General features: G+C 42.3%; 2 protein-coding genes across 2 annotated transcripts; one reads left to right on the top strand and one right to left on the bottom strand.

Annotated features, from left to right (window-relative positions):
* Window positions 1-58,443: 58,443 nt before the first annotated feature.
* Window positions 58,444-89,166, bottom strand: HSF2BP (heat shock transcription factor 2 binding protein). The gene is made up of 7 exons (XM_063126573.1): window positions 89,018-89,166; window positions 87,800-87,903; window positions 86,217-86,366; window positions 83,944-84,082; window positions 78,678-78,795; window positions 63,836-63,939; window positions 58,444-59,174 (listed from the first exon to the last, which is right to left on the bottom strand). The coding sequence occupies exons 1-7, from the start codon at window positions 89,097-89,099 to the stop codon at window positions 58,966-58,968; spliced, it is 906 nt and encodes a 301-aa protein (XP_062982643.1). The 5' UTR covers window positions 89,100-89,166; the 3' UTR covers window positions 58,444-58,965.
* Window positions 89,167-93,222: 4,056 nt separating this feature from the next.
* On the top strand, window positions 93,223-117,359 carry RRP1B (ribosomal RNA processing 1B). Its single transcript, XM_063126568.1, has 16 exons — window positions 93,223-93,388; window positions 93,864-93,946; window positions 95,995-96,052; window positions 97,951-98,036; window positions 99,896-99,957; window positions 104,240-104,369; window positions 105,507-105,571; window positions 106,039-106,202; window positions 107,477-107,568; window positions 109,361-109,458; window positions 109,630-109,649; window positions 110,435-110,560; window positions 111,584-112,314; window positions 113,507-113,647; window positions 114,962-115,028; window positions 116,171-117,359. The coding sequence occupies exons 1-16, from the start codon at window positions 93,244-93,246 to the stop codon at window positions 116,359-116,361; spliced, it is 2,259 nt and encodes a 752-aa protein (XP_062982638.1). The 5' UTR covers window positions 93,223-93,243; the 3' UTR covers window positions 116,362-117,359.
* Window positions 117,360-144,179: the final 26,820 nt, after the last annotated feature.

The raw sequence follows: 144,179 nt of genomic DNA, 5'->3' as shown, positions 1-144,179 counted from the left end.
ACGCTGGTAGTATTTGCCTTTGGCCTGGTCCACTACTGGAATACAGCAACTTCTCGGCAACTTCTCTGAAATGGCTGAAAGAAGTTCAACACCCCTGATTTAGATAAATACAAATAGTTTGGAATCATTTGATCCTAAACATTTGACCTAGCTCTTGGAAGCCCAGTGAGGAAAAACACAACTGAAAAGTCACTGTTGATTCCTAAGACTGCGAGCGTCATCACATGGGGGGAAATCGTGTTTGCTTACCGTCACTTCTCCTGTGCATTTGTCCCTCATTACTTCCTCTTTTGAAAGAGGAAGTAAACAATGTGCACGTGGCCCATTCAGTGGGCCGCTTTAATCACACTGCTTCTCCTGCACACAGTAGGAGATAGCGGCAACGTCCGTCTTTAAAAAATAAGTTGGTGGTTTTTTGTTGTGCGAAGGAGGCTAAAAGGGGCAGGAGGCGTGCAGGAGGCAGACAACATCATGAGGGGGACCCGTGAAAATCTGTGAGTGCCCAGCAACAAGCGTGCAATAAAACGCTCATCTGATGGAGCTCTGTGGATGAGATAATGAATTGTGGAAGAAGAACACTATTTATATCCTTTGATGAACAGCAGCCACCACTTGTGGTTTGAATCTCCTGAATTTCAGGAGACATCAGGCAGAATCACAAGGTTCCTTTCTCTGTTTGTGGTGCAGGAACAGCTGTTTACAGGGGTGAGACTGAAAGGGAATCTGCAAGCTGTATAAGCCATCCCCACCTATTCTGGATTTTTGGACACTTCACCATCCCTTCTTTCTGCAGCTGCCCGGATAATAAAGTTTCTCTCCCCTTTCCCTCTTAGTTTTCTCCCCACGCATTCACACACTCCTCAGCCTTAACCCTTATTAGTAGTTCCCAGAGGGATCACCTTGTTAATCTGCTGTACAAGAAACAACAACAAAGACTCCTTTTGTTAGTCTACTAACACATTTAGAATAAGCTTTTGTGGGCTAGAGTCAACTTCATCAGATGCACAAAGTGTTATCCTAAGTTGGCAGGCAGGCACGAAGTTTCGAGGGGGATTTCATTTCCCCCTGACCTCATTGCTTACAATTCCCACTCCTTGGCCTTGTGTGTATATTTACATACACAAGCCTTTCACTCTCAGATACCATTTGGAAGAGCACAGGAAAGCAGATAGCTGGAGTAGGGAGAGCAGGGGAGAGGAAGAGACAGCATTTGCCGCTCCCCTGCCTCATAATGGTGTTGGTGGCTTCAGGCAGAGGCAAGGAGGGTCTTTCTCAAATGCCGCTGGGTTGGATGGCTGGAAGAAGCAGCCAGAAGGAGGGGTGGTGGGTCATTACCCCTTAGCATGCCTTGTGTGTCTCTCTCAAGCGCTATTGGGGTGAACGTCTTGGTAGCCAGGAGGGGGAAATGTCATGTACAGAGGTGTACACCCCTCACATTATGGTTCTTGCTTCTGTTTCTTTCCTCCCCCATTTCCCAGCTCCAAAATATTTAGGCAAGTAGGGAGAGCGAGAGCAGCAAACTGCTTTACTTGCTTCCTGAGTGGCTTCTGGTTGCTTGCTGGAGAGAGAGAAGCCAGTTTTATGGTGGTGCCCTTAGGGGATTGCAGCTAAACTCAGAAGGCACAGGGAGTTCTGAAGTGGATTGGCAGATGAGGGCAGCGACCCTGCTACTAAAAAAGTGCCAGTGCTGCGTTCCTGAAGGCCTGCCTCCACTTCACCACTGAGGGCAATATTTGCCACTTCCCATATTGCTCTTCCCATATGGGAATACAGATATGTACAAGAGAGGTATGATGCTGTATAACTTTCCTGAGTATCACCGCTGTAATCAAATTTGGAATCCCCCACAGTGGTATTAAAGTAAAAACAATGGTATTGGGAGATCCATTCACAGATATCCCCATGTAAAATATAGTTTTGATAGCTCTGGTATTCCCATCTCTGAGGCCAACTGGAGTTGCTTATAAAATTGCAAAATATGCCTTGCTGCTCCAAAGGTTTATATTATTTATAAGTACATGTGGAAACCTGCCAAAATACATGGTGGGCCAGCCCGATATAGAAGAGATCAAAGACCTTTTGAGGTTTGAGTCTCTCTGGGTAATTCTAGATGTAAAGCTCCTAAAGCTACCAATCCAATGATATTGTGCAGCTATTCCACCTTTTCCTCCTTCATGGATTTGTGGAGGGGTGGCAAGAAAGAAAAAGACAGAAGAAGCCATTGCAAAACACAGGAGGGTTAGAAATGGAAGGTTATGTCTGGACCCACTGTAAAATTCCATGAATAAGGCAGAGCAATAACAGCCTTATCTGGACACACCCACCCCAATTTTTTTACGTGCTTCGGAAATCTGCTGAAACCAGAGCCACAGCTGACAGCGGCTAAACAAAACAAAAGACGTAGTATAGTGCACTGATGAGCGTTGGGTTTGGAAGTTAGGAACCCCAAGCTCAAATCCCTGTTGAAGTTCACTAAGGAGGGGGGTGTCTTTATGATGGCATGTTGGTTCCCTCAAAACCATGCATCGACGCAACTGCATGGTGGAAATGGCAAACCTTGACAGCAGGAGGGAGCATAAGTTTTCCAGCCGAAAAAGCCGTAGCGCCAGCAGCCATTCAGCTCATCGAGCCCGCCTCCTGCCCTCTGCCTAGCCTTCCTGCAACTTACCCTGGGCCTTAATCCACCTCTGGGATGCCCCCAGCCTCAATCCAAAGCCACCGACAGATGGAGGAGGAGTGTGGTAACCTTGGAGCAAAGGGAAAAGTCACAGTAAGTCAGCAACTTTTCAAAAACGCAGTTTCTGGGGGAAAGCCCATAGCAGCTGCGAGTTGATGGCTGCATCATATAAACAATGCAGCGCCAACTCTCAGCCGCCACGGGCTAAACATATAGACAACCCCTAGGTAGCCTCTCTTGTGCTAGTCACTAAGTTCCCGTTTGATCTGCCTCAGAGGATTACTATGAAGTTAAAATGCTCCTCTAAATCCCTTAGAGGAAAGATGGGATACAAATGCAAAAAAGCACCCGCTAATTCTGCTCAAGTCCACAGAGTCTGCACCTTAATTTGACACCTCTACCAAATGTATGCATCTCAGGCTAGTACTCTCCTGCTGTGTCCATACAGAAAAGGGAAGCTTCTTCTTCTTAGTCTATAGATCAACTGATTGATAAAAGTAAGAAACAACTGAAAACAATAATAAAATTAAATCCGCGGGAACTTTATTCTTTAAATCTGTGGGAATAAAGCCTAAACCCTAAATCCATGGGAATAATCACATCATCAGTGTAGTTCAGACAGTGATCAGAGAAGGGTTAAATGCAGCAGTCTGGAAACTTTGGCCAGATGACTTCCTGATAAAGTTTATACAAGCAGGGCTTTGTAAAAGGGTGTGTGTGTACACGAGTGCAAGGATGCTTGTGCCTACGTGCCACATATCCTGATTCAAGCACAGTGGACGAGGGAGGGGGCGGAGTACTGGGAGATGGAATTCCAGATGCGTTCATCCTGAAACAGCTGCTGGCAAATGTCCAGGGTCATCATCATATCCCTCTCACAGCAAACCCCCGTGGACAAATCAAAACAACGTGTTCACCACCACCGGAGCGATTAGTTTACACCGACAGGCCCAGATGGGAGGACCTCCGGGAGAGTTTACAGCTCTTGAAACCAGAGGCAGGCCAGCGTCACACTCCCAGCAATTGTCAAAGTTGTGCATTGAGACATCTTTCTTGTGAAGAACCCAATTGCATCACAAGCTGGCTATAACTGCTTTTATGTGATGCCTTACCCTCCATTTCTCTCTCGCGTGCGCAATTGATGTCAGCATACTTCAGCAATTTTTCAGATGTCAAGCAGTGCAATTCTGCCTTCTATTTACTGAGGTCTCCTCGGTTCTTGATTTCTAGGAAAATGGGATGCCAGAGCCTGTCTGCAAATGACCCTCTCTGATTTGGAAGCTTTTCTTCCTACTTCGGATGTGTGGTGTGTCTTGCAGTTACGCAGGGTAGACTCAAATATTAACCAGAACCAACACATGCTGCCAAATGTGTGTTGGCCAAGTAATGATAACGGGGAAAGGGCATCAGCAGGAATTAATTCCAGGGGGAGGGTTCCCTAACCCTTTCCCAATGGTGCAGCTAGGAAATTTTAGATCCTGAGCTTACTGGTTGTGTGTGGAGGGGAGCTTTAGTCAGCTACATGTACTACTACTAACATTTCTTTTTCCCCCCTCTGTCATTCCATGCTTCCCAACTGCTTTTGCATTCCTCATATGGTAGAACAAACTGTTTGACAACCTTGATTTAAAAGAAATGCTCTGAGTACGTGCACTTTGGCATTTTAAGCTGCTTTAAATCATAGCACTGTCACTACAGGGATAAGACAGAGGCCACAGCTAGACCTAAGGTTTATCCTGGGATCATCCAGGGTTCGCCCCTGCCTGAGCACTGGATCCCCTGTGTGTCGCCTGGACGATCCAGGGATAAATCTTAGGTCTAGCTATGGCCTGAGTTTGCTTCTGCTGCCATCATCATCATCATCATCATCATCATCATCATCATCTTATTTCTTGCCCGCCTCTCCATTGTGATCGAGGTGGGGAACAACAATCACCTATCACTCTCTGGTTCATCATTTGGGGGCCTTCTGGGCTATTGGGCCTGAACAAGGCTCAGTCCTAGCTACACCTAGCTGTTTGCCCTTCCCCTCAAAATACAGTTATCCCTCAAAATCCACCCCCTTCAAACATTTCCCCCACCAGTTGGGCTTGTTTCCAGACTTGACACTGGCTGAGGGAGGGGGGATAGGGAAATGGGGGAGAAACAGCAGGGGTGGTGGAGATGTTGCAGAAAAGAATTGAGGAGGGCAGATGAAGGGTTAAGCAACGCCCTCTCCTTTGCCAATTCTCACCCACAATTCCTCTCCTCCACCTGCGTTGGCTTTATAAGAGGAACACAGGGTTGAGGATCCGATCTCTCATAAAATGTAGTTCTGCACTCCATTGTGAGAAGCAATGCACTCTCTGCATCTGTTCAGGAGCAATACCTGCTATGTTTGCCATCATTGAAGCCAGATGCCTTGGCTATACCCCAGCACAAATTCACCTTGGCCTTCTTAGTTGTCAGTTTAATTACTATGAGACACCCCCTCTTTTAAAAAAATAAAAAATAAAAAATTCTGAGGTTTGTTCAGGTCCTGGCAGAACTTAAATCACAGAAAGTTATAATCTGAAGAAATGGTTCAAGTCTGAATACACCAACAGCCAGATCCAAGTGGTAGTGTCCCACCTTGCCCTAGTGCTGCTGTTGCTGTGCTGTCAACAGACTCCTTGCCCTCTGTCTTGTCTGGAGGAACCATATGAGGATATCTATGTGATACTACTGGAGGGGCAGGAGCAAGGAAGAGATATTCACAACTACCTCTGGGTTGTCCCTCTGAACCCACTTTTGAGGTAAATGCTGATGATAGACATAAGAACATAAGAAGAGCCATGCTGGATCAGACCAAGGGTCCATCTAGTCCAGCACTCTGTTCATACAGTGGCCCACAAGCAGGACACGGTGCAACAGTACCCTCCCATCCATGTTCCCCAGCAACTGGTGTATACAGGCTTACTGCCTCTGATCCCAGAGGTAGTACGTAGCCATCAGGAACAGTAGCCATTGATAGCCTTCTCCAGGAATTTATCTAACCCCCTTTTAAAGCCATCCAAATTGGTGGCCATCACCACATCTTGTGGTAGTGAATCCCAGAGTTTAACCATGCACAGTGTGAAGAAGTACTTCCTTTTATCGGTCCTGTATCTCCCACCAATCAGTTTCATGGGATGACCCTGTGTTCTAGTATTATGGGAGAGGGAGAAAAAGGTCTTATCCACATTCTCCACATCATGCATAATTTTGTACACCTCTGTCATGTCTCCCCTTAGCTTCCTTTTTTCCAAGCTGAACAAACCCAGCTGTTTTAACCTTCCCTCATAGGGGAGATGCTCCCCTATTAGTTGCCATTTTCTGCACTTTTTCCAGCTGTACAATACCATTTTTTTAGACCTGATAGCACCAACCAAAAAAAGTCTGATCAATGGGTAGGTTCAAGAAGATCTGCTTGCAGTGCCGGCTGCAAGTTTTTGAGGGCCCTTGGGCAAGACACCCTCAATGGGCCCCTTCCCCTAGTGAACCTCCTTTTCCACCATCATTGTCACCAGCTGCTATTGCTTCTCACCCTTTTTCTCATCATTGCAACCCATTCTTGCTTGACAGTAGGAGCCAGTCTAGGGGGTTGTTGTCAGTGGGCCCCTTGGGTGACCATATGACCGGATTTGCCCGGATTCGTCCGGGGTTTTGTGGCAAATCCGGGAGGGGAGGGGAAATCCGGATATTTTTTTTCAAAGAGCAGCTCTAATGGGAATTACCAAAAATGCTTATAACTCTATCATTTTTTAAGATAAAGACATGAAACTTGGCACAATAGTAGCTCTTAAGAAGGGCTTTAGTCATACCAAATTTGAAACAGATCCGTTCATCCATTGATTTTTTAGGAATTTTTTAAAAATTGAGGTTTTAAAATTATTATTTTTAAAATTGTCATTTTTAAAGATAAAGAGATAAAACTTTGCACCATGAAAGGATTTAGGTAGAGCTTTAGCCACACCAAATTTGAAACAGGTCTGTTCATCCATTGATTTTTTAGGATTTTTTTTTAAATTGAGGTTTTAAAATTATTATTTTTAAAATCGTCATTTTTAAAGATAAAAAGATGAAACTTTGTACCATGATAGGATTTAGGTAGAGCTTTAGCCACACCAAATTTGAAACAGATCTGGGGCCAGTAGCAAACCCTGTTAACAACAACCGCAGCTTGCAATGAGTGAAGATACAGTCAGAAAAGATATTTGAGGGAAGGGGAGAATGTAACACACAGAGTATAGCAAAAGCTTCAAAGTACAGCAAAACCTACAAAAGTAGGAGTGAGTGAAGTTAATTTCAGATACATTGAATCTCTCACTTGTTCTTTATTTCAGTGATTTTAACATTAAGATGTTATGTAGAACAGAATTGTCTTAAATGTGTGCTGTAAAATCAGACATGTGACCAAGGCTATGTTCGGGTGGGCACGACCCCTTGGTACTAGACACGCCCCCTTGGGGGTGACCATGTTGTCCTCCTTTTTGGTTTCCAAAATATGGTCACCCTACCCTTGTCAGATGCCCCACCATGCCTACCCTTGATGCCAGTCCTGCATGCAAGCCCACTCTTGCATGTTTATGCCTTTGGATCATAGCCAGAAGTGATTTCAGCTTACCGTGAACATTTCACTCTGAATTTTTTTTAACATGCTCCGTTTGAATTGACGTTTCAGAGGCCACAGCTGTTCACCTTGATTGCAGTCATTTTCGTTCAGCCCATAGCCCACATCTGCCTACAATTAGCAGCTGCCCTTACCTGGATCCTAGCCTGAAGCCTGCCATATATGCACGTCACGCAGCTCAGTTTCCCAGCTTGAATTATAGCCTAAAATAAATTTCTACTGATATGGAGAGGATAACCAAAAAATAAATTAAAAATAGGCAGATTCTTTCTTTATTACTTCATAGAATTAGATCACTCTAAGCATAAACTAGGTATTTAAAAATATATTAAAAGAATGAAGTCCCCCAGCCTCACTGAAATCAAGGGGGGGGGGGAATTCAATGGAATTGTAATGGGATCCTAAACATTTTCACTACACTTTGTTAGGTGGCCAAGTGGTGCCTTGGTTTTGAATGTTGTTGGAACAGCAACCCTGAAGAAATTCATACCATATTAACATTCAGGCCTTCCATTCATTTTGAGTAGATGCAATTAAGGAATTCCCATTTATGTGGCTTGTAGTATATGAGTCTGAAAAGAAAGCTGAACCAATCAAGAAACAAAGGTGCACAAATCATCACCATCATCATCATCCATAGAAAATAGTTTATCTGAAATGAATGCCCACATTTTATTTACGAAAACAGGGCATTAATTCCATCCCATCCTGCATTGGTTGTTTGTAAGATATCGGGCAGTTTTTATTGTTGATGACATTAATCAAAATAAGACATATGGGAGTTATATTATGCAATTTCTTATACTCATTGAGGTTATCATTCCCAACCCTATCAATATATGGGTTCATTTAGACATACTCTTTTTGATGTTTTTTGATTGGAGTTAGATTAAGAAGGATTTTGCTTCCATTAATGGTATTCCTATTTTGTTTGTTGAAGGAAAATACCTTCACTGGAGGTATTTATTTAGAGGCTGGATGGCAGACTGCTGGAGTTGCCTCCTGCACTGGGCAGCAGTTTGGAGTAGAAGAATGCTAAGATCCCTTACAGCTCTAGAATAACATAAAACGGCTTTAAACCAGTTTGGCTGCCATATCCTCCCACAGCTTTCTCTGGGAGATATATCTTTGTGAAGGTTTTGAAACTCTGTGAACTAGAATTCGGGAGGCTTGGAGGGTGGCAACAAGGGAGAGGGCCTTCTTGGTGGCACCCCCCTCCCAAATTCTAGAATGTTCTCCCTGACAAGGCTCACCTGCTGCCAACACTGGCACCTTTTTGGCACCAGGTTAAAACTGCCCTCTTCTCTCAGGCATTTGGCAGCATATAATGAGTTTTTAAACAGGTCCTTGATTATCTTTGGTTGATTGCTTAAACATTGTTTTTAGATATATGTTGTTGGGGTGTGTGCAAGCTTTTTATATGCCTTTATGTATATGGTATAATGTATTTATAACGTGTGTGTTTTTTACAAAAATTGTGAACCACCCAGAGAGCTTCTACTATGGGGCAGTATAGAAATATAATAAATGAACTGAACTGAAATGAAATAACCAATATTCTTTGGAAGAGGGGAGCCATAATAATTCACCTGGTTTACATTTGTAATGTACCTGTGCTCCCAATTATTCTGCTAAACTGTAATATTTCTTTATTAGAGAGTTTATTAGAGAAGTGAAAAGTGAAAAAGCAACAAGATGTACACAGACTGAAATTTTGCGTAATCACGCCGTGCACACACACACACACACACACACACACACTTCTTTTGCTAACTTCTGTCTGCACCATCAGTGCAATTTCTTCTTGCATTTCCTTGTTGCTTTCCTTTTGTGTCATTTCAGTTTGCCCCTCACATCCTGGTGCTAATCTTAGAACATCCACACACACACATACAAACACTCATGCTTTCTCATTTCGGGATTGTAGGGCTTGGTTGTTGTTTTATCTAAAATAACTCCACCTTTGCATAATTGCACCCATTTCACACACTCACACACACACACACACACACACACACACAGAGGGAAAGAGGAAACATGCAATGGTATTCTGAAGTAACTGGGATCGTGCAAGATCAGGAACAGTCCCAACACCACACACACACACACACACACACACACACACACACACACACGAAATCAACATAAGAAATGAGAAAATTCTCTGTGGTGGTTGGGTACTTTTGCACAAAGTCAGAGTTTTTGTTTTATTTTTTTAAGGACACAAGTGCTAACAAAGACAAGCTAATGGCTAAGAAGGGGTTTTCTGCTCCATAAGGTGTTTTTTTAAAAAAACTCTTCAATGAGGTAGTAACTTATCCCACCTCCCTACTGGGGGAGGGGGAGAGAGAAAAGAACAGGAAATGCTTCTGATCCTAATCAGAGGCAATTAGGTGACAGGATGAGATACAGACAGTACTACTTCTTTATGCAATTATCCACGACCAGAGCGGAAAAGATTTTCGGCTGGGGAAATGGGCATCCCCGCAGTGATTTGTTTCAGTTTCACTGATTTCCTGTAAGGGACATGTATGACTGTAAATGGAGGGTGATGTAAATCTAAAGCACTGATTGGTCAAGAGAGTTCCGTGAAGAAGTGAATGTATAAGCAACATAAAAACGTCTAAGGCAGACTTCTCGCACCTAGTGCCCTCCAGATGTTTGGGACCACAACTCCCCACATTCCTGAACATTGGCCATGCTGGCAGGGATCTGTGGGAGTTGGTCTAAACATCTGGAAGGCCCCAGGTGGGGGAAGGCTGGTTTCAGGAAACAGCTAAGGCACATTCTGTTCACTTGCTTCTTGGAACGATAAAGGAAACAGTATTACAAAAATGAGGGGTATATCTCTGTGACATATTGTAGAAGCAGTATACTTGAATAGACTTCATATTGTTTACTTTGAGGACGGGAACAGAGGTCACATCATTTTCACTAGTGACCAAGCAAACTAACTGGGTACAAGTGAAAAGACCCTTACGTGAAGGGTGGATTGGACACAAACCTCTCCACAGGTTGAAGGAGGGAGCTAAGGGGTTGTGCGGGCTAGCCCCACCCAATTGGCAGAACCGCATGCCACCTCTCTCGACCCCTTATGCACATCTGGTGAACATTTGTAAGAATGACTTCTCCATGCACACATCTGAACACACGTAGAACTCATTCTCCCAAATGTCCAGCGGATGTGCATCAGGGGAGGCGGAAGGCAGCACACAGTTCCCATGGTGGGTGGAGCTATCTGTGAATCCCCCTCCATGTGCTCTCACACAACAAAGAGAACATGGAAAGGAAAGTGCTTAATATTTTAGAACTTCTTTACACACAGAAAAAAAACAGGAAAAAATCCTACAGCCTTACTGTGGCTTTCATCCTCACAGTATTTCCACCATCGCAACGCACTCCTTCACACATGACCATGTGATTTAGAATTGAAAACTTCCCTTCCCTTCTCATTAGACATCACCATCTAGTGGCAAACAGATCCCATGATCTCAGATAATACCACATTATCTCTATTTTAAAAAAATGTGCAGTTTCCAAGGAATAGCATGGAAGATGTCCTGGCTATTGATGACATCATGTAATGAACTCACAAAACTTCCGTTAGTAGCCAATTATGAACATGCAATAAATCACTCATTTAGATAAGCTCTAATTTGCTTTGCCCTTCTCTTTTGGGTCAGTTTCTTTTTATAAGCTGGCATGTTGACCAGCAGTTAAGCAGTTACATGACCGGCCCTGACATGTGGAAGAGTGGAGCAACCTGCTCAGATGGCGCCATGAGGGGGGAATAGATCAGGGATGCACAGTCTGTGACCCATGTGCCACAGGTGCCCCCCCAAGCCCTCTTGTGTGCCCTCCCAAGACCCCAGCCACCACTATAAGGCAAGACACTCTCTTAGCCTCAGCTATCTACTATATGGTAATAATGTTACTAACCTACCTCACAGAGGTGTTGTAAGAATTTCAGAAATCATGTATGTGAAATATATTGAACACTTGAAAAGTAGTATATCAATACTATTTTTAAAGCCACCTTGAGTACCCTATAGAAAGGCAGGGTAGAAATTTTGGAAAGAAACAAATTAAATAATCACCAATAGAAAAATACTGTTTTCCATTCTCAAGATTTGGATCTACCGTTTCTCCTAGGTGTCCAAAGCAGGATATACTGGGTTATCCATTTTATTCTCACAACCACCCTGTGAAGCAGATTAGACTGATAGACAATGACCAGCCCAAACATCAAGGTTGATTAGGGTTTCAAGGCTAGAGTTCCCTGGAGGCTGTCTTGATGTCTTCTTTGCCCCCAGATGGCACCGAATCTGTGTGGCATCAGTTAGATGATGCAGCTGCAGATTCGAAGCCGCCCCGGGGCAAAGAGCCAAAAATACGCAGCTGAAAAGTCAGGGACTTTCCCCAACTTTTCCAGCCAGAGTGAGGGCAGCCTGCTCTTCTGCTGGTCTGTTCTCACTCAGAAGCTGCTCTGGAGTTGCCCAGGAGGCGTTCCCAGTGGATGGCAAACCCTAATTGGTTGCCATCTGCCCAGGCAGAGGGAGGGGAGTTGGCCAGTGAGCAAAATGGGCGCCAGAATGCCTCATGGGGAGAAGAGTTTATTTTCTTCCCCAGAGCTGCCACCGCCACCTTCTCCTGCTATATATATATATATATATATATATCCCCCGCCAGCTGCCTCCTGCAATATTTTCTCCTTCCCTTGAGCAGCTGCTGCCACCGCCATTGCCACTGCCTCCTCTTCCTCCTCCTATCTCAAGGAGGGAGGGGGCGGATGACAGCCATAGACCCCACGCTTGCTCCGTGGCATGGGGATTATCAGGCGCAACCCCGCAGGAGCAAAAGCGTGGGGTTTGGGGAAAATGCAGCTCCAGCTTGACGCTATGAAGTCACCTCCCTGGTTTAACTCTTAACACCCTCAAGTGTGTGTGTGTGTGTGTGTGTGTGTGTGTGATTGGTGTTGAAATGGTCAGATCAAAAATAAGCTTCAAAAGGGTGTGGAGGCTAAAGCAAAAAAAAAACACCCCACAAACCCTTAAGAACTCTGCTTTCACCTGGCACTAAGAGTAAAAGCATGGGGTTGTGGCTGACAATGGAGGTGGGGATTGAGATTTGATTTTCTCTTGCTAGAATAATAATGTCATCTGATACGAGTTTCACAATGGGCTTTAAGCAGGATGTGTCTTACGCTTTTGGCTCTTCCCGTTCAATCCTTCTGTCAGTCGTAACTATCACATGCCAAGTTTTGGGCCCTGCTGAGACACTTGGAATGGTTTATGGGACGCTGTTGATCAGGCAGATGACGTGTGAGCCAGATGGCCTCCCTGTCATGTAAGGCGGCTGTTGCCATTTGCTGGCGTCATGTAATTTTTCGGTGGAAAGGTGATTCTGCCCACCCCCACCCCCTGCTTGCTTGCTGAATTCTTTCCAAGCTAAGCAGTCTTTAATGTATAGAATGAGAGTGGCGGTAAGATGAAGAACTGCAGCTCAGTGGGCAGAGCAGCATATGCTCAGACAAGTACCTTGGGGGCAGAAAGGGAGAGGTCAGGCAGGTGGCAGACAGGCGGAAGATCATTAGTCGGAGTGGGGGGCGGGGTTCAAAAGGAGAACCTGGCTGTTTTCCTCAGCAATATGTTGCCTGGACCAAGGGAAGGCAGCGGACAGCTCTTTTTTCCTCTTCTTTTTTCCTTTCTTCCGTTTGAACTCAAGGATACAACTCACCAAAGTCAATACAGAATACACATTGTAATATATTACAATCACAGTCATACAAAGGAAGACAAGGAGAATGACCAGTTTACAAAGACAATGCTATCTCTCAAGACTAAAACAACAACTGATTTCCACTGACAAGAGACATCATTAATTTATAGGAACAGCGCTCACTCTGAATTTCTGTTCCTGTTCAGGAACAACAGCCAAGCGGGACTTCACTGCATACATTTAGATGACAAGTTAAGACCTTCCTCTTTCAGGAAGCATTTAAACTTTAATCTGTTGCTTTGATTATTCACTTTACTGCTGACTTTTAGTATTTAAATAAATTTAATATATTTTAAATATTTTATTATGCTGTTATTTTCACAGTTTTATTTATTGTTTTAGTTGTTATTGTGTTGTTGTTTTTTGGCTTTACATTATTGTAAACCTACCTGAGGCTTCATTTTTCAATTAAAAAATTATCTACCTGTCTTCCTTCGTAGACTCTTGCTGTATTTAGTCATATATGCAATGTCCCATAGTCTGAATAGCCATTTATTAATGGAAGGAAGGGTCGTTTGTTTGTTTTTTCCATTTATAACTCATGGCAATCCAACCAGCTGGTAATAAATGAACAATCATTTATGAGTTCTCGGATAGAACTATAGATTTAATATACACAGCAGACAAGGGCATGAGATTAGCTCACTGGTATCATTTGATTGGATGGAACAACCTCTGCCCAATCCCTTGAAAAATAATTATTAGAGAAGACACAAATGAGACCTGCAACAAAATATTGCCGTGTATTCACACTTCTTAATAGGTGTTCAGGGTTCCAGCCAGCCATGTCCTCCTCCAGGATAGTGTAAGGTACAAAGAGTTCAAACAGGGCCTCCCATCCTGAACCCAGTTTTATGATTTATTTTCCAACTGACCATCAACATTCCATGGTTACTGAGCATGCGCCAGGTTCATTGGGCCGTTTGGGTGAGTTCAGGTGGGGGCAGGGTGCCCTCCTAACGTGTTGTTGTTGTTGTTTTGTAAAAATATTTTTAAAAATGCAAACTTCTGCAAATATCTCCTGTTTCATTTCTCACTGAGCTTGTTTTGGCTCCAGCCCTGTCAGCACACAAAACCCCAGCTTGCTATTAGAAGGACTGATTACTGCAAGGGACCCCTGACCTTTTTGAACTCGAGGGCACATTTGGGAATTTCACAAACCACTCTGGGCACCACAAAATTCCTAATCAGTGGATCGCTGCTTTGGCATCTACCTGTCACAACTATGGATCTTAGGCTGCATCTTATTCAGCAAAAACCTTTGTTTCATGTCTATTGGACACCACAGCGTCTCTTTAATAAGTGATTGTCCAATTCAACTAATTGCTCGCAGTGCAATACAGCTAATACTTCTTTTAAACTTTTTGGGGGCAATGTCCAGTAGTGCTTCTTTGGGGAGAAGCACCAGGGCCTGCCTAACTCTGCCCTCCAAGGGTTTGTTTGTTTTGTTTTGTTTTGCAAACGTTGAAAGTGACTGTTTGCAAAAGGCTCAAGGCTTTGTAGTTTTTAGATTTGAAGGTTCACGAAGATTCAGCTCCATTGGAAATAGAAGGTTGTATATCTCTAGCTGAGCATATGCAGGGGCTCACTCACTTAATTGACACTGCATAGGTGGCTATTTGCAGGATAGAGGATTTGCTTAGCCACAACTAAGCTACTGCTGCTTCAGATTAATGGTGTAGGTTTTATCTTTTATGCTAAGATCTGTACTTGTGACTACAAATCCTCCATTTAAAATTACAGCAAGCACATCTTGTGCCAGTCAGCAGGTCCTCATAAGAGCTGAGCAGAAACAGTTTTACAATTAAGGCGGGATTCAAGAAAGAATATTTCAACACTGACCTCTTCTCCAGTTCTTGGTCCTAGTGCTTATATACAGATCAAGGGCATTAATTCTGTCTAAATAGCAGTCTGTATTGTCTTCAGGCTGTTCTGAAGAACTAATCACATAGCCTTCCAATTTGAGGAAATATAAAACGGTCTACAAATTATTATAATGTTGATTTGTTGGCAGCCCCAAATGTGGCATATGGCTGTTCAGTATGGCATCTCACTGAACAAGCAGAAGAGTGTAACTCCTTGAGCAAGGCAATGTCGTAAATAACAGTCAGATGCTACTTATAGAAATATATTTTGGGTACTTTCCCTGTTAGGTTGCATAAGAACTAGGGTGCTGCATGCAGACTTCTTTCCTAAAAACGAGGGTCACTGTGCTCTGAAAGTGAATTCATCCATTGTTGTCAGATTTACTACCAATTATTGTTTGGGGCTGAACTCAAGGGAAACCAGTTATTCAAGTTGGAAGGGTGCTGTCAACTGGTTGTGGGGGCAGGGGGCTTTATGTCATTTTCCCACTCTTCCCAGAACAGTTTTGCATCTTCTTCTTCTTCTTTTTTTAAAAAAAGAACCATAATGTTTTTAAAAAATCACATTTATTTATTTATTTATTTTATTAAAACATTTATATCTCACCCTATATCACAAAGAAGGGTGGCGTACAGATAAAATCATATAGATGAAATAGAACAATAAAGATACAATTTCAAAACAAATTAAACCATTAATACGTTAAAACCAGTATGAAATTTTAAAATAGTAAAATTCAATTAAAACAAGGCAGTGTGCAGACTGGTGGATTCTGTGTGAATTTTTAATCTTACAAATATACAAGTGCTTAATTATTATTATTATTTAAAAGTGGACAGCTTGCCCCATGCAGAGGGAGGGAAACACAATTCACAGTTCAAAGTGGAAGCAAATATGTCTGTCAGTTGCAGTGCAAAGACACCAGGAAGCTGGGCTGGGGAGGGGGGGAATGCACCCGTTCCTGGTTTTTTGTTGTTGTTGTTTTGTACATCTGTATACACCCATAATAACCTCTATGTGTCACTAGTTCCTTAAATACACCTCCTTTGCTCATATCCAGGAAGTGTTTCTGCATATACATTAAGCTGTGAGTAAGTTGTTTTGGCATAGAAGGAGCCTTAATGTTTTCTTACACACTTAGAACAACATAGTTCAAAGATGTGATGAGGACAGAGCCAGTGCTGGGCATTGGGGTTGAGCCGAAACTGGTCCTGTGACCCTCTTCCCATACCGGGAAGAAAATCCTTTCCCTCTCTACACAGGCTGCTGTTTCTCCTAGGCCATGATGCAACCGTGATCTTCTCCTGGCCTACACAGAATGGCTGAAGACTGAGGCACCATTTCAGTTTTCAGTAGGGAGGGCACAGAGGTCTGAAGGCATGTAGTTATCAGCAGAGTTCAAAGGCCAGCACTTGAATTTGCAAAATTGCAGGCTCCCTTCAAAGCCCAGTGGATTCTAAAAGCATGTGTTGAGGTTACATTTATATATCATAATAACCAATGATATACATGCTCCTGAAAAATAATGTCCTATCCTGACCACTAGGGATTCCAGGGTATGTTGGATGCTGGAGGGTGGCAGTCAGTCAACAGCAAATGGGGTCAGGCTGGAGTTGCAGTACCTTGGATAGCTCCAAGAGGCCAACTTGCTCCAACAAGGTGTGGAGCTCAGCAGAATCCTTTTCTGCTGCTTGGGCCAGACTATCAAGACCAGGATCCACCCCTTCCTGAAAAGTGGAGAGGCTTAAAGGTCTGTCTGCCCAGAATCTCGCGCTCCCATCACCTCTCAGTCCATTCCTGCCTTGTGCATTGTCTGCACTGGTAATGGGCAGTGTGAAGTCCCTTGCGTAAAGACGGCTAGTTCCTCATGTGAATCTGTCTCAGGGTGCTGTCTCGGGGTGGCCCAGTCTCTAGCTCAAGGCACTCTTGGCTGATAGGCTCCAGCTCAGGCTTTGTGTCTTGGCCTGGATCTGGTCATCCCGATCTATCTGGTTGCTTTTGCTCTGGGTCAAGACCCTGGCTGCTGGCCATGGTCATGACATGTAGTCTAAATCACAGTGGGGCCCAACACCTCCCCTTCCCTAAATGTCACCCCTGACTGAAGATGAAATAGGCAGCCATCTATTCAATACAATGATGCCCACAGACGCAGTACCATACAAACAAAGCTAAGTATAAATAGTGGCTCATACAGGAGGCTAATTACATGCTGCTCATGAAGGCAGCCATGTTGTTCATCCCATTTCAGTGGACATAAACACAGAAGCTGCTCCAGCTATGACAGGATGTTTAGATGAACATCCTGGAAAGGCAGACAGCATCCTTGATGACAATTCAGTGTGATCACAATTCAGACCTCAGTCTGAATTCAGTACGTTTTGAAAGTGCCTCAGGTATGTGTAAGCTCTGCTATATATAACCATTGTCATTCCATTCAAAGCAATTGCGTGATATTGGTATCGGACCTCCAATGGACCCTTGCATTTGCTGAGCAGAGCACACATATGGGAAACTGCTTTACATATTTGTACAGTGAAAGAAAAATGGGACTTGAATTCCAAACCAAGCCATCTGAAACTATCTGCTCCAGTGAAACTTTTTCTGTGCACATTGCCAGCTACAGTGGCTAATTAAGGGTGGGGATGGGGTCTGAGCTATCAAGAATGCATGAATCCTTTGGCAGAGAGAGCAATTTCCCAGTGTCAGCTTCAGTCCCTTGATGTCTGGTGGTTGACAGGTAGAAAGAAGGTCCTGTGTTCAGACAGGGAATAAGACTTCCTAATCTTCTATCTGGCCCTCTGAGAATTATAGCCATTTCCTAGCTTGGCTTTCCTGGGCACTTTCTTTCGGGTCTGGCCCAGATTATTTGGACTATAGCTCCTACTGTCCCTTACCATGGGTCATGCTGGCTGGGGCTGGTGGGCACTGTTGTCCAAAACATTTATAGGGCACCACATTGCCTGCCCCTGCTCTAGGTCAGCCAGTGGCATAGCAAGATGACGTAACTCTTCTCTTAGAAATTCAGCTTCTAGGAAAGAGGAAACAATGTATGACTGACACACACTGTGTGTGCTGAAGGTGACTGAGTGCATGGTGCCCAAGAAAGGGTGATCTGCTCTTCCTCTCCCCGCTCTGCTGCCCCTGCTCCCAGTCCTTCCTATGCCCTTCACAGTACAAGGGTTGGTGTTGACTCAAAAGCATGCTGTTTGCGCAACCTTACCAGTTGGACGTATGAGTACTATGTTGCTTAAACAGCAAGGAGTGTACTGGGAGAAAGTGTAAAAGAAGTATATGTCAACATGCTATTAAGCAGAGCGGTAAGTCCGACGGTGGCCACAGCTGCTTGCACACAGCTCATACCATCGTTTTACCCTTACATCTTTCTGCAAGGTGATGTTTGGGTAATAGCAAGTGAGGGAATGTGTAACCGTGAAAGGGAGAAGCAATGTGATACTCAAGGCAACATGACTTCTTGCTGCACTGCCAGCATCTACTGGCAGAGAGACCACAGAGAGGAAACTCCCAACTGGAATCAAATGTGTCTGCTGCAGACACTTTGAGGCCTGATGCTGGCTGACAAAACCGCACACAATCTGAAGGGGGCTAGCTATAGATAAGCGTCTCGAGGACATGCCAGCATGCAGACCTACCCAGGAGTGGAGGAACTGGGGGCGGGGGGAAGGGATTCAGCCTGATTCTCAAATGTCAAGGAGGCTTTCATTGCCAAGATCTCAACACTGGCCTGGTGGTGAATTGGGATGGACAAAGCTATTGGTTTCTCTCAGTTTCTCAGTTTCCCAATCTTAAATTCAGTTCATCCTGAACTTTGAAATTTTTTCTATTATGCTTTTCTGTTCGCACTTTCCCTGTATACACATTCTGTTTGCATTCATTTTGACTGGAGAACTCCATTTCAAAGTTCAGAGAAGTGTGAATTTTGAAGAAAACTCACAGTTCACATATTAGTTCAAACATGTGAGATGAGGTAAGTTCACATTAAAATGCTAATGGAATGAATTTCTCCCTCATTCCTAGTAGTAAACATGTATTTAGTATCCATAATGAATGAGTCCATCTTTCCAGATATGGTCATTAGCTCATCTGTCCTTTTGGTCAACCTGAAGCTTTTGATATAGGGCCTTCGGTGCATCCCAATCTTGACAGTAGCTTTGACCCAACTGTAAATCCATCCCCACTGTATTGCTTTTCTGCAGACTCTCTTGCTCTCACTCGCTCTCTCTCGCTCTCCCCCAGTGCAGGCAGCTCAGTCCGCTGTTGAAGCAGGTTGATAGGCTTGCAAGAACCTGATGCTCCCAGTCAGCAGGGGATGAAAAGCCCATTGGATCGTGTGTGGTGGAACCATCTGGGCCCAGATACCTCCCCTTCTATACTTGCAGTGTTAAAGAAGTGGGTGATTTATTTATTTATTATTTTATTTTTATTTTATTTATTACATTTTTATACCGCCCAATAGCCGAAGCTCTCTGGGCCATACTGTCATTTCTTGACAGTACAGAGACCCCAAAAGTTCCAGCAGACATGAGATCTATACACCTGCTCATATGAGCTTCACGACCAGTGCTAAGAACCAAAAGATTGGCCCATTGAAGAAGATCCTTTTCTAATGTTTCTCAATACTGTCATTGTCATCAGCAGCTTCTTACACTTCGTGTCCAATTTGTGATCCTATGCATTCTGATTCAAGGCATCATTTTATCTTCTCCTTTGGGAAAGCTGTTCGTGGACACTGATTTATCCATGTCCTGGGTCTTCTCCTTATGCCCGATTGGAGCACTGGAATTTAAACCTGGCTGGGGCAGATCAATTCTGGTCATAAATAATTTCCTCCCAGGTGCAAAGAGTGGTTTAAATGGCAAACCCTGCACCTGTGGGTTTGAGCAGAAGAAGCACGGAACCCCTGCTAGCAATATTTCTACTTGAAATAATAAGGGGTTAACAAAATTCTGTTATAAAACACAGAACTCTGAATGTACATTTAAATACATATGACTCAGAAAAAGTTTTTAAAAATTGTTTCAGATCAGGTTGGACACATTTCTGTTTATATCTCTAAGCTTCCTTCAAAATTAAATAACTGCTATCCTCCTCCACAATAATCTGCCTTTCCAGAAAACTCCAGCTCATGATAAATGCTTCCATCACCAGTGAATTACAGGATCAAAAAAAAAATGTCAAAAACAAGCATGTCCTTTCCAAGTCCTGCATAAGATATGGATTTTCCTTCTATTCACATCTGTTGTTATTTCACCCCTAGGATATGCATGTCCATGGAAAAGTGTTCTGCGTTACACTTAATCCGAACTTTTATTCAACCCAAACATTTGACGGTTCAAAGAGGGGGGAGGGCGTTAAAAATAAAGGTATCTGAAAGATTTGTATTTGGTCCTTAGATACTCTCTCTCCAATCAGGCAGATGAAATCCAATTATAGAAACAGGTTTCCACATGTAGATAGGAAGCACAGTGTGCATAGAGGTCTATTGCATGTGCAGAGGACAGAATGACATCACAGGCACTGTCCAATAGGTTCCACTATTGCCATACACACATCTATACTTTGCAATTGGTCACAATGCTAGGAGTAAGTGTCAGCATTTTCCAGGTGCTATCTGAAGTGCTAGAGACGCCTACAAAATAGTTTTCACAAGAAGCTAAAGATGGATAGAAAACATGAACCTCTGAATGCCAGGCAATGATTGCTCTCTCCATATTTCAGAACAAAGCCTCAGTAAAGCATCTGTCATACCATGCTATACCCTATAACATAATCCAGCCCAAAGACTTCATAAACACTATGGACCTGTCCAGACAACATGCCAATCCATGGTTAGGTCACTAACCGTTTTGCAGTAAATGGTTACTGAGCAAGTTTAAACCGTGGTTATGTAGCCACCGTGGTTAGGAATGGTTCACACGACATGCTAAGCCATAATGTTTTGCTCAAAATGCTTAAGCACCATGGATTGTTGTGTTTTCTGAACAGGGTCTATATAACTGAGTGAATTCGACCTAGTTCATGGTTTAATTGTCTTAAGAAAACAGGTGTGTGGCTCTTATGTGGAAGTCAACCCTAAACTCTCCCCTGCCATGATCAATCTCTACTCGAGATAGCTAAATTGAGTAAATACATACAAGCCATATAATAGACTAATGTTATGAAACCTGGTACAATATCTGATTGGCTAGCTTCTTTAATCATCTACCGCAAGGTTTCTGAAATTCTAATGGATGGTAAATATTTACCTTTTTCAAAAACCCATTACAATGAGAGCTTCCAAAGTGTTGTGAAAGAGCACTCCCCATCCTTTGGAAGGAAAAAAAACTTTAATATTGCTCATAACGTAAGGAAGTATAGAAGCCATGCCTTCCAGAGCATCAAGGTCTGTATTAGCTAAGGTTTCTAGTTCCTTTCTTGTCCCTGGGTTATCTGATGTTGCTTTATTACTAGGAAGGCCCAAATATGCGGCAGGGTCTTGCTATTTACTGTTTTACTCTGTACAGCACCATGTACATTGATGGTGCTATATAAATAAATAATAATAATAATAATAATGGATTCTGATCTCCTGCCCTGAGCAATTGGGAACACTGAACAGGCAAGCAGGGCTTAATTTATATCACTAGGGCTCATCTGCTCCCAGTGCCATGCCTCAGTCCTCCAGCATAAAATCAATGGGACTTTTCTCCAAGTAAACATGGCTAGGACTGGGCTGTGTGCCATCTGGCTATGTACACTCATGGCTTCCAGTCATGCCACTTCAAGGCCATTTTGCATGTCCTAGGCTGTCTCTGCTGATGTCAGCTGGAAGGTTTTCTTGGGAAGTCTCCTTGCTGGTGTTTCTCCAGCCCTGTCCCTGCTCCATCTCCCTTTTACTTCCAGTTGAGAATGCCTCTCCTTAGCCTGTCTTTCTTTCACACTGCTGGGATTCCTTAAGCGTTGGCTCCCTGCCACTTTTTCTACATCTCAAAACTTCCACTTCAAAGCTTTCTGCCTGACTTGTCATGTTCCTCGTTTCCCTTTGCATCCCTCCTCCCTCCCTCTCTTCCATGACAGCTTCTCTGTTATTCATTTAGAACAGAAGAAGAGCCCTGCTGGATCAGACCAAGGCTCCATCTAGTCCAGCACTCTGTTCACAGAGTAACCAGCCAGCTGTTGAGCAGGGACCCACAAGCAAGACAGGGGGTGGAACAGCACCCTCTTGCCCATGTTCCCCAGCAACTGGTGCACACAGGCTTACTGCCTCTGCTACTGGAGGTAGCACATAGCCATCAGGACTAGTAGCCATTGAGAGTCTTTTCCTCCAGGACTTTCACTTTTCCTCGCTATCCTCTCCTCACTATCTTCCTGACCCTTCTATTGCATTGTTCATTATCCCTCGAATGGTCTCCTCCATCTCCTCTTCTTACGCCTCTTCAGCCATTAAACCATTGCCTTGACACTCACTTCTTCAATAAAGCTTTTCCTAGGCCATCACTCCATTGGTGTCCCTGCAGCTCCATTGCCAGCTAACTCACCCTTGTCTCAGGACCTTTCTACACCTGTCTTTTCCCCCAGGTTCATCCCTGGATTGTCTCTTTACGTCCAAATGATACACAGGGGATCCCGGGACCAGGCAAGGATGATCCCTCCATTTTCCTGGGATAACCGAGACCTCAGTTATCCCAGTTTTACCCACAGTCCCAGGATGATCCCGATGACCGTGGGCAGTGTGGGTGCCTGTCCCGGCTTCTTCTCTCCTCCCCGCAAGTAGCAGGGGTCAGCAGAGGGAAGGAGCTGGGCTGGGGGGAGTCCAGAGACATTGGGGAGAGGGATGCGTTTTGTTTTTGTTTTCATTTACTTTTTGCTGGAGCACAAGTGCACTCCAGCTCCTTTTTTTTTTTTTTAATAGCGGACGTGACAGGTGTGACATCTCTCTTCCCTTCTGGGACGTCGCACTTCTGTTTAGATGCCCAAGGACGATCCTGAAAGCAGGATAAAGGGTGGATCATAAGGCACAATGACCTGCCAGTATCCATACCCCCTTCTCCTCCAAAGTCCAATTACCATTATGTATTCATCCACAGATAGTGTCAGTTTGGGGATTTTATGAAAGAGTGCATGTTTGGCCGGCTACACTAAAAGTGCTCTGCTCTGCTAATAGTGGCTGCCCATATATGGCCAGAAATGGTCATAGCTAAGAAGTAACCAAAGAACTCAGCTCAATGCACCTTTGCACACAGTATTTCATGTGCAGTTTTATTAAGCACATAAATCATAGAATTGATTGGCTTTTAATACGCATAAGCTAGTGAGAGCATAGGCTATTATCTGATGTCTCTGAGTGCATTCTTATATCATTCTTAGGATCACAACAGGAGGCCCAGCGGACAGGACCAGCACAGGGAGCAACAGAGTTTCGTGTAATGATTACCTGTCAACAGAAGGAGGCTGGGAATAATAACTAGGACAATTCAATTTGGACAAGGCTAAGTGAATGAAGGGGGCAATAACAGAGTTGTTTAAGCGCTCATGGAATGAACAAGGTTTGACTGATAGAAGCTGCAAGTGAATTGACTTCTCCAAGAATGAGAACTGTACGTGGACTGTCTCTGGGTAACTCAGCTGGGCAAACTAAAGTAAGACCTCTTTCCCAACCCAGCTTTGTGAGCGCATCCAGAGATTTGGATCTGACTCTCACAGCGGCTTCACACATTACACAGTGGAAAATGTGTTTGCCACTGTATACACGCAACTCATGGCCAGGAACAGTTCCTTGCTGTGGCTGCAGTGTGTGTGCATGTGTGTACGTGTGTGTGTGTGTGTGTGTGCCTATGTCAGGGCTAGGGGACGTGTTTCAGCCTGTGGGTCAAATTGGCCCCAAGCCAGGATGTTGTCGGCCATGGGCCAGCAATGGGCAGGGCCACTGCCCCAAATTGGTGGGATTAACGCTGCCATGTAACCCTCACATTTCTCTCTCTCTCTCTCTCTCTCCATTTCTACACCTGCCTATCCCCCCAGGATCGTTCCTGTGCATCCAAATGATGCATAGGGGATACCGGGAACAGGCAGGGGGGATCCCTCCATTTTCATGGGATAATGCTTAGGTATAGAAATGGGGGGGGGGGCTCTCTCTGTCTCTCTCTCTCTCTGTGTGTCTCTGTGTGTGTGTGTGTGTCTCTCTCTCACACACACACACATTACAGACTCACACACTCTCCTTCACTGATCCATGAATATCAGCTGGGATGGGATGGGGGTGTCATTTTTTCATTGCCATGTGGCACACTGAATGGAAAATCTGTCCCGCACCCGTGCTTTTGTTCCAGCAATGGCTTCTCCCCAGCTGGCATTGCATGGCCCAGATGGCGATCTTCCACTCCTATATATCCATGTGGCTCTCATTTAAACCCACCAGTAAAAAAAGGACTATTGTGACTGCCCCCACCCATGGCTGCACAATATCTCCGGATTAAGTTCTCTACCGATTAACACAACAGTGCCAGGCGTGTCACTGCAGTCCCAAAAGCCCTACTTCTTACTCTCAGGTTTTCCAGGAAGCATCTGATACCCCAGTTCTTTTTGCTTGTTGTATTATTATAGATTTGGATGAAATACAGATGCATACATATTTTGGTCAAGCTTATTGACGCCTGATTGCATACCTTCCAGTGTTTCACAGGTGAAAAAGGGACACACTTGAATTCTTATCAAACCTCTATCCCAGGTGTAGGCAAGGAGTCATTGAGAAATGGTCCTTATCAGTGGAGGCTAGTGGATCTGATATCAGTGGGGCTGTGAATCCACTCCAGGTTTCAGTCAGAACCAGTCAGAATTCTGACTGAAAGCCGGAGCAGATTCACCACCCTGCTGACATCAGACAGATCACCCTTTACTGGTGCTGGTCCATTCAGTACAGCCCTATCTGTTTCGTGGGGTTTCCACCTCACCCACTTTGGAGTTTCCCCCCCCCCCTGGAAAAGCTCCCCCAAGCATGCTGGTACCTCCCTCTTGTGAATGGATGATGCCATTTTGGTTACATAAGAATCAGTTTGGTAATACAGGAAAGAGTCTCTCTCTACACTAAGGGAAATTACATTGTTTACCTGGGGCTGTTGCTAGTTCTTGGTGCAATTGCTATGAGCTGATTACACCGGAGGAGAGGAGTGACAAGGCGGAAGATCCTGCTGTTTCCTGAGGCTCCTTTAAAGGTTTGAACTGAGGGAGCCCCTCCCTCCCCCACCCCAGGCATGGGTGCCAACTTGGAGGGGAAGCCTGATGTACTGTTTCCTTGCAGCCTCCGAGAAAGCCAGGACTTGTTTCTGAGAACATAAGTCCCTCAGCACACTTACTTGGGAATAAACCCCATTGAACACAATGGGACTTACTTCTGAGTAGGCATAAGTCCCTCAGCACACTTACTTGGGAGTAAGCCCCACTGAACAAAATGGGACTTCTGAGTAGGCATAAGTCCCTCAGCACACTTACTTGGGAGTAAGCCCCATTGAACCTAAAGGGATGCTCTTGGTGGAGTGAGGGACCAGATCTGCCTCCCTCTATTGCAGGGAGGCATTTTACCCTCTTCTCCCTTGATTGCAGACACGGAAAGTCCTTCCTCAGCAAGTTCATAGCACAACCCCAGCTTTCACGCCATTAGGGTTTATTCCAGCTTTTCTTTTATCTATTTTATAATGGAATAAGGGAGGGCAGAGCTGTGGGAAATGTCCTGGCTGATGCTGGTGTCGTCAAAAGGACGTGCAAACTTTCAGGAGTGGCCAGCCATGAGCATGCTTTATTTTGCTCACTTGAAGAAGCCCGAAGTTTACTCTCCCTATGGATCTGGTTGTACTTACTCTAAAATAGCTGCAACTAAAAAAATATTCAGCAACATTGACTACCTGGATAAGAAGGTATGAGATGGAATAGGTAGCCAATACACTTGTGTTGGGTGTTAGGATGACCAGGTGCCCTCTTTTACAGAGGACATTCCTCTATTTGTAGGGAAAAGCTGCCAAGGACTGACCTCTATTTTGAAAGCCCTCTCTAGCTGAAAGGCTGTCCAGGACTTGACTGGTTTAAATGTAAAGAACTAACAAAAGGAAGAGCTGGACCTTGAAGATGCCCACCAGCAGCAGCACCTGGATGGCAGACTGAGCAAGGCACACAAGTCACTTGACCCCAGCCTTCCACATTACGATGAGATGGACTGTACTTCTACTTAAATTATAACAATCATTTCTTAAATTTGCTTCAATGCATATAAATTAGCACATGCAAATTTTATGCAACAAGTCCTCTTTTTTGGTGATGAATGTCTTTTTGGCAATTCCCAAGTGGCCACTCATGTGTGTCTATGCATAACCTTATCCCAAAATTTGATGAGAAAGTCACATTGACTCCCGAATTCAAGTTATTTTCCTGATTACCTGTCTTACTTTTGCAATACAGAAAACATGTACCAAGAAAAACTTGGCTTGGGGGAGACTCTAACTTTGATTTGCATCTGTTTCCTAACTGCATGTTATATAAGAACCAAACACAAGCTAATCGTTTTGGACCAGGAATGTCCCTACCCCCCCACCCCTGCTTCAAATTCTTTGAATCATTGGGAGGGGGAGCTTCCACGGAAAGTACGTGCATATCAGGCTGCCGTTGCGAAAGATGTGTTCCCTTGGTTTTTCTTCTCTTGGCTCAGCAGGAAATGAGGGCCTTTCACTTCCTGTAAGCTGCAGATGCCTTATTCTTCATATTCCTCAAATAGGAAGTGCTGGAGTCCTTCTGCCAAGTATATGGGAACTGAGTTTCAGAGCAAGATTAATATCTCAGAGGTTATACTGTTGCTCTGAAGAGCGGCTCAGACAGTTGCTTGGAACACTAATAGGTTTCTTGAACAGGATTGCACAGTCATATCTCCTACCTCTCCTCTTCTAAATCCTCATTTCCAGGGCCAGATCTACACCAAGCGAGATATAACACTTTGCAAGCAGTTTAAAAACAGTATATCAAATGTATCATGGGTCCCAACAGTTGTCAGTGCACTTCAATCCCGTTATAAAGCAGTAGTGAAGATTCTTCCCAAATAAGAGCCTCCTTCTCTGTGAATGACAGGCTGTCTTCATATAGGTCACTATAGATATGTCAGGAGGGCAGTCAGTGATGGGCAGTTAGCTTGATGGTTGAAAGAGGACAACCTATTACTGGAATCAAACTTACAGCGAGTGGCCCTATTTGTGGCATTTCCACATCCCAAATGGCTTCTCTTGAACCAAAATTAGCTTGGACAGGTCACGAGTTGGAATGGAGGAACAGTAGACAGATGCTATCTGGTGGTTTTTCCAGCTCAAAATCAGCCTCTCCAAGTTGCTTTTTCATGCTTTCAGGTGGGAGGGAGAGATACAGAGCCCTCAGATTGTCCCCTTATGTGAAAAGGCAGTTTACTTCCATGCCTGGAGAGGAAAGGGTGAAGCAGCTTCTCCCCACCTATCCTTCCATTGCTCCAACTAAAACCAGCCCAAACCAATCATAGTTTTAAACAAATGTGCAGTGCAGGGCAGGGCGGGGTGGGGGAGACACATAGAGCTCTACACAATGTGTGGTCTAAGCAACAGACACCAGAATCCACCCCCCACCCACCCCTGAGTAGGGGTTGAAGGAGAGGAAGGCTAAAGTTTAACATTCCTGTACTTTTATTCTTGCTATTGGAGGGAGGCTTTTAAATTTACGTAAATATTTGCCTGGGAGATATAAGCATAACAAAACTTAACATTTATATGGCAGCTTTATCGCATTTGAAACCCTTCCCATGAATACTGACTCTAATCCTTACAAACTAGAGGTGATGGTGTAGCCACGGCTGCTTCCAGATGAGGCTTTGATTGGGCAATTGCCCCGCCTCATTCACAACATTGGAGGGGTGGGGGAGTTCCAGACATCATCGCCTTCCATTTGTAACCCTCCTGTGTTTCCCCACTGCTTCTTCCGTCTTTTTTCTTCTTCTTTTTTGTCTTCTTTTTCTTTCCGGAGAAAATCCATTATGGCTGGAAAGATGGAGTGGCTGCTCAATGCCCACTGATTGGTAGCGTTCAGGTGCTCTGTCTGGAATCACCCTCTGTGTCTGCCCTATAAGGTGAGGGGTGGGTGGTTTTTTTATTTATTTGAGTTGGGTACGGAGATAAGATCCTCCCCAGCTCCTCTGCTTGACCTCATTGTGCTCCATTGCTTCATACATTTCGATAGTGGAAGCAAGCCAGGCTGCAGAGAGAACTGTCCACAGAAATGGGGAGAGAAGGCAAAATATTTGCTTCCTAGGCATCCCGTTTCATGGTTGGTTGGTTGGTTGGTTGGCTTTCTAAAGTCCTGTTCCCTGTTTTATCTGTACATGAATATGATGTGCTGGTTAGAATAGCCTTTCCCAACTGGTGCCTCCCCCAGTCCAGATGTGTTGGGCTGCAAAGGGAATGATGGGAGTTGCAATCCAACACATCTGAAAGGCAACATGTTGGTGAAGTCTGGGTTAGAGTGTTGGATTAGGACTGGGAAGACCAAGGTTCAAATCCCCACCCAGCCGTGAAACCCACTGGGTGATCTTGGGTCCGTCACTATCTCTCAACTTAACTGACCTCACAGAGTTGTTATGTGAGGACAAAAAGGGGTGGGAAGGGGACAATGTACACAGCCTTGAGCTCCTTGAAAGAAAGACAGGTTAGAAAGGTAATAAATAAACAAACAGAGCAGACAGATGAATAAATCGTACATGGCTAGTTTGTCTGATCAAGGCGGGCTGTTCAATTTTGGCAGACAAGGGACTGACACTAAGAGCTTCTCTAAATGAGCGATTTATTTCACGCTCGTGATTGGCCACTCACAGAATGTGGTGGGTCCATTTCATGACATTGTCAACATCCAGAATGTCTCCCATGCTATCCCCTGGAAATCTTGCTTTTTAAAAAAAACAGAGATACTGTGTATTATTTGGGAAATCGCGGGATTTCAATGTGTGTAAACTCAGCATTGAGCTGTAATTCTGCCAGTAGATGGTGCTTCTTCATTAAACTCAATGGAGCCTTTCCTAGAAGGGAAGTTTTCAATTCAAAATCACCTGATATTGTGGTAAAGGACTGCTTCATCATGGTGGGAAGACTACAAAGGATGAAAAACCCAATAAGTCTGCAGGATTATTCCTGTGTGTAGAGAAGCTCTTGGTGGAGCTTTCCAGCATACACTCATAGCTACTCCTCCACTCAACTCTACCAATGGTGCAGCTAGGACTGGACCTCAAGGCTGAGAGCCAGGGCCCTGCAGCCCTGGGATGGGGGTGGGGGTGGGAATGACCACCCAAAGAGAGGCAAGTGATGGGGTAGCAGTAGCAAACATCTGGTAGAACCTGGGCTGATGTGGGCATATAGAGGCCCACCAGTACTGACACTGCTCCCCACAGCCTCATTTCTTTCTTATTTTTTTTAAAAAATATTATAATCAGGGAGGGATGGACAGCCAGCCACACATATTTGGTTACAGATACTCATTTTATTTTTGCTTTTACCGCAAATATTTATTTATTCATATTTATTTTAAAAAATCTATACCACTTTTCACTATTAAAAAAATCATCCCCAAATGGTTTACAATATAAAGTTATGATAAAATACATTAAAACCTATAATTAACTATTTAAAAATAATAAAATAATAACATTAAAATAACTAGAGGTAGTTGACAATACTAGTGGTCAGGGAAATATCTGAGCAAACGAGTGCATCTTCAGTTGTCAGAAGAAACACTCCACACTAGGATCCTGCCTGATCTCAGTGGAGAGATCATTCCACATGGTGGGTGCCACAGTTGAAAAGGCCCTCCTCTGCAGCATGGCCAAATGATATTCAGTAGGCCGTGGTATGGTCAGCAAGCCCAACCCTTCAGAATGTAAAGACCAGGGCGGAAGGAGACAGTCTCACAGATACATCCTTTTCTAGAACAAAATGGTACTTATTTCCAGACAAATGGGGATAGCATTAGTTCAGCAGATGCAAACTCCATTTTATTCTTGTAGTTATGGGCTAAAAATACATGTTGAGGGTAGCGCGTTGTCCTTTCGATTTACTGGAAGAACCGGACTTTCCCCGTGCCAAAAAATAGCACTAAGAGGGTGGGGGGAATCAAGATCAAGGCAGGACATGGGCAACGTCATGTGAGCCCTCAGGAAACAAAACACGGTGAGAGTGGGCTATAACGCTGGTGTGATGGAGCTCATGATTTACGTGAGTTTAACATGTGAAACTGTACATGCTCAGAGTTTTTCATTATTTTAAATTCAGGGTTGAAAAACAAGTATTGTTTTTTGCTCCTAACATATAGGGAACATAGAAGCAGTGGTAAAACATGAAATGGGGCAATAAGAGAAGATTGTGTACTTCACAACATGGCCACCTAAAGCCATCCCCCTTCCCCCTTCAAGCTGACTAGGGCCTACAATTATTTAGCATCATCACTGAACTCCACTAGCTCTTCTAGCATTGTGAGCCAGAAAATCCTGAATCAAATCCTTGCTCACTAGCTGGTATTAGCTGCCACTATCTCTCAGTCTGAGTGCCCCCTCCCCCAGCCCTGCCTTTCCAATTTTATAATCTCCTCATGATAATACTGGATTATTTTACAGGATTGTTTTAAATCTTATTTGAGGTAATGTATGTAAAGAGAGTAAATGTGCTATATAAATAAGTAACATTTTCAAAATCATTTAAGGGAGTTGCCCACAAGAACACAGATTATGTTTTCCCTCAGGCTGAATTCACGTGAATGAAGGCAAATAGTGAAGGAAAACATCTGGAAGTGCTATTCAAGAGGGAGTGTCCATACTGTTTACGCACACTTTGTGGTGCAAGAACATACAAGGGTCATGATTAGTGAATTTACATGAAGATAATTATCCAAGAGAGAGTCAATCTCTTTGTCTTGAAGTCTGCAATGGCACCATTAAAAATAGAGTGCAGGCATACAGATTAAATTGGGGAGAGGGGGTGCACACAAGCCCCCACCCCCCAACATCCCGATGTGCCCAGCTACTCTGAGAGATCTTTGCACAGTTAGCACGAAGATCCAAAAGGAATTTGAGCTCAAAAGAGGAAACTCTGGTGAGGGGAAACAGAAAGAAAGGGCACTGTGCTCAAAACTGTCCCATCCTCATAACACCAATGAGAAGTTGCGCACATTGCTTCCTAACATTTTGTGTCTAGAACACTACCTCAGGACACCAGACACAAACGCCCATCCCTACTCCAACAACTAGGGGCCCTAAGTTAAAGCAGGCCTCACAAAGCATGCCACACAGGTAAGAAAAAAAGGGGGGGACACGTGGCAACATACAACTGAAACTGTCTCCCCCACTTTCCCTTTGCCTTGTCTGAACTCCGGAGAACCTTGTTCTAATACTCTTCTCACCTGCCCAACAGAGTCCACACAGGGGAGGTATGCAGCCCCCCCCCCCCATACACACTCACACCATTTCCACAACTGTGGTTCCAGGACAGAGCAATCCACACAGGTAAGCAAGGGAATGACACAACTGTGTGAAGAAGGGTGACGTACTTTATTAAGACATAAACAAACAACAGGCCTGCATGCTGCCCCTTTGGTGCTTCTATGGCTTCTTCTTTAACCACTTTCCCATTTTGTCCAAAATGGGGAATTGAATTGTGGCTTAATATCAGTTTACTAATCAGGTTCTGAAACTACAGTTTGATTCTTGATGGTTTATTAAGCCAGGATCATTTTGTCCAAATAGGCCAGCTGAGAGGGAGAGGGAGAGGGAGAAATGAGCATAATAAAGATGATGTTCTGAGTTTAGACGCTGGATTGGTGACATTTGGCTACTTTTTGCCACAGACAGCTGAGGAGTGAGTAGGCATAAAGTACCTACACTCTAGAGTTTATTGTGCCTTCACAGCCGTCCCAAGACATTTTGCTGACTGAAATGGAGCACCAAATGGTCGCCCCAGCCAAGTCAAGGCGAATAGTACCCATGCTCAGTCAAGTTATTTGGCACCAGTTGTAATGTGTATAAGCAGCCACTAGGGGAGTCTTTACTTTGCAATAATAATAATAATAATAATAATAATAATAATAATAATAATAATAATTTATTTCTTACCCGCCTCTCCCTCTGGATCGAGGCAGAGAACAACATAGAATACAAAAATATTATAAAATACATAAAAGTGATTAAAACATATAAAACTAATACATTATTAAAATAACAGCCAAACATCTTAAAATTCAACTGGGTAGGCCTACAGAAAGAGATCAGTCTTTATTGCTTTTTTTATATTCAGAAAGACTGTTGAGTTGGAAGATCTCTCCTGGCAGGCTATTCCACAGTCTGGGAACGGCGGAAGAGAAGGTCCTCTGGGTAACAGTTGTTAATCTAGTCTTTGCTGGCTGAAGTAAATTCTTCCCAGAGGACCTGAGTGTGCAGGGTGGATTGTACGGGAGAAGATGATCCCACAGGTAACCTGGACCCAAACCATGTAGGGCTTTAAAGGTAATAACCAACACTTTATACTTCACCCGGAAACTAATTGGCAGCCAGTGTAGTGATTTTAAAGCTGGTTTATCCCTGGTTTATCTAGTTTATCCCTCCTGAGATTCTGTAGAGTCCTGCTTGATCAGGATAGAACATGGTAGTTTTAGCTTATTGAAGCCCCATTCACACATGTGAGGAGGGGAAGTGGTTAGAGTAATTACAGAGAGGGGAGGGTTATCAGAACCACTGCAAATAAGCTCACCACATGGCCCAGAACCACATGGTGCAATGTGGTTTCGCTACCCACCCTCTGTAATTTGTAGACATACCTTCACGCTATTTAACCATATGTCCCGGCCACCATGGCGCAAATGGGCTCCCAACAGCCACTCTGTAGGTAAAAGACAAAAAATGGCCATGACAACAAAGAGAAAGTCTGCGATGACAAGAGTGTTGTTAGAAATTGTGGTTGTACTTGCTGGAGGACTCCGTGGTCATGGTCTACAAACCACCTGGAGCCCATTTTAACCCCCAGGGAGCCTGCCACAAGTAATGGTAAGGCACCCAGGGGCCCCTTAACCTTTTTGCACCAGGATGGTCACCCTGGGTGGATCGGTAATCATCATTGTGGCCCCACACAACAAGCTAAGCCAGCATAGTTAGCCCAAAAATGCTTAACTATCATGGCTTAGTGTGGTGTCTGAACAGGCCCTGAGGCTCTTCTGAATAACGTGTTCTTAAACAAAAAAATCTTTGTTTAAGATATTATAAGCATCTGAAGAAAACAATTCCCAGAAATGTCTCTCTGCCTCCCTAGAAATAAAAACACAATCATAATAAATTAAATACTTAACGATTTACCGCCCTTTCAGAACACCCCAAATCACCTGCCTGAGGCAACTGCCTCATTCTGCAAAATGGTAGGGCTGCATGGCCCTGTGCGGCTTTTAAGGTTGACCTTGAGTGCCTTCACACTAAAAGAGCAGTGAGGGGAAAAAACTTTCCATTGACTTTCCATCCTCACTTTATGGAGTGATTTATAGAGCTTTTCCTTTCTGTCTTGACATTCACAGCCTTGGCTTGGAAAAGTGCAACACTTTCGTGATGTGGAGTTCTTCAGAAAGGAGACGTTTCCTCTGAACAAAGCATCATCTTCAAAAATCCTTTCAACAGCTGAGTTCCTGCCCGTAGTTCCCTTTGTTAATATCACGGCTCTACTCAGCGTCCAAAAAATACATTGCCAGCTTCCAAAAATGATAGGTTTGCTGCAAAAAAAGAGAAATGCCTCTCTGATCATTCACATCCTGCCATCCTGAACATGACGTAACACCCCCTTTTTATTACTTACAACCATTACACTCTGAAACCACCTTCAAGTGCAGAAGGAACACCTCCAATGTCTTCAGAGTTGTACTAGAGCTTTCATAAATTAGTCCTTTCCTGTACATTAGTACCTTGGCCTCTTGCCATAGGGTTTTATTCCAAGCACATACAGCCAAGAGTTCAGTTTTTTTGTTTATCTGTGATAGAGCTCAAGAGGTGGAAAGAATTCCCTCTCTTCCTATTCCCCACCACCGCCGTCCCCCTCTTTGACAGTTTTGAAAAATGAACGTGATGCACAACTAAGAAAATTATCTTATAATACCTATACGAATGAGAGTGCTAACCAGTGCCTGTTCAGGAGTATTTGAATTTAACCCACCCCGGACTGCAAAGACCGAAAGCTTGAATCATACCTTAACAATGCAACATGGGATCAACTTTTGCATAGCCCAATACTACACTCTGTTGGTAGTATTCGTTAAGAGGAGCCAAGTGGCTCAGGCTGGCAAATGGGGTGATTTCATCCTGTCTTTGTCAGCATTGTCTGGAAGCTCAGGGGTGAGCAGAAAGTAGATCTCTGGATGTTTTGGACTTCAACTCCCAGCATTCCTGACCATTGGCCAAACTGGCAGGGGCTTCTGGGAGTTGAAATCCCAAACATCTGGACATCTTCTGCCCACCCATGATGTAGTCTAGGCCTGGATTGTGCAGAGGTGGCGTAGAAACTGCAGTGATAATGTTAAAGCGTAGTGTAGACTCCCTACTATTGATTTATGTCAACTATATCAACTATCTTGAGATTAAAAAAATACTTGCTTTGGCAAATGACCAATATTCTGGGGGAAATCTAAAAGCACAAAACACTGTGCACAACCAATTAAATCATTAATTAGGGACGGAATTCAAAAGTGGAGGCCTGATGCAACCAAATTTAGCAGATTCTATTTAATGCAAAGTATTGTATGTGAACTCACATCCACCTCTGGTCTATTTATACCTTCAAGAGATATCAGATAAGGCAGGTTCACATGACTCCCCCTCACAAGTTCACAAATATGTAGGGGAAGAGTGAGATCACGTCCACTAGGCATGCCACCTGTATACCAACGTGTCCCACCAACTCCATGATTACTATCAGTGTGAAGGAGCTGTACATCTGTACATTTGTATGGCTTTTTCACACTGTCAACAAACATCTGGCCAGTGGGATGTGTGGCCTTACTCCCATGTTATCTGTCTTTACCCTTACTCCCGTGGTTGAACTCAAGATGTTAGGCCACAATCCTAAGCATGCTTACATGGAAATGTCTGAGATCTGTGGGATTTATTTCCACATCAATATTGGTGAGTTAGGGCCAAATCAGACATACCATTTGTCAACTGGTTTGGCCTTGCATGGCTGTTTTTAAAAAAACAAATGAACCAATAAATGATGCGGTAGTCCTGAGATAGAGAGGTGCCATCTTGTTCTTTGCCACAGGCAGCAAAATGTACTTTTTGACCATGGTATGGGGAAGCTTCCCTCCCATTGTGAATAACCGGGGGGAGGGGATTTTGATTGGTGGGGGTAAAGGGTTAAAGCCACATGCCACAGTCCCAGTGTGATTTAGGGTGCCTCAGACTTTCTATTTGTTTTTTGTTTTGTTTTTAAACCAGTCAGGCCAAATCCATGTGACAAATGTCATGTCTAGTGAGGCCCTTAGTTGCTTGTATGTACATAGCATACCGTATTGTAGAAAATTTCCAATCCATTAATGTTATTTCCCAATATGATTCCACTTTCCAAATCACATTCTACAAACCTATTCCAGAATAAAACCAAAAAAATAAAGTTAGACAAGTCTGGCTCCTGAAATGAGTTATTATAAAAAACAAAAACTATTTGTCCAAAAGTTCTGTTTCCGTATTTATAGGTTGAGAAACACACTAATTTCCCAACGTCACCCCAGCACCTCATGGGAGCAGAGACTGAACAAAACAACGTGTAACCAAAACTTCACCACAATCAATCAAACTCAGGGGGAGTACTTTGCATTTCCCTGTATGCAACATGGGGCAGTGTAGGGTGGGATGCTTAAGAGCACATGTGCTGCTTTTGAGTAAACTGGGTTATCTGTGACTAAGGGCAGCGATGAATCATGCAGGAACCAGACTCAGCAGTTTGTGTATCCATGGCATCAGGGCCAGCCCTACCATTAGGCAGAGTGAGGCAGTCACTTCAGACAGCAGATGGTGGAAAGCGGCAGCAAGGTGCTGGAGGAGAGAGCTGTGGGCCATGCTGCCTGCCCTGTGCCTCCTAAGCTAGTCGGCTGCCTTCAAGTGAGGTAGAGGATGTTCTGCCATCACCAGTGTTGGAAGAAAGATTCAACCAGTCGACTTTTGTACATAGAATGGGGCAGGGGCGCCATCTTGTCCTTTGTCTCAGGCAGCAAAATGTCTTGGGCATGCCCTGCAAGGTATCTACAGTTCATGTACCCAGACTTTGTAACATAAAAAGGAAGCAACTGGCATAAATGTCTATAGACAACTAAGGGATGGCATGTTTACCATGTTAGCTGGACCAAAGAAAGCTAATGTAGGTATGGACTGAAACAATGCAGAACATCTCCATTGTACACACAGAAAACAGGAATGAATTGGGGTGTGAAACCAACATGAGAGAACAACAGACTACTTGTGAGCGTCATCAGACAGGGGGAGGGAATTGTGTTCAGTGGCAGCAGGGGCTTTGAAGGTGCCCCTCAGCTGGTAATACCTAGACTACAGACTGAGCCGGAAACTATGGTGAGATGTATTGTATTTCAATTTCAATTATAGTCATTCTTTCTAAATTTGCATATATACATATAAATTAGCATATGCAAATGTAATGCAAATCTGCACCCTCTTTTGTCCTCTTTATTTGGTGGTTCATTTCCTCCGTTTTGGCAATGCATAAGTGGTCACCTGGCCTCTGTTGGGATTTGGACTTTTGCTTTCCTCGTCAGTATTTCTCTGTACACAAATGACTCAAGTAATCGTGTCTATATGATAAATATCCTATTTTCTGTATCAGCTCCTGTAACTCCAAACTTGGAAGAGCATGCATTTATTTTCATGACTGCCATTGGTGATTCAAAGAGGAATTCAAAAAGGAATCCAAATGTGAGTGCATGCTAGAAAAGGAGCTCATCTCGCTGCACTACTGAAAACAAGTTCTCAATAAGAGCTTGGCAAAATTACCAGCATGGGTGGCTGGGGAATGCCGAGAGTTGTAGGACATTTTTCTGTCTGAACATTCCAAGGATTGCGCCCTAAAACCAGGAATAAAAATAAAAGAAATTCTAGTAAGGTCAATCTCTCTGATAATAATTTGTGCATTAATATGTGATTTCCAAGACGAACAAAGCATTAATATGTGATTTCCAAGATGAACTTTGCAAAACGAAGGCAACATTTGCAGACAAGAGAAAACATCTAAAATATGTGCTCATCATTCTTGCATGCACAGAAATACCAAGGGGCAAAAATCTGTCTTTCCACATTATGGAATGACTCATTTCCCCCTCCCAAAATTGCAACTGGTGTGGAAGATATGTATTTAGCAGAATGAATCATTCCAAATGGCCACTGGGTTGCTAGCTGGGGTGGAAATAAGGGGATGAAAACTGACGTAAAGGCCAGGGGACTTGGAATGCACCAGCTATTTGGAGACCAACTATGGCAGACATTAACACTCAGTTGTCACGCATAAATCTTCAATTGCTTTGACAGGCGGCAGATTGGGAGATTTGAATACCTATAGTTTTCTGTGAGAACCGGATTGCTTGGAAAGTGGGCCAAGGCGAAAGCAACTGTCTATATTTTATTTATAAGTTGATTGGCGGAAGGGGGGGATGGCGTAGGAGCCGGATATACTTTTGATGGGGAAGTTCTCTCATTTTGAACTAGGGATTTGTCAAAGCACTTGATTACTCATGACAATGCTTTTATCTCTTCCCACCTACAAAAGAAGTTGCAGTCAGTAATCCAATATGTAGGTTAAAAAGTGATGCATTTATTTTGATTTATAAACCCGCCCCCTCCAAAAGGATCAAAAGGGTGACAATTTGAAAGACATGAAGAAAAAAAATGAAGCAGAACAAATAGAGTAAAATACTCACCTAAGTGTTATATTACATTAAATTACCCCGTGACAACTTAACCCCACCAGCCACTTAAATCCAACCCAGAAAAGATGGATTTGCAATGCTTCCATTTAAAAATCCTCAGGCTGGTCTTGACTGAGTCTCTAGGGGGAGTGAGATCTACAATAGAGGCTCAGCCACTGAGGACGTTTTTTCTGGGTGCCTTTGTCGAGAGGAGTTGTGCTTTGAAGGTTAGGGAGAAGGAGCTGTTCTTGGATTGTCTGAAGATCATGATGGCACATACGCTGGATAAGCAAATTGGTTTGCCAGGGGAGCATCTATAAAGCTGCTTTGCAACCGGATTCCCCCAAAACAACACAGCATCACTGCTGTGAAGAGGAATCAATACAGCTGCACATCAGGAGTGAGCATGGGCTTGTGGGCAGAAAAAAATTGCAGCGCCGTTGTCAGATGGAGGGGAACGGGGAGCAAATATCAAGGGACCAAAAAAACCCGTGAACTTCTTTTTTCCCCTGGCAACTCTGCACAACTTTGAAAGCCTGCTACAGTTCATTTCATTTCTGCGTTACGTATCTTAATTGCCCTTACTTGCATTTCCCAGAGTTTAACATTGACATGGTGGCCATTCCTAATGATAATAATTTATTATTTATTTATTACCCACCTCTCCCTCTGGATTGAGGTGGGGAACAATACTAAATAAAATATATTACATAAAATTAGTTTTAAAAGCAAATAAAACAATACAATATTAAAAGAATAATCACAACATCTTAAAATTCTTAGGTTTAAAATCCATCTGGGTAGGCCTGCCGGAAAAGACTAGTCTTTTACAGCTATCTTAAACTCAGAAAAAGCATTAAGCTGACAATTCTCCTCCGGCAGGCCGTTCCACAGTCTGGGGGCAGCAGAAGAAAAGGTCCTCTGGGTAACAGGTGCCGGCCTAGTTGTGGCTGACTGGAGCAAACCCTTCCCAGGGGACCTGAGTGTGTGGGGCGGATTGTACAGGAGAAGGCGATCCCGCAGGTAACCTGGACCCAAACCATGTAGGGCTTTAAATGTAATAACCAACACTTTGTACTTCGCCTGGAAACTAATTGGCAGCCAGTGAAGTGATTTTAAAGCTGGTGTAATATGGTCACCTTTAGGTGTACCGGTGACCAACCTGGCTGCCATATTTTGAACTAGTTGAAGTTTCCGGACTAGGCACAAAGGTAGCCCTATGGAGAGCGCATTGCAGAAGTCGAGACACGAAGTTACCAGCGCGTGCACTACTGTCTTTAGGTCTTCCAACTCTAGGAAGGGGTGCAGCTGGCGTATCAGCCTAGGCTTGTCAAACACTCCCCCCCGCCCCGCCCCTGCTCTGCATCTCCATGCTTACCCTGCACTGGAATCCGCCACTAGCTACGTCCACTTTCTTAACCCGAACTGAAGCTACTACTGACAGATTAAGAAACGACGTTGATGACATTGGAGCAATTGAAAAAGTCACAGTAAAACAACACTTCGGAAAAATGCAGTTTCACCGGGGAAAGGCCTGATATGGCTGTATCATTTAAAAAAACTGGGAATATATGGCGTATTGACAAGCCCCAAGATATGAGTTCCCCCAGCTGATTTTGATGACTGTCTGCATTTGCTGTTTGCCCGTGATAACTAGCTAGCTCTGCATCACGCATAGGCACAGGAAGAGAGAACAAGCAGTGTTTGATTGTGCCTTGAAATTATTGACCCATGTTTGAGGCCTGTTATTTGATCAGTATGGGCAAAAGATGCTCTGCTCAAATGATTTATTTTTGCAGTGAAGAGACTTAGCAAGCAAAGCATCTTGGTTAGTCATCCCAAAAAATGGTTAGTAGTTTCTTGATTAAGGTTGAAAATACTTGAGATCCTTCTTCTGTTAGTCTGGCCACGGGCAATAAAGATCAGGTCTTGCCATTTTTAACAGTATGGTAGAAGAGCAAATGTTGGCAGAGGCAGCCTGCCATCTCTGGTGCCACAAGAAACAGGGCGCCTACCTGCCAGCTGCCCCCCCCCTCCAAATGCTGCACAGGGGTTGGGCCCTAGTGAATGGGGTGAGTTGTGGTGCGGGGAGAGATGGATCACCCATAATGGAGTGAAGGCACTTTCCACCAGGACAGCCTTTCCTTTAACAGAAGGCAGATCCTGGATCCATTATGTGCAGCAAGTAACCCTTTTCCGTGCTCCTTTGTCGAAGAGGTAAATTTGCAGGGCAAGTGGAACATTTCTTGATTCATATAGATGACTTATTTTTAGAATCCTGGGCAACACCCTTGATTGCATTGGGGAAGGACTGCAGTTCCAGTTAGCACAATAGCGCAATGCCAAAGCTGAGATCGACAAAACCAAAAGCTCTTTAAAGAGCAAACAATGGAGGATCTCCTCATTTGGGTCAAGCTGACAATTACACCCAGAGAAAATTGCATGAGTGTACCTGCCTCCTTAGGCAAGGAAAGTTCATTAATCATGTTATAGGAGAAGCAAACTTTGGAAGGTTAATCCCAAGTGCTCAATATTTTAATGCCAAATAAAAAGCCAGAGGCAGTTTGCTAAACCCCATATATCATATCTGTATAAATTGGCCAAATGTATCGAGGATACTGGCAGAGCAATCCTATATACCAGGGGTATTGAACCTTTTTCAGCCCAACGTCCAAATTCAATTTTGGAGACACTCTTGGGAGCCACGTCCCACTGGAAAGGCATTAGGGGGCAGGGGCAAAATACCAACATTATCAGTTAATTTTAGCTTAAAGCTCTTACTTAGGGTGACCATATCAAAAGGAAGACAGGGCTCCTGTATCTTTAACAGTTGCATTGAAAAGGGAATTTCAGCAGGTGTTATTTGTATGCATGCAGCACCTGGTGAAATTCCCTCTTCATCACAACAGTTAAAGTTGCATGAGCTATATTAGAGTGACCAGATACAAGAGAGGGCAAGGCTCCTGCAGCTTTAACTATTGCGATGAAGATGGAATTTCACCAGGTGCTGCATGCATACAAATTACACCTGCCAAAATTCCCGTTTCTATGCAACTGTTAAAGATAAAGGAACCCTGGTCCTCTTTTCCATATGGCCATCCTATCTCACTGCCAGTAACTAAGCCTTAGGAGAGGCATTTCAACCTTCTAGAAGGGTGAGAAACTATACAAAAGCTGGGAAAGCACCAACCAATCAGCAGTCAGGAGAAAGGGGTGGGTTCAGTGGAAGGGGCATGGCCATCTGGTAAATGTTGGGAAACCAGATTGGTGGCCTGGATTTGGCCCACAGGCCTAAGGTTTAATGCCCCTGCTATATACCAATTACACCAGTAAAGGCAGATATGCCACTGCTGCGCTGATGGAAAGGCTGCCCTAGCCTATACTGACCCAAATCCAGCTCAGAAAATCCCCAAGTGGTGTCAAAGTAGCAAATATACTCCTCTGCATCTGCTTTGATCTAAAAAACTAAACAACCCAAACAGGAGATCTTATTCATGCCTCTTCCACAGCATACTCTTAAGTATCCTTGAATGCTTTAAGTCTCTAAGGACGCAATCCTATGCATGTTTAGACAGAAACGGTCCTACAGCTCCCAGCATGCCTCAGATAGTCATGCTGGGAGTTGTAAGACTTTTTTCTGCCTAAACATGCATAGGATTGCACCCTTCAAAAAAATTATTATATTACACAGTATATAAGTATTATAAATAAATAAATTCCATGAAATGCTAGGACTGCCTGCACAGAACCTGAAAATTAGGAGTAAACTCAGTTTCTAAATGTTAGTACAGTTCTGAAAATAGTCCTAAACATGATAGTGCCAATTTATACTGGACTTCATTTTATATTTGTGCATTTTCCTGGAATGGATCATTAGGGTCTACTCTATATGTGGGTGTCCAAAACACCGTTAGATGGGGGTGAGAGGGTGCATACAATCACTTTTGCATAATCTCTTTATGGGAATATATCCACCATCCATCCCACAATAACAGAAGTACTGATGCCCCAGGTCTACGTTTGATCTTGTGTATCTCTCTGTGTGTTTTGAAAATAAATGAAGGGAAGTGGTCAGAAATCATAGTCAGAGATGCACATCCTTGTAGTAAGAAAAGAATCAGAAGTGAGTACAACATTTGCATTTTGCAAAGCTCTGGGACTATTCTCACATGCTTACACATCTCAAATTTGGGTCTGCATTGTGCTGTAATACAGCCACTAGGTGGTGGTATGTAATGAAAAATATAGACCATTGCTGAGAAAGGAAGTTTTTAATTCAAATCACATGTCTGCTGCGTAAAAAGGCCCACCATAGTCCTGCAGCAGAAAACCCCTGGTAAGGATGTGGGATTTCAGCCTAGTGTGGTGAAGCTCTCTGACTCACCCATCCAACCCTAACATAGCCAGTACAGCTGCTTGAAAAGAACACCACCCTTGGCAGTTACTTAGGTATGCCTAGCGTAGGGCAATCCCTGGAACTGCTGTGTTGGAGTCAATAACACCCAGCTTCACAGGGAGCTGTATAAATATAGCTGGCAACTATACTAAACATTTGGAGAATTCTTCATCGCTCTGTAGGGGGTGGGGAGATATATATATATATATATATATATATGTGTGTGTGTGTGTGTGTGTGTGTGTGTGTGTGTGTGTGTGTGTGTGCATGCGTGTGTGTATCCTTACTAGATTAAAAACAAATTTAAAAAGCCTCAATACAGTTGTTACCTCTTCACACTACCAGATAACTCTAAATCATCCTCTTCTAGATTAGATGATTCAGTTCCTGCAGCTGTTGCATGAATGCATCTCTCTCTTGGTGTTGATATTTTTATTTTACTCCTGCTGAATGGTTAGCTGATACTGCATTACTGTCAAGGTAAGAATAGAAATGGGTGTTTTCTGGCTGAGCAGCTGTCGATGCTCCATTTGCTTAGGATTCCTTCACCCTGAGTATGCAAAGGTCACCAGCTTCTTTCTGGCAAGGCTCCTGGACCTTTCATGGCTTATAACTGGCTAAAATTCAACAGGTGTAGTTTTTCCTGACGTAAGAATACTAAAATTTTGAAAATGTCACCTGTAAAAGCAGGGCTAGGGAACCTGTGGCCCTTTAGATGTTAATGGACTACTACTCCCATCATACCTCACTATTTACCAGGCTGGCTGGGGATGATGGTAATGGGACTCCAACCACATCTGGACAGGTTTCCACAGCCTTGTGTTAAAGGCATGGGAGCCCTGATAGAAGAAAAGCTTGCGCTACGCCCTAACAGTTATCTAGGCACTCTTTCCCAACATGATGCCCTCCAGAAGTTATGGACTACCACCCCCATTATCCATGAGCATTGGTCATGCTGGCTGGAGCTGATGGGAGTTGTGGTCTAAAACTCCTGGAGGGCACCAGGTTGGGGGAGGCTGCCTTAGAGTATGCCCTAAACGGATGCAGTTGGGTTTTAGAGAGCTGGAAAGTCTTCCATCGAGTTGTAAAGCAAATCACCTACTGGAGGACTTAGTGCTTTGACTCAAGGTAAGAATGAACCACCTGCTGATTCCTGCTCAAGTTACATGCAAAGGCAGTTAGGATACTTTCCCATTCAGGTCAGCGCAGTAAAGGGGTGAATGAGAGCGCACCATGCTTGGAATGCAGTTTGCCAGAGAATGCCAGTTAAACATTCCCCGGTATATTAGCAGTGCAGAAAATGTGACGCCAGGTCAACAAGTACACATAGTCAAAAAAGCGAAGGAGAGAAGCAGAGGCAGGATGAAGATAAATTAACTTGAAAGGTCACGCTGCTAAAATGCATAAACACACTTTCCCAACTGCTGTCAGCCTCCTGTTTAATGCATGTAACATATTGACTTCTTAAATAACGACCTCTGAGCTCTTCACAAACATTGTGTCAGCCCCACCAATGCAGATAATTGTTTTTTAAAAAACAGCAACCGACTGCATGCTCTAAAAATGTTCACTTGTTTGGCTCTTACAGCATCTCACAAATCTAGAAGATCGTCAGACCCAAACTCTACATTTCAGTTTAGGTCAAATCTCACAAATCAGTAAGACAATTTAACACTCCAGGGAAACCAGGAAACCAAATCCAAATCAAATAAAAGTGCGCCCCAGTGCATATGTAGCACCAACCTATTTTGCACTGTTGTATTTGCCCGTGTTGGTTATTATGCCCTAGCCGAAATATCTGTTTGCTCCTGCAAAAAAACCTTAGCAATGGGCCATCTGTATTATTTGTAATACTGTATCACAGTATAAAGGGAACCCTGGACAAAGGTCATTGAGGTGTCACACGATCACACACATTTGACCTGGACATTTGCCTGAAAACAGCAAGCTGGCTTATTGTGCTTCTAGCGAACCCTCCCATGCGTTAATAATCTCTGCCTCTGACAGAAGGGAACACGTCAGCCTGCCCTTCTTGCTTTTCCAAGGATGCTACAATTCTTGTCCACTGCAGAAAGCCGTGGACAAGTCCAGTGACCACCCTTTCTTGATTAGTCTTTGTGGTGGGTTCTCCACCACATGCTCTTGCCTCGTTCAGCAATGCTATCCAGTTAGTAACTGGCCCCAAAGCCCTTCCTCAATGTTTCATGTGGGTTGAGGAGGAGGGGGGCATCCTTCCAGAGGTCAGGCAGCATCACTGCTGCTGGTGGAGGCTGGCAGCTCCAGTTTTCATGGGACTGTGATTCCATTCTAGATTTCAGGCAGAACCAGCCAGAACTCTTTAAAAAAAAGAAAAAACGCTATCCAAGGTGCTGAACCCATTTTGGGGTTAGTGTTCAGCACCTTGGATTGCTCCTTTAGAGTTCTGGCTGCTTCTGATTAAAACCCAGAATGAAATCACAGCCCCACCAAAAACAGAGCCACCAACTTCCACTGACTGCTGCTGGTTTACCCAAACTGCTTTAGATACCTTGGATTGATTGGGCTACTTTTGGTAGTAAGTTCAGTTTCTTCCCATTTCACCCTGTGACATCCCCCTGCCCCCATCCCTGCATACCCTTTTTTGCTCTCTCAGCAGTAGATGTTTCAAAGAAGAAAGGAGTGTGGCAGAGTTGTAGAAGGGTGTTTCCACACTCGGGAAGCAGATGAGAATGAATGCAAAGCAGAACATGGGTCGGGGCTGTGCATTGGCAGATACTGGATTGGGAGACAGCTGCTCCACCATACACGGGGTTCGGGTGCAGTTGCCTGTATAGCAGGGATTGGAAACCTGTGGTCCTCCAGATGTTTTGGACTACAACTCCCAGCAGCCCTAGCCAGCATCACCAATGGTGAGGGATCATGGGAGTTGTATGCTAAAACATCTGGAGGGCCACATGTTACCTCCCCTGCTGTAGAGCATACAGAGGGCAAGGATATAAGAGGAAGTGAATTTAAAAACAAAAACCACAACTTTTACATATATTTCAAATTCTCTCTCTGTGTGTAGCCATTCCTCCCACCCCACCCTCCACCTTAGTTTATCAGTTCATCCTTTGGGATTAATCCTGATTTTAGAATAATCATTATACTTCACCTTTGGCATACCATTGGGAGAGAACATAGCAACAGTTAAGTATTTGTAGACTCTGGACTTAATAGTCTTATTGGGGAGGGAGTGCTCTTTAGATGATAATGTAATAATTTGCATATTTCAAGATGTGGAAAAGCAAACCCTGGTGTGTTCGAGGGCAATTTTCAATGCTGGACCAAAATATTTTGCTCCCTGGGGCAAAAGACAAAAAGGCACCCATCCCCACACCCATTCCACATACAGACGCCATCTAGACCAGTGGCTGAATCTTAGTTCAGCACTGGTGATGGGAAAACAACCTTCACTGCACCTGAAGTAGGGATGGGCAAATTGGTCAGTTTTGCTTTCTCCTACATTTTTTTTTAATCTCAAGTTCTTTCTCTCCTGAATATGAAGGACTTTGTGGATTTCAGTAAAGTCGAATCAAAAACGAACTGAACCAAAATTCCCACCCATCTGAACCAGCCAAATTCAATAGCTACAGCTATTCCCATCATGGAGAGGACCATGATGTACCAGCTTGCCTTGTAGCACTTAAAGACGAGGTGCCTGTTAAAGGTGAGATTTAGCACGAATTCAGCAGTGACATGATTGAATACACAGGGATACAGATACTTAAGAGCAAATCACTCAAAGTCCTAAGCCTGGATAGAGAAATCTGTTGTTTCAGTTTTTCCCACATTCGCAAATTTTAAATCTCAACTTCTTTTTGTCCCAAATACGAAGAACTTTGCAGAATTCTCATCAAAACTGAACTGTAATGAAATTTTCACCCATCCCTAACTGGAAGGCAACAGGGTAGTTTAGGGATAGGGTAGGTAACCCTAGTGCTCCCCAGATATTTGAGACTACAGCTCCCAACATTTTTATGATTGGTCATGCTGGCTGGGTCCAATGGAGGCTGTAGTCCAAAACAACTGAAAGGCCCCAAGTTGTGGGCACAGGGCAAATACATGACACACACAGCTGTTTCCCAACACCTTCCAGCTGCTCTCAGCCCCCAGGTGGCTGCCTCACTCTGCCTAATGGGGGGGGGACGACCCTCCTGCTCATTCTGTGAACGTCTGTCCCAAAGTTCTCCCCTGACAGCATCACTGAATAAATCACAGTAACATTAAATGCTTTAGTATCACAGTAATGCCCAGGTTGAAATATATTTGTCGTGTGTGAGAGAAAGAGGGGGTGGGGGGGGGGAGAGAGAGATGCTCCCATCTTTGCCATCACTCTCTAGGCTCACTAGAATTATCTCCTAGACATCTCAGAACTAACTACTAGAAAGTCTACCCATAAATCAAACTCAGCAGAATTTCCCCCAGGGGAACGATACTGCTTACTCATGCAGGGTTTTTTTTTTTTTTTTAGGCTAAGCCCTGATCTAAAAGGCTCTACAACACATGCATGACTTTACTAAGATAAGCAAGGCCTCTGAAGCAAATCCCACGTTAGCGATATTGAGCCAGCATGGTTGTAAAGATGTGCTGTTACAGGGAACAGTATGTGATAGTTCTGTTCTGTCCTTACCTTTTTAGGGGAGCATCTTCCCTCCTTGTCTCTATGTATGCATTGCACACCCACCAGCTGACATCAGATGAGCTCTTGCAGCAGCCTGGCCCTGTCAAAGAGACTGGATGTGCTCTAACATGCACACATCCCATATTTCTCAAGAGTTCCCTTTCCCACCTCTCCTTTCCCCTTGACTATTAGCTAAGCCATAATAGCCAGTGGAGGAGGCTATTTCCTGTAGTCTTTACTTTTAAGCCCATAACTCAGCCAGTCATTAATGCCAGGAAATGGCCTTCTCATTGGCTTATTAATGGTATAATCAACTTGAAATTGACTCATTGTTTTTTTGTTCTGTAAACTTGATAAGATACTTGAAGTTGATAGGGTTTCCTTTCCTTTATTGATCTATTTTCATTAAGGGATTGGTACTGTTATGAGTTTGGCTGTGTTGATTACTGTGAATGGGCCCATTACTGGGCAAAAAATGAGTAGTCACATTGGCAAAAGAACACTAATGTTCCTTAATAACTAAGGATGTTTTCCTTAATAGCCTAGACTAGACACTCTCTACAGCCTATAGAATAAAACAGGGAAACAGCCTGAAGCAACTTTGAATTTGTAAACAATCAGACAGAAACAGAAATAGTAGTAGCTGGGAGTTTTTGATATCGAGTTCAGTTGGTCCAAACTAGAAGTGTGCAGATCCACGCTGTTGCTTTGCAAATTGGAGACACATTCAATGAGTTATGCATTGATGTTGTTTTTCTTGCTGTATGCTTACGGTGGCCACTTAGGAATCGCCAAAAAGAGGAAATACATCACACATAAAAAAGACAGAAAACAGTACAGATATGTATACAGTGTGTATGTATGTGCGTATGAGTATTTCCTTCATTTCACTTCACTTCTATACTGCTCAATAGCCAAACCTCTCTGATGGTTCACAAAAGTTACTCTGTGTGTGTGTGTGTGTGTGTGTAATATTTTACAAAATTTAAAAACAATTTACAATAACTAAAAAAAACCAGTTACTATAATATACTAGGACTTGTTAAAACAATGGACATTAAAACCCCATCATGTGCTGTCAAATGCCTTGGGAGTAGGTGACAGTCTTAACTTGGTGCCGAAAAGATGACAATTGGCACCATGCAGACCTCAGTGAGGAGAGCATTCCTTCTTGGGGACTACCACCAAGAAAGCCCTCTTTCCTGTTGCCATTGTACAAGCCTCCTTCAGAGGAGGCACTTGGAGGAGTGCCTCAGATGTTTTTCATAGTGTCTAGGTAGGTTCATATCAGGAGAGGTGCTGTCAGGTATTGCAGTCCTAAGCCATGTAAGGCTTTATAGTTCAAAACAGCCCCTTGATCCCACTCAATGGTTTCATGCAGCTATTAAACAACACAGTTTAGTCACCTGCAGAACCCATATTGGAGAATTCACAAGGCTGAGCTATATCCCCCAAGCACTAACTTCTAAAGCTGACCATCCAAGTAGGAACAGAACCACTGCAATGCAGTACCTCCCATGCCCAACTCAGACATTGCCCCAGAACGATTCCATGGTCAATAGTATTGGAAATCAATGAGAATCAACAGGTCATATCTCCACCTCTCTACTGACATAGGTCATCATACAGGGTGACTAAAGCTGTTCCCATGCCAATACTCAGCCTGAACCCCAACTGAAATGGATCCTCAAGGATCCTTCTCTGTGAGCCCCTGCCAAAGGAAGTGAGGCAGGTGGCTACCAGGAGGGCCTTGTCTGCTGTGGCACCCCAGCTGTGGAATGAGCTCCCTAAGGAGGTTCGCTTGGCACCTACATTATATGTCTTTAGACGCCAGGTGAAGACCTTTTTATTCTCCCAGCATTTTAACAGTGTATAAATAAATTTTAACTGGTGTTTTAAATTTGTAATTTTGCATTGCTGCTGTTTTTATCTGGATGAGCTTTTATATTGTATTTTGTGTTATGGTTTTATACTGTTGTTTTATACTTTGAATGTTTTTTAATTTTTGTGAACCGCCCAGAGAGCTCTGGCTATTGGGCGGTATAGAAATGCAATAAATAAATAAATCCGGATAATCGGTCTCTTCCAAGAGTCTCTGGAATTGTTTTGCAATCCCACACTCAAGGACCTTGCCCAGGAAAGGAATGTTTTTGCCACTGGCCTAAACTTGCTAAGATCTTCGAGGTACAGGGAGGATTTCTACAGAAGTGGTCTCACCACCTTTCAGGCGGCTTGAGATCACTCCTTCTCACAAGGAGGCATTAATTAGCCCCCTGGCCCAGCCAGCTGTTCCCTCCCTGCAAGTTTTTAGAAGCCAAGAGGAGCAAGGATCTAACATGGAAGTGGTTGCTCAAACCTGTCCAAGCACCTTGTCAACATCCTCAAGCTGTACCAACTAAAATTCCATCTATGCTCAAGATGTCTTCTATTTTGATACATCATCTCAGCTCTGGGTATACCATGGAGCCATATGAGAAGGAGCAATGGTGTCAAATGCGTGAATCATTCCTGCATTCCACAGATTGACCCAGTATAAGCCAGCTTACAACATCAGATGGCAAGATTTGATTCTACGCTCTCAAGGAATAGAAATACCAGGGAAAGAGCTGTGAGATGGTTCTTTAGCAGAATATGTCCTTACACATTCTCTCTCTAAAAACAGGATCTGGGGCAGGAGCATGGTGCACACTTAACTCAGGAAGCAGGCAAACCATACTGTGACAGAGGAGGCTGTGACACCCCTGCCTGCAAAGATTTACAATAGCAAGAGAGATCAAACAAATGACTGAAAGACAGGACAAGCACAGGGCTCAGGTCCAAGGAGGCAATTACAAGAATGAGGCCATCAGACAAGCAAAGGTAGATCAGGACTTTTGAGGGTTATTTTTCAACAGTTTTATTTTAATTTTTTGTTAGTTGTCCTGAGTGTTGTGACTCAGAACAGAAGGGTGGATATAAATCTATATAAATAAAGGGTTTGTTTAAAGCAAAGGTGTTTGTTTTACCATTACAGATAAGCATGTCACACTGGATGTGCAATTTGTGGAGACTGTCAACAATCACAAGGGATTGAAATACCAAACAAAGGGGGTGGGGAATAGATCAGGAAATAAATTAGGAGACATGAGGAAATCCCTAACGGTCACTGTCAACTTTCAGTCATGCAGCTTCTTCATTTTAGAAAGGAGAGAAATATACATTGGCCTGGTTGACATGATCACAGAAGTAAACTACAGTGGTTTGTGCAAGCCACCCAGAATCTAAAAATAGCCTATGGTTTCTATATGGCAAAACAACCCCTAGTGCATGGCTAGTTACTCATTGTGGGTTAGCATGTCATGCAAACACCCCCAGAGTGTGCAGACTGTCATGGATCAGTTGTTTCAGTTTTAAATGACCAGCTGCACTTGAGTAAAATGTTAGTTCTCCAGGGGCCTGTCTTGTCAGCACTGCTTCACTGCTACTCCCCCCTGAAACCCCGCAGTATTGCTGCTGCAAGGTGGCGATGGGTAATCCAGATTGCAGGAGGGAGTGCGGGGTTTTCTAGCAGTCATCTGGGTACCAGGGTCCACCCACCCCCACCCTCTTCCTGGCTTCCGCAACCAATCAGCGGAAGGGCCGTGGTGAACTGAAGAAAAAAGTTAGGGTAAGCCCTCAACTTTTCTAATGCACAGCTTCGTGTATTTGCCCCACAGGGGCTGCGAGTCAGAGGCTGCCTCTTACAACTGACACAGCACCGATTCGCAGCCACTGTGGGACTTTGAAAACGTATAGCCAGCCCCCAGGTCCTCTGAATGCTCACATCAATGCAAAAATTCATTCGAGTCATATGTTCCAAACCTGTGTGAACTAGAGGGTATTTAGAGGGCGTTATTACATTTATTTTACATTTATTACATTTATTTTTATCCTTGAAATAGCTCAGGGTAGCATATACGTCTCCCCTCCCACTGCTTTTAATCCTTTCAATGACTTTGTGAAGTAGAGTTGGCCCAAAGTAGGGCTGGGGCAAGATAATGACTGGCCCAAAGTCATCCAAAAAACTTTTGTGACTCAACAGGGACATGAACCTAGGTTTCCAGAGTAAGTTCAACATTCTAGACACTATACCACACTGTCTCTTAATATATTGCCACATCTTTTACAAACATTCCTGCAAAATGTCATTGAAATACCTTTAACTGTGTTTTCATTACAAACATTTATGTGAAATATGCTGAATACTAAGCAGACATAAACATTTCAACAAAAGATGTAATTAGAACACTGATGGTCATCACTTCCTGATGAATGTTATCAGTGAACCTGCTCCATCAGGTAGAAGCCGAACTTTAGGCAGAGCCTAAAATGTCATTTGACAAAGCTTTTTGACAGAACCTCACACAGGATTGCCCCTGTAACAGCTCTTTATGCTGTTGAATCAGTTTTCAGTACTGACTTCCCTGGTGAACTACATTTTATTCCCAATGTTGCATAAACTCCCAGTTCTCCTAGCTTTTCCCCAAGGAGTCAGCATTGATTTCTTATTTGCTGTCATGGAGAAACGTCTGTTAACAGGGCTTACTTGAAGGCAAATTCTAAACGATTAAATGTGGCCATCAGCAATGTCTTCATGCACTGTTAAGTAAAGGTCATTTGGGAATACGTCAAGCTGCCCTATGCATGAAAAGCATGGCATAGAAAGATGGGAGCAGGCCAGCATTTTAAATTTTCATTCTTACTCTTAATAAGGAGTATAGCTACTTGGTGCTTTTTAAAAAAACAAAAACAAAACAGGATCTGTTTGTTTCTCATGTCTTGGGGTAAGGACCAAGTTATCCAGAATATATCCTTCATAATGGCATTAGCATACTAGAAATTATAAAGGTGTTTATCATCTCTTTAAAAAAAAGGAATAAAGCTTTGTTCAGTCTTTTATTATTAATTAGTTCATCCTTTCCTTTTTCTTTAAACATTTTTATTCTTCAATTTCACAGTTAGATTTTGTGGTGGGGTGACACTTCGAAAAAATTGTGGTCTGTTGACAATATCCAATGGAGTAATTCCACATATTCAAACAGCACTAGCAAAGCTCCACTGAATCTTTCTGTTGTGTATCATCATCATCATCATCATCATCATCATTTCTATACTCACCCATAGCTGAAGCTCTCTGGACAGTTTGCAACAGTTGCACACTGCTTGCACAAGCATGCTTGCTTGAGCAAACGTAACCTTAGTTGGATTCTCCTCTTATACATAGTTCAGGACAGTTTCCACTAGCGTAACATCATTTAATAATAATAAAAATGATGGCCTCATTTGTGCAAACTTCTGGGGCCAAAAAATTTTATTTTAAAAGGGGTTGATGAATAAGTGACAGCCCACCCACCCCAAGTGCCACTTGGACATCGTTGGAGGGGCAGTCATTGGCAAGGGAGGATTGACAGCACGAGCAGGTGTGATCAGCAAGAGCAGCAAGGAGTTTTGCCACTCTTGCCAAGTGGCTCTGTGCCCAAACACCACAATCCACAATAAAATTGCTCTGCTGGATTCAAACGACACCCATTGTGAGTTAAATAACCTCTACAAGCCATGGGTTGTCAGGGTCACTTGTTCCAGTCTGGGTTCAGACATGACAACCCATCATGGCTTGTCGTGTCATGCAAACCCAGTCACTGGCTCTGCTGTATGTATAGACTAATCCTGGGCGCCTTTTGCCACTGGCACACAGGTTAGCAATGCAGGCGCAAAGAGGGCACTGTACTTTGGATGGTGTAGAATGAACCTTAAACAACCTGTTATAAGTACAGATAACTCATTAACACTATGCGGGAGACTTGCCTGAACAGCTCTAGAAGGGTTGGAACATTAGCCTGGAATCCAAGGAATGAGTGAACTGAGTTGAAGCAGTAATCCCCAATTCTGGTTGATTTACTATATTTTATATTTGCTGACAGAAAAGTTTTGCCCAATGAAGCAGACTACTCCCAAGCACTTCAAAGCATACAGGGGATGAATCACCAGGGCTACAGAAATCCCTCCTATAATGGGGTGTCTACTTTAAAACTTCAAGCTCTCTAGCCTTTTATTTGCATCTGACTGACACTGAATGGATCTCCTGTACAAGCAATTTCTTTTGTACTAAAAGTAGCTCAAGTCAAACTAATATATATAGGACAGTATTATAACTTGCAGGAGTGTAGAGAACATAAATCCATCCACATTCAAATCTGAGCAAATTGTAGCCTGCTGAACAGCTATTGAAGTTTTAATTCCAGTTCCCATTAATTCAGTTCATTGATTTTGAGAACCAGCTGTACCACAATAATCCAGTGGTTGGGAACTGAATGCATGAAGGGGGGATTCCAGCTAGCCCCACCCTGATATTGCCATTCTTATTCTTTAGTATTACTCCTAAAATCACTTTAGAATAGGAGGGACCTCTACAATCACTTGCCTTCTACATTAAACACAAAATAATACTCCCCTTAATTATTCATCCACATCTAGATATTTCTAGTTTGGATTGATACCTAGCAAGTGATCCTTTCCGCCTGCTGAAGTAATTTTGCATTGTGTCTCCCTATGCAGCCTTCTTCCTTTGGTGTTCTCTTTCTCTTGAAGGTACAGATATTGCTTCCACAGCTCTGCTTTTGCTAAAGACCTTTAGACTGCAAACCTCTAGATGTGACCTCATACATGGAATCAGGGCAGTGGTTGTTCCTTTTGAAATGTCTGTTCTTTTTGGTCTTCTGCCATTCAGTTATAGCATCAACACTACTAAGGGGGCACCTCCTTTCCTGCTGCTTACTAGAACTGAGATAGGTCAGATGAGAGGCCTGGAAAAGAAAGCCTCCAGCTGCGTTGAACTGTTAGTCTCTTATACGTTCCAAGCTAGCATTACATCTTCTCAACACTGTTAGATTTAAAACAAGAATCCAGCACAAAGCATTGCTATTACAGATTCTTCTTAGACACTTTGCATATCAAAAAGAGTCTGATTCTCTACCCCATCTATCTCATAGGGAAGGGGAATAGTATAGGCCCAGGTACCTCCTCAATGACTCTCTATGTAGTGTCAAAACAGTGTGCACTAACAGACAGGTAGTTGTTCTCAACATCTGGAATGACACCTACCCCTATCCCTACTGCTACTCCTGGGTGAAGGCTGAAAGAAAATGGTCTGCGAGACCATCTAGGGTCAAAACACACCTTTATCTCGAAGTTTTGCCCTTAAAAGCAATTAGTTCTCACGAATAGTCAGCACACAGGGGGGAGGGGTGTAATCTAGATTGGGCCTTTGGCATGGTGGTAGGGGGGCAGTCCCTGCTGCAAACCTAGTTGGGCCTTTTGTGCTGCCTGGCATCTGGGAATTCCCATTGGCTCCTATGGGAACCCTTTCCCCCATGCAAATCTGTATCAGGACCACAGAAGGGGGCAAGAGTTTAAAGCCCCTGTATCCATCATAACAGAGTCTCAGTTCAGCTGGGGAAGGGGGCAAATGGAAAGAACTATTTATGAGACCAAGCCTCTGCACATAAGGACAAACTGCATGATTAATGTCATGGGTGTTTTAGCAGTTAGCAAGTATATGCAAGGGGAGCTGAAAGCAGCTATTTGGATTTGGTTGGGGAAATGGTTTAAGGTTTGGGGAATTAGACTGATGTTTTGCAGATCCTGCACTGCATTGTGTGATTCTTTCTACCTCCTTTTAATTCCTGCTCAACCTGTACACTGGTAACCCAACATAAAATTATAAAGAAACCATTAAGTCTCTAGTATTCTTCCCAAGCTTATTGAAGAAAGGCTGACGAACTCCCCAATAAATCAGTGGGGAGGAGGAAACAGTTTAATGGGGAGAGAAGCTAATGAAAGGCTGGAACTGTGGGGAAAAAACCTCACAAGTCTCAAGATAGGAGAGATTATATACTAGTAGCAGGAATGGTGGAGGTGGAAAGGAGATAAGCAAGGAGGAGGCAGGAAGACTGTCTGAAAGTCAGGATGGTTACAGGAAATGAGTTAACACAGGAAGAGGGAATACACACTGAAAAACAGTTTTGGACAATCCGTGGGTAGCTGAGCGGTTGAAGAAAGGGGTGACCAAGGACAACGGCTTTCTTATAGGGTGGATCGCACATCACCCTAAGCCACCCTGAAGATAAGCCACCATGGGTTGGCTGTTTGCTCAATAGCCCATGTTACTCCCGACAATCGGGCACACTTGTAACTTGCCGTGGGTTGTTTCCCCCTTAGTCCTCCCATCTGCTCCAAGCACGTATCTTAGACACCTTTGCAGATATCCTCGTTCACTCATTCCCTGAGCACCCTTTCTGCAATTGGTCTGCTGGGGTTTCCGGCTTATGAGGGAAATTCCTCACCACCACATCAGATCGCCACATTTCCTGAGACCTTATGAACCCAGTAACGCATTGGCAAACTTTTTTTTTTTTAATTCAGGGTCTTGTACAAGTGCATAAGACTGTCTGTCTGCTATTTGGCCCAGCATATCAATATCCCCACTCTTTGCAATGTCCTTGGACACATCTACACGCCCACTTTACACCACAGTAAATGCGCAGATTCGTGTTTTAGGTCACACGATGCAGCCGTCCATTCGCCGCCACCGCAGCTTTTACCCACGATAATATGCATATTCGCATTTCCGATTTACCACGACTTTTAGGTTAATGTCCTACTTTCCATTGCATTATGACTATGAGTCCTTGAGGGAGTTAAATCACATTTTGACATGTGGGCATAGCTTTGATGTGTTTGGCCGATTTCCCGCCTTCCCACCTATCAGCTGCCTCGTTCCTTCCTGCCATTTTCACTTTCAATTTTACAACAAAGATGGCGAACGGGCAGTGAGCGAGCAGTTCCCAGCTCAGTTCCTCGTCTCATCTTCTCATGTCTCAGTGACAATTATTTTTAAAAAAATTTGCATAAGCAAGGTGGCTCTCCTGTTCCCATTGATAACATCAAGACTTGACCTGCAGCCAGTGGGAGAAGGGGGCAGGGGGAGAGACCCTTAGGGGGTAGTTCAGGTGCTGGGCTGAAACCCAGGGCATGACCCTGCAGGGCAACACCATATTGGCCTCTCCTTTCACTGATACAAATACGCGGATCTCCGCATATACAATTTATTGTTTTGCTCGCCCCTCCTTCCTTGCGGATGTGCGAATGTGTGCAGCATCAAGTACACTAAAAAAATTATAAATCTCTGTTGCTGCTGCAGTGTGACGCTCATTGACTAATTTGAATCAGCTAAAAATCGGGTTAAAATTTAATGAGAAGCAATTCTGTTGTCGTATAGACGAGGGCCTTGTCAATTTTATCCTCCGCTTTGGTACTTGCCTTGCTAGCGAATCCCTTTTTTAAAAGGATGCTTCATGTAATACAGAAGTAATTACACCCATCCAAAAAGCTCCTTCTCCTGCAGCCGTCAGCCACTTTCAACTCCCCACCACCTCCCTTCATGCTTGTCTCTTCCCACCACTAGTCTCCATTGTTAGCTGTCAGATATAGATGTAGACAAGTAAAGATACACAAATTTCAAGGCAAAACTGTGTTGCGGATCTGTAAAGATACGCAAATTTCATGACAAAGCAGTAAATCGGAGGGGGAAATTATGCAAATTTCATAGCAGCAGACTTTCAGATTTGTCCCTTACTGTGTCTCTTGACCATCATTACCCTTTGGCTTATCTTTGAACATACATGTACAGCAAACACATAAGAAAAAAAAGAGTGTCAATGAGAGACAAAGGGCAAATACAAATAAAAAGGTAACAAAATGTAAAAAAACTGGGACATTCTAGTGTCAATTATGACATTTCCAGCATAAAGGATTTAATGAACACCACATTTCAATCATCTGAAAGATTAAGAAACAAATGGAGCTTACATGTAACCAGTTACAGTTTCATTCCCCACATTACATCTTTAGCTTCTAATAGTTTTAAGTAGAAATGACAACTCATTATGGCTCGGCAGGGGTGGTGGTGGGTGGATTAAAACTTCTGGAATAACAACATGCAAATAGTAACAGCAGCACATTTTCATAAATCAAGAGCGATACATCCCCCACCCCATAAAAACACACTTAAGAATCCATTTTTCCTCTTCAGGATATAACTGCATCGTCACCAAATTTGCAACTTTCATAATTCTTGAGATTCAGAAGCTGCAAACAATCTCACAAGAAAACTGACGCTTATTAAAATAACCATTTCAAATGTTTAAAGACCAACAAGACTTCCTCAAAACAAGTGAAAAACTGGCAGGGTTGAAATGCAAAAGGGCATGTCTCCTAGGAAATTTACTGCCATAAAGCACTTTACAAGAAGTTTCCCATCATGGAAACTGTAGCTGGGCAATGAAGAGAGAGCATGCTCTGGTACCCATCCTTTATCCCCATTGCTGTTAATTCTGGAGCGTCTTCTGCCCTCTGCACATGTGTGTTCTCATTCAAAAAGACAAGCACACAAAGAGGAGTGGCATTAGTTGAATGGAGTGATCATCTTAATTAACCCTGCCCATCAATTAATATCTTCAATATCCATTCCTCTCATCACTAAAGTTCAAATTTCAAATGTTGTGAAATAGTGAAGAAAAGAGCAGCATTTCCACACCACACTAACAAAAGTAGGTTTACAGCCTAAGAAGGTGGGTGCTCTCCGTGCAAAGATAACTGTGGGGAGGAGATAGAGGAAGTTACTCATGGCAAGATGCTTCCCATTAAGAGCACATGGTCCCAGGAACGGCTGCACTTTACACATAACTTTACACAAAATACTATCACGGAGCACAGGAAAGTGAACAAAACCAATAGATTTAGGTGGAAGGCCAGCAGCTGTCTGCTCATTCTAGCAAACCATAGTCAAAAGCTATAGAAAATGTCATTGACAGACCCTGATGTAGATGAAATCTCTTCTACCCTGCCTATAATCAGGTCCAACGTCAGCATCCGCATGGTTAGGCACATAGTGAGATCCATTGGCCCTGCATGACTGACGCCAGCCTCTCTTTAAAATGTTTTAAATCTCCAAGCACTGTAAAGAAGCACAAGGTGAGGCAGCTCCAGAGAGCTGCTGTGGCCAGCCTCTTCCTTCTCCTCAATGCCTCTGGACACTGACACCAAAGTGTACATCATGGGTAGGTCCCAGGGGCACTGAAGAGGGTGTTAGTGTAGTGACAGTGCAATACATGCCAGGCCAGGTCAGTAACGGACTGGAAATGCTTCCATCTGTGCTACCCTGGGTGGAGGGTGATGGCAGAAGTGAGCCCAGAGTAGTGCAAGTGGCAGTGCTTCTCCACCAATGCTAAGCACTGGGCGCCACCACTTCTGACATCCGTGTCTGCCCAAAGCAGTGCAGGGGGAGCAACTACCTGCATTTTGGAGAGCAGTTGGGGACTGCAGAGAAGTGGCAGTGGCTGTAACAGAGGAGACGTTCTCCCACCTATACTACTCCCCGGCTGGTCCCTTAAAAAAAAAGCTTTCCCTGAAGGAAAAAATGCATGTCAAGCAGGGCCCAGTTAGTGCAGGCAGCTGTATTCCTCTTCCCTGTCCCACCCTCCAGTATACCCAGGGGGTGCTGGGGAATCCAAACAGGAGGGGGAACCGTTCAGATTCCGAAAATTGGATGAAAAATAATTTAAAATCGTTGGTGCTCTTCCTCATTTACTAAAATTTTAATCTAAGCACATACAGAGCAGAACAGAAAAAAATCTATTATAAGTATTTATTACCTTTTTTTTTTTTTACTTACCCTTTGCAAAGCTTTCAGATATTAGACTTTGCATAAACATTATTACGACAGTCTGGTATGTGGCTAGCCTGAAAATCCTGATGTGTGCTATTTGTGGCTATGATGACTTCCTCTGTGCTCGAACACTGGCCACATACATACCCCTAATTACAAACACTACTTTTGGAGTTTATTTGGAATGCATGTATAGCATTTTGCAAATTGCTGCAGCACTGAAAAAACACTTCAAAAGTTAACAACAATGTCACAGCACACAACCTTACATTTCACACTCTAATACTTTGAGGTCCTCAAGCAGTTCTTGGGCCAAGCTTTGCAGATCTGCATTGCGACTCTTTGATAGCATAAGGATACGTGGAAATGGCAAGGAGTCACGCATTTCAGGAGCTGACTTGGTTAAAATCTCCGGCTCCAAAATCACAGACTGGAGAAGCCGCAGAACATGAAGACATACTTCTGGATCCGGATCTAGAAGTGAAAAAGAAAGTAAGTCCAGCTATACATTGTTAAATTTTATAAAGGAGCAGAACTCTTAAGGGACCACCTCAGATGAAGCTTTTCTAAGGCCAGCCTTCTCACTAGGGATAATCACAGGGTCCTCCACGCATTCGCATGGCGGGGAAAGTAGGACTGCACCCATTAATTGTGCCTCCATTAACAGCGTACCCGCTGACTCTGTGCAACTGGCAGAAAGTTTGAACAAGGAGCTGACCAGCTGTCAGTATGTAGGCTATTCCACACAACTGGGAAATCATACAGGATTCCCAATCACATGGAGGACCCTATACACATAGGCTGCCCATTCAGTCATTCTAACAAATGCAACCCAGATGAAGCTTTTCTAAGCTATTCTATTTGTAGATCCTGGGAGGGCAGAGCATATGGGCATACCGACTTTGGGAATGAGTCCGGGGGCCTCCTTCCTTCCCATTCTCTGTGATGCATGTAGAAACACTTACGAAAGAACTACTGTGTTGCCTTATTCTTTATTTCATAATGTAGCCTGTGTGGAACAACTTCCCCTGCCCTGTCATTCCCCCATGCCTGCTCCGGAGGGATGGGGAACACTCTAGAGCTGAATTGGGGCATGGGGTAAGGGGGGAGGAGAAGAAAAGGTTTTACTAGATGTCTGCTCACTTAAGAGTTGGATATTATCCATTGCTTATTAGAACAGCGTTTTTCAACTGATGTAATGAAACACAAAACTGGGTCACAAGCCTGTGAGTTCCAAAAGCAATGCTGCTTTTAAGCCTTTAAAAACAAGTTTTAGTTTTCAGCTGGGAAAGTATTTCTCAGTGCTTAGAGGATGTGGCTGCAGGAAGCATCAGATTATGGCTACAAAACATATTTATTTGAGAATGTGCCAGTGAACTACCTGGGATGCACTTTCAAGAAATATGAATAAGATTGGGCTACCTTTTTTCTGTTTCTCACCAAGGAGTTGATCCTAGCTGTTAAGAGGCAATCCTGAACAGTTTCCACCATAAAGCCTCTCCAATGCATCTCACAGGAAAAACAATCTGGACTATTATAGCTGGAGGTCTGAACAGGACTAGGCTAAAGTATCACTCACCAAAAAAAACGGGGTAAAATTAGGGGGGTTATGGGGTATAAAATGCCCTTATGTACTTTTATTTTATTTATTTTTAAAAATCATTTTTATGCCACCTTTTAGGGCAGAATCATCTCAAGGTGGTTTATTCATTTCTTATTCATTTCATCTGTGCCTGTTTGCAGCCACAATAATCTGCCTCTAGTCTTTGCTCCGTTGTGCTGTTTTGTCTCAGGATAACAAAGTTTCTGGTGTTGTGCTGTGAGGCCATTAGTCGTAGAAGCTAGTGAAGCACAACTGCACTGCCTAGGCACTTCCTTCCTCTATTTTAATCCTTTGCACACATACACACACACAGAGCACTGATAAAGGGGAGGTCCAACTTCAATGCCTGCAAATGAGGTTCTGACAAATAGAAAATTTGCTTCATCTTAACCTTAGGTCTGCAACATTACCAAAGCAATGCAAGTCTCTAGTTTACTTGGGGAACTGGGGAGCATATCCCTCAAAGGACTGGTGCATTTTTGATTAAAAATTATTAATCTATTAATCATTTAAAGAAAATATTCAGGATGCTTGTATAAACTCATGGTCTCGGACTGCTTGCATCGGTAATTTAACTATCAGAGTTATAAAATGCCGATACAATTTTTAATAATTTACTGAAAATGTACTTTAACTTCACAGACATTCTCTTAAGAGCCAGCACAGCAGTGTTTGATGCTACTAGCATTCAGCAATGAACAGAAGCAACTGATAAGGCAGAGAGATATTGTAGTCATGTGTGTCATTAGCAGTGTACTCTCAGATAAGCTATCCTCTATAACGGTGCTTAAGTAATTGCATTACATCAGTGCTAAACTGTTAATCTGCAATAGTCTCTGGAATTGTGGTGTGAATTCAATTGACATGTGCCTGTAACGTTATTTGGTCATCAGAGGCAGGACTTATCACACTGACGAGTAAACTATGATGAAGTCTGTTACTAGTTCCCACTTCCTTATTTGCACAAAAGTTTGGAACAGATTTCAATCAGAAAATGAATAAGGATCTAAAGTTTATATGCTACTGCGCCCAAAAATAAACTTTGGGCTACCCCATATCACATATATTCATGAGGGGACTGCTCCCTTCAAGATAAACAATGATTATCTCCAATCAAAACTATCACTTTTGAGCAATGCACATTAATGCATGATGACCCCAGGTGACAATTCCAAATAAGGAACTGGATGTACAAACTCCCACAATGGGCGAATGACAGCTCCATACTTCCAAAAGAGTGTCCCCTGCCAGAAGATAGTAAACTGTGTTTGAACCAACACTTTCTTTGGTCACATAATACATGGCTCCCCCATGCAAACAATAGCCAAAATACGTAGAAAAGAATAAGCTTCAGGTCCTTATTCCAATTATTGGCAGAGTTCTATTTCAAGCTTTTGAATAAATAAGGACGTGGGAACTAGTAACCAGCTTTAGCATCACAACAAGTATCAGGTACCAAATTCAAGCCTGACTAATGTACAAGCTTTTCCATTTTTCCTCACTGGCACTAGAACATTTCTATATTATTTCACACACAACGACAGAGCTACATTACGGATAGACCACAGATAGCACGCCTAAATCTTCAGACTTATGCAGACTTATCCGGAAATCTCACTAAATTCAGCACAATTTACTGTAATGTAAGCAAGCATATCATCAGAATGAAATCCAGACAGAGGGAGTAAAGCCACTTCCCTTTATTGTTAATTTAGGGTGTAATCCTAATACCGGTTTAGCCAGAAAGAAGTCCTACAACTCCCAGTATTGCTAGGCCAGCCATGCTGGGACTTGTAGGATTTTTTTTGCTGTCTAAACATGCATAGGATTGTGCCCTTGAATATTATAATGGTTGGAGTGCCGGCAGCGGGAGCTTGTCTAGTAATCAGTTAGGAGTTCTGCTGGCTAGGGAAGAATTTGCAGATAAAGAGTGGAAAGAGGTAAGATAGGTGAGGATTTTCTTCCTTAAAGTAATAGACTGGGAAATGCATGATTTGAGATATTTTTGTGTTCTTTCCTCTTCTCTTGATTCCCTGTATCCCTTTGTGTGAGTTTTCAAGGCAAAACAACTATGTCAAACTGTTTTGCATCCTGAACCTTGGAGAGAATCACACCCACTAAAATCTAACTAGTCATAAATGTAACCTCATTTTACAACAAATTAGAGGCCAGCACCAACAGAAAATGAAACCTCTAAACATTAAAGGTATTTGTGACGAGACTAGTCTCATTGTGGTACATAGGATGAGTGGTTCCCAGCTCCATGAGAAATACCACACACTGTGCCAGTCCAAGCAGGTGGGGAACTTCCCATCTATTTGCTAATGACAAATGGTTTCATTACTGGGAAATGTTAAATCTGTGGAGGAGAGGGCTCCCCCAATCGGTATCTCTGGAAAGTTTCAAGTATTTCCCCAAACTATGTGGGTTGGGCAGAATGTTCTCTAGAGGAGAGTAAAAATTGGCATCACCAAGGAAGGGTGCTTCCAGGCAAGGCTTTTATTGCAGCTTTGCCCTGCCTCATTCACAGAATTTTACGGGGGGTCTAAATGATCATGTCTTCCATTTGTAACCATACCATGTTTTCCCACTGCTTCTTCCATCTTTTTCCTTACTGCAGAAACTCTATTGAGGAAAAAAAGATGGAATTGCCACACAATGCCTTCTGACTGATACCGTTAGCAGCTCTTCATCTGAAAACACCTGGGCCAGATCTACACCAACCAGGATAAAACACTTTGAAAACATTTTGAAAACTGTATATGGAGTGTGTCCTGGGTACCAACAGTTGTCAAAACTATTATAAACCATTTTAAAGCAGTAGTGTAGATCCTGCCCCAGAGAGTCTTGACATCAATGTTGGGAAACCCCTTGTCTATTCTCTTACTTATTCCATTAAGTTGAGCTTGGGGTGGGGGGGTATTCAGCTGCTTTCACCTGGATGCTTTCTCACCAATAAGACTCATAGACTTCAATGAGAATTACTTACTAGTAACTGTGGATACCATTTCAGGCTTAATGCATAAAGAAAAAAGTATGATGTTTTTTCTATATGTTTTAGGACAATTACTGTGCAAGCTTCTTTAGCAAGAATATGGAATAATTTAATATTTTAAAAAATATACTCAAAAATTGTAGCAATTTTAGTACTTTGTAATGTGCCGTTTATGTATGAACAAGCCCTAGTAGTCATGGACAAGACAAAAGTAAGAAGGAGAAAGAGAGGCTAGCTTGTTGAAAGGCAATCAGTAAATCAATGGGAGCACTAAGAATAAAATTCAGATCACCTAGATCTTCCTCCCATACACTAAGCCTTTTTAGCTTGATGAGTATTAACCCCGTGAATCAGCATTCTCCTGAGTATTTATTTGCTTCGCCACAGTAGTTTAAGCTCAAGAGAAACTTGACTAAGGCTTCATTCCTAAACACACTTACAATGCAAGCTCTTTCTCTCCTTGCCTTCTCTACACACAGTCACAAATGTCAGCAGAGTACTTTAGAGGCATATTCATTGTATTCATAAAGACCTTACCATTGAGAAGCCACCAGAGTAAGGGGAAGAACCCTGTGCTTTCACTGATGTAATTCAAGCCTTTCACATTGATACTAACGTTGTATAAGGACATCAGCATCAGCCTGTAATAAATGTTTTAAACATTACTGAATTGTGTAGATTTGCATCCCACTACAATACCTTGTGCACCTTGTTTCCAACAATTTTCAAGTAGTTTAACTCATTTCCAACATTAAAAAAAAAGATACATATTTCAGTTCTGGATAAATCTATCTATATTCATATAATTCCATACATTATTTATATTTGTTTTAATCTACACATGTGCATTACTTTAATTATGCAGTATCACAAAACCTGGCAGTATTTAAGGCCTAAGGTAGCCAGAGCTGTTCACGTGACATGATCACACGACACATTCCGTTAAATCCTCTTAATGGGGATTCCCCAGTGGCAGCCTATCATCCTGGCTAAGCCAGTTGTCCTGACAAACAGAAAAGGGTACTTTTAAAAAGTTAGCCTGATGAGGCTTAGTATAAAAGCACACAGGTACAATTCCTAAGACAATTTTTTTTATCCTGCTTAGCTTCATCCATTATCTTCTTTATAGCTTCAAAAACACCTTTATTAAAAATCAGCTTCTTTGAATGCACATGTCCTTAAAAAACTCATTCTGTACCATGTCACGGCCTGGCTCCAGATAATCTTTCCACCAACACAGCTGTGGCTGTCAGCTACAATAGCAGTCAGTCATTCCAAATCAGCAGGTAAATAACATATTCCAATAAAAGATATGTCCCATTTGTAACTAAAAATCATGCTCTCCAGGACCCCTGTTGCATCAGACCCTAAGTAAAGAATAGTAATTAATTGATTGATTTCTTGGTTTTAATTATTTGATTACATTTGCATATAAATAAAAACAGTAGTCCTGAAACACAATGCATACTGTTTTTATATTATGCACAGATGTGTCATAGAAGGTGTCAACCTAAGATAGAGAAAAGGTGGAATGCCTCTTAAGATGGTGCTTGCCATCTGAAGTTTTTAGAAATACTTGCATTTTTTTAAAAAAAAATCTGCTGCCTAATGAACTGCAACACCTTTTTAGTCAATTAAGCTTCTGACCTGAGCTAAGGCTTCAGGATGATCAGTGAATGCTTTTTGGAGAGCTGAGGCATACAGGGACACTAGAACCAGGAGCAGAACTTACAGCAGTAGTGTCTATTGGTTCCAGCATGGAGTGCCGATGTATCAAGACCTAATTACATGTAACACTAATGACTGGCAATCATGACATCATTACTTTTTAATTAAATACCAGGCAGGGGGGCAATTAACAGAACTATGGGGAGGGGAGTTAAGAATTCTCTCCCCAGCTATGTTCTTGGTAAAAGTAGTAGTTTTTCACCCCTAATGCCACTTGCCACATAACAAATGCCATGTGGGGGAACTGGAGCTGGTGAGGGAAGTCTTAAGCCTACTCTCCCTGCAGTTCCACTAACACTCCCCCTCACATGCCTAATATTTAATGATTTAAAACCCACAACATGATTGCTAATCACATAATTAACAGAATGTGTAGTTCCATGCAGGCTCCACCATGTCAGTTGCCAGCAGCTGAAGGCCTGGACATAGTGAACTTGGCAGACACCACTCCTGCGAAGGGCTTCTACAGAGAAACTGAACATACTGCTGCCACCCTAGACCAAGAGGGGAGGGGTTGGAGAAATGATTAAAAATGTTCCTGCCCTGAAGCAGCTTGTTTCTAGTGGAGATGCTGCCCAGCTCAGCCCTTCACCAGTCCCACATCACTGAAGTAGGGGAGGGGGGATCAAGAGGAGTGAAAGACAGAGTTGTTCTTTGACAATGTAAATTATCATTTTTGGCTTGTTCAAGAACTCTAACAAAAGCCCTGCTGTCTCTTTAGAGGAAGGAAGTGGAACGGCCTTGCAAGGATGCTCCTCCCTTGAGAAGAAGTCATAAATCTTAATCATGTCTCGTGCCATCCCAGATGGAGCAACTTCCCAGTAGTGTAGAGCTGTTCTTGTTTCTGGGGGAGACCAGACCCACTTATATGGAAGGGAGTTGTCTGACTACATTCCAAAGAGAAAAAAAGACAGCCTGAGTCATCACATGACTCACTTTACAGGCTCTAATTCCCTTTATTATTTATTATATTTTTAATCTGCCCCATAACAAATGTTCTCTGGGCAGATTACAAGCACTTAAAAGAATAAAATACCAATTCAAATAGTTAAAAGAATAAAATGCAATACAAAATGACAAAGCACAGGAATAAGCAATAATGAAGATATACAAGAACAGCTGTAACATCTAAAAACCAGAGATATGTCGGTATACCATCGGAAGATGGGACCCCCAGGTCGGAAGATAGTCAAAATGCTACTGGGGAGGAACTGTATATATATTGTTGTTTATTCGTTCAGTCGCTTCCAACTCTTCGTGACTTCATGGACCAGCCCACGCCAGAGCTTTCTGTCGGCTGTCGCCACCCCTAGCTCCCCCAAGGTCAAGTCTCCTTTGCTGGAGGTATATATATTACACAGACTGAAATGGGATGGCCTGTCATCAGCAGTCACTCACATCCTGAGATGGCCTTTGAAACAAGAAAACTGCCCAGTGTTACTTCAGAATAGCAGTTTGTAAAGAATGAAATTGGCTTAGTGATTAAAGCACTAGTCTGGGCCCCAAACTCCAGCAAAGGAGATCGTTACCTTGTCGTGGTGCTGGAGCTTGAGCACCTCAAGGATGCCATGAGCTAAACCGTGAAGGGACACCCAAGACAGGAAGGTCATGGTAGAGAGGTCAGACTAAATACGATCCCTGGGGAAGGTAATGGCAATCCACCCCAGTATTCTTGCCATGAAAACTAAATGGATCAGTACAACCAGAGATATGTCGATATACCATCGGAAGATGGGACCCTCAGGTCGGAAGATGGTCAAAATGCTACTGGGGAGGAACAGAGGATAAGTTCAACTAGCCCCAGATGTGATGACGCAGCTAGCTCAAAGCCGAAAGGACGGCTAGCGGCCGACGGTGCTGGTGGTGAACGACGAATACGATGTTCTAAAGATCAACACACCATAGGAACCTGGAATGTAAGATCTATGAGCCAGGGCAAATTGGATGTGGTTATTGGTGAGATGTCAAGATTAAATATAGATATATTGGGTGTCAGTGAACTGAAATGGACTGGAATGGGCCACTTCACATCAGATCACGACCAGATCTACTACTGTGGACAAGAGGATCAAAGAAGAAATGGAGTAGCCTTCATAATTAATAATAAAGTGGCTAAAGCAGTGCTTGGATACAATCCAAAAAATGATAGAATGATCTCAATTCGAATTCAGGGTAAGCCATTTAACATCACAGTGATCCAAATATATGCCCCAACCACAGATGCTGAAGAAGCAGAAGTAGATCAGTTCTATGAAGATCTGCAGCACCTACTGGATAATACACCAAAAAGAGATGTTATTTTCGTTACAGGAGACTGGAACGCTAAGGTGGGCAGTCAAATGACATCTGGAATTACAGGTAAGCATGGTCTAGGAGAACAAAATGAAGCGGGACATAGGCTGATAGAATTCTGCCAGGACAACTCACTGTGCATAACAAACACTCTCTTCCAACAACCGAAAAGACGGCTTTATACATGGACTTCACCAGACGGCCAACACCGAAATCAGATTGACTACATCCTTTGCAGCCAAAGGTGGCGGACATCTATACAGACAGTAAAAACAAGACCTGGAGCTGACTGTAGTTCAGATCACGAACTTCTTATTGCACAATGTAGGATCAAACTAAAGAGAATAGGGAAGACCCACAGATCAGTTAGATATGAGCTTACTAATATTCCTAATGAATATGCAGTGGAAGTGAAGAATAGATTTAAGGGACTAGATTTAGTAGATAGGGTCCCGGAAGAACTATGGACAGAAGTTCGTAACATTGTCCAAGAGGTGGCAACAAAAAATGTCCCAAAGAAAAAGAAAACCAAGAAGGCAAGATGGCTGTCTGCTGAGACACTGGAAGTAGCCCAAGAAAGAAGGAAAGCAAAAAGCAACAGTGATAGGGGGAGATATGCCCAATTAAATTGCAAAATTCCAGAGGTTAACCAGAAGAGATAAAGAATTATTTTTAAACAAGCAATGTGCGGAAGTGGAAGAAGACAAAAGAATAGGAAGGACAAGAGACCTCTTCCAGAAAATTAGAAACACCGGAGGTAAATTCCAGGCAAAAATGGGTATGATCAAAAACAAAGATGGCAAGGACCTAACAGAAACAGAAGAGATCAAGAAAAGGTGGCAAGAATATACGGAAGATTTGAATAGGAAGGATAATAATATCGGGGATAGCTCAGACGGTGTGGTCAGTGAGTTAGAGCCAGACATCCTGAAGAGTGAGGTTGAATGGGCCTTAAGAAGCATTGCTAATAACAAGGCAGCAGGAGACGACGGTATCCCAGCTGAACTATTTAAAATATTGCAAGATGATGCTGTCAAGGTGATGCATGCAATATGCCAGCAAATTTGGAAAACACAAGAATGGCCATCAGACTGGAAAAAATCAACTTATAACCCCATACCAAAAAAGGGAAACACTAAAGAATGTTCAAACTATCGGACAGTGGCACTTATTTCACATGCCAGCAAGGTAATGCTCAAGATCCTGCAAGGTAGAATCCAACAATTCATGGAGCGAGAATTGCCAGATGTACAAGCTGGGTTTAGAAAAGGCAGAGGAACTAGAGACCAAATTGCCAATATCAGCTGGATAATGGGGAAAGCCAGGGAGTTCCAGAAAAACATCTATTTCTGTTTTATTGACTGTTCTAAAGCCTTTGACTGTGTGGATCATAACAAACTGTGGCAAGTTCTTGGTGGGATGGGGATACCAAGTTATCTTGTCTGCCTCCTGAGGAATCTGTATAACAAACAAGTAGCAACAGTAAGAACAGACCACGGAACAACGGACTGGTTTAAGATTGGGAAAGGAGTATGGCAGGGTTGTATACTCTCACATTACCTATTCAACTTATATGCAGAACACATCATGCGACATGCTGGGCTTGACGAATCCAAGGCTGGAGTTAAAATCGCAGGAAAAAACATTAACCATCTCAGATATGCAGATGACACCACTTTGATGGCTGAAAGCGAGGAGGAGCTGAGGAGCCTTATGACAAAGGTGAAAGAAGAAAGTGCAAAAGCGGGGTTGCAGTTAAACCTCAAAAAAACCAAGATTATGGCAACCAGCTTGATTGGTAACTGGCAAATAGAGGGAGAAAACGTGGAGGCAGTGACAGACTTTGTCTTTCTGGGCGCAAAGATTACTGCAGACGCTGACTGCAGCCAGGAAATCAGAAGACGTTTACTTCTTGGGAGGAGAGCAATGACAAATCTCGATAAAATAGTTAAGAGCAGAGACACCACACTGACAACAAAGGTCCGCATAGTTAAAGCAATGGTATTCCCCGTAGTAACCTATGGCTGCGAGAGCTGGACCATAAGGAAAGCTGAGCGAAGGAAGATAGATGCTTTTGAACTGGGGTGTTGGAGGAAAATTCTGAGAGTACCTTGGACTGCAAGAAGATCAAACCAGTCCATACTCCAGGAAATAAAGCCAGACTGCTCACTTGAGGGAATGGTATTAAAGGCAAAACTGAAGTACTTTGGCCACATAATGAGAAGACAGGATACCCTGGAGAAGAGGCTGATGCTAGGGAAAGTGGAAGGCAAAAGGAAGAGAGGCCGACCAAGGGCAAGATGGATGGATGATATTCTGGAGGTGACAGATTTGACCTTGGGGGAGCTAGGGGTGGCAACGGCCAACAGAAAGCTCTGGCGTGGGCTGGTCCATGAAGTCACGAAGAGTCGGAAACAACTGAACGAATAAACAACAACAACATCTAAAAACCAAGTCTCTAAAATGCCTAGATGGTCTTAGCCTCGAGCCAAAAAGATAGAAACGGAGAGGTCAGGAAGCCTCCTGGGGGTGGGGGCAGCATTCCATAAACAGGGCGCCACAACTGCAAAGGCTGCCTCTCTTGTAGCCGCCCTTTGCCTAACTTCCTTCGGCGGGGGTCACCCAGAGGAGGACCTCCGAAGATGACTTAAGGATCCAAGCAGTTGCGTGTAGGAGGAAACAGTCCTTTAGATACTCTGGTCCCAAGCTGTTTAAGGCTCTAAACATCAATAACAACACTTTGATTTGGGGCTGGAAACTGACCGGAAGCCAGTGCTGCTAATATCACAAGATTGTATCAACCAGTCCCAGATAGTACTCTATCAGCTCTCTTTTGAACGAATGGAAGTTTCCAAGCCATCCCCAAATGTAGCCCCACATATGTGTTGCAGTAATCCAACCAGGAGGTTACAAGACTGTGGATAACAGTCACCAGGCTAACTCTGTTGGGTTGATATACCAGCTGCTACCCTAAGATGATAAAAGATGCTCCTAGCCAGTGAGGCCACCTGGGTCCAGAAGCACCCCCCCAACACCCTAATATTTCATGGGGAATGCAACCCCCCATCCAGAACAAGTTGAACACAGTTCAGCTAGGCAGATGAATCATCTACTAACAGTATGTTATTTACTGGCCCTAATCCAGTCCATTACGCTGCTCAGGCACCAATTCAGGACATTCACCACCTTATCTGGGTTGGATGAAGACAAGAGGTAAAGTTGGGTGTCATCTGCATATTGATGACACTTCAACCCACATCCCCAGATTATCTCTTCCAGCGGTTTCATGCAGATGTTGAGTAGAATTGGGGATAAAATTGAGCCCTGTAGAACCCTGTGACATCGTTGCTCTGGAACGGGGCAGTAAAGCCCCAGCATCACTTTCTGGAAATAGCTATCCAAGGAGAAATGAACCATGATGGAGGCGTATCTGGTGTTCCATTGGTGTTGTGGGCCTTCCAACAAATCAGAGAACCCATGACATACTTATTCAAATTACAAAAAGGCACCCAATATGCCATTAGTTTTGCAGTGACACTACTTTTGTCAAACCACTTGTTACTGTTTACACAGCACTTTGAAAATATATACATTGGATAAGTGCTATGCTCAGCTACTTTCAAAAGCCTCTAGAACGATGTTTCATAACAAACTAATTTGTTAACTTGTATACTTGCTGATGCTCTTACCCAGAGACAAAATATTTTATTTTTTTAACCCAAAACACACCTTTTTCTATCTTCATATTTGATAGACAGTAAGAGCAGAATCCTATACATGTTTAGACAGAAAAAGTCCTACAACTCCCAGCATCCCTCCAGCCATGTAGAAAAGTGATGGGTTGAGAACTTGTGTCCTTCTTGTGGACAGGCCACTGCTGTTTGAGCACTGTGTAAACAGAATGCTGGACTAGATGCTTGATGTGATTCAAGCATGGCTTACCTTACAAGCTTAACAAACATGTGAAATGTTTTTTAAAAAAACTTTTTGGTAAACAATAAGGTTATTATATTGTATTCTTAATGTTTAATAATGTTACTACTGATGGATTTTAATCTATTTTCTCAATTTTTTTAGAACAAATGTGACAGGCCTTCTCTGTGGTGGCATCCATTCTCTAGAGGACCCTCCCTCGTGCCTCCTGAAAACATACCTTTTTACACAGGCTTTCCCTGGATTTTAATGTAACTGGTTTATATTGCCTTTTTAATGTTTAAAATGTGTACTTGTTATATTTTACGGTTTTTGGTTGTGCAATTCCCACAGTTTCGGCTGATGGGCAGTATAAAAATGTAATAATAATAATAATAATAGTAATTTGATCCACAGCTGCAGAGTCAAATTGGTTGAAATTAAAATAGAAATGTGCCTGGATTTTGCAGGATATAACCATTCCTTCTTCAAGAGAACATCAAAAGAAACTGGAAAAGGAATAGCTTGGTCTGCAGGAAATCTTAGGAAATGTCAAGTTAGTACCTGCAGGTCTACTGTTCTTATGTCGGTGGAAGCAGCAGATTGACAGATCTTGGTGTTCACTATAGAGAGGCGGGTACACAGCCTTCAAAAGAAAACTAGGAAGTGTTCTGTTGGGAACAAGAAGTCCTGTTTGTCACTAGCATCTGTACATTTGATCATTCATGCCCTTCTCTGGAATCTGAATTTTCTGAGTTACAGTGATATCTGTCTGAGCCTTTAGATTGAGCAACACTGGTGTGGTGTATAAGGGATGAAACTCAGGTAAAGCCTCCTCTTCAGAAATCAGCATGCATCCAGTTTTAAAATCTTTTTAATAGTCTTTCTGGGCAAGTCTGACATGGGGGGTGGGGCAGCATCTGAATACATGTGACATGTCTCAGGTTGTTTTTGAAGTATGGATCTCCTGGCTACAGGCCATACTGCTCCTTGCATGCCTGGAATATGAGCTGCGGTCCCTACTCCTACTCCAAAACAAAGGACAAAAGGCCCTCCAATAAAGGAAGAATTATTCACCGTCTTCTGACTGAGGCACTAACATCTGTCCCAACAGGGAGAGACGTTCCTCCTTCCCCATGGTAAAGTAGAACCTTCTTTGTAGGGCTCATATTGCCAAGAAAAAGGGTGCAGAAATCTCCTACACACTACCCCTCTGGATCTTAGTCACTCCAGAGGGGAGTTTTCTTCCTTACTCCATGTTGCATCACTCCACAAGCCTCTTGTGTTAAGGGGGTGGGATTGCAATAGATTCATTCAGGGCCTGGAGTATTACATGTTCAGCAGGTTCTGGACCCAAGCTGCATGCACCCCGCCCCTCAGGCAGTCAGGTGGGGGTAAAGCAAAGAAACTTTTGCCTTTGTTTCTTCTTCTTTCTTCTCTCTCTCTCCCTCCCTCTCTCTCTCTCTTTTTCTCTCTCATACATCTATTACCTTGAAGGGAAAAAGAAAGCTAAAATAGCTCTGAGAGATGTTCATAAAAAGTCAACTTCCTTCTCAAAGTCAGGAGAGAAATTGGGAAAAATGAAAGGAGAACCAGTCCTCTGCCAGTTCTTCAGGTTGTTCTTGCCTACCCAGTTCAAGCGGAAGACGTTATCCTGATACAAGAGTAGGGTGACCATATGGAAAGGAGGACAGGGCTCCTGTATCTTTAACAGTTGTGTAGAAAAGGGAATTTCAGCAGGTGCCATTTGTATATATGCAGCACCTCAAGAAATTCCCTCTTCAGAACAAAAGTTGAAGCTGCAGGAGCCCTGCCCTCTTTTGTATCTGGTCACCCTAACAAACGACTGGTGTGCCTCCACAGAATGTGAATCCCTGCTATGCAATATCATTAACCAAAATAAAGTTATATAAAATTTCTTACAATAGAAAAGATTAATACTTCTGTATATAGTCTTGCAGTCTGTTTAGCAGTAGAAATAGCAAAACAGATTAAAAATGACGAAAAACATGGCTGTGTTTTGTTTTTCTTCCAGTTGTTTGTTTTTATGGGGAACTGAGAAAGCAAAGTAGTAAGGAATGCTGAAACAGGGGCGCCCGGAAGAGTTTAAACATCTTCTGCTAAGCTGTTCAAAGGTCAAAGCTCACTGGCCAGGCACACTGCCTGGGAATTGTTCCCAAGTCCTTCAGCACCTCCTCCTGTCATCAACTGCTCACATTTTCTTCACTATAAAATAGTATTCATGCTTACAAAGTCTAAGTATTTTTGTTACATATCTCATTTTCGCTATTTCTTTAAATAAATATTCTCTTAGTCAAGAAAATACTGATTTATGAGTAGTGTTCTTTCTGGCAATGATAGTATTAAGCCTGCAGCACCCTCTGCTGACCATCCTTTGTAACAACATATAAAGTCAATTAAAATGTATACAGTCTATGTTCAATAACTAGGCAAAGCAAGATTTTGATATAATGTCTTTATAGCCACAGACTAAGGAGCAAATCCTAATGGCTTCCTTCCTAGGAGTTACAAATAAAAATAATTTATTGGGGCCATGATCCAGGGAGCCTCTTTATACATGTGACAGCCACTCCTCACACTAACAAAGACACATTTCAACCTTTCCTGAGTTTTGTGGGTGGCTTGTTGGGTTGCACACTAGGCTGCTTTTCGGAAAGAAACAACTTAGAAGCTCCAGTGCATGTGTAGAGTGTGTCACATGGCCTGGTGGAGTTGAATCAGTATTATTATTATTATTATTATTATTTATTTATTTATTTATATAGCACCATCAATGTACATGGTGCTGTACAGATTGGACTGCTTTCAAATTTCACCTCAACTTTAAACTAAGTACAGGATTTTTGACAGCTTGATGTCTTCCTAGACTCAGCCACCCATCTCTAAAACAGAAGTAAACCATGATATACCACTACTGACAGCCGGTGCAGTAATTAGAGTGTTTGACTAGGACTGCAAAGACCCTGGGTTAGATCCCCATTCAGCCATAAAGCTCACTGGATGACGTTGGGCCAGTCATTAGCCCCATTCAGAAGACATCTTAAACCATGGCTTTTACCACAGTAGTTAAGCCAGAAAGCTGGGCCGTGTTCAAAAGACACCTTAAACCATGGCTTTAAGCACAGTGACTAAGACAAAAAGCTTTATTCACCATGGTTAAAGCCATGGTTTAAGGTGTCTTCTGAACATGGCCCAGTTTTCTGGCTTAACTACAGTGGTAAAAGCCATGGTTTAAGGTGTCGTCTGAACAAGGCCATTGACTGGTTTTGGACATCACAATAACCCACAATGGGTTATTTGGCCAAAATAACCCATTTGATAACCCACGGTCTACAGACTATGTTAATTAACCCATCATGGGTTATCGTGTTGTGTGACAGTCCCAATTTGGTCACCTACAGAATTGCTTGGCAAGAGTGGTCAAAACCTCTCCTTCAGCTTTTCAAAATAAGCTACTGTATTTTATTAACCCATCATGGCTTAAAGTGAAGTTTAAATACAGCCATTATATCTCAGTTTAACCTGCCTCACAGGACTGTTGTGAAATTAAAATGGACAGAAGACCAAATATGCTGCCCTGAGCTCTCTGAAGGAAAGGCATGATACTAAAGTAATTTTTATTATTATTCTGGAGGCAAACAAGACCAATTGTAAAAGCTGACTAAATGCTTTATAGTTAATAAAACCCTAGCATGGGTTAACGGTATTTCTGACAGGATAAAAAGGTATGATTTGACCTCAAGGAATCAAAAACACCCCCAAAAATTATTTGCAGGTTGCAGCATGATTTTATTCTTTTTTTATTTAGAAGGAAGTACCAGGAAACTCAATGGGCCTTCCTTCCAGGTAAGTCATACCATTAGAATCCTTGCTTTTATAATAGCTTCAATCACCATAGTTTTAAAGTAGAAGGAGCCAGTCTCGTGGGGGAAATTGCTAGGAAGAGCTGTCACTTAGGCCTTAGCTAGACCTAAGGTTTATCTCGAGATTATCCCGGGGTCATCCCTGCCTGCTCCCGGGATATCCTGTGTGTCATTTACATGAACAGGGATGATCCCGGGATAAACCTTAGGTCTAGCTAAGGCCTTAGAGTATGTTTGCACCAATTTGAATGCACACCAGTTTTTCTTGAATGCAGGGCTATCCAGGCAAATGATACAGAGTTATGGCATGTTTTCATTCTGTTCCTGTTCTCACCAATGGGGAAAGTGGAGAATACCAAATCTAACTGTTTGTGGAGCATGATCACAAGTCAAGCATTCCCAAACCTCTAATTCTGCAACACCTGTTAGGTAGGGAAGGATTAGGAGAAATCACTAATTAAAACATGTTCTGCATACACCTGCTGCCTGCCTGCCTAGTATAATCATGAGGGGGAGAAATAGAATCAGAGCATTGAGAGATGTGGCTGCGAAGACAGCACTTCACAAACCCTTGCTATAACTGAGCTGTGCTTTTCTACACCGCCAAGGAAGGAGAAGAAAGACAAATCTAACCCTGACTGTCAAACCCTTATATGTAGCTCAACATCACCCCCTAGAGAGTCTAGAATGTCAACACCATTGCAATAGCAGCTACAGAGCCCTAAAAGTGTAAAAATTATCTTGCAAGCTAGATTTAAACTTCCTGCTCTCTAATGCCCTGGGCACTGTTTTTTTCCTCATTTAAAACAAATTTAAAGTTTTTTTCAGGTTGTTTGTCCAACCTGCTCTATGAGGTTGTTGACCTTCTTGATCCAAGAAGATTCCTGCTGCACTTTGACAGCTCTATGACATACAGTTATGAAACAGGTGATGTTCCTATCATGGAGCTTAAGCCATAAAGAACATTGTATCAGCTCCGCTACCATCTGTTGAGCCACTCACAGAAGCCCTGCTGGAGTGGGTTGGTAACCTTACACATGTCTTTTCGTGTCAGGATCCACTGCATCCCGGATGCTGTTCAATAAAGGCTACAGCTCTGCCTTCTGTGCGATTTCTTGTTGGTAGGTACTCATAGGTACTCACCTCCAGCCTAGTATGAGCTGGCCTCAAGATGGGACTCAAGGGATGGGGCAGGGAACTTGCTGGTCTCGGAACTTGTGACTCTCCTCTCTCTGTTAACTCAGGTTCCCTGGACTGCTAAGAGGCAGGCTTCTCAGAGTGCTGAAACTGGATGGGTGCTACTGCCAGGGTTTTTAAGCAATCAGCTGGCGGGGCTGGGGAAGAGTGGACAGGACATCCTACAGGAGGGGAAATGAGGCCTGCTGGGATGCTACTTGGCAGGGCTGGATTATTGGGCAAAATGGGGGGGAGGGGTTGGTCATATGGATTGCCAAGCAGAGAGATGGGCCAAAGGGGCTGGTTGATCATACAGTGCTGTTCCCGATTACCTCAGGTATGCACAAGTATGGAATTCCCTCCTTACATTTCCTAGTATGGGAATGTATGCTAAATTCAACCCTGGCATTCTAACTGGTTGAATTCCTGCCCCATGCGGAGTATGAGTGGTTAGGGAATGGCTGTGAAGTGTCAAGTTCAGGTAGTTTCTCCCTGGTGGGGCTCAAACTCACACCTCCTGTTTCCCAACAATGTGGCCTATGTAGTGAGCCACTGGAAGCTTCTGTTGTCAGTGCATGTCTATGGCTGCCCTTGTTGCGTGTCCCGGCCCCTCCCCTTTCTCTGCCCAGCAAAGGAGTTTTCCACCCCACCCCACCAGGTGGGTCTTGAACTCTTCTAACAGGAGGGCTATCTGTCTTCGCCACAGGTATCCTGCCTAGGGAGCTATCGCAGTCCAGTGTTGTGTAATCTGTCCTTCCCTGTCTTCCAAAATGGTGTTTGTGGGCATCCTAAGGGAACTCAAAGCCCTGCCTGTAGGACTGGGATAGCAGTGTCATTGCTGCCTGTGGTACTGGGACTCATGGAGAAGGGGTGCTGAGGTGTTGTTGTGTTTGCTGGGAGTCAGGAAGCAATGTTAGAGGGGTGGGTATCCTTATCGTGAATTCATTAGTTCCCTTCGTGTGTGTGTCTCACTGGCACAGCCCCAACTGGCAGAACTGGAAATGTTGCCATCATCACGGAGGGCATTTGGTGCTGTTTTTGCACCATTTGAGGATTTTCTGAGCCATGTGATTACCCTCCCTTCCAAGCTGAAGACATATAAGATATGGCAATTCTTTCATCAACAAGCTGCAATTTATTCTCCCCAGTTCCCCAATGTAATTGGGATATAGGATTGCTCTGATAGGCTGCAATCCTATACACAGCTGCCTCAGAGTAAGTCCTGCTGAACTTAGTAGGACTTACTTCTGAGTAGACATGTATAGCCTGGCACTATTAATATGCTTTACAGAGAAAGCAAAAGGCACAGAGTTGTTTACAACAGTTTTCAGTTATATGTTTATAAAGTTGTTTATAATTGTTTCGATATATGTTTCTGTGTATGTTGTATGTTTTTGTGATTTTAAATTTTGCATATTGTTTTTAATTGTTTTAATCTTATGTGAACCACCCAGAGAGTTTTGGCTATGGAGTGGTATAGAAGTAATAGTAATAGTAGTAGTAGTAGTAGTAGTAATAGTAGTAGTAGTAGTAATAATAATAATAATAATAATAATAATAATAATAATGTCTTACAAAGATAAAGAACTTGGTAATACAGCCTGAAATGAGTTAATACATAGCCACCAAAATGCAGCCAAGTAAACTGCTATATGAAATATTAGTGTAAACATTATCTCCTGTAAGGGAATCTAAAAAAGTTTAGTAGGAAGGCCAGTAAGTCAAAATACTAATGTAAGACTTAGCATTTATATAGCATTTATTTATCCCCCCCCCCCACCTGGAGGCTTTAAAAGCAAGGCTGGAGGAGAAGAGAGGTGCTGCTTCAGGGGGAGAAACGCTGTTCCACCAAGGGTGAGCTATTCCACCTGCTCCCCTCCCCCCCACCTGGAGGCTTTAAAAGCAAGGCTGTGGAGCTGAAGAGAGGCGCTGCTTCAGGGGGAGAAACACTGTTCCAACCAAGCTTTCTTTTCTTTTTATCTGGTTTGTTTTGCTGTGAATTTGTATTTAGTATATTTTTGAGTATTATTGTGATGTTGCTGATTAGTATATTGTTAAATATTGTTGTAGTTCTAATTTTTGTAAACCGCTCAGAGAGCTTCGGCTATTGGGCGGTATAAAAATGCAATAAATGAAATGAAATGAAGGACTTTCCCCCTAACTGCTTCACATATATTATTTTAGAAGTTCTTACAATAAAACTGTAGGCAAGTATTATTATCCCCCATATTGCAGTTCTGGGAGGGGGAATAGCAATAGTGGCTTATTTAAACTAGAGACTGCCCAGTTCACAGATTGCACTCTTAATTATTCCACCACACTACATCAGATGTAGTATATTAAACTGTAAGTCATAAGCTTAATTCAAAACTATTCAATTGTCATACACTTTCAGTTTGGTGCAGCATCCTGGCTTCACGTCTCCCAGAAGTTGCATCATGGTGTCCAACAATGCCTGATTTGAATTAATCAGGAATTCACGACCACATGCTAAAGCAGCAACATCTACAAAAGAGAACGGAAAATAAAATCAACACTACACTTCAAAAAGAAAGAGTTCCTATTCAACTCAGTTTTTTAATCTAGCAGCAATACAATACTGAAAAGTTTGTAATAGTTGAGAAGGCTGTGAATTAGGGTTCTGGAAAATAATCCCCCACAAACAAATCTTCATGATGCACTGAGTTCTGGCATCTTATTTCACTGTTACACTCTCTCCCCAGGGAAATATGCATGACCTTATCACTGCTAGCTTTTAAAAGAACTCTGAAGATTCATATATTTCAATCTGCATTTGTTGGTTAAAAATCATTTGCTGTTGCTGCAGATGAAAGCCAGTGTGGTGTAGTGGTTTGAGTGTTGGACTAGGAATCGGGAGATCTGAGTTCTAGTCCCCATTCAGCCACGGAAACCCACTGGGTGACTTTGAGCTAGTCAAGGACTCTCAGCCCAACCTACCTCACAAGTGAGGATAAAAGTGAGGAAGTGAGTAAGATTATGTATGCCACCTTGGGTCCCTTAAGGAGGAAAAAAAGCAGGATATAAATGTATTATTATTTATTATTATTTATTTAGAATATTTATATACCGCTCCTCATTGAAAAAATTTCAGAGCGGTGTACAAGGTAAAATGAAAATAAAAACAGAATAAAACAGTTAAAACAAAATTTAAAAAGAAGCAAAAAACAACAACAGAAATCCAAGGCTGCATGTTAAAGAAAGGCTTCTTGGAATAAAGATGCTTTCAGGAGGCGCCGAAAGGAGTACAAGGTTGGAGCCTGTCTGACCTCCAGAGGCAGGGAGTTCCACAGGAGGGGCGCCACCACGCTGAAGGCTCTTCCCCTGGTGGATTCCAATCGGAGGATGGATCTAGGTGGAACCACCAGGAGCAGGCCCTCGGATGACCTCAGTGACCGGGCAGGTTGGTAAGGGAGGAGGCGCTCTCTCAGGTATCCTGGTCCCAAGTTGTTTAGGGCTTTGTACACAAGTACAAGAACCTTAAACCTGGCCCGGTAGCGAATAGGCAGCCAGTGCAGTTCCCTCAGCAGAGGAGTTACATGCTGGAAAGGGGCAGCTCCAGACAACAGCCGAGCTGCAGCATTCTGCACTAGCTCCAGCTTCCGGAGCAGCTTCAAGGGCAGCCCCACATAGAGCACGTTGCAGTAATCCAATCTTGAGGTTGCCAATGCCTGTACCACCGTGGTCAAGCTATCCCTGTCCAGGAGAGGCCGTAGTTGGCGAACCAACCGAAGATGGTAAAAGGCACTCCGAGCCGTGGCGGCTATTTGAGCCTCCAACGACAGAAATGGGTCTAAGAGTACCCCCAAACTACGAACCTGTTCTTTCAGAGGCAGAGCAACCCCATCCAGAACAGGCAATGAGCTCGTCTCCCGGACTCGGGAACCACTCACCCACAGGGCTTCCGTCTTGCCAGGATTTAGTCTCAGTTTATTGGCCCTCATCCAGCCCATTACTGAGTCTAGGCACTGGTCCAGGACTTGCACAGCCTCACCTGATTCAGTTGTCACAGGGAGATAGAGCTGCGTGTCATCAGCGTATTGATGGCATTTAGCTCCAAATCCCCTAATGACCGCTCCCAACGGCTTCATATAGATGTTAAATAACATTGGGGACAAGATGGTGCCCTGCGGCACTCCATAGCTCAATTGCCAGGAGGCCGAGGACTGGTCACCCAATGCTACTCTCTGAAAACGACCCCGTACCACTGTAAAACAGTGCCTCCGATGCCCATCCCACAGAGTCGATCCAGGAGGATACCATGGTCAATGGTATCAAAAGCCGCCGAGAGATCGAGCAGGATTAACAGGGTTGCATTCCCCCTGTCCCTCTCTCGATAAAGGTCATCCATCAGGGCGACCAAGGCTGATTCAGTCCCGTAACCAGATCGGAACCCAGACTGGAATGGATCTAGATAATCAGTATCCTCCAAGAGTGCCTGCAGTTGCTCCGCCACAACCCTCTCAAGTACCTTCCCTTATTATTATTATTATTATTATTATTATTATTTATATAGCACCATTAATGTACATGGTGCTGTACAGAGTAAAACAATAAATAGCAAGACCCTGCCGCATAGGCTTACATTCTAATAAAATCATAATAAAGCAATAAGGAGGGTAAGAGAATGCACCAAACAGGCAGTATAAAAGTCAGAACAATTCAAGTTTTAAAAGCTTTTAGGAAAAAGAAAAGTTTTTAGCTGAGCTTTAAAAGCTGCGATTGAACTTGTAGTTCTCAAATGTTCTGGAAGAGCGTTCCAGGCGTAAGGGGCAGGCGAAGAAAATGGATGAAGCCGAGCAAGGGAAGTGGAGACCCTTGGGCAGGTGAGAAACATGACATCAGAGGAGCGAAGAGCACGAGCGGGGCAATAGTGTGAGATGAGAGAGGAAAGATAGGAAGGAGCTAGACAGTGAAAAGCTTTGTAGGTCAATGGTGCAACGGTGGAATCAGTTACCTAGGGAGGTTGTGGGCTCTCCCACACTAGAGGCCTTCAAGAGGCATCTGGACAACCATCTGTCAGGGATGCTTTAGGGTGGATTCCTGCATTGAGCAGGGGGTTGGACTCGATGGCCTTGTAGGCCCCTTCCAACTCTGCTATTCTATGATTCTATGATTCAACAGGAGAACTTTATATTGGATTCTGAAGTGAATTGGAAGCCAATGAAGAGATTTCAGAAGCGGAGTAACATGGTCAGAGCAGCGAGCCAAGAAGATGATCTTAGCAGCAGAGTGGTGAACAGAAACCAATGGACTGATGTGAGAAGAAGGAGTGTTAGCAACTGGGCGGTAGTTGCCTAATACCATTGAGTCCAGGGTGGGCTTCTTCAGGAGTGGTCGCACTACTGCCTCCTTAAGGACAGCAGGGATCACCCCTTCCCGGAGAGAAGCATTTGTGTTCAGTTTTAATTGTAACTGTACACTCATCTTTTATAATATTGTAAACCACCTTATAAAGGCAATGCACCTTAAAAGATGGGTTTAAAATCATCATCATCATCATCATCATCATCATCATCATCACCAAATAAATAGTTAATGGATTTAGTCAAAAAGTTTTACATGATGGAAGTGATGAATTGTATTAGCAGGGCTATATTTATTATTAATTTAAAACATTTACTGCTTATTTATATTAATTTCAAAACTAACAAAGCTATAAGCATCCAAACAACCATTAAAACATATTAGAAATAACACAGCAATGAAATCCATATAAACACCAAATAAGAAAGCAGTTAATTTTCAAAAGGTAGCCAAATATTTTTTTTAGGTTTTGCCTGCTTTTGGAAAGTTGACAGAGAGGAGGCTGTACAGATGTTGGCAGAGAATTCCTCTTCAACATAGGGGCTGCTATAGAAGAGAGTTAGCCTCCTCATAATGTGGAATTAGAAGTAAGGCCTCATTAAAAGCTCTTAAATGCTTGGAGAGCTCATAATCAAGAATCAAGCTATTTAGGGCCTGAAAATAAATTGGGTTTACTTTTGATTGTGAGATTCTTAATATGAGATTCTTCATTCTTTCAGAGATTCAATTGCTAGGAATAACAAGCTACAAAAATGTATCTTCCAGAACAAATGCATTCTGATTGGCAAACCCAGAGCAAGAAAATTATTTCCCACGATTAGCAAGATTTCTCTGAAGCCCATAAACATCTGCTCTACAGAAAGTTTTGGCAATTAAATACCATCTGATTTGTCAGTTCATTCATTAAGATTGCATAATATTTCACATAAATAGGACACATATTCAGAAACATGTATTTACAAAATCTACAGAGGGCAGTTGCTGATTAACATTTGGAAATTTTAGTTGATACATAACTATGACCTGATTTGCACATAATGCTAACCCATGGTTTATGAAACTCATGTTGTATTCTGGGTTGTCATGATGAATCCAGTCATACTAACAAACCATGATTTGTTAACCACAAACAATCCAGAAAGATGAGTTGTTGTTAGTTTGTGAACTCTGCATTGCTTAAACCATGGGTTGTCATTGGCCCATTCAGAAGACATCTTAAACCACAGCTTTAACCATGGTGATTAAGCCAGAAAGCCATGTTGTGTTCAGAAGACACCTTAAACCACAGCTTTAACCACAGTGACTAAGGCTAAAAGCCTTAGTCACTGTGGTTAAAGCCATGGTTTATGGTGTCTTTTGAACATGGCCCAGCTTTCTGGCTTAACCACCGTGGTTAAAGCTGTGGTTTAAGATGTCTTCTGAATGGGTCCAATATGTGGGAACTCAGAACCATGGGCTGTTCATGTGTTGTTTCACAAGGCTACAGAAGCAACGGGCAAGTGTGATTAAACACAAAAACAAACAGCTGCTCTACATGCCATTACTACAGCACTGCAAAGGCATTTTGGATACAGGGAGGAAGCCGGTGAAGGAAGGAAACAAACAGCGCAGTGCTTGAAAAAACAAACGTTTGTTTGTTTGTTCATCTACCATACTGAGCCTGGATAAGGCAACAAATTATGGTTTAACCATGGGTTAAAAAACCATGGGCTAGCATTATGTGCAAACCAGGTCATTGTGGACCCACTGTGGACAATCATATCATGCTAACAGCCCCACTGAAGCAATGTGCCTAACCCCCAGCTGTACAATACCTTCTCCTAGAGACTTATAATGTTTGCAGTAGAAGACACAAATAACAAAAATCAATAAAATATCTATCTCTTCATAATTCTCTCATATTTACTAAATTTATTCAAGTCAAGTTTTAAACTATTTCTACTTGTCTTAGATCTAATATATTCAATTTAAAACCATGCACAAGAAGAAATTTAACTTCAACTTAATGTCAGAAGCATAGTATGCAGCCTAGTATATTCCTACTGAACCAGGGTCCAGGTCTATTTCATTAGACTGGAAAGAAGAAGTGTTTATTTATTACCTAATCAAGTGTTGATCTGAAAGTCACAATGATTACAGACATATTAAGAGTGTATCCAAGCAGGACTTCATTAATATGCTGGTCAATTTCTGTAAATATTACAACTAAACTACAAAAAGTTAATCTAAATAAAATAAACTCAGAATAAACATTTTGAAAGTTTATTACTTTTTAAAAGATAAAGGAAAACTTAGATGAAGTGCATTTGATTCTTGGTAGTAACTTACTTGTAATGATCCCTGCCAAACCTAACACAAACTGACTTTCATCAGAATCCATATCCTGTTGTTTAGTATCTTCACTTAAAGATCGCACAAAACTCTCCATCGTTTGTCCAGCAATACTAAAGAACTTTACAGCTTTACTCTGGAAGTTCATGAGGAAAAATTACTATTTTATGGTTACAAACCTACAAGTTTCTAAACAATGGTTAGGTTTTTCAATAGGTAACATCAAGTAAATGTGGGGATATATTCAAGTAAATATGAGGGTGTGATGTGCACAACACATTGTTCTCTGTACTAAGCCAAAATTTCTCTGTAACGACAAATGTTTTCCAGTGTCGTTAAATTTCTTAACAACTTTAGCAGGAATACAAACTGTTTAACTAGGGAAATGGTGTGTATAATCATTTCAAAACAAGGCAACAGGTTTGTAGGATTAACCAATGTTCTCTTTAGATGATAGTCAATGCATAAATCAACTATGTAAGAAGAACCGCAGTTGAATTCACATGTGCATGTTTAGTTTTTATTCTCCAGATAATAACTTCCAGGGGGGTAGCTGCATTAATTTCTTCCAGCAAAACCCAAGAATCTTGTGGCACCTCAAAGACTAATATATTTATTATGGCATGAATGAACCTATACAATAATAAATTAGTCTTTAAGGCATCACAAGACACCTTGTTGTTTCTGTGTAGCGGACAGCATCTTAGGAAAAAGAGTCGGGGGAGTAAAAAAAAGTGCATGCACCAAGAGTGCCAAACTGCCCAAATTGTGAGAGGCAAATCAACAAACAAGATAATCACATAATTACTGTTGCACAATTATACTAGCTCAGAATTTATTGTCCTACACGTAGCAGTTGGGAAATGTTTTCAATCTGGAAAAATCTAGTACATACCATGAATTTGTATTTTAAAACAAAGGCCAGATTATAACTATCATGATTTCATAGATCAGTTTTTTAAAGAATTTATTTAAAAGCAATACATTTTCCCTAGGAAATTTTATTTAGGAGTTTGGATATTTACACACAAGGCTCAGTGACTGAACAGTGAATATACATGTCTACTCAGAAATAAGCTCCAGTGAGTCCCATTGAGCATGTCCCATTGGTAACAGTAGGATTTCTGACTTTTTCCTACAACATTCACATGTTCCAAGCAAGAACAGCAACACATTTTTGAGAAGTTATTACTGGAGTGAAAAAGAAAATGAGAACCACAGAGAAAACAATTTATTTCATGTTATAATGAAGTGCCACTATGGACTGCCACCAATTTTTTTTTAACCACATCTAAAGGGGTTAGGAGATGTTTAAGATGTGAGTATGGGGAAATAGTATCCAAAGCAGCCCTCACTTCATGGTGTATTTTGAGGAAAATGTATTAGAAGGGCAAAAGACTTCCACCCAGTTCAATCAGAGAAGTATATATAAGCCCTATCTACAGAAGTGAATCCATAGATTTGCATGTGCAATGGGCCTTTTTATTTGCATTCTTTAAAAGCAGCTCAACACATATATTGCACAAAAGTTTTAAATCCCCCAAATTAAAACCAACTTGTGAAACAGCAAGAGCTGAGGTTTTAAGGATGAAACAAAGATGTACCTAAAAGGCCTCTCTGGATTGGGAAAAGGATTCTTAAATTTCTTTTGAATCAACTACATTAAATCATAACCAGACTGTACGGATGAAGAATGGTGCAGCCGTATTATGGTACAATGGGAAACAAGTAGATTATACAGAAATTCAGTCATATGACAGGAATTTTGATGTCCATTTAATGGTTAATGACTATGAAGTTTTCTATAGTAAATATTGGGAATAGTGTCTCTTACCAAAGTGGCTAAAATCGTAGCAGTTAGTAAAAAGCAGTCCCCTCAACTCTCCTATGTCTGCTTGACAATGAAGCAAAAAAATAGTTTCTGTATATTTCTGTAGCTGCACAGGTTGTACTGCCACTTCATATACAAAATCAGCTAAAATAAGTGTCAATTATTCCTAAAGATGTCTTTTGAGTTCTTCACCTCTAAATATATCTACTTAATATTCTATGTTGTCAGCTCAGTTTGGTCTGAAATTGGGTAAATATGTTCAACTACTAGCTTTCTAGAGACTAGATCATAGTATTTAGACTATCAACTGCTGTGTGCTGATCCTAACCAGACTGACAAAACCGGTCAAGCTCTTCTTTTTAAAAAATGGTTCTAAGTCAAAGCTGTCATTTATCTAGAATACCTAATGAATAAAGACTTACGAATTTACTGAACTTACACTTCCTAGGATACTTTTAACTGCTTCTTCATTGCTGGAGACACTCCATAATAATGTGCATACTGCAGCACCCATTTCTGTACAGTATTCAGCTTGTTGCAATAACTGTTGCTTTGCTTCTTTCAACTGCTGTCGAACAGTTAATTTTTCCTGCAAGTAACCAAACGAAATATGAAGATTTGACTGATACTGGAGGACATTATATTGTCCAGACAGTCCTAATTAGATGTCCAAAAAAGATATCCAAAAAGAATGTCCAAAAAAACCCTTGCCTCTGGTGGAAAAGAACTGCTAAGAAACTGCAGAATCCTCTCATAGCTGCAGGTTACTAAATGTCTGCAAGGGCCAAATTAAATATGATGGCAGCAGCCAAGTTTGTTGTTCACATTTGTCCAGAAACATATAAATGGAGAGTAGAAGTCTAACTCTAACAACTAAAACAGCAGACAGCCGAGGGAAGCTGGATGCTCTCCCACCCTACCTCTGCAATCTGTTGCACGAAATCATGTTTTTTCCAACCCAGCTCTGACACTAAAAGCAAGCTGGGCAGCTGGGCTGAAAGAAAAGTGTCTGGGATGACAGAACACAGGGAGGAAAGTAGGGGAGAGTTCAGCTCCGTTCACTTGTGTGTGCTCTTTTTGATGTTAAAATTAGATTTCCACTTCTTCCCTCTTTATACATGAACAGGATAGACATATAAACAAACATAGCTACCATCATCAAATCTAGTTTGGACCGAAGATAATAAAACAAAGATAATGTATCAGCTTCTAATTGTATTAGTCTTTTAAAATCTCCAAAGCGCTTTTAGAATAGAAACTAGTAATTCATTATAGATTAACGAAAATAATTCAATTCTACTGATTTTGGTTGCTTCTAGTTCTAGATCACTATTATATTTTTGAAGGCTTGATACATAGCAAAGGCTTCAGTATATTAATCAGTAGTTCTTCAAGCTGTTCCCACAGCTTCTATGTCACCAGTACAAAAAGTCATAATCAAAAGAAAAGAATTTTCTGGGTGATTACATATAGAAAGATAATAGCAATATGTACTCAAACAAGTCTTTCTGGTAACTTAGTGATGGCAAAATTTGTGCTTGCCATCAATGGAGCGCCCTCCTACAGGGAAGAACAAGGTCTTGCTTCTGATGTCACACCGACTGAGTTCTGCAGTCTTTTTGAATATTCAGTTCTCAATTGGGCTGATCGGGGGTTGCTACATGACATCCAAACCCAAACACTATAAGTTAATGCTGGGTTAAACAATCCACAGTTAACCTAACTACTAATTGTAGGTTAAGTGTGAGTTGTTTAGCCCATGATTAAACTATAGTGTCCAGCTTCAGATGTCACAACTCCAATTGGCCCAATCAGGAGTTGAATATTCAAATAGCCACAGCACATGCCCAGCATGTGGTGCAGCAAATCATGGCTGAATTAATTAACTCATGATTTGCCATTGTTATGTGTGAACCAGGTAAGATTTATTTTTGAGTAGAAATAGGACTGCAATGGAGCTTCCCAAAATAAGGACAATTACACGTATAAATTAACTGAGTTATGAATGAGTGTCCTCCCTACCTTTCTTTCTCTCATACAATCTGCTTGGGCTGCTTCCAAGCGAGCTTTATAGTGTTCACAATCAATTCTCAGTTGCTCAAGTTCATGATCTTTCTTTTCTACAACTAAAATACAGAGGGCCAAGTGAAATGATACAAAGCAGATTAAGCATTCCCAAATACTACAACATACAACCCTGAACTAATCAACAAACAATAAATATAACATGTCCAGAAGAAAAAGATGACAAAGATGGTGAGTTGCCTGGAGACCAAGTCCTAATAGAAAAGGTTAAAGAAGTTGGGTATGTTTAGCCTGGAGAAGAGATGATTAAAAGGTAATATATGACAGCCATCTTCAAATATGTGAAGGACTGTCACAAAGAGCAGGGTGGGCAAACACTTCAGGCTTATTAATCTACTTTATTTTTTTACTAGAAATCCAAGATCCACCAACCAGAACCTGGTGCAAAAAAGCATGTACTTAAAATTAAAAGAATTCTGAACCCAGGAATTTGAGTACCAGGACTGAATGAAACTCACAGTCCTTCCACACAAAAACCCACTCCCAGTTACACCAACTTTCAATAGTATACAATTAGGTGGGGGAGTAATTTTGATACAGCTTCTGTTAAACATTTGGGAAGCAGAAACCCTTGGAGATCTACTACATATCACCCAGAGATCTACCCACCCCTGACATAGAGGACAGAGCAAATTTCTCTGTTGCTCCAGAAGTTAGGAGCCGAATCAATGGCTTCAAATTGCAAGAAACGGGATTTTTACTAAACATGTCCCAGTGGAACATACATATCTTAGAAGGTCACCTATCAGGTATGCTGCAGGAGCAGATGTAAATTTGAAAGGCAGCAAAAAAAACAGGGGGGGCAGGGGGCTTAACTCTTTCCCTGTCTGCTATTTCTTCACTCCAGATTACCTTCAGATCCCAAGATGATTTTGCTAGAGAAGACTGGTCCATCAGGCACAGTAACCTTTAGGGCCTAAAACTGAGGCATTTACTTGCCCCCCTGATATTTCACATTCCACAACACAACCCCCACCATCAAGGCGTTTTCGTGAGGAAAAAAAGGTAACATCAAGGAGGCTTTACACATGTTTGTTATATTTAACTTGCCCATCAATTGTGCTGTTTTTTCAGCCACTTCAAAAACAATATTCATCACCACCACTAATTACGCTGTTTTGATAGCATTATTATAGTTAATATAACAGAACTCACTTGTTTCAACAGCATCCAATTTCTGAAAGCTCTCTAAGACATCCCCATTCAATATTTTGGGCAAAATGTCATGCATTTGCATCACTTCAGTTGTCAGTCTCTCTAAAGCTCTCTTTCTGACTTTAACAAACTCCCCTTGTGTCTCAGCTTTCTGCAACAGAGCAATAACAAAAGCCTTTTAACTTAAACTTTAATGTTACTTTTTACTTTGCAATGCACTCCCTCAACAATTAGTATTCCAATTTTACTTAAAACAGATTGGCCACAATCCTGTGCACTGTTATAAGTTTAGAAGTCCCTTATTTTTTAATATTATTTATTGGGATTATGTTAAACCAGTTTAACCAGTTTCCCAAACTGGATGCAATGAAAATGTTGTTTAAGAAACCTCTGAAGTATTGAATTATTAATGAGATAAGCACTTGTTTAACCTTGATGAGTTCAAGCCAAAAAGATACCTTGAAACTCCCAATTTCATCCCATGTTTCCGCTTCTGGCTAAACCATTTGCTCTATGGCTACTCTGTGTAGTGCAGCTGGTCTCTGTTTTGCTTGTGACACCCTGTATTCCGGGGTTAAGTAGGCGGGGGATTATGATTATGCATATGATTAGAAATAAGCCATTAACGGGGAGGTGATGAGTTAAGTCAGAAAAGCCTAGATTTTTAAATTTAAAGGGAAGCTGCTTCCGAGCAACTCTCCCTTAGCACCGATAATAATGTTAAAGAATTTCCCAGAGGATCTAAAGGGTAGATTATGTAAAATATTAAAAGAGAAAAATAAAATAAAATTAAAGGATTGGGTAAGAGATATTAAAACAAGAGAAGATATGGAAAATTTGTTAAAGGAGAAGAAGCTATCTTGGTTAGAATATGGTCAATTAGAACAATGGAATAAAAAGTGGATTAAAGATAATAGAATGTGCAGAAAGATGACGAGGTTTGAAGAATTAGTAGTAAGTAAGGAGAAAGGAAAAGGAGGTAGTATAGTTTCAAAAGGATTAATGAGTGAAATATATAAAATATTGTTAGAGAAGGAGTTTAGAGAGAATACAGAGAAAGTGATTTGGGAATCAGATTTGAAGATACAAATAGGGCGACAGAGCTGGGAGGGACTATGGAAACAAAGAGTGTTGAGAAGTTTATCAGTAAGAATAAAGGAGAATTATTTTAAAATTTTATGGAGGTGGTACCTAACCCCGGTTAGATTGAACAAGATAAGTGATCAACATTCAGCAAATTGTTGGAGAGGATGTGGGGAAAAAGGAACGTATTTACATATGTGGTGGCAATGCAAATATGTACAAAGATTATGGAAGATGGTGTTCTCAGAAATTGAAGAAATAGTGGGAAGGAAAATAGAACAAACACCAAAAATAGCATTGCTGTCACTATTTGAAGATATAAAGTGTGGAAAAGGAACTATAGAGCTGATATCGAGTTTGTTGGTTGCAGCACGATTGATGATAGCTAGGAACTGGAAGATCCAAGGGGAATATTCTATTGAGGAGTGGTATAAAGTAGTATGGGATATAGCCATTAATGATAAACTGACATGTAATATTAAGTGGAGAAAAGGCGTAACTAAAATAAATGAGTTCGAAGGAATTTGGAAACAGTTCCTAGTGTTCGTGTTTACTAAGGGAAATGGGAAACCACCATCAGAAGAAACGATTAGATTTTGGACTCAAGAATGATCCCGAGGTGGGGGGTGCACTTTTATGTTAAGAATGAAAATGTTGTAGTGTGATAAGGTATATGTAATAGTTTTTGATATTTGTACTCAACAATTATTCAATATGTATGAAGCAGATATTTGATGTATTTCTTTTTCTTATTGTGTTTGTTTCAATTATATTTTGGAAATGTTCATTTATGTTTATATAGTGTTGAAAATGAATAAAAATTATTAAAAAAAAAAAAAAAAAAAAGAAAAGCCTAGATTTTTGAACTAGGGTCAGCAAATAGTATTATGTAATCCTGGGGAGGGATAAGGACAAAAGCGTCCCTTGAAAAATCTTTAGTCTCCATGACTTGTGGCAACTACAAAATCTGTAGATAGGAGTAGCTGAGGTTTCTACATGAAATGTTTCATTAATGCATGGGTGTTGTTCCTGTTTTATTTTTTAAAAGAACTGTGTATTTTATTATAGCTCCTGACGAAGGAGAATACGTCCAAAACGTTGAGCAGAGCATTTTTGGATTTTAAGAATAAAATAGTTTTTATACGTTTATCAAGCACCAGAGTTGATTTCTCTTTTTAGCATCTATACTAGTCTTTTGGCACAAGACGGTCGCCACATTTTTTGTTTTAATAATTCACTCTTCTAGTGTAGCCATCCTCCACACAGATACACAGCTAAGGACATCCCTGGGTGGGTGTTTTAAAGATCCACGGCATCCATAGTTCCTTCCATCGTGCAGCCTAAGGGAAAGGGAGGCCTCCCATGCCCACATGCTGGGAGAGGCGCTGGAGACGAGAACGGAGGGAAACGCGCCTCAGGCGGAGAAACGGGGCGCTGTTGGGAGGCGGAACCCAACCCTGCCCCCTTTCTATACAATTCCGCGGCAACGAACCGAGTCGCTTCCCTCCTCCCGCCCTGAGGGGGAAAGACTTTGCCCTCACTCCGAGCACCGCATTAAGCAGCGCGCGGCTGGCGGTGCTGGGAGCGGATAATAGCGTCAGCGCCCCCCCCCCCCGCGCTACCTGCGGCCCCTCCCCCCAGCAGCACGCGCTGCCGCCACTCGCGCGCTTCATGACCGCGGCAGCCGAGGAGCGCCAGGGAGAGAACTCTGCGCGGCCCCGCCTCTCAGGCAGCCACACACCACGTGGCCTTCGCCCCGCGATGGAGCTGGAGGAGGGAGACCGTAGGGCCTCAGGGACGCAACCTGCGTGACCGCTAAAATGGGAATGCTATCATTGGTCACGATTGTCTATGGATTAAAACGGCGTCGCTCTTTATGTTCCAATCTCTGTGGTTAAAACCCAATTCTATGCAAAGGAAGTTAGGTAGGAAACCACAAGAGATAAATGTTGAGCAGCCTTCCCCAAACGGGTGCCCTCCAGATGTAGTCCAAACACATCTAGAGGGCGCCAGGTTGGAAAAGGCTGATGAGGAGCCGTGGGTTTGATTTCCAGAAGGCCAAATGAATTAGTCTTTTGAAGCAAAAACGACGAAGAGTATTGTAAGGGGGAGGATCCTCATTCTCTTTTACGCAAAGATACGGAATTATAAGGGATCCGTGGCGGTAATTTAGGCAGACCCCAAACACATAACACAAGGAACACAGGAAGGTGACTTTTACTGGGTCAGACCACTGCTCCATCTAGCCCAGTATTGTCAACACTGACTGGCAGCAGCTCTCCAGGGTTTTAGGAAAGATTCCTTCCTAGGGAGTGTGCTCTACCACTGAGCTACAGCCCCTCCGATAATAATGCTGAATAGTATGTTTCTCCCATTCTAGTACAGACAATATTGGCAGGGCAATTTTTGAAATATTTTTAAACAGAAAAAAACATTTTCCCCACATAAGATTGAAACAATCATAACTTTGCTTCTACTTGGAGAAGGAAGATGCTGCTGTCCACTGCAGTAATATAGTTCAGAATATACTAGAATGCGCGGGGGGAAGGATGGTTGAGAGAAAAAACATCTCAGGATATGGGAGACTGAACGAGCAGCATTCCGAAAACGAACAGAGACTAGTTGACGTTTCCAAACCAGCTGAACCTTCATGTATATATGCAAACTAGCGCAATATCTACGCTACTTTGGGAGTAAGTTCCACTGACGTTTAATTCTACGTAAGCGTGCCCGACCTGCTGTTTTTATATGTTTACTGTTGGCCTGTTTCATCTGTGTATTTTAATTTGCTTTTATTCTTGTTGCAAGCCGCCCTGAGATCTTGGCTCTGTATTTATATGCTGCACCTCGTTCACAGTCTGACAGGAAGCTGCTGCTCCACGAGCTACACCGCAGCCTCTAAAAGCTCCTCGTGACGCTTCCGGCAAAGATTCTGAAGTCCGCGCGCCACCCACTTCCGCCCTCGGACCCTCCCACTTCTTGCTGCTTCTTTTTTTTAAAACCACCGAATTGCTTACCTAGAATGTTGGCGACGGAGTAGTGCCTGTGACGTCACCCGCGAGCGTTCGGCAGGCCGTTTGGGCTCAGCCCACCTGGGGGAGGCGCGTTCTGTTCCGCAAGGAGGGGATGGTCCGTGGTGGATCATGGCTCCCGCCGCTGTCGCCTCCGCCGCGCAACCTCCCGAGGTCCAGTTCGCTCAGAGGCTGGCCGCTAACGAGAAGCGGATTCGAGACCGGGCGCTGAAAAAGCTCCGCGGCTACATCACTCTCAGGACCCAGAATCCGGCGGGTAAGAGCTGGGGAGGAAGCACGTGGTGCTCGTGAGGGGAAAGCAGCGTGCGCTGCTCTGCCCTGGATCCAGGCTGAGTGGCGAGGAGGGAGACGTCTCCGGACAGGCAGTCGCCGAAGGAATGGCAGGAACGGACAGGCGTGAGACCGAGGGGACACGAGGAGAAACTCTGCTCTTTGTAGCCTTTGTTAACTTTGTGGGGTAAATGTGAAAAGTGAAAGGAGTACTGATCTGGTTGGAGTTATTCTGCCATACTTAATTATCGGGCAAACAGATGTGTATTGTCTGAATAGGCAGGGGCTGTTGTAAGACATATATAAAACACATTTTAAACATTGAATACTGTATCTTTAATAGTTTTTAATTTTTGAAAACCACCCAGAGAGTTTGGCTATGGGATGTTATAGAAATGTAAATAATAACAATAATAGCGTTTCCCCTTTCTCTAATGCACAATTTCCTTTTTCTGCTTCAGGTAGCTTTACCCAAGAAGAACTATTAAAAATATGGAAAGGACTATTTTACTGCATGTGGATGCAGGATAAACCCCTACTACAGGTATGTCAAAACTGTCCACGTTAGAATGTTTTATAAAGGTGATGTCTGTGTGATGGAATAATAGAATCCCAAGATGATGCAGATCATGATATGTTGTTATTGGGTGCAATTTAAGAAAATTCATTTAATTTAAAACCCATTAGAGAGAAAATTTAGAAATAAGTTTGTTAATTTGTTATTAACCTTTTAAAATCTTCCCGTTTCCCCCCATGGGAATCCCCTGTAAATGCTACAGAATGTCTGAGGTGGTGGTGGAATGTTTTGTGATATGGGGCAGAGAGGGAGGGATCCCTGGTAATCAAGCAGATGGACCTTCTGTAAATAGAATACTTACGTCCCTGGAAGACAGAACTTAGAATTATAGAATAGTAGAGTTGGGAGGGGCCTAAAAGGCCATTGAGTTCAACCCCCTGCTCAATGCAGGAATCCTGACAGGATTAAAGCATACCTGACAGGTGGTTGCCCAAAGTTATCTTGAATCTAACTTTATGCCTGTGGATGCAGTTCTCTGTTTATGTATGTGCAGCCCAATCCTATGCATGACTGATTGAAAAGAAATGTCATTTTGTTTAATTGGATATACTTCAAAGAAGTATTGGACAGGATTGGGGGGACCTCTAGCCAGCAGGCCAAAAATTTTCCATCCAGGCCATGAGCCTGGATGGGCACAGGCCCTTTTCCCTCAAGATCTCTCTAGGAAATCTCCTCTCTTATCTCAGATAACTAATAGGAAATACCAGATCATCTCCCAAGAAAGACAGTCTTCAGCACAGTACAGGAGAACCTGCTCTTATCTCAAATAAGTGATCAGAGATGACAGCAATTTAAAGGCATTTAAACTTTAAATACCTTTAGATTTTATAATTGAGCTGTACTTTGCATACTTGAAAGTTATTGCACAGGGACTTCTGAATAGATATGCATAGAGTTGAGATGCCCGTTTCATGCCTGGAAGCTATAGGACCTCAGCCTTAATTAGGTTAAGCTTTCTTTTATTTAAATAGGCATAGGGTTCCAATTTATACAAATAGTTTGACTACTAAAGTGGGCCTCTGTGGCATTAGATTTTTACTGTATTAATAGAATATAAGAACACAAGAATTTGCCTGACTAAACCTGCAATTCTATGCACACTTACCTAGAAATAAATCACATTGATTTTAACAGGGCCTTATTCTGAATATACATGTATATGATTGCACTGTAAATGTATCTTCAAGTAAAATTACAATGAAAATAGTGTTTTGAATCACTTTTTAAAATTTTGAGCTTGCTAAAAATAGTAATAATCCCTCGCCTTTCATAGTTTATAACCAACTTAATATAGCAGTACTTAATCAAGTATCATGTGAAATATGTGCTCCAACTACTAATAATCCATAGTCAGGGGGATGCAAACGTTTTTTAAATTCATCTCTTCATAGTTTATAGGTTATCAGAATGATAATGAGAATACATCTTTCACCAAGCACCTCTTAGCATGCAGAGTGCTTGATGGTGGGTATTTTGTGCATTATCATGTCAGGAAACTATCATTTTATAGATGGAAGCGAAGTTGAGGAATACATATTTCCTGATATCCACACAGTCAATTCATGGCTGACATGGATTTTGACCCTAGTGAACCCCCAAGTTCAATAGACTATGCTGCTGGAGACTACGTTTCTATATTTCTAGGTGTTGAATTTTGAGATGCATGTGTAATGTAGATCAGTGCTCTCTGAATTTAAATGCAGATTTATAACATCAATCTCTGTTGGTCTCTATGTAAAAGAGTTGTTCCACACACCTGGTGCTTAATGTCCTCGAGTGTTCGTCTGTCTAGTATTTCAGGATGTTCTTATATCTATCTGTGACAAGCTCATTTGTAGTGGAGATAATGTTTTGGCCTTATTGGTACTTGAATTGTGCCAAATCTCCAAATGGCTTTTTGTGTTTATGGTAATTTAGAGAGTGATTTCAGATTTCTGGAGGGGGCATCTTCTGAAAATGAAAGGGAATTTACTTTTTCAGCACTGTATGCTAAAAATAAATCTTCCATTTTTTAGGAGGAGTTATCAAACAATATATCACAGCTTGTTCATGTAATTGAGAATATGGATGCTCGTAAGTCACATTTTTTGTTTCCTGTTTACTTGGGGGGTTTCTAGCCAAGGGTGTTTTATATTATACAGATGGACACATTTAAAATAAGACATTTTATGTCCTGGACATCTTTATCTTGGTTTTCCATGTAACTCCAAAGCAGCGTTTGGACAGCTATTGTTTGATGACAGGTCTGCCTATCAAACTATATGCAAAGAGCTCAAATAGTCACTTCTGTATGATTCTACTTCCTGGACAAGCCATCAATGTTGGCATTTTTATTTAGCTGCAAAATCCCATTAACATGTATGAAATTACCATTCAGGCATTCTTGCAGCTGCACCAAAGCATTGCTCAGCCACAGCCGTACCACTATAGAAACTTCTGAATTGGTCCTTGTATTATTGGCTAATAAAGCCACACAATCACCTTCATCTGGATAGATATGTAGGATTAAACATTGGGGAATGGGATGGGCTTGTCAACTTTCTAATGCCACCCCTTGTAGTTTTTGTGCTCTCCCTGTGATTTGAGAGCAGGGAGGCATAACTACTCCCATTGAGTTAAATCCAATGTCATGATAGTGAGCATTCACCAGTGCAGGGGTAGGCAACCTTTTGGGGGCCATGGGTACAATGGGCAATTTGACATCACCACAAAACGGCTGCCATAAGAGCCTTGGCTAGTCACAAAAGACAAATAAAGCCCAAAAGTCTTGAGTACAAGGCAGAGGTGGGGGCTGAGCCCCAACGCACTGAACACCTCATTAGAAGGCAGTTTTCAGCACCAAGAAAAATCTATTTCACAGAAGGCAAAGCTTTTCTTGCTGCACCACTCTGCCAACTCGTTCCCCCCTATTTCTCTTTCACACATGCATCCTGGATCACTACCCATAAACTCTCTTTCTCATACGCACATTTTCATTCCCCCTTCTACTCTTTACACAAAAAGATATGGTCACTTTTTTCAGGGTTCTTCTGAAATTCCTTTCTCATATACGTGCATCCCCTATCCATTCATATGCACAAGCACAACACCCAGGTTTCTCCCAGCTGACTTCCTGCTGCTTTACCTATTGCTCTCCTCGCCATCTTCATGTCCTAAGAAGGCCTCTGAGCTCCACGTGTGGCCCAGAGCCATTCATAGGAAATGAAGGTGGCAGCAGCTGGAGGCTCTCACTTTGCTACGAACTGTTTCCAGTGGCAAGAAAAGTTGTTGATTTAAAAAGCAAAAAAACACAGCAGATGTCAAGAAATGTCCCTGTGGGGCCAACTGTGCCCGTGGGCACCACATTGCCTAGCCTTGTGCTAGTGTGACTGAGCCATCTCCCTCTCTCCTCCATCCTACAGCCCTCCGCATCATCCAAAGGTCTGTTCTAGAGGGCTTCTCAGTCCTCCAAAGCACATTTTGGGGGTGCACAGGGGAGGCTGCAGAGGGGAGGATAAATTGCCGCCCTCCCAGTTCTGCTGATGGAGCTGCTTGTCAGTGGCACAGTGCCATTGGGTTTAAACTGAAATTCTTGCATTTCCTTTGTATGGAAATGAACCCTAAAGAAGTGGGCCAGTAGCTATGCTGGCTGAGAATTATGGGAGCTCTAGTCCGACACATCTAAAGGGCACCAGGCTAGGCAAGGCTGCCCTAGGGTCTTTGGCTCCAGCTATCGCAGGGATGCAGCCAGTTCACTGTTCGCCTCTGAGGAAATGCTATCCTCAACAGGAAACAGGCTTCTCCTACTTTAAAGCATGCCACAGAGACTCCTGGCTTTTTGCTTCCTTGGCCAAGCCTTCTGTTGGGAAACTCAAACAATATTTTCCCCCTTCACTTATGAAAGGTGTTGTGAAGATGTTTGTGGTGGACTATATGAATATTTAACATGATAGATATGGGACCTGAAAATTACCTTTATTATTCCACTGCAGGGCACTTGTTTATTCAGACTTTCTGGCAAACCATGAACCGTGAATGGAATGGAATAGACAGACTGCGCCTAGATAAATTTTACATGGTAAAAGCTAACTCTTCTACTGCTGTTTAAAAGGACAGAGCAGAGCAGCCCCTTAGTGTTGTGGGGTGGAAACCTTTCCACTACTATATAGTTCCACAGGAAGTTTCCCACTTCTAGAAATTCATTTAAGTAAAATTGGTTAGAAACATAATGAGTGCAAACAATTGTTTTCAGTATCTTCTCCCCACACTTAAAATCTAAATAAAATATGGGTGATGTATGCTATTGTGTTGTCATCTCAGTATTCCAGTAAAAATAATTTTTAAGCAAAACTTTGAATTGAGTATTTAAGCCACATTACATGCACTTTATTCATTTTTTTTTCATAAGCAAGTATTTCAGTTCAACTACTTTCAGTTATTGGAAGGAGTTTGTATTTATATAAATTTATACAGTATGTAAATGAACATTTATTTTGGGGGTGTGTGTTTGTTTACTAAATAGAAATCAAACATGCTGAATCAGATCTCGGTCAATTTAGGGCGGTTGGAAACCCAAATAATTGCTCACAATGTAGTGTAACTTTTGCAGTTGTTTACCTGCGTTAATAGCAAAGAGGCTGATGAATGGTCACATAGCTTAATTATGTTGATTTTGTCTGTTGAGACCTTATACAACTTTGGGGGGCACAAAGTTGTTTCGATTGCTGTGAGAATTAAGGAATTGCTGGTAGTGGGTCAGTTTAGACATCATGCCAAACCATGGTTTGTGCTAACCATAGTTAGCATATGCTAAGAACCCAAATTGTCGTTTGAATTTCCAGAAGCATATAATGGTTTAGAGCTGCTTATATGCCTTTGGTTTTCCCTGCCCTCAGTATTCAAGTTCACTCCCTTCTCCATGAAGCAGCAACCTCTAGATACGGTGTGGTGACCATAACCATAGTTCGTCAATCCAGACATCTTACCAAACCATAGTTTGCAAATCCATTTCAAACAATAGTTTCGGATTCTGGGTTAGTGACCAATCTCACACCATAGCTTTTCAGGGCTCACTTCCCTTTTGGCTGTTCTCCCCTCATGACATAATCCCATGAGGGGGAGAGCAAGACTACACCTGTGGATCCAACACCACCATCACTTTTTTGCTGCTCTCCCCACCGTCCATGTGTTGATGTCTGAAGTAATGTCTGCTCTATGCATTTCAGCTTCCTGTTTGATTTTAATCCTTGCTCACGTTGGGTTCTAAGTTGTATGGGGAGCCCTGCCTCAGACCTCTCCACCATATGTGGGGAGAGGGCCCTGCTCTGCCCCTCACACAACTGTAATCGCATGAGGGGGAATGCCCCCAAAAGGCTATTGAACCAAAGTTAAGGTTCCTTAACTTGAAGTCTGAATGGAGCCAATGACAATGATAGTATTGGCTAAGTTTCTGTGCAATATTTTCTCCTCAAAGGCTTCCAGAGCTGTAAATAACATTCAGGTTAAAATATATATATATTGATGTTCTGGGCCCTAAAGCCTTGGACCTGAGGTTCCCCACCCTGATTCTAAACATGAGAAAATATAGGCATGTTCAAAAGAGGTTAGGAGTGTACAGATTTTGTAAAATCCATTCTGTCTGTTTTGTGAATTGTCAGGTGCTTTTCATTCCTTCTTTCCCTCATTGATAGAATTGGATTTTGTGCAATTTCCTGAATTTGTGCAAATTCGCATTTGTAAACAATGCACAAATCCCCCCCCCCCACATGCATTTCTGTGTTTTAGCATGTAGGGGAAATATGCATTTCAGCTCGTGTTTTATGTATTTTTCTATGACTAAAGTTGTCATTGGTTACAAAGTCTGTCTGAGGATAATTTTATTTTGCAAACATTCCTGTGACTTCAGAAATTGAGATAAGTGCATCTTTTCTAACTTAGTTGATCCGCATGGTGCTGAGGCAGTCCTTTGAAGTACTGAAAAGAAATGGATGGAATGAAAGGTAGGTGACACCATAGAATCGAGTGTGTTGGTATTTTTGTCTATGAGAAAAAGACTCTTGCCCAATCTAATCTGTTGGTGAGCCACCAGTGAAATATCTTTAGCTATGTCTGATAGACATTATGGGCCCCAAACCGAAAGCTTATCTTTTGCACACTTACTTTATATATATTTTTGTGCAAGTCTCTCTCTCTCTCTTGGCTGCAACCTTATGCACACTTACATAGGAGTAAGTCCTATTCAGCACAGTGTCAACTTACCTTAAATCCCATACTTTTGCATTTTACTGGGAAATAAATTAGATGTCACTATATTTATCATTAGTTTATTGCAGATTACCCCCTAGTAAGTGTACATAGAATTGCAGTCTCGGTATTAGATTTCAGCATTTGTACTTTTATACAGCTTAAATCTCTCATATTTACATCCTGCATTTTTTCTAAAGACCACAGGGTGATATACATGGGAAATTCCCTGTTCTATCCTCACACCAATTCAATGTGGTAGGTTAGGTGGAGAGAGACAGACAGACAGACAGACAGACTAGCACCGAGCAATTCAGCTAGCTTAGCGGAGGAGAATGGATTTGAATGCAGGCTTCCCCAGCCCAAATATTATGGTAAAACTGCACAATAAAGGTGCAATCCTATGCATGTTTAGACAGAATAAAAGCCCTACAGCTCCCAGCATGCCCCAGCCAACCATGGCTAGCTGGGACATGCTGGGAGTTGTAAAACATTTTTCTATCTAAACATGCATAGGATTGCATCCTAGAAGAGAAATCATATATGCCTACTCAGATGTAAATCACATTGAATTCAAAGGGACTTAACCTGGGAACAACAGTGTCTAGATTGCCAGCTAAGAGTCTAGAAAAATAATGTCATGGCTGAGTGGAAGATGACAAACTGCAGAAGCCACAAACGCTCAGATTTTATTTATGTCACTAATCCTCATATTTGTGAACATTGCCTATTATAGTTGCAGACTAGAGGAGATTGTGGACTCTTCAGGCCAAATGGATAGAAATCCGTGATTTAAAAAGTAAATAAGTTTCCTTAACTAAATTAATATTAAACAGTCTGGATATAAGATTGTTAGCCCTATAGTCAATCCCTAAACCAGTGCCTGCTGCCTGATACTTTGAGTTAAAGGAGGCTTTTCTATGTAAATAAAGAACCAATTTATCATTTCTCAGGTGGAAGTATTTACACACTACCTACCAAACATTGATGAAAATAAACTGCACTAGTCTTGCCCAAACCAATTATTAGACCTTAATTCTACCTATCAGTCATGGACATTTTATTTTTCCTTCCTACTTTTTGGGGGTGGGGGGGTGGGACTGGGACAAAGGCAGAGCAAAAAAAAAAAAGTGTAACCCTGGAAGGAGAAAGAGAAGGCCAAACTGAGTAGATCTCTGTATTACCATACTTAACCTCACAGACTCTTGTGGATGCTGGCCGTGAAAAATACAGTAAATGGGAAGATTTAAAAAACATTCCCTCTAAAGGTAAAAAAGGAAAAGATGTGAAATGTGCACAGTGACCCAGTTCGTACATCGCAGTATAATTCCTGGTTTGTTATATCCAAGAATTTCTGGGGACAGCCAAAGTGCCAAGCACACTGCTTCTGTGTCCGTTGTTTCAGCTTTCAATTAACTCAGGAAAAGGCATTCGTGGGTTGTTTAGTGACATGCGAATCTGGAGTTAACCCAGCAACAAAACATGGACAATTAAAGACCCAGGTTTCACATAACGGCAGCAAATCATGCCTTAATTAATTCACCCATGATTTGCCGCAGTGCGTGTTGGATGCATTCCATGGGCATTTTGAATATTCAACCCCTGATTGGGGGTTGCTATGTGACATCCAAACCTGAACATTAATTGTGAGTTGTTTAACTGATATTAATCAGTTAAAGAACCCACAATTAACCTAATAGCTAATTAATAGTTAACCCATGATTTGCCACCACCATGTGTGAACTGGGTCTATAATTGCCCATGGTTTATTGGTAGGTTAACCCTGGGATGTTTAATCCATGAAAAACCCAAGAGTTTCCAAGTTCATATGTCATGAAACAATGGGTTGTTCCTGTGTTGTTCATTGAAAGTGTAAATGACAAGTGCAGGAGACAGTGCACTTGTCACTTCGCTCAGGCCTGGGAATTCCTGGGTTAAAGATCGCAGCAGCTGCAGCATGATGTGCAAACTGGCTCAGTGCAGCAAAGAGATGCAAATCCTGGTTGTTGTAAGAATGAAATAACTATAAATAGTACTCTGTTTAGTTGTAAATTAACATGGCTTAGTCGTTAGATTTGCACCATTGTGTAGGAATTATATGAAGAAGTATTAATGGAAAGCTTGATTTAAATCAGTGATTAATTTTAATCTGCTATCACTTCCCCCACTTCACTACCTCGGTGCGAAAGCTATGAAAAAGGAGAGCTTTTGTTGACTATATTTAAGCTGTGTGGGCATCCCTTCTTAAGAGCTATTGCCGTTTCTTCCATTCTGTTGGAATGCTAAATATGTTTATTTCGGAAATTATTTTCCATTTCCCCGTTGCAGAGGGAGGGGGGAGCATTAGTATGATTTGTTAAAAGCACTCAGTACAACTTCCTTGTGTATTGTGTTGGCAGAGGAAAATAAAATCTGCATGGTGGTGCTATTGATTGATTGCACTATGAGAGAAGTTGGGAATTCTTCAGCCAGCCTCTGTTGAATCTCCTCCTATCCATATAACTCTATTTTGTTCCCCACAAGGCTCCTATGTTTCTACTTTGATTTTTTCCATATCAAAGAAGATGCTGGGTTTGCTCCCTCTCTGCCCTCCTTCTGCCAACAGGCAAAGACGGCTTTATTCGAGCAGGCCTTTGGATTGTAAACAGACCCATTGGGCTGCAGGCTGATTTTACTTGTTACTGTTGTGATTTTAGTTGTATTTAATGTTTCTCCAGGTTGGTGTGAGGAAGGCATCCTAGAACTGTTGTTTTTAAATGGATACTGTTGTTTTTATACTACTGTTTTTATGTTTTTAAATTTTGTATACTTTTTAAATGTTTACTGTTTTAAAATTTTGTAAACCACCCAGAGAGCTTCGGCTATGGGGCGGTATATAAATGTAGCAAATAAATAAATAACGGGTTATCTCATCCTATCGCCCAGCAAAAGCAGGGTCTCACGTGACTGAGTTTTAAGCCCTCTATATCAGCCTGAAGCTCCTCCTAGGCAGTTCGTGCCTGCTTTTCGCCCGGGACAGAGCCAATTCCCATCTCCTCCTGTCTCAAGCCTATACTTATCTCTCTGTCTAAGATTTTTTTAAAAAACTTCTTACCTTTTTGATCTTCTTTCTTACAACCAGCCTTTATTTTTCACCTTCCCTTGCCAAAAAGAAAAAAAAGTTTCTTTTCTGCTTCTTTTTCTCTGCGGCTTGCCTATCATTCTCCATGACCCCTCCGGCAAAGAGAAGGGGCCTGAAAAGAAAAAGAAAACGATGACTCCTGTGAGAGTCATTAATCATGCATTTTGTGTCCATCATACCAACTAAATCAATGCGTGCATATTTTCCCGGCCCACCTAATTGATTCCAAATTTTGGGTTTTGCCATTGTGCAACACGGAGGCCTAGTGTAGAATCCTAGAACAGCCTTTCCCAGCCTGGTGCTCACCAGATGTCTTGAAGTAATTCCCAACATCCCCCAGCCACCATGGCTATTTGTACTTGTAGACCAACGCATCTGGTGGGTTAGTGAAAAGCCAATGAAAAGGGAACCCAGTGGGGAATGTGAGAAAAGCCAAAAGCAAAGGGCGAGACAAAAAGGTGTACGGATGGCTAAGTTGGGGAAAGCTTTTCTAGAACACTTGTGCAATTCTAAATCACATTACAACTCCTTCTGGGCCAACATAGTTAAAACTAGGTTTAATGGCATTTTCATAATACGTTACAATATTAAAATAGGTTTTTCTCAGAATCATAGAATAGTAGAATTGGAAGGGGCCTACAAGGCCATCGAGTCCAACCCCCTGCTCAATGCAGGAATCCACCTTAAAGCACCCCTGACAGATGGTTGTCTAGCTGCCTCTTGAATGCCTCTAGTGTGGGAGAGCCCACAAGAAGATTTGTTCAGAGAGTGTGTACTGGTGAGATATTCAAGTCTGACTCTTTTCTCCTTGAGAAGCACTCTTCTAGAATGGATAAAATGTCATATAACATAAGCCAGCTGAATCAAACATGCCTCTCTCCCCCCCCCCCCACAACCTTTTTTTCCCCTTTTTCCAGTTTTACTGAGCCATTTCTGAACATGCTGATGAAGGAGATTATTCACCCAGACAGCAATGCTGCCATTGGGATAAAACTGCATTTTATTGACATCTATCTGGAAGAGCTGGCTAAAATTGGGGCTAAAGAGGTAGGACGCCAAATGGCTGCATACTGCTGTGCTGTATCGCAAGTCCTCTCTATAAAATATGTTTTAAACCAGCACAGTCATTTCTTTTGCTGCAGAAGTAAAGACCAGTTTACTTATTGTGTGTGTGTTGTTACTTTTCCTTAGGAAGCACTGATGTAGTACTATTATCATCCTCAAACGAATTGCATCCCACACACATAATATAACCAAATCCTCCCCTAAAAAGACCAAGTTTAAACAAAGCAGAAAGCACTAGCTCTTATAATACTTTCCCTCTTGCAAAGGGGAAGGAAGCAATATTCCCTTGGTGTGTTTTTCTGTTTTGTTTTATATCGTCTTATTTTGGCAGGCGGTATCAAAAAAGTTCAACATAGTACATAATAAGCATTGTACTGTTCATGATATAAGCACCCAGTTGACACTGGAATAGCTGTTATACATAATGTAAACAACTGCTCAAAATTCTGATAGGATTTCAATTAGTGATGATGTAATAATTCATAAATACGCCCTATATCTTCTCACGTTTCTCATCATGGGCTAAATCCAACATTAGGCGAGACGACATCTGCTCATCTGTTTCCCTTCCCCTCCCCCTTCCCCCATGCTCCCCAAATCTGCTCTGGATGACTTCCCAATCCTGTGCAGCCGATGGGGGGCAGGGGCAGGGGGGATTTGATTTTCCTTCAGTGTCCATTCTGCTGATGGAAGGGCACCATTGGCTACAACCCCAGATTTCTACTGTTGCGTACTAGGGCCATTTCTACACCTAAGAGTTATCCCAGGAAAATGGAGGGATCGTCCCTGCCTGCTCCAGGGATCTCTTGTGCATCATTTGGATGCACAGGAACAATCCAGGGACAATCCTGGGGGGAAAGTCAGGTGTAGAAACAGCCTAGATTTCAGTTTTAGTCATTTCAGCAGGCAGCCAGTATTTTTCTCTTTTGGGAGGAGGAAAAGAGAGGATTTCCTTTCTGTGAATTTAGTTGTGGGTATACAAAATTATGCTGCAATTGTAAACTGCCTTCCTGTCCCTGCCCCCCATTTACCATCATTGCTCTTCCCCAGCAGCCAATGGCTAGTAGAATAGATGGGCCGGGTTGCTGTTGAACTAACCTATGTATTTTATTTTTACAGCTCACAGCAGACCAGAATCTCAAGTTTATTGAACCATTCTGCAAAATTGTTGCCAAGACCAAGGAGTAAGTTCAGTAGCTGGATTTTGCGGCTTAGGTTGGCTCTGGGAGTGAAAGGGTTGTCTGTGTTGTTGTTGTTTTTCATAAATGGCATCTGAATAGTCTTGCGGAGAAAAAAATGAAACGTAGGCCGCTGAGAGGGTGACACTGGCATGTTCACTGAGGAAAAGCTAGCTTTCTTTTGTGCGCCTGACAGTGAAAGTGTGAGTAACTATGGGAACCACATCAGTTTCTTTGTACTGATAATAAGAAAACCAGTTCTTGATCCTCTAGAAGCTGTTACTACAGTGTTCAGAACATTAGAGAAAAGATTAGATGAATCAGAAGTTAATAGCTCTTGATGAAAAATTCATGGGATTGGCTGTTGGTGGTTCCTTTATTTTTGGCAAAACTCCACTCATGAAAGACTAAAAAGGGTCCCCATCCATTTGCCATTTTTTGATGCCCTTTTTCTTTCCCCTCCAATGGTTCAGTCATCTTGTGCTGCAAGCCATCGTCCGTGGTATCTTTGAAACTATTGTGGACCAGTCCCCATTTGCCATAGAAGATTTAATGAAAGAACTGAGAGCCAGCAGCGATGAAGACTTATCAGAAGATGATGAATGGAGCGATGATGAGAATAAGCTACTGGCCAAAGGTAAGGGCACGGGCCACTGTGACCTCTGGTAACCTCGAGATGGACTACTGTTAGGCATTCTGCCTAGAGCTGCCTTTGAAGACTTCCCGAACAGTTAGTTCAAACTGCAGTAGCCCACATACAGCAAAAGTGAGCTGATGGGAAAGTATAACACCTGTGCTAAAGGATTTGTTTTCCAAACACAATTTTAAAATGTTGGTTTTGGCTTCTTGAGGGCGATTGCAAGATGTAGTGATGGCCACCAATTTGAATGGCTTTAAAAGAGATATTAGACAGATTCAAAGAGGATAAGGCTATCAATAATAATAATAATATATTAATTTCTTACCCGCCTCTCCCTCTGGATCGAGGTGGCATACAACACAAATACAAAACACCTTAAAATACATATAATTGATTAAAAACATATAAAACTAATATATTATTAAAAAGCAGCATATTAAAAGGCATTTTAAATTCAACTGGGTTGAATTTTAAAATTCAGTGGCTGCAAGTCATGATGGCTGTATGTTACCTGAAGTCTCGCAGGCAGTATGCCTTTGTATACCAATTTCTGAGGCACACGAGCAGGAGGATGCTATCGCACTCACAACTTGTAAGCGTCCCAAAGGCAAGAAGTTGGCCACTGTGTGAGCAAAATGCTGGAGTAGATGGACCTTTGGTCTATTCTGCATGGGCGTCTGACGTTCTAAGGCTTCGGTCCAGTTTTTCTTAAGAAATTGCCTTCTTCCATTTCAGTCCCTGTGTTCTCCCCGCTCCACACTGAGCCCATCTGTGGTGGTGTTGCTTAGAGTTCTGCCTTAGCCATAGCCTGGACTAGCCTTCCCCAATCTGGGGCTTCCAATTGTATTGGATAGAAACTCCTATCATCCTCAACTAGTGTGGCTGGGAATAATGGGGTTTGTAGTCCAACACTTCTGGAAAGCATCAGTTTGTGAAAAACTGGCCTAAACAAAGAAAGAGCAGGAACTTCTTGATTCTAGATAGCTGCTAGAGGCCTTCTTCCAATGTTCATTGGTTAAAATGACCTTGTAGAGGATTTTATACTTCTTGTATCTACCATACACATTTTTCTATCTTCCTCTGCTATTGCTGATTGTAGAGTGTGTGTGTCACAAAAAATAAAAATTTAAATGGACATGGTTTTATATTGTTGTTGGAACATGGCCTCATAGATCTCCATGAAGTCTCTTCTGTGTTCTGCCCTGAGTGCTCTGTTACCCAGGTCTTCAAAGTACTTGTTAAATGTGTTGGTTTTTTTCTTTCTGGTGCAGGCAAGGGCTTGCCGAGCAAACTTTCGCTAGGTTCTGAAACACAAGATAAACTTTTTGAAGACGCAGAAGACAACATTGGGCCTGTTCTCCAGGTAGGTATCAACTTTGGCAGGACGTGCTAGCAAATTTCTTGTTAAACCTGATAAACTATATAGGCTTCTGTCTTTTGAACCCCTCCAAATTAATATTAAACTAGTGAGCTTTTTCTTTGGACATTGTCAAAACACCATAGTGTAATGTTTGTTTTAAGAATAGACTGAATTGCTGTTTTTTGAACTGCAAGATGTCAGACACCAATGCATGCTGAGCAGTTTTGCATGTATTGGCCTGTAAATGAGGGGTGCAGAACCTTAGGCCAACGGTCCAAATCTGGCCCACTTGGGGTCCAAATCTGGCCCTTTGGGATTCCCTATATGGCCACACACCCTTTCCCCCAACCATTGATTGCTCGGTGGTTCCCGGCATTAGTGCATCCCCCCCCCCCCCCCATTCGAAATGGTACGGTGGACCCAGTGCTCTTCAACATTTTTATTAATGATTTGGACAAGGAGGTACAGGGAATGCTTATCAAATTTGCAGATGATGCAAAATTGGGTGGGATAGCTAATGCCCTGGAAGACAGAAACAAACTTCAAAGTGATCTTGATAGGCTGGAGCGCTGGGCTGAAAACCACAGAAAGAAATTTAATAGGGATAAATGCCATGTTCTACACCTAGGAAAAAGAAACCAATTGCACAGTTACAAGATGGAGGACACTTGGCTCAGCAATACTACAAGTGAGAAGGATCTTGGAATTGGTGTAGATCACAAGCTGAATATGAGTCAACAGTGTGATGTGGCTGCAAAAAAAGCAAATGCCATTTTGGGCTGCATTAATAGAAGTATAGCTTCCAAATCACACGATGTACTGGTTCCCCTCTATTCAGCACTGGTTAGGCCACATCTTGAGTATTTCGCCAGTTCTGGGCGCCACACTTCAAGAAGGATGCAGACAAGCTAGAGCATGTTCAGAGGAGGGCAACGGGGATGATCAAGGGTCTGGAAACAAAGCCCTGTGCGGAGAGACTGAAAGAACTGGGCATCTTTAGCCTGGAGAAGAGAAGACTGAGGGGAGACGTGGTAGCGCTCTCCAAATACTTGAAAGGTTGTCACACAGAGGAGGGCCAGGATCTCTTTTCAGTCTCCCAGACTGCATGACACTGAATAATGGGCTCAAGTTACTGGAAGCCAGATTCTGGCTGGACATCAGGAAAAACTTCCTGACTTTTAGAGCAGTACGACAATGGAACCACTTACCTAGGGAGGTCATGGGCTCTCCCACACTAAAACATTCAAGGGGCAGTTGGACAACCATCTGTCAGGGATGCTTTAAGGTGGTTTCCTGCATTGAGCAGGGGGTTGGACTTGGTGGCCTTATAGGCCCCTTCCAACTCTACTATTCTATGATTCTGGTTTTGGTCCTACCATTTTTAACTTTGGCCCCGTCCACCACTGGAATGTGACTCTTCCGCCCCCGCCAAGATCTTCTCCGAAATGAAATTTGGCATTTGGGCTGAAAGAGTTTCATCATCCGCGCTATAAACAGTCAAGGCTCTGGATTTCCTGAGGTGTGGTTCTTGATCCTACTGGGATTTCTAAAAGGGAGGCCTGAGTGCTGTGGAATTAATAACCTTCTGCTGGAGCTGAAGAATTATGGCGGGGGCATGAATGGACTTGGACTGGTGGACAAAGTAGCATAAGGTCTTGTAGATTCAGTGAGGATTCCAGTGTGGCAGAGTGCATTTTAGAATGGTGTCGTGGTCATAAAGTTTGAACTATTCTGGTCTGAATAATCAAACATTGCTGATCTAAGTTACTGTAATGCATTTCTTTTTATTTGATAGTTTGATTATAAAACAGTTGCTGACACACTGTTTGAATTGGCCAGCAGAAAAAACACGCCTACTTTTAACAGAAAGCGCCTCTACAAAGTGATTAAAAAGTAAGTTCCATTGAAGCCTCTGACTCCATCTTTGCTTAGGCATATTGGACTCAAACCTAGCCAATTATTTCAATTTTTCACCCCAATGACTACATGCTCTCCATCATGTTGTACATCTCTGTGTTTGTGTGGTTGAAACAACGCCAAGACTTTTTTCCATTTATTTTCCAGGTTTCAAGATCTTGCAGAAGGTGAGGGTTCAGCAACATCTTACTTTGATTTTGTTTCCATAAAGAATTCTACAGTAGCGGATGGGGAAATAATACAATCATGTTAGTCTTGCAAGCTTAGGAGGTGCTTCATTTTTATAGGGCATTTGCCTGAATTCATTTATCTAGGGAGGAATATGATCCATGATTTTCCAGTTCCCAGCATAACCAGTTAGGATGTCAATCAGATTACAGTATTTGATGCTTTACAGGGGCCATATTCCTTTTGAGGGTGGGCAAACTGTCCAAGAACACATGCCTCACAGTGGGTGGAACCAAAGCCAAATGTGGGTTGGGTTGGGTTGGGTGGGGGCCCCACCCCTTTCTCTCTCATCTCCCCTTCTCCCCACCCAGCAGGCTGCCAGGAAAGGGACAGATCACTCATGCCAGAAGTCTGAATTGATTGCTTTCAGAGGACTTCTGAAGTGAGTCCAGGAGCCTCAAGTTGACCACTAGCCCTGTTTTACAGTTTGGGAAAATGAGATATGGCCTTGCTCTCCCCTTTAAACCAAAAACTTTATGTTCTTAATGGTTTAAAATGTTGTATACTTGTTTTTAATGTTCACTGTTTTTAACTTCTGCAAACCACCCAGAGAACTTCGGCCATGGGGCGGCATATAAATGTAAATAAATAATCTTAGTTTGCGTGACGTGTAAAATCATAGCAAAAGATGCATGCCGGAATTGATATTTGCCAGAATAGGCGAAGGGTTTTCAAAAGTCTGCTTGCTTTGGACAACTCTCATTCAAATATTTTCTCACATCAGGGTCCTTTCCTCAAGATGATTTTCCTGAAGATGTTTCTACTGATGAAGATGATGACACCTTCAGCAGAAGGAAGTGGAAAAGGAAATCTGGCAAACCTTTGGATCCGTCTAAGCTGGAAAAAGAAGGTAAGAGAGTAAGCAACTCGCAACATCTTGAGCAGCCCACTAACGTAGGCTGAACCTTGCTGGGGGTGAGCCCCATTCAGCTCAGTGGGACTTACTACTGAGTAGACATCTGGACTGCACTTTTCTCTTCTTTCCCAGCAACTGACCAATTTTTATTGAGATTCACTATAATGATAGAGTGCCTTTTCTGGCAATGAGAAATGCCTCTTGCTGTTGGAGTAGTGGTGTTAACTGGAGGGAGTAGACTGTAGGTTGGCTCATGTTTTGTGCATAAATATCAAGCACTTTAATGTGGAAAATCAGCCATAGTAATTATTATGATTATATTCATCATTATCAGCCAAGATCAGCCATAGTAATTATTATGAGTATATTCATCGTTCTTATCAGCCAAGTTCCCTGTTAACCTATGCAATAAGAGCATAACTGTTGCTGTGTTGGGGTGAGATCCCTGGATCATCTTTAGCTGTTGTGATGAGATGGAATGTTGAGGAAGTGAAGCCTCTGGGAGATGATAGCAAGGACGATACCTGATGGCAGTATTTATCCCTTGATATTACTCATGGGCCCCAGAACTCAGAGGCCTATATTTTTTCTCTGTCTAAAATAGGGGTGGGCAGCTTTCAGGGTTTGAAGGGCTGCATTGCTGCTCCAGAACTCACTTGGGGAGGGGGGTTTCCAACACCACTATTGTGGCTGCTGCCAAAAGGGGGCGCTTTTCTTGCCACCATGACTGTCTTTGCTTACAAGCAGAATCACACTCCCTTCCAGGAAAGTGATTCTACTTCCAAACACAGTGTGTGCTTCTCATGGGCCTTGTTTTCAAGCAAAAACACTGTTCTTTGGGGGGTTTGCTGCCACTACTGCAACAAATTTGGCAAGGGTGGTGGCAAAACAACCATGGCAACCGCTTGTTGCCCACTCCTGATTTTAAATGGAACTGGGTTCCCAACTGCCGGCATAAAAGGCTGCTACTCAACAGCTTCATTTTTAGTTTTAAAGCCATTACATTTGTTTTGACAGAGAACGCTAGCAACAGAAAAAATGGTACTGAGGAAGGGGAAGACAATGCAGGAACACAGAAGAAAAGGAAGAAGCGAAAGAGGAAGGCCAGTCCGATGGATGATACTTGCACTGTTGCTGGAAGTAATGAGATGGTACCAGTCAAGGTAGAAGACTCCAAAGACCAGGACCAGGACGATGAATCGTCAAATAGTAAGAAAAGGCAAAGGAAATCTTTAAGTATGGAGACCAGTGAAGCTGGGTCTTTAGGAACTCCCATTGGAGGGCTCGGTGACAATTCTACGCTGAAATCACTGACGTGTTTGGTAAACAGTATAAAGAAACAGCCAAAGAAGAAAAATGGAAGCCCGCAGAAGGCTCTTATTGAAACTGTCTATCAAAACGGACAGGCTCATGTTAGTACTGAGGAAGATCCTGGCCACTGTGCTACAGTAGGTCATGATAATAAAGCGATTAAGAAGAAACGGAAAGCAGAGCCTGGGATTATCTCTGGAAATGGTTTTTCTGAAGAGGCTGCTCAGCAGTCAGAGAGGGAAGGTCTTGCCGAGTCAGAATGCCCAGTGTTGCAAAAAGTGAAATTGAAGAAAAAACAAAAATTGGGGAATTTAGTCAAAATTAGATGTTCCAAGCAGAAAATGATTGGCTTAAAAAGGCAAAGGAAAATCAAGGAAGTCCAGAATTCCATAGAAGAAAACAAACTTGAAGCTTCAAAAAAGAAAAGCAAAAGCAATGTAAGTAGATCCATCCTGCCCTAATTTTTCCAGCACCGCTAGCATGTATAGTGCACAGTGGCGTCCATGTCCATAGTCCATGTCCCTCAACACTCAGGAAAGGGAAACCTAAAAGGGAGCAGGGGTGAAGCCAGTTACCTCAGAAACTACCCTTGGTCACCCAACAAACCAGGAGCTTGGTGGGCCAGTTGAAGATTAGTAGTTCCTTTCTCAGTCTGACGTAAACAGTCTATTAGGCAGTGCAGTCTGATGTGCAGCTCTATACATACCACAGGATCTATGTGGTCTTGCCTCCAAACAGCTATGCTTACATTCCAGATCTTTCTGCTCCCTGCTTAGGAGATGCGTTGAATGCTTAGTTTCACTAGTAAAAAAAAGAAAGTAAAAGAAATCTAAGTGAATAGAAGCTACCATTTAAAGAGAAAGAGTTAGTCCCAAAATAATCAAGTTTATTTGGATTTTTTAATTATTTTCTCAAATGGAGAAATGTAGGCTTTTACTCTCGCTCAGCGCATAAGCAAATGGCTTACTATTTGTATTTCCATGAGAATTTAAATCTACAATTCTACATTCTTTTGTAAAATATTATCTTTATTATGTATTTAACAACACTGGGGTATCTACAAATTAAAAAAACAATGGTCTACCAGTTGATTCAATCAAAGCATCTCAAAACAGATGTACACATCAAGGTTTATTTTTGTGAACTACCCAGAGAGCTTCGGCTATAGGGCAATATAGAAATGTAATAAATGAAATGAAAATATCAAGGGCTGTAATTCTTAATTGATTTTGCTTATTGTCACAGGAGTTGCATGTCATCTTACTGTCATTTTGAAACCATAATTTTTATTTTTTGTCAACCACAAATATTCCCAAACTTCCATATAAATATATCTTACAACCTGTACCCATCTTATCATGTATGCTTTTACCGGCTCCATTTCGCATTAGAATGTTTAAGGTATTTAAAATATTTTAGATAATAGGTGTTTGTGTAGGCTGATGGAGCTGTTTCTCAACATCTATTTCTGACTCTTTAATGGGTGAGGCAGCCCCATGTCAGATGCACACTTACTTAACTTTGTGTAGTATCCACACTTACTTAACTTTGTTTTTCTGTCTATAATGCTGTTGCTAACCTGAAAGCTACAGTGAAGTATTGCATCAATGCTCTTTTATCTCCCTGCAGGGCACTGGGGGTGCTGCCTTTCTGCTGAAGAAGAAGAAGAAGGGGGTGAAGGCAGGAAATGACTTCATGAAATTTGAAAAAACAGCTCTACCAAAGCCAGTGTTCTTTAGAAAATCTAAAGGGAGCATTACCTCCATGCAGGTAACTAACACTGACTGGGTCTTGAGAGTTGCCTGAGTTTGTGGCTCAAAGACTTCTGAATAGGTCATTAGATTTCCTTGGAACCTTTCCAAGAAGGAGAAATAGCCATGGTGTGCCATGCATTGTTGACTGGGAGAAGACATGTCACAAAGGGCAGGAGCCTATCCTGCTCACATGACAGCAGTTGTCAAAAACACCCGGAATGAGTGGAAATGCTCCCTTGTGGAACAGGGCATGGGGGTGGGTCTCACAGAAGGTAGCTCGGCTGACTTGTCCCAATCCAGAAATGCGCATTTCTGAGGTTCCTTTACAAAGCGTGAGCTCCCTGTTGTGCTAGCGGGTGGGGTGGTGGTGTCCTGCTGGCACAATGGAAGGAGTGGGAGTGAAGTGACCCCACTGGATACTGCCCAAAGGCTATGCTTCCTGGCAAAATAGTTACATTGAATGCTGGACTACATGAAATCATTCGTGTTGGAAATGACTGTTGACTGGATTAACTGCTATCAAACCACATGTGCCATTCCATGGGTCTTTGCATTTCACATGCAGAGTTTTGTTTTGTTTTTAACTCCAAATAGGATCAGCTAGGAGGGCACAATTATCAAGATCATTATAGGCCACCCTTCCTCAACCCTGTTGCCCTCCAGATGTGTTGGACTACAATTCCCATGATCCCACAGCCATCATAGCTGTAGGATTACAGGATTTGTAGTCCCAACACATCTGGAGGGCAACAGCTTGGGGGAGGCAGCTGTAGGCATAGAGGGGGAAATATTTACCCTTTCTTCCCCTGCTTTGATCCTAAGGACAATCCCTACTCTGAAGCGCTCTTGCTCGCTCTCTCACACACACACACGAATAGGGGATTTCAAATAACAGCTTCAGAGGAGAGATTTCCCTCAGGACTGCAGGAGGGGAAGAAGAAAACCTTAAATTCTCCCTTTTATTTTCAGTAACTATCATGGACACACACACCAGCTGATGTACCTTGATTAATGTTCAGAAAATGTTGGAAGGCCACTGCCTGTTTTAGGATGGCCTTTGAGAGTTAAACTGTAGGCAAACTAATCATCTGAAGAGGCTTGTATTCATGGGGCCATGGTTTATGCTGGTGATGCCTTGCCACTGTTGTCCTTTTGTAGTAGTGATTACAACAACTTTAATTGTGTTTGTGAACCACCTTGAATGGCTGGAGAGACCTGGTGAATGAGTGTGTGTGTGTGTGTGTGTGTGTGTGTGTGTGTGTGTGTGTGTATATGGTTTAAATACTCCAGAAAAACAACTTTATCTGCCACTATTGATCTCTCTTCGTAGTTAAGCAAGCTAGAATCTTCCATCTCCAAAAAGGTCACATTTGGACTGAATAAGAACATGACTGCAGGTGAGTTCAGATAGACATGCATGCCTTTTTTACGTCCCTGAAAATAGGCAGAGGAAGCCGAGGAAGATGGAATGCAGTTTTAAACAGCAATTGCTGAATTTTAAAAACAGGTTTTGCATTCTCACATAACCGTGATTGGCATCCATTCACTTTAATAAGAGAAAATGAAGCAGCCTGTGAGAACTGGGGTGGGAACTATACTTTCGTTCCCTATCATTGGGGTCACCACAATCTAGGCTGAGGAAGAAGCTTTTCCCCAAATGAATTCTGTCCCAAAGGTCATCTATTGTACTAGCACCCATAGTAGTGATTAGCTGCTGGCAGCGATATTGATAGCCTAATGCAGCTTTGCCCAACCTTGTGCTCTCAAGATGTATTGGACTACAGCCCCCACAATCCTCAGCCAGCATGGCCATTGGTGTGATGGGAGTTGGACTCCAATTCATCTAGAGGACACCAGGTTGGGGAAAGCTGGTCTAAAGTAAAGTTTCTCAAATGCTGTCTACAAACCACTGGTGGTCCACAAGCTTTATTCAGGTGGTCTGCAGAAAGGCTGTGGAACAGTTGAGAATATCTTCTTAGCCCTGCACTTGATTTATTTTTGCTGACACTGAAGATCAAGGCCATTTTGTCCAGGGCCGGACTATGGAACAGGCTAACAAGACCTTGGCCTAGGGCCAGTAGCTTTCATAAGAAAGCACTAGTGCACTCTACTAGTGTGGAGAAAGGGCCCTTTCTTAGCAGCTTGGATGAGAGCCTTCGATTTCATAATACAGCACTGTTTTTGATACTGCTGCGGGTGCTAATGTTATTAAAATACTCTACTTTGATTATAGAACAAAAAGTGTATTAAGTGATCCATTGAGACCCCAGTAGTTTTTAAGTGGTGTGTCACATATGTATTGAGAACCAGTGGCCTAAAGTATATAGATCTTGCCGTATTGACAGGCCCTTTGCTGATAGATACAGAATCCATTAGGGAACTGCAGTTTCCAGTTTTTCTCCATTCCCTTAGAATCATTCTTGAAGGTTGGAAACCATTTTTGCATTAATAGCTGTAGCAACCACATAAACACTTTTATATGCCTAGCAACAGGATGATGCAAGACTTACATTCTTGCTTTTAAATCTTTGTTTGACAGAATTTAAGAAGACCGACAAAAGCATCCTAGTCAGCCCAGAGGGAGCCTCCCGGGTGGCTTTCAATCCTGAGCAAAAACCACCCCACGGGGTGCTGAAGTCCTCGTCCAGCTCTCCGGCAGAAACGCCTCAAATCAAGAAATTCTTTTTCGCATCTGCTAAGAAAAGACCAACTGCTATGGACTTCTTCTAAGCCAATCAGGAGAAGAGTAGTTTTTGTACAGAATATTTCAGTAACCAGTTATTTCTGGAGGTATTTTTGGAATCTTCTTTTCAGAGTTAACCTGATAGTATACAAGGTCGTGGTCGTGTGACTCGTGATGCCGTTACTTTAATGAGCGCCTCTTTGGCTGTACATTGAAATGGCTTTGTGTATGTTTTAACAAAAGAAAGGTAATACAAATGGAACATGACCTTGGCCTTCCAGTTATGGAGACCTTACTTTTTAAAATAACCGTATCACGTGGTGTATGAATTTGTAAAGATTTATTCTAAACTGTTGCTGCTTGCACTCTGTTAATCTGTTGTTGTCTGTTTTTTCTGGTAAAGAAGTTTCAACTTTTATAGGCTTACATCCAAGCACACAAGTCCTCTCACCTCATTCCTGTGCTGCTTTATTTCATTTCCCTCACAAGCCGTTTCCGTTTCCCTTTTATTTTCCTACCAAAGGCTTGGAATCGAAATACAGGGTCGTAGTCAGTGTTAGTCTAACAAGTCCCATTCATTTCAGTGGATCTATTCTAAGTAGGACTAACATTGGTTACAACCCAGAATATCTGTTCAGATGAACTAGTTCTGTAGAAAACAACAACACTTCAACCTCCACTGGTTTGCCAGTTGCTAATGCACATCTCGTTTCTGACTATCCCAAGTGCTCTGGTTGGCGCACATTTCCTGAGTACATGCAGTGGCATTGTTCGCTCCTTCAGATTTGATCCTCCGTTTGTATAATGTGTGTGTTCTCATTAGTAAATGTTAGCATTTTTTAAAAGCTCTTCTGACCTAAAAGCCCTCTTGTGGGGGCTAGGTTTTCATCATTATTCTCCCTCCATTAAAATGAATTCCCTTAGAGCGGTGTTTTTATCTATTTCTGAAAGCCTTAAAGCCTTTTGATACAGGGTAAAGATGGTTTTGAAAATAAGGCCATGATTTTAATCTGCAGTGTAAGATTAAATTATATTCCTCATAGAATATGCTGGTGTGCCTGTGCCTGTCTTCCTTTTCCTCTTGATTTCAGTACAAAATGGTGTTTGTTTTTATTTCTTTGTCTCATTTTGGTACCATATCCTTAATTTACTTCTGGATGTTAGAATCTCAGCCCCTAGCATCTATTAAATACAATATATAGCATGAAGACCCTGTTAAGAAAACTGTGTACACATAGAAGAGGTATTATCACTGGATCATGTGGATGGTTTTGGTTGCTTGCTTGCTTTTTCTTTTGGTCAATGGATCTTGGTAATGAAAATACTTTATTTCTCTGCTTTATATTCCAAAAGATGAATGGTTCCCCCGCACCAGGGGTGGGCTAAAAGTAGACCCCCAGATGTTTTGGACTTCATCTCCCAGCATTCCTGACCATTGGCCATGCTGGCTGAGGCTGATGGGAGTTGAAGTCCAAACTATCTGGAGATCTATCTTCCACCCACTGCTGCCTTGACCATTTAATATTTCTAAAACGAGTTTTCATCAAGCTGCAAATTAGTGTTATTCTTGATTGTGCTTTTAAATGTTTCCGTCTATTGTTCTGAGAGGGCTTAATTCCCTCCCCCCTGTCCTTTCAGTTTAAATCATGTGAATCGGTTAAGGATGAAAATACGTGCATTCTGAGGCCTTGTATCAAATAATGTATATCTTTGTTAACTCTTCATATTTGCAAATTATAATGTAAAAAAAATCTTAATAGAAATCTAAATAGAAATCTTTAAACTGACTGATTTACTTGTTGTTATAAAGGCACTGGGGAATTGGAACCAACAGAAGTCAGCAGTTTGCTTTTGGAGAAGAACATGCATAGCAGCAGTTGTATGCACATTACTTCTGGTGTTGTAATATTCTCCAGCTACAAGCACCTAAAGATATTGAGGATGAGTTGCTTTCATCCTTCTACCGACCTGAACCTCTGGATTTAACGCTTATTCTATTAGCTATAAATGGTTTTGTTAACAAATGTGCTACAGAAAAAAGTCGGAACCAAAGTCATTACTTGGCATCCACAGGCGGCTGCCTGAGCTATCCTTTACATTTTTCCTCCCAGTCTGGTACTCCAAATGTTGTGTCATCATTTACATTTCCAGCAATGGGCAGTATCCTATGACCTACTATTAGTGCAATGGGAAGCTTGTGGTTCTTCTTCGTGGTCTCTGTGCATCACACAAATGGGCTTTGCGCCTGCGCAGAGCTAGTTCCGGAGACTTCACAAGCTGAGAACCTTTTGGTGGGAACCTCTCCCCCACCGTCCACTGAGCATGCTCGAGGGTTCCCGCCCAGATTCCCCAGTTCCTTTCGACCGCTACAGAGTTAGCTTCGCTTACTTTTTACCTACCTTTTGCTGAGAACTCGTTCCACTCCTTCTTCTCTCTTCTTCTACTTCTTCTTTCATCTCTTCCTAAATATTTTTTATTATTATTATTATTATTAAATTTCTTCCTTTTGCTTTCGCTTTCCTCTACTGCCTATGGCACAAAACGCCTTATTCAAAAAGTGCTCGAATTGTGCTCAGAAGATTTCTTCTACTGATGGCCATTCCCTCTGCCTACTCTGCTTGGGTGAGTCCCATAAAGTTGAATCCTGCGGATTTTGCCTCAAGTTCTCCAGGCAAGCTCGTCGAAATCGAGCAGATCGCCTAAGTGCGATATTCTGGGAGAGGGCATTAGCGGCGGTGGATCCTCCTTCACCCGCTTCGACGCATTCCAGCCGCCATGCTATGGAGTTGCTGGCCCGTTCACCTCCTGAGACCTCCTCCAGGAGCTCTGACCCCAGAAAAACGCCGGCTCCCAGCCATGCTTTGCCTCCTCCTATGGCTAAAAAACCGGATAAGAGGCATAAAAATAATCCAGGGAATGAGGATTTGAGGAAGAAGAAGAAGAAATCTAAACATTTAATGAAGAATAAACTCTTCCTCCACCATCGGTACCGAATTCCCCAATACCGAGTCTTCCAATGCGATCATCATCAACACCAAGAGCTTCGGTACCGAACACTCCGATACCGATCTCCCCATCCATCTGGATAATCTCCATACCGGCTGATGACTCGGTACCGATACCGTCCATTTCCGATGGGAAAATCAGGGACTCCCCTATACTTCCTGCTCTGTCGGTTGCGAACCCTCCCGAACATCTCCAGGCATCACAACCTCCCATTGCAGTTGAAGAGCAGCAATACCGTCAGTCTCCTCGATACTGAGATGACTCCCCTAAGTCGGTTCGATCGAACGTCTCTCGGTACCGACTATCGGTACCGACACACCAGAATCATAGATCTCGTTCCCCTTTAAGAGATTATGATAGAGCCTCCGAATGCTCCCTCCCTCCTTTTCAGCCTTTTCATTGGGAAGACTGGAGAGTCCATAGAGAACGGGAATACTTTTACACCAGGCAAGGATACCTTGTCTATCCACGATACCGACAGCCTCCTTCGGCCTCTCTTTCCCATCCTCCTCCTGACGATGTCGCTCCTCCAGCTAATTTACATACTATGAGCGATACCTCCTTAGCTCTCACCTCGGCCCCAATACAACAGCTGTCGCTTATCTCCGCAACAGCGCTCTCCTCTAGAGCAACGCATATAGATGTTGAGCCCCAACAGCCTCACCTACAATCAGATGATGATTACGAATCTGACTCAGACTCTTCGGTTCCTCCATACGTTCTGTGTCCCACGGACTTGGTCTCCCTCCAGATAGATCTTCTCCCTCAGAGGATATGGCCCAGTTCAGCGAACAAGTGCAACGCATGGCAATATCGCTCGGGATCAAGATGTCGCAACCTAAAGAAAAATTAGTAGATCCTGTCTTTGATGCAGTTTCTTCTGACACTTCTGCACCTGTAGCTATACCTTATTTACCTACATTACTCCAGACTGCTCAACAATCTTGGAAAATGCCATCTTCCATGCCAGCTACCTCTAAAAGATATGAATCCATGTACAAGATTCAAGAAGCAGAGGCACCCTTCCTATTTAATCACCCTAAGCCCAATTCCATTATAGTTGAAGCTTCACAGGGTCGAACCCAGAAAAGACACTCTGCCCCTGTTGGCAAGGAGGGCCGCAGACTTGATCTCTTCGGATGAAGAATCTACTCTTCCACCGCTCCTTCCCTACGTGTAGCCAACTACCAAGCCACCATGGCGTGCTACCAATTATTCCTATGGGAAAAGATTCATCTGTCTGTAAATACTTACCTGACGAGCAGAAGGACCTAGCTCAGGTTTTCTACACAGAAGCCATGAGACTTTCCAGACAAGAAATTAATACAGCTCGTCATGCCACTGACTGCGCTTCCAAGGCTATGATAGCAGCTGTCGCTCTAAGAAGACATGCATGGCTTCGTTCTGCGGGTCTACCTCAAGAAACACGCATTGAAGACTTACCATTTGATGGCAATGGCCTTTTCAATTCTACTACACACGAGGCAATGGACAACATACAAAAGGCGAGAAATACAGCGAAAAAGATGGGCATAGGTCAGACTCACCAACCCTCCTTTCGCACCAAACGCTGGTTTCGCAACCAACCTAATGCCTACCCTCGTGCCATGGTACAACAACAGGACTGCACCCCCAGATACCAACCACAGGCTCAATATAAAAGACAACAATTCCCCAACTGGTTCAGACAACTTAAGAACAAGTCTGATTCAACTTCCAAACGCCATCTTTTCACAAGGCTACAGGATCACCTTCTCCGGTCTTCCACCACTCGGAATCATAAGAAGCACCCAACCCTCCCCACATCTAATACAGGAAACAACCTCATTACTAAAAAAGGGAGCCATTCAGTGCGTACAACAACACAACATCAACAACGGGTTCTACTCACGCTACTTCTCCATCCCAAAAAAGGACGGAGGACTATGCCCCATCTTAGATTTAAGAGACCTCAATTTATTTATTTATTTATTTATTTATTACATTTTTATACCGCCCAATAGCCGAAGCTCTCTGGGCGGTTCACAAAAATTAAAACCACAGTTTTTACGTCATAACAAAATTCCGAATGACCACCCTCGCAGCCATTCTTCCTCTACTCCAGCAAAACTCCTGGTTTACAGCCGTAGACCTCAAGGACGCCTATTTTCACATATCCATCGATCAAGAACAACATCACTTCCTCCAATTTATGATAGGAAATCAGATCTTCCAATTCAAAGTTCTCCCCTTTGGACTAGCAACGGCCCCCAGGGTTTTCACCAAGTGCATGTCTCCCATGTGTGCCTTTCTCAGAACCCTAGGCATAGAAATTTATCCATACCTGGACGATTGGCTTCTCGTAGCCAAATCCCATTCAGCAGCATTAAAAAATACTACTACCACGATCAACCTCCTCAAGTCTCTGGGCCTCTGCATAAACGGGCAAAAATCTACCCTTCAACCTACTCAACGCATCAAATTCCTAGGAGCAATCCTAGACTCCACAGTAAACAAAGCTTTCCTTCCTCCAGACAGAGCAACCACACTAATACTCCTTGCTCGTTCTCTTTGCCGCCACAGGGCAGTGTCGGCTTTCAAAATTCAAAGATTGTTAGGACTGATGGCAGCCACTGCCTACGTGGTCCCTTGGGCACGCCTCTGTATGAGGCCACTTCAACTTTGGCTCCTGCAAAATTTCGACAACACAACAGATGCCCATCATTGCATACTACACTTACCACTTCACATCCGTCAGTCCCTTCACTGGTGGACAGTCAAAACCAACATTACAACAGGCATGGACTTCGCGACTCCCATTCCCTCGAGAACAGTCATCACAGACACCTCACAGCTAGGATGGGGAGCTCACTGCAGACAATTCAAAATGCAAGGACTCTGGAACCTCGCAGACAAGAAAAAACACATCAATGTCCTAGAGCTCCTAGCAGTAAAAAAGGCAATCATCTCCTTTCAACACATCCTTGCAGGTCACAATGTCCTCATACTCACAGACAATATGTCCGTGGTATGTCACATCAACAAACAAGGCGGAACACACTCAATGGACCTAATCGAACTAACTCTAGATATATTTCAACATGCTATTGCTATAGACATCGTCCTCTCAGCCCTTCACATTGCAGGTCAGGACAATGCTTTAGCCGACAACCTCAGCCGACACTTCATCGATGACCACGACTGGCAACTATCACAGACTGCCCTAAACAACATCTTTTGCCTCTGGGGCAAACCACTCATAGATCTCTTTGCCTCCCCCAACAGCGCCATTTGCACTCACTTCTGCGCAAGAACAGGTATAGGACACTCTTCCATGGGAGATGCGTTCCAATTCAATTGGATGGGACCCCTACTATACTTATTCCTACCCATACACTCCTACAGAGAGTTATAGCCAAATTAATGACGGACAATTCCAACGCTATCCTGATCGCACCTTGGTGGCCCAGGCAACCTTGGTTCACTCCTCTACTCAAACTATCCCAGGAGGAATACATCAGGCTGCCCAGACGTCAGAATCTGATCACCAAGTAACCTGGACACATCCTTCACCCAGATATCCGGAGAATTCGACATCAACCCTAGAACCAGATCTTCCACAGAACATTCTATCTGTACTACACTCCACACAAAAACCAAATACTCAACAATCCTATTCCCGTAAATGGGAAGCCTTCTCCCAATTTGCGCTCACCAAGACATCCAATCCAACCTCTGCTCCAATTACAATCATTCTACAATTCCTCTATTCTCTATTTGAAAAAGGCCTCAAATACTCTTCCCTCTGCGTCTACTTAGCAGCCATCTCTGCTTCCCACACCATGGTCCATGGCTTCACTGTTTTCTCTCACCTCTTAACAAAGCGTTTCATGAAGGGCATGAAGAACATGATTCCACCAATACCCTCCATTGTCCCTCAATGGAGCCTATCCGTCATATTGAAAGCGTTATCATCTAAACCATTCAAACCTCTCGCAACAGCTAACATTCATCTACTAACCCTCAAGGTAGCCTTCCTTGGAGCCTTAACATCGGCTCATAGAGCTTCAGAATCATGTGCCCTTAGGATCAACCCTCCTTACCTGGTTTTCCATTATGACAAGGTGGTCCTACAACCTGATCCATCGTTCTTGCCAAAGGTGGTTTCCTCTTTCCACCTCAATCAGGATATCTCTCTCCCAGCCTTCTTCCCTTCATCCTCCTCTACACTGGAAACCACACTTCACTCCTTAGACGTCAGAAGGGCTCTCTCTATCTGTCAAGGACAAAAACCTTGTTGGGTTATTGTGCCAGAACTTTTCTCTCTCTGGAACTCTGTTTGTGCTCAGAAACAAACACACATCACGCAGGTCTTACACAGCAGAGCTGGTTTATTTCCTTCAGGCTTCTGTGCAGTTCAATTCAGATCAGTTCAGATCAGCACACTGAGGCATGCACAGAGAGCAGTGATCAGAGAGCAGTGATCAGTAAGCAGTGATCAGATCCATTTTACACAAGTGAGAAACTATATACACATCTTACACAATTCTTATCTACATTACATACAGCTGTGATGAGGCTAACTTAGAATCTTGGCAAGGTTCCCAGAACAGCCTCTATCTCAAGGTAATTGCCCACAGATAGTCTTTCTCTGTTTAACCCTGAGATAGCCATACACACACAATTTTAATGACTAAGCAAGTATTTCTTTTCATATACTTAACAGTCCTCCTCTTGCGCATGTTGTTTAAATTGTGTTACAATCTGAGACCCAGCTTTAAAAGCATCTCTTTGTGTTTTACCATTGATACTGGTTTCCTCTGACATTGCTTCATGCCAGCCCTGAGCTTCTGTAGGTTCCATTTCCTGAATTTCCTCAAATGAAGTAGGTTCATAGGCTATTAGTAAAGCTCTATGAGAAACCTGTTTGCTTTGGTATTCATCTGAATAACGAATTGGAGCTTTGCGTTCCCTTTCTGGTCGCTTTGGCATAGTTACAGGCACAGTTTCCTCCTTTACAGTTTCTTCCCCCTCCCTCTCTTGCTGAGATTGTTCAGGAATTTCTTCTGTTTCTACAGCTTTCTGTTCTACAGGCAAACTTACATACTGTTTTGTTTCCTGCATTTGTTCATGAAAAACTACATCTCTGCTCACAATTACACTTTTGTGATATGGAGACCACAAACGATAGCCTTTTGTTTGTGTATCATATCCCAACAGTTTACATTCCAAACCTCTTTGAGCTAGTTTTCCTGGTCTGTTTTCTTTCTGAACATGAGCAAAACATTTACTTCCAAAAACCCGTATATGTGACAGTCTAGGTTTTCTTTTGTAAAACATTTCATATGGAGTTTTTTCATGTACAGAGTGGTAAAGCCTGTTTAACAAATAATTTGAGGTGGACAAAGCTTCTGCCCAGAACAGGTTAGACAATCCTGACTCTTTCAATAGAGCTCTTAACATGTTCTGCAAGGTTCTGTTTTTCCTTTCTGCAACTCCATTTTGAAATGGTGAATATGGAGCAGTAAGGTCATGTTGTATACCCTCATCACTGAGGAATTTTTTAAATTGGTTGCTAAGAAATTCACCTCCCCAGTCCGTTCTTAGATTAGCTATAGGTTCTTTAAATCTATTTTTACTCCACTTAACAAAGGCTTTAAACTTTCCAAAAGTTTCACTCTTCTGTTTTAACACATACACAAATCCAAATCTACTGTAATCATCAACAATAGACAAGAAAAATCTGTTTCCTCCTTGACTTGTCTCAAAAGGACCTGCAAGATCTGCATGAATTAATTCAAAAATTCTTTTTGTTGTTCTCTCACTATGTTTTGGAATGTTTGACTTATGACACTTGGTTTCACTGCATACATTACATTCTACATAGTTAGAACATGGTTTGATTTTCACCCCTTCACACAATTCTGGAATCTTAGAAATTGTTTTATAGTTAGCATGACCAAACCTTTTATGAGTTAAATGGATACACTCTTGGTGTGGTTTGCAATTGGCTATTGTTTTTGTTGTGACTTTGCTGGCTACAACTTCATTTTCTGTACAAGTATTAATCACATACAAAGATTCTTTCATTATTCCCTGCACACACACCTTGTTTCCCTGTTTTATAGTACAATTTTCTTCAGTAAAACAAACCTCATACCCCATTTCTGTTAACTGAAACACACTTAGAAGGTTTGTTTCTAATTCTGGTACATATAAAACACTTTGTAGTTCAACTCCCAGACAATCAAAATATACATTACCCACACCACAAATCTGGATTTTTGTTCCATTTGCAAGGGTAACACACTTTTGCTCTGAAGTAGAAGTTTCCAAGGTTACAAATGAAAGTTTGTCTTTTGCCATACTTATTGAAGCCCCAGAGTCCAAAAACCAAGGATTCATTGTCTCTTTGACTCTTGCTAGAAGACACTTCTTTGTTGATTCAGCTTCATTCATGTTGTTTTCTTCTCTCCACTTTGCTGTTGACTGCTTTTTCTTCTTGTTGTTGCAATCCCGCCTTAAGTGTCCTGTGGAACCACAGTTAAAGCATTTCCTTGCCTTTAATGCAGCCACCACGTCAGAAGATTTATGGCTTTGTTGAAATTCAGCCACAGGATGTTTAAGGCTCTGTTGTTTTGAAGCTTGTCTTCTCTCATAGGTTTCCAGTAGTTTTCCAGCTACATACTCAAGGGTTAAATTTTTCTCCTCTTGACTTTCCATCATGGTGACAACCGCGTCGTACGATGAATCAAGGCTTGACAAAATCACATAAACTTGGTGTATAGTTGTAAACTCCATCCCTCGTGCCCTGAGTTGATTGAAGATTTCTCTCATGCTTTTCAAATGGTTTGACATAGACTCCCCTGGTTTCAGCTTCATTCCATACAGCTTCCGGGTTAGAATTATTTTACTGCCCGCTGTTTCTCTTTGATATACAGCTTGTAGCGCATTCCAGCACTCTTTTGATGTATTCAAAAACTGAATGAAGGAAATTTGAGAGTCTTCCACAGCTAATGCAATAACTGCCATTGCTTTTGCATCGTCCTTAAACCATTTAGCATTCTGTGGATCTGCTCTATCTGGTGGATCCTCTGTGACTACATACCATAGTTCAGCCTGAATCAGATACATTTGCATTTTGTAAGACCATAATGCATAGTTAGAGTCATTCAGCTTTTCCAACAATTGATGCAAACCAGACATATTAGCTCCTGCCATTTCCTCTGCTTTAGGAATTGGTATCTCACCGTCCTCCTGCTCAGAGTCCTCCTCAGAGTCAGCCGACTGAGATTTTTCCTCACTTTGCAGCACTGGCTTAAGCTTGATGTCTTCCTTCATCAACAGTTTTCTGTTTTAGCAGACTCCTGGTTCTGATACTGCACCGTTCCCATCAAGTTCTGGTTCTTCTGCCTGGATTAGGCTGGCGTAGGCTTGACTGGACTGGGCTGGGCCCATAACCTTTGTTGGGTTATTGTGCCAGAACTTTTCTCTCTCTGGAACTCTGTTTGTGCTCAGAAACAAACACACATCACGCAGGTCTTACACAGCAGAGCTGGTTTATTTCCTTCAGGCTTCTGTGCAGTTCAATTCAGATCAGTTCAGATCAGCACACTGAGGCATGCACAGAGAGCAGTGATCAGAGAGCAGTGATCAGTAAGCAGTGATCAGATCCATTTTACACAAGTGAGAAACTATATACACATCTTACACAATTCTTATCTACATTACATACAGCTGTGATGAGGCTAACTTAGAATCTTGGCAAGGTTCCCAGAACAGCCTCTATCTCAAGGTAATTGCCCACAGATAGTCTTTCTCTGTTTAACCCTGAGATAGCCATACACACACAATTTTAATGACTAAGCAAGTATTTCTTTTCATATACTTAACAAACCTTTCGTAAATCACAACACCTTTTTGTGTGCTATGGAGGACAACAAAAGGGACAACAGGTCTCTACTCAAAGACTCTCATCCTGGATAACTCAAGACTATCAAACTGGCCTAAGAAATCGCCAACATTCCCCTGAAAGGTCATGTTCGAGCTCATTCTACTAGGGGAATAGCCACCTCAGCAGCTTTCGAACCGGGGCGGGGGGGTTTCTATCCCAGACCTCTGTAAAGCAGCCACTTGGTCTACCCCTCTGATATTTGTTCGACACTACCACCTCAATACCAGGGCTAGAAAGGACTGCACCTTCGGATGCGCTGTCCTTTCCTCTATCCTGTAACTTCTCATCCTGACACCACCCTCCTCCGGTAAGTCTGCTTGTTATTCGCCCATATGTGTGATGCACAGAGACCACAAAGAAGAAAGACAGGTTGCCTACCTGTAACTGTAGTTCTTCGAGTGGTCATCTGTGCATTCACACAACCCACCCACCGTTCCTGCTATGTGTCAGTCTGGCACCTAGTGTTTTTCTCCTCAGTGGGACTATTACGGTCTCAGAACTGGGGAATCTGGGCGGGAACCCTCGAGCATGCTCAATGGACGGTGGTGGAGGGGTTCCCGCCAAAACGTTCTCAGCTTGTGAAGTCTCCAGAACTAGCTCTGCGCAGGTGCAAAGCCCATATATGTGAATGCACAGATGACCACTCGAAGAACTACAGTTACAGGTAGGCAACCTGTCTTTCCTGAAATGAGTGGAACACTTGTTTCTGGAACAGGATAGGTCAGTAGAGCTCATTTCAGGGAACTCTGCTGTCCTTTTCTGGAAACAAGTGTTTCTACTCATTTCTAGGGTAGCTTTAAGAAGCGCTGGTTCCTGTTGTGTTAGCAGTGACTACCGCTAACACAACAAAAGTAGCAGAGGCCCAACAGTAGTATAGGATACGGCCCAATCCTAAGAACTGGGAAATTAAAATAGCAGCCCGAACCAGCCAGTAAGCTCACCAGGGGCCACAAACAGAAGTGGAGGTCCACCAGGGGGCACTTTACACAAAGCACTTTACACAGAGCAGTGGTGGCTCTGTTCAACAATGACACTGTGGCTATCATTGGGACTTCTGGAACGATGAACACTAACCAATTTATATGGTTGATTTCCCAGAGGGGAGAAAATAGCTTATGAACATGGAAGTATATAGTATAATTTTCTTGTTCTTCCCTGCTTGCCCACAAATTTACCAAAAGTTTAATTAAAACAAATGTTTACATTTGTAGAGTATTAATTTATCTACACATCTGAATGCAGGATGGAGATAAATGCAGCATTATGTTGTCAATAAGACAATATAAAAAGTAGAAATCTGTTTTCATGCCAGTTTGTCATTTCATAGATGTATTCTCAAATAGTCTAGAATCAATATGAGCCATAATTATTTGTATTTAAAAGCAGAACTTTGTAAAGATTTAAAAAAAAAAAACTCAGTTTCGTAATAATTATACTGAAAGTTAAATGAAGCAAATTCTGTTTTAAAATGTTGTGTTTAAAACAATTAAGAGGGGGGTTGGGGGACACCTTTTTATCAAGCTTTTGTAGGATGAAAAAATTCTTCTTTGATCTTTTATTTCCCCCTGGTACCTTTTTGTTGTAGGAACAATGCTCGTTTTGTTTTGGTTTTTGCATTATAAAACCTACATTCCTAACTGAAGATCTATCAAAATAGGCCACTTAAATTTGACTAATAAAGCTCTCTTCTTATGAATGCTACATTTTCTTTAATTTAATTTGGATTTAATCCCCTCTCCACATCCATAACGTTTGGGGATCAATAATACTTTAAAGCAAAACACAAACATAAAATAAGAATTCTCCTCTGTGCATATAATCTTGGCCACCAAAATGTAAACAATGTAAGGAAGGTGTTGCAATGCTTCTAAGAGAATTGTGTGTAATAAAGGAAAGAGGAAATAGCGTTCAGGAAGAATTTACCAACTGGTAGCAGACATCACCAATGCTTTTGCTGCATACTCTGATCCCTTGCAGTTAAACAGCTCTGAGAGAAGAAGGGGGAGGAGCTGTTTTCTTAACTCTGGCCATAGCTAGACCTAAGGTTTATCCCAGGATTGTCCTGGGGTCAAACCTGTTCATCTAAGTGCCACATGGCATCCAGAGCTCAGGCAGGGACGAACCAGGGATGATCCTGGGATAAACCTTAGGTCTAGCTACAGCCTATGTGAGTAACCAAGTATTTTGGCTTCTCTCAAATCTTTCTGACAGAATTCTTAAATACATGTTTTGACAAATGCAAATGCCAGAGTGGAATCATACCCATGACTGCATTAGCAATGCTTCTTCCATGAATTCAATCTACATGTAGAGAAGATATGGAAAGAGCTACAGTATGATACTCTTTTTGGCAGAAAACTGCATGCAAAATGGCTTTCAAACTCCTATATTGCTTTGATGTAGGAAATCAAGCACTTCCTTAAAAGACAACTGTATGGAACTGGCCTGTAGCTTAGAGGAATACTTTTCCTGGCTGATGATGTTGAATCAGTAATACCATATTTCTTCGATTCTAAGATGCACTTTTCCCCCATATAAACATCTCTAAAAACGGGGTGCATCTTAGAATTGCGGGTGCATTTATTATTTCTTAGAATCAAAGCTTTTTTTCTGTTGGTGGTATTGAAATTAGTGTGCGTCTTACAATCGATGGCGTCTTACAATCAAAGAAATATGGTAGTATCAATACAAATACTCCAGGTGTGAGAGACCTATAAGACCTATAACACAGCCAGGTAGTAACAAAATTAATAATTAAAAGGTACAATTGTGCCAATTGGTTTTAAATTATAAATAGTTCAGGATTTCAAAAACACTATCAGTTATGCTGGTCTTTTTCAAAACTATGGTAGGAGCCACACTACTGGTTTATAATGTTATTGAAGTCCTCTGACAACTGTTGAGGCCCATGATGCATTCCATATACTGCTTCAAACTGCTTTCTTAGTGTTATAAATCCTGCTTGGTGTAGATCTGGCCTATATCAGTTATGTCTACAGAATCCCAGCATGCTTCTATTTCGGCTCTATAAAATCTTCATCATGTGCTCCAGTAACAAGTTGTTTTGAAATCCTGACTCTTAATAATTGTAAACCAATTAGCACAATTGTACCTGTAATTATTATAAATTTTGTAACAACTGGCCTAGTGCTGTGTTGTAGGTCTCTCACACCTGGACTGTTTGTATTGATACTGCTCTTGGGAACCTTGTCTATAGGACACATATTCAACCACATTTGAAATTTATTTTTATTTATTACATTTTATATCCCGCCTTTTTTCCTCTAAGGAACCCAAGGTGGCATACATAATCCTCTCCATTTCTATCCTCACAACAACAACCCTGTGAGATAGGTTGGGCTGAGTGTCTGTGACTGGCTCAGTGAGCTTCCGTGGCCAAGTGGGGACTAGAATCCAGATCTTCCAAATCCCAGTCCAACACTTTTGACATTACACCACTGAAATTTAAGGAAGCCTTACCAGCCCTTGACCTTTACCACATGTGTAGCAGAAAAATATCTCACAATGTTTGCATTAATAAGGTGATCAACGATCTGGTTTTTTTTAAAAAAAAGTCACATCAGGGTCAAATACTATTTTGAAGACCTTGTAGGGCCGTTTTGTGGCTGACAATTGTAGAAAATGAGAATTGCATAACAAATGAGGCATTGCCCTCTAATTGTGAAGTAAATCCCATTGAACTTCTAGATAGGCATACCTAGAGTGAGGTTGCAAGTATGTGAGTTACCTGTATCAAAATACACAAATATGCTGTTGCAAGTGAAGCCTGTGCCTCCAAAGTCTTGTTTGCTTATGCCTGTCTATTTTATTTCCTTCATTGTCATTTTAGCCATTTTTTGATACTTGAGTTTATATTAAAAAAAAAAACCTGGAATATACACTGCAATTAAAAAAAATACATCATCCATTTCAAAAGGACCATGATATCCAGCTTTTTGAAATGTATGTGGTGGGGGTGCATTAAATTCCAAGCAACCAAACTTCTCTGTCAATAGATTTACAAAATATATATTTGCAAAACATACACACACACATACACACACACATATATATATATATATATATATATATATATATATATATCTACGGTTTACAAAACAATGTTAAGGATGTAGTTTTAACCAAGCACCAAAAAGCGGAGAAATTGGGAGTTAAGGCTCACAAGCCTTAACGCCACATCCTCCCTAAGGAGGCAGAAAGTACCAGTGAAATTCTCATTCTCCCAAAGCAGATAAACCATGAGGACAGGATGGAGAATAGAATATGCAGAGGTGACTGGGGTTGTGGAAAACTGATGACGAACAACTTAGAGCCACCTACTTCTTTTTTTGTTTAGAGCAGCCCTTCACGAACCTGGTGAGTAACCTCTGGCCTTGCTTCCATGTGGAGCCGGGGGCTCAATTCAAACCTGGGCCCGGCGCCGACGGAACAGGTAAGCCCCCCCCCCCCCCGTCCTGCCTGGCCCCGGCGCTGCACCAACGGCAACGACGGCTCCAGGCAAGCCCCCCGCCCCCTCACTTCACTTACCTGCTCCTTCGTCGCTGGGCCCGGGCTTGAACTTCCAGGTGGAGCCGGGGGCTCAATTCAAACCCGGGCCCGGCGCTGACAGAGCAGGTAAGGGTCCCGCCTGGCCCCGGCGCCACCTCTGTATGAACTGCAGCGGCGTCAGCAGCTCCAGGCAAGCCCACCCACCCCCACTTCACTTACCTGCTCCGTCAGCGCTGGGCCCGGGCTTGAACTGAGCACCCTGGCCCAACCGGAAGCAAGGCCGCAACTGCGGCCTTGCTTCCGGGTGGACCCGGGGGCTCAATTCAAGCCTGGGCCTTGCGCTGACAGAGTAGGTAAGACCCCCCCTTCCCACCTGGCCCCGCCGCTGCACGAACTGCGGCGGCGGCGGCTCCAGGCAAGCCCCCAACCCACTTTCCTGCTCCATCGTGGCTGAGTCCGGGCTTGAACTGAATGCCCTGGTCCACCCGGAAGCAAGGCCGCAGGTACATAATCCTTCTCCATTTCTATCCTCACAACAGCCCTGTGAGGTAGGTTAGGCTGACTCTGTGACTGGCCCAAAGTCACCCAGAGAGCTTCCATGGCCAAGTGGGGACTAGAACCCAGATCTCCAAAGTCCCACCACTACACCACACTGGCTCTCTGGGGGGAAGATGGGGATCTGTCAATAGTAACTTCACCAAACCATATAAGAGCTCCATAATATTCAAAACAGCTCCTCTGTACCCATTACTCTTATTTATTTATTTATTTATTTATTTATTTATTACATTTCTATACCGCCCAATAGCCGGAGCTCTCTGGGCGGTTCACAAAAATTAAAACCATTCAAAGTATAAAACAACAGTATAAAACCATAATATAAAATACAATATAAAAGCTCAACCAGATAAAAACAGCAGCAATGCAAAATTACAAATTTAAAACCATGTTATTTAAAATTTATAGATTGTTAAAATGTTGGGAGAATAAAAAGGTCTTCACCTGGCGTCTAAAAGCATATAATGCATTTAATAGCCTAAATCTGCTCTACCAGATGACATTGTAGCTTCCTCTGCTACTCAAGGCCATCGTTTTTGCTGTGCTAATGGATGGAGAATATGGTCCTCATCCCAGTGTAAATGTGCCTATACAAACACAGCTCACAGAAATCTCTAGCTGTGACCACAAAAGCAAAACGGGAAATTTTAAGAGCCAGAAAACAGGGATTTAGTAATGGAATTTTAAATCTGCCTATACGGAAAGTGGACTGATTCAAGAGTTAAACTGTAGGGACAGTATCCAATGAAACATGAGCACTAACATAAATTACTTTGCACTAGCATAAAGAACCTCTAGTGCAATGCCAATGAAGTCCCATTGAGTTCAACAGAGTTTACATCCTGATAAGTGCATATAGGATTATAGCTGCAGGTTGAGTAGATATGTATAGAATTGCGCTGTTATTTTCATGAATGCCTTTTTATGGTTAGGAGCAGGCAACGTGAAGATGACTGGATCTTTCTAAAATACTAACGTCCTAGTGTTTCTTTTAGGGGAAGGGAACCCCTGACATTTCTAAATAGTATGTTTTGAGCATTTTTAAAAAATATGACAAATATAAGTTCTGGTTCAAAGAAAAATGCTAAGGAAAATACTTCTTTTTAATTTAAGTATAATTAAACTATATAAAGGCAACTATATAAACTATATAAAGATCATATAAACTATATAAAGATCATATATTCATGATCTGAAGCTTTTTGTTTTATATTTGATGGTAGTGCTTTGTTAGTAAGAATAATGTAAGTTCAACAAATCCACCCCAACTGCAAAATTCCACGGGACTGTGGCTTTAGCTAGACCTAAGGTTTATCCCGGGATCGTCCTAGGGTCGTCCCTGCCTGCTCCCGGGATCCCCTGTGTGTCATTTACATGAACAGGGATGACCCCGGGATAAACCTTAGGTCTAGCTAAGGCCTGTGTCTACATTATCATGAACTGTATACAAAATCTATGAATTAGCAACGACACACTAGTTAATGATGTTCTTGCTGCTCTTATCCATGTCTTCTGATTCTGAAATCAAAACTAGATCCTAAGGTTTTAACTTTCAAAAGACAAATACATTGCTAAATAAACCCAACTCAAACATATGAAGTGGTAGGCTAAAAAGATGTACGGATTTTTAGCTTATCTTTAACAATAGGTGAAATTATCTGCTCCAGTATACAGGTTAACAAAGTGCACTATATTCAATGCAGATTTCAAAAGGGAACTGTCCCAGATTCCAAGAGATCATGTTGTGAATAGCCCTGATTACAGAATGCAATGTGTGCATACACTGCTATAGGAATATCATTGCACCATAGTACTGACACTTATTTTATTTTATTTTGTATTGCGTCCCCTGCTCCCCTCTTTCCATGTATTAGAAGAGAACCACTGTCAGGAAATCTTGTGGTCATATTGACCATTTTGCTAATCACTGAAATTGCATGGTGTTGTTATTGTTGTTCTTTTTAAGGCTATATTTAGTCCATTCAAGTTGAGGGCATTTTTCCTCGCTGTAGGAAAAGAACAAAACATAATTACCATCACCCAGGTAACATGAGTGAAGATGAACACAGATAACATTAATCAATTTACCACATGAGCCTTGCAGCTCTACCTCCAACTAAAATCTCTTCTGCTTAAATCACATCAGAGCAGTGGTTTGAGTTTTCCACTATTTTGGGTGCCTGCTGTTTCAGAGAATAAAATATGTAGAACTGTGGCTCTTACCAAGCGGATATCCCTGAGCGATGGAAACCGAAGGAAGGGGCTTGTGACTGCCAGATGACAGCATGTGACGCAAACCACGCGTAGCAAGCAAACTGCTGAGGGACGTGCTTTACGCTATGAAGGTTTTTCTTTTTCCTTGCAAAGAGCATGTTCTGTTTTGGTTCACATTCCTCATAAAACAAGAGTGTTTATTAGGGCATTTCTTTCTTTGACCTTTTCCCACCCCAACCACAATTTTACAGAATACAACATTGTAGAAGGCTTATATAACACTACGTGACAGGAAAAAACAAGATATAAACTAAATAGCAGTTAAATAACCTGCTGAAAATAGTTGCAGAAGGAAAACTGGAGCCTAAACAGATATTACTTTAAATCTGTATCTAGCAGCTATAAATACAGTTTTTATTTTTATTTTTAGAGTAAGCACAGGAATCCGAAGCTCAATCAGTACCTAGCACAGGATGGGTGGCTTTTAAAATCTTCAGTCCAATACATATAGAGGATGTCAGATTGGGGAAGATGGCTCTAGAGCTGCTCTCCATTATGAGAGCTACTGGTCTGCTAGGCCAGTGTAACTCAAGCTGGTCTGCAGACCACTGGCTATCCATGGAAAGTTTGCAGAAAGTTGGATTATCAAACAGGCTAACAAGGTCCTGGTCTGCAGTTTTCATAAAAAGGCACTGATGCCTTTCATAGTGTGACACTCCTCAACAGCCTACCTAGGGAAAGTAATTTTTGTAATACAGCCATGGTTGATGTTGGCAATGAAGAAAACACACAGCTTATTTTCTTCATATTTAGCCCAGAAATAAGATCTGTGTTTGTTCTTCAATGTAAAACAAAAAATATTTATTAAGTGGTCCACCAACCCAACCACCAAAATGCCCCCCCACACACATAAAATTTTCAAGTGATCAATTCTCAAGTAAAAAAAGTCTGAAAACTGCTATGTGTTAGGTCATACTTCCAAAGATGACAGTTAGTTCAAAATATAAAAACATAAGAACTTTTGATCACAAACTGCCTGGAATGAAAGTGCTTTAAACGCCTTTTCATTGATAGCACTAAGAGCCCTCCATCTAGAAGCACCGAAAGTCCCAAAATAGTTGCAAAAGTAAAGTTCCCAATGTTCTATTTAATCCAGTTCCTCTTGACTTTTATACGAAAAATAAATGTAATATACACACAAATACATATAAACACTGAAGTCATTATTTCTTTACCATGCATTGCATTCAAAAAACCAACCATATTTGCATAAATTGTTATTTAAAGCAGCACTTAAACAAGATATTGCAACCTGGAATCACACCAGTGTGAACCAGTGTGTTGCATTACCTGCACTTATCTCCAAGAAACCACTTCTTTTAGGAGCACTGTTACTAACAAAATTTATTGGAACAGACAATCAGTAACATGCACTTCCACTAATGTGATGTATTTAACTGAATGGAAAAAAAGATGAAGGTTATAAGCAATATTTAGGAAAACTGTAATGGACCTAAGACCATTACACTTTAACCACAAATCTGTGATTCTTACGCAAAAGAACTAGACAAGACATTTTAACTCACCTGCACACGGTCTCTGGGATGTACAGTTTATTTATTAATTTATTTATTACATTTCTATACCGCCCAGCAGTCAGAGCTCTCTGGGCGGTTCACAAAAATTAAAACCAAAGTATAAAACAACAGTATAAAACCTTAATATAAAATACAATATAAAAGCTCAACCAGATAAAAACAGCAGCAATGCAAAATTACAAATTTAAAACATCACGTTAAAATTTATTTATAGACTGTTAAAATGCTGGGAGAATAAAAAGGCCTTCACCTGGTGTCTAAAAGCATATAATGTAGGTGCCAAGTGAACCTCCTTAAGGAGCTCATTCCACAGCCGGGGTGCCACAGCAGAGAAGGCCCTCCTCCTAGTAGCCACCTGCCTCACTTCCTTTGGCAGGGGTTCGCGGAGCAATTGAAATGCTTCCAATTGAACAACAAAGGAGACTGTTATGCTTGACAGAAAAGAAAACTTATGGATCTACATTCTCAGAACTCTTAATCTGTATGGCCTTAATCTGGACAATTCTTAAACTTTATACCAGTCTGATATAAAATTTAAGAATTGTCCTCCAGGGTGTTTTTTCTCCTTAGGCATTTTCAACTCCCAACATTACAGACTGCCACTTTTGGTATCTATTTATTAACGTTACACAGCTACTGATGAGGAAGGAAGCCAAAATGTGCATATATATATATATATTACTCTATTGTTAGTCTATCTATCTTTCATATATCTGTAGGTATATGTTCAGAAATTGTCACTCTGTTTTGAAATAGAACTTCAAAACTACCGATTAGTATTTTAAATACAATTCCACTGTGGGCTTGAAATAAGTGGAGAGTTTGCTATGAAAATGTTCAGAGATCAGTGACTCAGGACTTTGCAACATGTGGCTTTGAAAGCTGTAATTATGCACATGGTTTTTTTAAAAAAACGTATCTGCTACTTTCTGATTCCTTTCCTCCTACATAACGGAACCTTAGCCAATCCATAAAGCCTTTTCACAGTATCGTAATCATTACCACAAGCAACATAAAGTTGCCCAATGCTGTTCGTTAATTTACTTTTTAAAAACAACAACGTTGAAATCATGCCAATCCTGCTAGTTGACACCATCTCTATTTAAAACTTCCTGAGACTGGCATTGATTTTAGCCCTCTTTATATGAAAACCAGCACATTTAAACTGACCATAATCATTCAAATTGACCATAATCTTCTCCATCATATCAGGGTCTTGATAACAATAGCGTCAATTGATTTACTTTCAGAGAGTCAAAAAGTGAAAGGAAAATTCAGTTTAACAATAAAGAATGGCTTGCAGGGTCTTCAGAGCTAATGTTCTAATGTCCTAACTCCTTTGGTACACCTTGCATAACATAGTTGATGGCCATTAAGGCAAATTAAGACACTTGGCTTCAAATTGTTGTGCGACTCCAATCTAACAAATACCCTGGGGAAATGCATGCCAAGAAATTGAATGACATTTTCACCAGTACCCCAAGTGGGAGAATAACAGAACTGCAATAGTTTCTAAAGAAGTGAGAGAATTGCAAAGTGGGAAAAATAAGTGGGATAATTATGTCTACCTGAAAAGAAGCTGAGTGCTTATAGGTCTATCTGAAAAGAACCAGAATGGTGTGCCACCCCCCACCCCATTTTGAGCACTAGTGCACTAGCACTAAACTCTTTTAGGTTTTCCAGCCTCCAGTCTGCAGTTTGCAGCTTGAAGAGCAGCTGCAAGTAAGCTCTGCAGAGAAGCAACATTGATTGGTCTGTTTGAATTTCAGCATCTGCTCCGCCTCTTTTAGGTTTTCCAGCCTCCAGTCTGCAGTTTGCAGCTTGAAGAGCAGCTGCAAGTAAGCTCTGCAGAGAAGCAACATTGATTGGTCTGTTTGAATTTCAGCATCTGCTCCGCCTCTTTTAGGTTTTCCAGCCTCCAGTCTGCAGTTTGCAGCTTGAAGAGCAGCTGCAAGTAAGCTCTGCAGAGAAGCAACATTGATTGGTCTGTTTGAATTTCAGCATCTGCTCCGCCTCTTTTAGGTTTTCCAGCCTCCAGTCTGCAGTTTGCAGCTTGAAGAGCAGCTGCAAGTAAGCTCTGCAGAGAAGCAACATTGATTGGTCTGTTTGAATTTCAGCATCTGCTCCGCCTCTTTTAGGTTTTCCAGCCTCCAGTTTGCAGGGCTCTCGGCCTGAGGCTCTCTGCCGTGGGCGCGAAGCCGGTCAAGTGGAACTTCTACTCCGGAGGAAAACCCCAGCCACGGTCCGGTTGCTGCTACTTTCTGATTCAGGACACAATCTTCTCATTTCCTCCTCTCAATTCTTCTCTCCTCATATCTGTTCCTTATGGCTCGTTCCAAGTTCGTCTCTCCTAACTTAGTTCCTATTCGGTGTCTCCCCTCTTCTCAGCTGCTTTTTTCGTGTTCCTTATGGAACTGTCGCTCTGTTGCTTCTAAGGCCCCTGTCATTCAGGACTTGTTTATCTCTAGGTCTCTCCACCTCCTTGCTCTTACTGAAACCTGGCTTCCTGCCCATGATACCGCCAGCTCTGCTGCCCTCTCTCTTGGAGGACTCTTTCTCTCACACTAGTCGCCCAGAGGGTCGGGGTGGTGGTGTGGGTCTTTTATTATCTAGTTTGTGCCAGTTCCAGCCTCTTTCCATTCCACCTTCACATTGTTTTCCTCATTTGAGGTACATGTGGTGAGGCTTTTCGCTCCATCGCGACTGCGGATTGCAGTTCTGTATCGCCCCCCAGGCTCGTCCTCAAAATTTATCTCTGATTTTGATTCGTGGCTGTCCTTTTTCCTCTCTGATAACTGTCCTACTCTTATTTTGGGTGATTTCAATATTCATGTGGATGACCCTCAGGACGCTGCAGCTCTACGATTTCGCTCATTATCTTCCCCTTATGATCTTAAGCTTTGGTCTGATGTACCCACACATTCCCTTGGACACTGTCTGGATCTTGTTCTCACTCGGAATTGCTCTGTTTTGGACGTTTCTACTGCTCACTTTCCATTGTCAGATCATCACCTAGTTTCTTTCAATATTACTCATAATCCTCCTCCTTCACGTCCCGCTTCTCGCTCTTGTCGTGACTTGCAATCTATCAATTATGAGGCTTTTTCTCAGTCTCTAGCCTCCTCTCTTCCTTCTGTCTTTTCGGCTGTCTCCTTGGACTCAGCTGTCTCCTTCTTTAATTCCTCCTTATCTTCAACTCTTGATAATCTTGCTCCATCTACAACTCGGATAGTTCGCCCTTCTCAACCTCAACCGTGGCTCACCTCTTTCCTCCGCTACCTTCGCTCTTGTTCCCGGGCAGCTGAACGCCTTTGGCGTAGGGCCAGGGACTGGGCGGACTTTGTCCATTACAAATTTGTACTCTCCTCTTTCTCTTCTGCCATTTCATTGGCCAAACAGCAGTATTACTCAACGCTGATCCAGTCAAATGCTAGGCATCCTCAGCGGCTCTTTGCCTCCTTCAATTCTCTCCTGAAGCCTAATCCACCATCTCTCCCCGCCTCTCTGTCTGCTAATAACTTTGCCTCTTTTTTCAATGCTAAAATCCAAACTATTTGCTCTGATCTGGCCAGCTCTGCTCCTCTTCCAGTTCCTGTTCCTCACCTGTCAGTTCCTCCTGCAAATTTCTCTGCGTTTCCTTCGGTCTCAGCTGATGAACTGTCTACAATACTGCGCTCTTCGAAGCCCTCCGCTTGTTCTCGTGATCCGATTCCCTCTCACGTCTTTATTAACCTTATCCCTGCTATCTTCCCTTCCTTGCTTCATATTATTAATTTTTCTCTGTCCTCTGGTTCATTTCCTTCTGCTTTTAAACATGCTACAGTCTCTCCTATTCTCAAGAAACCTACTGTTGATAGGCTATCTCTGTCTAACTACCGACCTGTCTCTTTGTTGCCGTTTGTTTCAAAGATCCTGGAGCGTGTGGTCTACTCTCGTTGTCTTGACTTTCTTTCTAGTAACTCTGCTCTGGATCCTTTTCAATCTGGATTCCGTCCTTTGCATTCCACTGAAACAGCCCTTACTAAGATTACCAATGATATTCTTACTGCCAAGTCTAAAGGCCTTTATTCCGTTCTTATTCTCCTTGATCTAACTGCAGCCTTTGACACGGTTGATCATGATCTTCTTTTAGATTCCCTTCATGACCTTGGATTTTGTGGCTCTGTCTATAACTGGTTTGCCTCCTACCTAGCGGGTCGCTCTTTCAGCGTGTTGGCTAATGGCAGCTCGTCTTCTTCTTTTCCCCTTTCAGTAGGGGTTCCGCAAGGCTCGGTGCTTGGCCCGCTGTTGTTTTCTTTATACATGTTGCCCTTGGGTAATCTTATTCAATCTCATGGCCTCCAATATCATCTGTATGCCGATGATACACAATTATATCTTCTCCGGATCTTTCTCCTGATGTTCACGATCGTATCTCGGCATGTCTCTCAGATATCTCAGCTTGGTTGCTTCATCGTCATTTGAAACTTAATATGGCAAAGACTGAATTGCTTGTTTTTCCTCCTAAACCTTCTCCTCATCTCTCATTCTCTCTTACTGTCAATGATGTTACACTTACTCCAGTCAAGGAAGCTCGTAGTCTTGGCTTTATATTTGATTCCTCACTCTCCTTTATTCCTCATATTGAGGCAGTAATTAAATCCTGTCGTTTTTTCCTGTATAATATTGCCAGAATTCGATCATTTTTGTCTGTCTCTTCTGCCAAGACTCTTGTTCATGCATTGGTTATTTCTCGGTTGGACTACTGCAACCTTCTTCTCACTGGCCTTCCTTCTTCTCACATCAGTCCGTTGGTTTCTGTTCACCACTCTGCTGCTAAGATCATCTTCTTGGCTCGCCGCTCTGACCATGTTACTCCACTGCTGAAATCTCTTCATTGGCTTCCAATTCACTTCAGAATCCAATATAAACTTCTCCTGTTGACCTACAAAGCTTTTCACTGTCTAGCTCCTTCCTAGCTCTCCTCTCTCATCTCACACTATTGCCCCGCTCGTGCTCTTCGCTCCTCTGATGCCATGTTTCTCACCTGCCCAAGGGTCTCTATTTCCCTTGCTCAGCTTCGTCCATTTTCTTCTGCTGCCCCTTATGCCTGGAACGCTCTTCCAGAACATTTGAGAACTACAAGTTCAACCGCAGCTTTTAAAGCTCAGCTAAAAACTTTTCTTTTTCCTAAAGCTTTTAAAACTTGATTTTGTTCTGACTTTATACTGTTAGTTTTACCCTACCCAGTGCCTGTTTACCCTACCCTGTGCCTGTTTGCATTCTCTTCCCCTCCTTATTGTTTTATTATGATTTTATTAGAATGTAAGCCTATGCGGCAGGGTCTTGCTATTTACTGTTTTACTCTGTACAGCACCATGTACATTGATGGTGCTATATAAATAAATAAATAATAATAATAATAACTAGTGGTCATCTAATGTTATTGTGCATATACGTATACTAAAGTCAAGTACTACTTGGGAACTGTGACCAATGGATCTATAACTGTGATATGAATGACTCTTCCTCAAACCAAGAGCAGTCCAGAGCAGATCCAGAAGTCCATGCTACTTCTGGATCAGGAATTCAAATTCTTTTTCAGTCATGAGGTCACTGGTGGACTTTCCCCAATTACAGTATCCTCTTAAATGGAAATATTCATTGGTTATTTCTCAGGAATGGCTGAGCCAACCTACTTTCATGTAACTCTAACTGTTTTGACTCAGAACATCTACTGAATTCAATGAGTCATATCGCTTAGGATTTCAACCATAGTGACCTTTACTAAATTGCTTCATTGTCTTCTTCATCTGTATCTCCTCTCCTAACATTTTTAATTTCTCTTATTATGATAATCCATGAGCAATTGTACCACTGCAACTAATGTAATAAATCAAATCAAAGTTGCAACTCTTTCTCAACTCCAGCATACCAAAGTGTACAATTATAAATCCAAACAACAGAGTTTGTTCCTGAGGCGGCACATGGTGCACATTTTTTTCAAAGACAACCAAAGCCAGAGGCGCTGAGATTAAACACAACAAATGAGTCACACAGAGAAGAAACACAAAGAAAAAAGTTGTTAAAACATTCTTGCAGAGATAATCTCTCATAGTGAAATGTTATAAAAAAAAATGTTAGTCTCACAAAACATTGCATCCAACCCTAACTTAAGTCACATTTATTTCAATGGCTCTACTTTTAAGTAGAACTAATATTGGATATAACACTTAGTTTTAACCTTTTTAGGCATCAACTCCTAAAACATCTTTGATAGGAATTATTAATTAAAAACTAATTAATTTCTAAACACACTTAGAAAATTGAGGCAACTCAGAAGATGTAGTGTCACAAATCAACCCTTTGCTGAATCACATAGGGTTGGATCTAGACATTTCCATACTTAGAATAGACCCATTTAAATAAATGAACCTCATGATAGTCAGGACTATAGCTAAGTCTGAATCAAACCCATGCTAAATAATAACATTTAACCTGCAATTCTATATTTGGGAGTAAGCCCCATTGAACCCAATGGGACTTACTTCTGAGTAAGCATCTATAGGATTGCACTGTTAGGGTGCTTCCAGATCTACAGTTTCTAGCACTACCAGTCAAGACATTGTGCAGATATTCAGTCTTTTCCTCCTTAGATTTGTTGTGGAAAGAAAAAGAAAAAATGGTGGAAGAAGTGTTGGGGAAACTTCAAACACTTAGAAGTGGAAGATTCCATTGTCTAGATCACCTATAACATTCCACGAATGAAGCAGGATGATGGCACAACAAAAACCTTATCTAGAAGCACCTATAGGCACCAGGAACTGAATTTTAAATGCCCTGGAAAATCTCATCCCTGATAATACTGACAGTTCAATAGTTTTGCAGGTACTCTTTGGCATCACACATGCGTCACGCCAATAAAATATAAATTTATTAAGTGTTGAACTATGTATGCCAGAAAAGAAAGATGTATAAATAACTATACCGAGCCTGAGGTTATTTCACTATGTCTGCACACTGAATCGCAACATTGAAAGTAACCTCAAGGGTCATCAAGTCCAGCCTTCTGCCAAGAATAAGAATTCATTCTTAGAGCTAGACTACACTACAGGAATGCTACTAAAATATCACCCTTGAGGCTTCCACTCCCCTCTCCTCCGTAACATTTATTAGTAACCAAGATTGGATTACTGCAATGTGCTCCATGTGGGGCTGCCCTTAAAGCTGCTCTGGAAGCTGGAGCTAGTGCAGAATGCATCAGTTCGGTTGTTGTTGGGAGCTGCCCCTTTCCAGCATGTAACTCCTTTGCTGAGGGAACTGCGGGCATGCTCCTGGTGGTTGCACATAGACCTACTGTCCGATTGAAGTCCACCAGGAGAAGAGCCTTCAGCGTGGTAGCCCCCTTCCTATGGAATTCCCTGCCTCTGGAGGTCAGGCAGGTGACAAATTTGTATTCCTTCCGGTGCCTTCTGAAAACGACATTGTTCCATGAAGCCTTCCCTTAATGACCAGCTGCACTTTGGGCAGTTCCCGGTCACTTCAAGCATGGCTATCCACCTGCCCCCCAACCTCTTTTTACAGTTCACTCTCAGCAGGGGCTCTTTAGGAGGTTTCATAGCTCATCAGCTGTGGGGAGGACGGAGAGGAGAATGTAGGAGCAGTCACCCAATTAGTTTATTTATCTATTTATTTATTTATTTATTTATTTATTTATTTATTACACTTATATCCTGCCCCCATAGCTAGAGCTCTCTGGGCGGTTTACAGAAATTCTAAAATTGAGATAAAAATGAGTATACAAAATTTAAAATTCTAAAATGCAGTTGTGGGGAGGGAGGAGCACAAAAGGCAAAGAGTAACATGATTGGCTAGCTGCACTGGCACACTGCACTGGCAGTGTAGGGGAAGTTGAATATCCAGGCAACAAGGAGAGCAATGTGGACCTGCACTAGGAGATTTTGCAGCACTGAATGGAACAGAGCACTTTCTCAGTGATGGGGAAAAAAATCAATCCTAATCCAATGGCCAAGTGAACCTGTTGGTGACTGACTGACTGAAACCTTGC

The sequence above is a fragment of the Elgaria multicarinata genome, chromosome 5 (genome assembly GCF_023053635.1).
Source record: "Elgaria multicarinata webbii isolate HBS135686 ecotype San Diego chromosome 5, rElgMul1.1.pri, whole genome shotgun sequence".
NCBI classification, from domain to species: Eukaryota; Metazoa; Chordata; class Lepidosauria; order Squamata; family Anguidae; genus Elgaria; species Elgaria multicarinata.
Note: the sequence above shows the minus strand (reverse complement) of the source record. Positions and strands in the feature narration are given on the sequence as shown.

Bases quoted from the DNA above. Each gene is read 5' to 3' on its own strand.
- HSF2BP (XM_063126573.1), bottom strand. From the start codon at position 89,099: ATGCAAATGCATGACATTTTGCCCAAAATATTGAATGGGGATGTCTTA. The intron at 86,367-87,799 runs GTAGGGAGGACA...GGTTACTTGCAG, and splicing joins ATTGTATGAGAGAAAGAAAG to GAAAAATTAACTGTTCGACA. The intron at 78,796-83,943 runs GTAAGTTACTAC...TCTCTTTTGTAG, and splicing joins TTTGGCAGGGATCATTACAA to ATGTTGCTGCTTTAGCATGT.
- RRP1B (XM_063126568.1), top strand. From the start codon at position 93,244: ATGGCTCCCGCCGCTGTCGCCTCCGCCGCGCAACCTCCCGAGGTCCAG. The intron at 93,389-93,863 runs GTAAGAGCTGGG...TTTCTGCTTCAG, and splicing joins CAGGACCCAGAATCCGGCGG to GTAGCTTTACCCAAGAAGAA. The intron at 110,561-111,583 runs GTAAGAGAGTAA...TTGTTTTGACAG, and splicing joins GTCTAAGCTGGAAAAAGAAG to AGAACGCTAGCAACAGAAAA.